Below are 115,163 nucleotides of genomic sequence, written 5' to 3'. Positions count from 1 at the left end.
TTTCTGCGAACCAATTTTTCTGAAAAGTTCTGTCCTTCTGTCTTTTTAACCCTTTCTGTGTCAGTAACTCACCTTACTTGACTGCAGGTTTGTTTTTTTTCCCTGCCAGTTTCCTGTTTCCAATACAGGGGTTTTCTTTTTACTCTCAGATCTGAGAGCCAATCCCTCCTAAAATCTAATCCTGTTTCACCACTGCAATCCTTTTTCATGCTTCAGGATATAAAACAGCTACAAAACGCCTGAGTTAGAGAGAAACTCCCCTGATGGGAAGGTTATTCTGTAAACATCCACTTCAGAGCTTCTTACCCCTTCATTTCAAGCACTCGGTACTGGCTGCCGTTCCAGGCAGGATAACAAACCAGACAAATGGTTGTGTAGGAGAAATCCTGTGTTCGGATGTCCTGGGGAGAAGGCAGCAGATACCTATTCTAACTTCTTTTGTTTTCCCTTCATTTTCCCAAATAGTTCTCTGCTGTTTCTGTTGGTCAACAAACTGTTTTGCAACTGGTATAAATTTTACTTCACCCATCCAATTTTTCAGCCATTTTCAAAACTTCAACCCAAATTTCAACAGATGTTGGCAGCATTTGGCCTGAATAAAGGCAGCAGATCAGTGTGCAGGGCTGATTTTCTGGGAGAGGGCAAAAGCAAAAGATAAGACAGAAGCTGCTTTTGCAATTGCACGACTCCTAAGAACTAAAAGGGTGCAGCAATGAAGCATTGATACGTACAGGGAAAAATCAGAAAATTGGGAATAGGAATTGGAGAAATACTACGGGGCGGGTGGGTTAATCTGGTTTTGAGTGGTTTATGGTATTTCTGTCCTGTCTTACAAGGTTCACTCTGAAGTGGCCAGCGACCATAAATTTTGAATCCTTGCCTGCATTCAACATCGTCCTGTGTCCCTGGCAAATTATTTACTCTCTGTGCAGTTTGCAGGTTCCCTGCATGCACAACGGGAACTGGCCTGTCTTCTCAGCACTAGTGTTGCTGGTGAAATGCTCTAGGGATACAAAACATTCAGCACTCTTAGCCCAACTGCATTGTTATCTGTCAATGGGCTTTGTACATACAGGTTTTTTTTTCCTGCCCGGAGGCTGCGGTCACCAGCACTGAACTGTTGCTGGGCCTGAAGGCAGGAGAGGAGATGTTAGCGGTGAGGGACGTTTCTGAGGTGCACAGGAGAGGAAGCTTGGCTGGATGCTCGCAGCGTGTGGTTGCGGCGCCTTTGCCCAGCTCCCTCTCCAGCGGGAAGCAGGAGAGGTACGGCCAGAGAGGACAGGGAGAACAGAGGGGTCGTTGCTCTACCCCAGCAAATGCTCTGCCTGGTCCCATGGTGCTTCTCAGCAAAACCTTCCAGGGGTTAAAGGAAAAAGAGAGAGACAGAAAGGGGACGAGAGACAAAGGGAGGAATAAAGTCAAAAAATGTGCCGTGAAGCTTCTTGCAGCAAAACGCGGAGAAAGTCATTTCCAACTTCTTTCATCTCAGAGATGAAGCCACTAAATAAAAGGGCAGCGCAGAACACAAGGGCTTTTAATCTGTCTCATCTCCTTCATAATAACTGCAAATTTTCCCTGGGCTCCTGGGAGTGAGCCTCTTTCCTCTGTCTTTGCCTTATCTCCCCCCTCCATATTTCACAGCCGGCTCGGCTCCCCTCACTCGGCTGCCCCCGGCCTGGTCTCCGAGAGGCCTGTGGGAGCCGCCAGCTCCCAGGGCCTCATTGTTCCCGGCTTGGGAGGAAGCTCAGGGAGGGAATTGAAGGCAAGTCAAAGGGAAACGGCATCATCGCTGCTTCATTAATGGGAACCTTTCAGCAGAAAACATATCAGAGCGAGGTCTTTTCAGAGGCAGTAATTAGCAATTTGGAGCCTTCCCCCCTCAGGAGATGCAGCTGCGATCTAACAAGTGGGAGCAGTGCTCGCCTCCTTTTACGCTTCATATTTATTGTTTTTCATTTTCTCCATCTTCCTCCCATTGTCCGGCCTCCTCCTCGCTGCCAGATAAGGGCCCTTTATTAATCGCTCCCTTTTAATTCTTCATTAATGATAATAACTTTCTCTGGCACGCGGAGAGGAGTTAATCTTTCCTGGGTATTGAGGAAGGACAGGGCTGAAAGGGAGGGAGTGAAGAAGTGCATGGTGGACAAGGCTATACCGCCACGTTTCCCTCCTGCCCCACCACCCGGAAGGAGTTTCCGAAGACTTTGGCTGTTGAGCTGTGAGTTGCCCTCTCGAAAGTCTCCGGGCAGACAGTCTGGTCAAGCTGTGTGGGTTTGGTGGGATGCACCCTGGCTCAGAGATATATGGCCCTTACCAGCGACACGTGTACTTGGGCTGGAGGGAGAGACTTTCTCTGTCTGCCTTTGCAAAAAAAAACCCGACAGTGTTTCGGTGTGACTAGCAGGCTGTGTCTATTCGTCTTGCAAGAACGCTCCCTCAGACACCTTCGAAGCCCAGTTTCCCAACTGCCAACACTGTTCCAGCTTGAACAGCACCTGAACGTGGGAAGAAATGGTATCTGGGAGGCTCTGCAGGTGACAAGATTCTCCCTGGTGCCTCCCACTGGCAGTTGACAGCCTGCCTTGATTTGCTCCCATCTGGAGGTGCCAGTCCACCAACATGGACATCTGTGTGGGGTGACTGCCGCCAGGCTGGCTCAGCATGGGCAGCCCGGCGACAAAAGCTGAAGATGGCAAGGAGGGGAGGAGGCTGGCAGGCAGGCTGTGGCCATGTGCGTGCAGGCTACGAATAGTGAATACCAGCCCCGAGAACATTGCAAGGGAGGGCAGTGCTGCAATACCTAACACACTTACAGAGCTTAGCTTCTCTTCCTAACCTTTTGTACCACTGGCTTAATGGAAACCCCTGCTAGTAAAGGCCGTGCAATATCTTGCCTTCTAGTGGTAGTCTTAGCCCTTTCTAGGTAGCTCAGCATGCTACTGCCCCATTAAGAATATTTTACTGTTACCAAATATGAGGCAAAGAGGGATGAATGTTACATGTTACTGTCACTAGGATAGGTGGCTCCACAATCTCACTGAGGAGTGTCAGGTTGGCAACAGTGGGAGATGCTGAAGGAACAAATGGCATGAGGAGAACCCAGGAACTTCAATGCAGGGGCTCAAGCTCATCCGTCAACTGCAGAGACAGCTTTGTGGCCTTCCCTCACACAGTGATCCCATCCCAGCTTCACACCCCGGTGTCAATCCATGGATTTTGCCAAAAAATCTGGCAACAGTTCAAATCAGTGACTCCCATGGCTCTGGAAGCACAAGTCCCCACATGCTCACCTGTGACAGACATTGCCACACCACCATCAATATTGCTACATGTTGATCTGAGGAAGATCTGCAGGAGAAACCAAGCTGCTGAGGGAGTCAAGGCAGGAGCAGGGAGAGAGAGAAAAAACCTGAAATTTGGTACCTTCGTTTACTTCTTCTTTGATGTCATTTGCAGGGCAGATATCCTGTCTGCATTCTTTTGCAGACCATGGTAGTAGATGTTTTTTTCTCTGCAGTTAATGCTCTTTCTCAGCCCAACATCATGACTCTTGCCAGTGGCTGTGGGGCAGAGAAGGTCAGTTTATTTCTGGTTACTGTTTTACAAGAATCAGTTGGTGTTTCCCTTATATGCTCTGTTTCTCAAATGTCTTTGAAGGTGAAGTGAAACTCAGGCCGACATTTATGTTCCTCTGAGTAATCTGCTGCCAGCGTCTTTGGTGTTCAGTTAATCTGGACTTTGAAGGATTCCTGATGGTCCCAATAATCAGAGACGACCTGTATTTCAGAGTCCTGTGATAGACCTGTGCTTAATTTCCAGTGACCCTAGTACACTGGTGGGAGATGTCTAAAAGAACTTTCTAGCTATAAACTTGAACTAATACAGTAATTGAGGCTGACCTGTCTGTAGGTGTTGCTTTTTAATCTCCCAGCAGGTCGTGCTAGTCCTGTTAAATGTGGACTGGCTTTAAGGCTTATTGTTTGCCTACAGCATCTCCATATGAGGCCAAAAGACTTCATGTGCACACAGCAAATAGAATACGTTTTTCACACTTAACAGCAATAAGTTAATTTTGTATTTTAAAACATGCATCTTTTCTTTAGTCTCAGACTCTGGTCTAACACTGCTCCCCTGCACTGGCAGGCCAGCAGAGTCTATCATATCCTCTCCTCTACCTTTGCTGCCCCACTAGTCATACAGATGCTCTGCACCTTCTGGGGATGCTGCCTGCCTTCACGTCTGGCAGAGGATGATCAAAGCATGCTTGGTGGAGACAGAGTGAGCTGAAGTGCGGGGAGCCAGGAGGTTTGTGGAACCTGGTGCATATGAGGGCCACCCTCCTTCCAGTATTGTGTGCTGAGCGCTGAATAGAGATGCAGATCCTACCTCAGTCAGGATTCACAGGGACTTTGTGGCTGCTAGCAGTCAGCTAAGCAATGATCATGTGTGGGATCGGGACTTGCGACAAAGTGCCACTCCTGCTAATATAGCCAAGTCAAACTCCTGATTGCTGTGGAGAGGACACTGCAAATATAGGTGTGAGGTAACATAAACCAAACATCGTTATTACTGTGACCGGCAAGAGACAAAGCATCACAGATGCAGAGTTCCTTGGGAAATAAATTTTAAAAATTAAGATAAATAAGTTTTACTTGGATTCTTCCATGGAAAGGACATTTAAATACAGTAAGCAGGATGTTAATAATACTGTAACTTGGAAGCAAGAACTAAATAAAAAGAGAAACTGAGCGCAGGCAAAGCAGGAACTGAAGAACAACTAAGCAAATTACAGGAATCTCCTTAGTCTTGCAACTAAAAGCCTAGTCATGAAGCTACTCATCTCTTATCTAACACGTCTTATTTGATAATTTGCTTTATTTGGCAATAAATCAAGGACTGCTGTAGGACTGGAATGATCTAGGTTCTTACTACGGTGCCTGTCCACATGCATTACTGGTGTAACAAGTGGCCTCTGAGCCACCCAGAGGGGCACTCGGCAGTCTCCCAGCCAGCCTCAGGGACCCAGCTAAACCCTTGAGGATGCTTTCATGTTCAGAAAAGAATTACATTCGCCATGGCAGCAAGAAGCTGGCAGTGGCACCAGTGATGGTGGTGAGGGCTGGAACATCGTGGATGTTAATGTCGGGTGGCAGGAACTGAGTGCTAGCTTGCTCTCAGCAAGAGCAAGCAATGTTTCAAAAGCTATAGGCCTCAAAGCAAGCCAGCACAGCCGTCTGTGGGGATCACCCAAAAGGGCGGGTGAAGCCTCGAGGAGGCTGGAATGGTGCCTTTTGCAGTTATAATGATTGCAGGCTTAGCTTCCTGAAAGTCCTCTATGGAGGCTCTTGCTCCTCTCCTGCTGTCCCTGCACCTTGCAATTATCAGCCTGCTGCTGTGAGATAAACCGGTACGCAGGAGAGCAGCAGGTCTTACATAGGGCTGCAGAGCATGTTGCAACTCTGCATAAAGTAGGCAAGCAGGGATTGCCAGAAGGCCTCATTGGATGCATTGTCATTCCTTATTCGAGGGGAAGGTGAAGGTGCCCACCTCACTGGATGTATGAACCAGGCTGGGTGTTTCAGCCAGGGGCACACTTGTAGGAGTAGCCCTGAAGGCTGGCTGGCATCTGTAAGTTGGGCTGGGCTGGATGGCTTGTTTTTAAACGCGGAGCTATTACGCAGATGGGATCTATAAATGTGTAGCTTTAGAAAGCAACCAAGAGGACAGCATTTTCTGAGTCACAAGTGTTACTGGAACACCGTTCCATGCAACAGCAGCTGAATCTCAGCCCCAGGCTGCCCTTAACCTCCCCCTCTGTCCTCCAGACATGCCTGCAGCCAGGGCTTTCCTCCCTTACCTCCATGTACTTGTTCGTTCCTCCTACCACTGCTTGCTTTCCGCACAGCATATTTGCCTGGTCCTTGCCTCTTGTTGCTCAAGACCCAAGTAGATCTGCTGCAAGCCCCTGCCCCTTGAGCAGATCCTGCTCGCTGCCTTACCTGGCTTTTGCATGCCAGGTGCTGTGGCCTTCCACGGCTGTTCCCAGCACTGCACCCAGGCACCCCCTCCTCCTGCTCCATGCTGTGGCCAGGGGAGCCTGCGGTGCTGACATTGCCAAGCCTTTCGGAGGGTTGAGAGCGCTTCGTAGTAAGGAAGAAGGCAGCAGCGTGGATCTGCTGGGAGGGGGAGGGGAGCAGCCTGACAATCCCTTTCGAATTATAAACATATCCTCTTTAAATACATTTCTAAGGATAACATTTGTATTACCGCGTCCTGTGGCTGCTGATAGGGCCCTGCTTATCGCCTCGGTCTTTCCTCCTTTCTCTGGGCCCTGCTGGGAAAGGTCCCTATCTGGAGCCGAGCTGGCAATCCTCCGCCAAGCAATTGTTTCAGTCCAGGGGAAAAATTAATTTCTGCCTATCGTTAATTGAGAGAATTGTGTGGAGAGCTGGGAGGGGGGCTGACGGGGGGAATGGGGGATGGAGAGGGGAAGAGAGAGATCGTGTTATTAACAGTGTCCCTTTCATAACCAAATACCCTGATTTCCATCAGTGAGATGAGAGGCTCATTACAGCAAGAAGGTGATTAGAGAACTTGGAGGAGCTATCAGGCTAAGCAGGAGAGTGGCAGGGAATTCGGGAGGGACTCCCAGCAGAAGGGCAGCCGCACCAACCAACCATCCCCTCTCACCCTCACTGCCATCTCCTCCACCCCTCCTCTACCTGTCAGTCCCAGTGACCCCCTACCCACATCTGAGGAAAAATCAATAAAGAAGTTTCAACAATCAGCAGTTTTAGTGGCTGGATAGATGCTTTACGTGGTGGCAGAGCCTGCACAGTCGTAACCAAAAGCCCACTGACATTGTTCAACTCCTAAAGGCCCAGCTGACAGCTCATCCTGAACACCTTTCCCTGATGGCCAAAGGAGAAAAATGCACAAAAGCGTTGGCCTCCTTCCCAGCGACCTGGGGAGGTCATGCATGGCCATTCAGAGTCTCTCATTAGCTGATTCCTCAACAGGTGGCTAAAAAATAGGACCCCTGACTGTCTCACTCACTCACAGAAATGATATACAAGTGGAAGAAAACTGCCCCAGCCTGTACTCTGATCTAGCTTTTGCACCGCCTTTTCCAAGTGTGACTCCTTCTGAGATGTCTTCCCTATTTTAGAGGTATCACTGCTATGATACAGCCCACCAGCCCCCAAGCCATCTCATGCACCATGTATATGTCTTCATGAATTTGCTGTCCTTCAGCTCACAATCACTCCCCTGACAAATAGCTACAGAATCCTCTTGATTCCTGACATTGCTAGAAATAACTTTCTCCCCCTTCGGGAAGGTAAACAGCCTTGAAAATTCATCCAGCCTGCATGAACACTAGGGGATGAGACTAGGATAAAAAGTTGAACTCCTCCTACCTTGCATGTAATGAAAAAAACCCATCACTTTAATTTTGCTTCTTTTTTTCCAATATAAACCTTTGGCATCCCAGACAAATTTGCAGTGGACAGGAAGGTAATAAAGATTCTGCTAAATTAATCTATCTAATCCTTTACTCTTATAGTTAATATTAGTTAATGCTTTAGTTATCAGGATTTTGTTAGTCTGTTTCAATGCTGTACTTAAGACTGTCAAAAATCCTGTTCTGGGATGAAAAAGGGCTCTTTGACAAGGTCCATACTGGAGAGAAGAGCTGCAACAGAGAAGTCAAAGTGTCAGCTGAGTAGCTGCAGATTGAAAAAAATTATGAGGACTGAACCCTTCTCTTCCTTATGGCACTCAGAATAAATTGAAGTGAAAACGGAAATACTTTTAGAAGGTAAATGGGCTACTTCTCGTCTAGATTGTGCAGGAGAACATGAAGGCAGACAGAAGTGCTCACTGTTACAGTGTATGGAGTTCTGCATAAAGTAGCGCAAACAACCTCTCCTAACTCCCACTCCAGGCAGAGCTCCTATCTCTTCTTAGCCTAATCCCATCTACCCATGACCATGGGCTGAGCTCCAGCTCTTCTGGGAGATCCAGGCAGAAGCAGACAGAAGCAGACCCTCCACACAAGGCAAGGCCTCCCATTTTAGCACCAAGTTTCATTGCTGACAAGTAGAGGACATCTCCAGCAATATATGGTCTCTTGGAAAGCTGGCTGGAGGGAGGGTGGTCACCAAGATCCATTCAATCTTTAGCAATTTCTCTTCATTCAGTTATCCTCATGGGACAATTACTGGCAAAGAGCAAATTGTTAACAGCCAGTTAAGAGTAGGCTCAGACCCAGACTTAGAAATCTTTGAAGTCAGAATGATTTGTGAGAGTTTGTATATTTAGGCCTTCCTCTTTAACAAAGTGTCCATTCCTTGCTGATTTCTCGTGCAATCACCAGCAAAACGGAAATTGAGAAGAATGCTTGTCATAAATAGTTTGTGTGTTGAAATTCCTGTTTACTCATGTAGTCTTCTTCTAAAGATGCTGAGGGCTTAGCCTTGAATTTCTAGTGTCACCAGCCAACTGACCAATAAAGAGGAAGATCCCGTATTAATAGGTAGCTCTGGTCTAATACAATCGATAATAAGGCCAACATAGGCTTCATGCCAGCCCCTCAGCTAATCTGACCTCGGGCCAGAGGGGTTCTGGAGACAAAATCCAATAGCATGATCGGCAGCCTGACCCAGGGACTAAGCACTCAGTCCTGAGCAGTTGGACACAAATGCTCTCCTGCCAAGCCTTAAACAGCACAGGCTCCACAGAGCCTACTGTAAGCTGGTAGCCTCCAGCTTTGCATATCCAGTCTGAGCTATTGTTCTGCACTCATATGGCCCAGGTTGTCTTCAAGTGGGGAAGTCTAGGCCTTGCATCTTAAACCAAAAATGATCAGGCATTTGCAAAAGCCTCCACTACTAGCTATTTTCTTCCTCAGAGAGTATTCTGCCACCAACTTTGCAAGGCTGCAGCAATGAGGTCTAAGGAAGAGCTTCTATAGAGGCTTCTCATCCTCTCTCTCTGCAGCTCATCAGGAAGCAGAAAATGGGAGAGACTTCATACTCAGCTTCCCACCAAATCCATCCCAATTGATGACTCTGAAGTGTCAATTATAATGACTAGAGTGGAATGAGACTGGGAAAGGGGACAACTGGAATATGTAAAAAGAACAGAAAGGGGAGGTGTTGAGGGGAAACAGAGCCAAGTAGTGACAGTGAACCAAGGCCAGTGACTGAGATAACACAAGATGGATGGGAAAGAGGAGAAAGGATTACAGCTTCTCAAACAGGGGAAAGCGCTGAAAAAAGGAAAAAGAAAAGACAGAACTTAAATATGGTGATAGAAGATCTACACAATCATTTCGTTAAATGGGTCAGTGAGAAAACAACATGAATGTTGATAGATGGTATACAAAGAGAGAGAGGAAAAAAAAAAAAAAACCAAATTAACAGAGGGAAAGTGGGAAACCAAACAAGACAGCATATGCAGCTTCCATGCTACTGAGCGAAAATGACCAATGTTGTTATTTATTATTACTTTCTTGGCCAACACTCTGTATCCAGCTTCACTTTATCTCTATGTGTTTGGTCCATCAGCATGGGATTCAAAAGGGACAGCATGATTATTTTCACCACGTTTCTGTATTATCAAGCATTTCTCTAGATCTTATAAGGAGTCAGCTATAAAAAAGAGAGCGTAACTGAACCCCACTAAAGCATGTAGAAGTATTTCAACAAGTAAGAAGAAAGCCCCCTCGCACACAGAGCCAGTCCTGCTGAAATCCTTCCTGGTGCTCACACTGCTTGGGCGCTGCTGGGTGATGTACAGGAACAAACAATGGTTAGGTGGAGCCCTGGGAGAGAATGGGATGAAGGTGAAAGTGCTGAAAATCAGTTCACAGGGCAGCTCACAGATGCTCTGATGATCTCTGGTGTCCCAGGGAGTCCCAGAGCAGGGCAAGGTGGGACAGACCCTGTGCTGGCATAGGAAGCATGCACTTCCCAGCATCTTTCCTCCAGTTTGGCACAGAGAAAGAAGCGAGATTAGCTGAACTCATGGAGTGAAAGAGAGCATGACACCTGTACAAAGAGGGGCAGGCAAACAGAGTTGCAAGCAAAGAATATGAGAGAAATTCAGGAGGAAGAGTTTGAAAAACAAAAATCTGACTACAAAAAGAGAAGAGTAAGGATGAATTAGACAGAGAGAGATGGAGGCATGGGCTCTGCTCAGAGGAAAGAGCACAGGGGGAGAAAGGAGGGGGCGAAGTCCAAGCCATTCAGTGAGTTCAGAACAATCTCCATTCTCTACAGCGCTTTCTGTTTAAAAAAATAAAAAAGGAATGATGGAGAAGGGGAGAGAGTCAGACAAGTTTAATGATGTGTGTTCAAAGCTCAGATTGGAAAAATGACAGAGAAAAGCAGCCTGTTTCGGCTCTAATAAATTGTTCTTTGCTGTAAGAGACGCCTGTCGCAGCATTAATACAGGGCCCTAATACACGGGTCAGGGTTAAGTAATTTTCTCCGGCAACTTAAGCGAATAATGAAGCTGGCAGCGGCTAGTGGCGCAGTGGAGAGATGGCCCGGGCCGCCGGCACTTTGTCTTCATTTATTATGCCAGCTCTCATGATTTGGGTACTGGCTGCAGCGACGGGAAGCCTCCGCCGAGGAGATATCGCTTCATTTCGGCAAGGTAATGAAAGCTGGGATGGGGGGAGGATAAACCAATTTGCTGGCTGACATGGGAAGGAGTGATTTGCAGACCTAGGTAAGGGAGGGGGGCGACCAAGCGAGAGGAAGCACAAGGCTAAACCAAGGGGGTGCTCAAGGCCCTTCCCTGAGATAATGGCACCGTGTGTTTGTGGGAGGGCAATGGAACAGGACCAAGCAGGAGAAGATGGCGGGGCTGGAGTGCAGCACATGTCAGGACCTGAGGGTGTGGGGTAGGGAAGAGCCACCAGGAAGAACAGTGTGGGCAGGAGAGGCTGGTGGAGGAGGAAGCAGCAGGAGCAGGTCCAAGGGCTGGTAGAAGTGGCTGGTGGAGAAAAGTTGAAGCAGGAGAACATGTAATAGTGGAATGATGGAAGACAAGCCCATGTAGGGGGAAGGCAGGCACAAGAAGCAGGGTGGAAGGGAGAGCAAGGGATGTTGTCCTGGCACTGTGAAGAAGGGACACCCTCACAAGCAATTCATCTAAGGCATAGACACTCAGAACTGCAGTTCTGGAGCTCACTGAAGTTCATCCCCACTGAGCCCATCGCTCCTCTCATGAGGAAAAACTCCAGATGAAGCACAGGCAACCCTGCAGCCACATCCCTCCCAGGAGAAGAGGGCACTTCTGTCTCCAGCGCTCCATCCCCACCACATGGGCATAGACAATCCATCTCCAAGCCTAATTCTTGAAAGCAGATTAGCAATGACCAATTTTGTGGCTCAACTCCCAAAACGTGGATGTTACTCTGACCAGCCTGGGCGTACTGTTTGCATGCTTACAGTCCCCTCTGATTACTCCTGCCCTGCCATTCTCTCTTCTCAACCTGAGAGGACATATGCCTAGTGGCTAGGGTGTTGTCTTTGTCCTGGCTTTATAATACCTGCAGCGCTCAGAGCACATCCCTACCTCCTTCAACATCCGTGCTCCCAACTCCCAAAACAGTGAAGGGAATGGATGCAACAGAGCCCTGATAGAGTCAAGTCTGGGACTCTTACACTTTCCTTCCCTCCCCCTCCTCTCGATGTGGGTTAGGATTTCCAATAAGGACCAAGTGTGGAGGCTTAACACTGCAGTCTCTGGAGAAGCAGGCCAATTTCACACTAATCTTCCCCATGAAGGAGAGAGCATCGGAAGCAAGAATTACATCAAAGAGAAGTTAATGCTGAGAAGCAGACGACAAAAAGGAGCTGCTTTCAGTTTCAAATGAATACACACAGCTGGATTAAGAGATCAGGCAGCTCAAAGCCTGTATCACAAGCTTTGGTACCCAGGATTTAGCCAGCAGGGAAGAGTTCTGATCTGGGGGCTCTTTTGAAAGGAGAGGAGGGTCTTTATGGAGCACTGCAGGTATTTGAGAAGAGCTAGTAGAAGACAGGGAGGCTGACCTCTTGGCCTGGCCTCTGCTGACCTCTTCTAATAAATATCATGACCGACTCAGATAATGAGATGGGTTTGCGCAGTCTACGTAGCTCCTGAAGCCTTTTGGTTAGGGAGCGGTTACCCTGTAGTTTCCCCCTGCCCTGCGCAGCCCTCCCTGCAGTCTGGGGCATTGCAGTTGTGTGGGGAACAGTCCTCTAGGTCCTGAAACGCCAGCAGTCCCTTCCCTCATGGCAGGAGGTGCGTTCAGCTTCAAAACGCAACTAGCGAAGGCAGCCGAGCTCGCTGTGATATAAAACGCTCCCTCCGAGGAAAGGCGATTGCAGTAATGTGCCTGTGGTCCCATTTTAGTGGTGCTGAAGTGAGTCCCAGCGCGCTCCCCCCGCCGGGAAGCTGACAGGTGTAAATCCCGCGATGAATGAAGGCACCGAGCCCTATAAAGCTGGTGTCTCTCCACGCATCTCCGCTCTGATTGACTTGTCGGCTCTCTAAGGCTGACTCTATCAGCTCCTCGCTGCCTCCAATTCCAGGTGTGATTTAGTTTGGAGATGAGAGGTGACAGTTAACATTGGTACTCGTCAGTGTAGATCAGACACAGTCACGCTGTCTTCTCCTGGCTCGCTCTCTCACCTCCTCCCCCATGCTCCCCACCCCTCTGGCATCTCCCATTCCTATCTGTTGCTCTCATTCTCTCTGCCTATCCTCATCCACCCTCATCCAGTCCCTCTAGTTACCACCATATACTTTGCCCCCATCAACACTGGCAGAGCTCACCATCAGTAAATTCTTCCCTTTCTCTTGTCTTTTCTGTCCCAGAATAACAGACTCCTAATGCCTTCTTCAAGGAAGCTTCTCTTGTGCAAAGATTAGGATCAGCTGTTTTGGCTTCTCCCTGTAAAGCTAAGAAAGCAATATCTAGCAAATACTCCATTTGCCAAATTTAGCCTCTTTCCTACATTGATGGGTTGTTCGTTTGAGTTGAATCTTTCAGTGTATTGCTGTTTGGAATTCACCAAATGGTTTGAGGATTAATCTGGCTTGGAGACAGAAGAAAAGAGGGATTTTCCTCTTGGTGTGCAAGATTACAACTGAATTGTTTGGTGTGGAAGAGCTCTTTGTTGTCCATATGCTGTAACATCCTAGAACAGCCCTACGACCAAGGTTGCTGACACAAATGCTCTGATTTCACATCTGGAACTTCTCCTTGATTTAAAATTTCCAGTTCACCAAACATTTCCTTCCTGTGTCCACTACCTATAAGCCTTACGGAAAAGAAACACGAGGAAAAGGAATCCCACTTCTTAGGAGTTAATAGTTGCAAAAATTTTTGGTGTATTTGACACACAGCTCTTTTTAACCCCAGTAACTTTCTAGTCTATGTCACTCTTGGTCTCGATCATGTTCAGTTTCAGTCCCTAGTACTTTACGTGACAGGATTTCTTTAAGCCACACTAGAAAGGGCAACTGTTCCAGCATCACCAAATAGGAGGTGACTCAGTGGACAATGCATTGGTTAGGTTCATCCTTCCCAGTTCCCACCTTCTAATTTTCAATAACTTTTGTAGCTGATTCCAAATGAGGTATAATCTTTATTTTCCAGCGGGTGATCACCCATCATCACAAGCTTCACTGTACCAAAGAGTTTGCTCATAAATTTACAGATTACTTAAGATGGAAGAGACTGAATGGACACTGTAGGATGGGCTGAGAATACAAAAACGACCTTGACAAATTGGAGAAAAGGTCTGGAAGAGAGGAGGTAGGTCAGCCACTGCACCACACTCAGCCGTCAGGTAGGAATAACACAAGCAGATGCAACTATACAACTAAACATACGGTGAGAGACTTGCAGAGCCTCATTGCCTCAGCAGAGAACATATCATGTGTATGTTGTACTTGGAAGTGGTAAAGGAGATAGCTAAAGCTGCCTTAGCGTACTCCCTCTCCAGTACATCTGAGCCTGAATAATCAACTGCACAATTATGGTCTGGAAAAGAATCAGGTAGGTAGCAGCACTATAGAAATGGATGTAGGGAGAAATAGTGGCTCACAAGTTGAAGTCCAATCCCCATGCCAAGCTGTTGTAAAAAGGCAAACAACATGCTGGGCAGTACAAACAAGAGAACAGCCTGTAAGGCACAAGAACTAATCCCTGTGCTCTCCTTAGTATTAGTAGCACCTGATCTGGACTTCTTGGCCCTTCCTTGTTCCTCTGTGGACACTGAAGTTCAAGAAAAAAAGTAGACGAGCCAGAAGGTCCCAAGGAACTCAGGCAAGAACGACTGGAGATCTAGAAACCTGGCCTGCAGGAAAAAGGCTGTAACCAGGTTTGTTTAGTCAAGAGAAAAAAACAAAAGTGAAGGAGAGATGATGGCAATATTCAAATACATAGCAGGGTGCCTTGATAAGGCAGGGTCTTTGGAAAGTAGGAGAAATTGTAGCCTGAACTGCATCAAGGGAGATTTAGAAAGCCTGGAGAACTTTTTAGCTGTATGCGTAACAAAGTCTTGAAATAATTTGATTAGAGAGGTTGTGGTAGCACCATAATTTTTCTTAAAAACTGAGTTAGGTAAGCATTTGGAAGGAATCACATGGGTATCTTTGGGCTGGACTAGATGAGTTTTCAGCATTCCTTCCTGCTGTATTCTCTCTGAATCTGCATATATGTTGATGACACTCTGCTAATGTGCCAGAGACCACCCACAACACATAGTCCCTTCTAGAAATAAATACCTACCTGAAAATCTGCAGTGAAGCCACGCCAGCATGCAAATGATAATAATATGAGGCATTAGCCAAGTCCTGTCTATGTTTGCCAGCATGGCTATGACAAAATGAAGCAGAGAGAAGAGCCACTATACATGTACCATGACACTGCTGAGAATCTGAAGGAGCATGTCCTTTGCTCTACATGAAAGGCCAGGATGCATAATTTGGAGACTGAAGATTGCCTGCTGCAGATATTGCTCAGTTTTGTGATTCTTTCTAAGTTTAGGTAATTTAATGATAACTTAAGTTCTGAGCCCTTGAGCTTCTGTGAGGTGTGACAGTAGTTCTGTCCAGGGCTGGTGAGAAAGACAATGTTTAGAATATGCTTGTCCTTTAATTCAGACTGCATGAATAATATTCACTCTAGTTTATTCAGTGATATTTTTCCTCTAACCAAAAATTATTCTTCTGGCTGCTCCTAGAGCCATACCAGTGTGGAAAGAGCAATGATATGATAGGATTCTATGAGAAGCTACTGAAGTTGGTTGGTTCCTTCTTGTTTGGTCTGTTTTGGATTGGTTTCATTTTGTTTATTTCAGGTAGCTTTTGCTCTCTGACATCTATATGTAACCACTCATTCTCAGTAACCAAGAAGCACCATGAACAAGATATAGCCCAAGAAGTTCACCAAGAAGTTTCCATCCCTTCCTCTGAGAAAGGAATAGAGCAACTCTCACTTACATATTCACCCCTTGAGCCGGAAAGGCTGGCATTCCCTGTACTGTCAAAGAACACTAGTCAAAAGCTCAAAGTGGCACTAGGTACAGCTGTCCACATCGCATCCTCCAACTACAAAAGTTTAGGGGAAGACCTTAGTGGTGGGGCACATCTGCCTGTTTCATGAACTTCCCGGTGCCACACTGATGACAGCCACTGTTAGAGGCTGGGTATTGAACTAGATGGACCACTTGCCTACTCTACAAGGGTATTCCTGCATCCCTTGATTCTGAGGGCATGACAGCACAGTACTGCATGTTCTTCACCACCTTCTCCTGCATAGTCCAAGGTCCTAATACTAGACTTCAGGCTTGTCTAAGTGAGATATAACCATGCTATCTGTGGCTCACCAATACAGTTTGAGTCATTGAAAGCATGGAAACTGGAAATGCTCACATGTGTACTCTTGGAAACTGGAGGTCGGGAGCTCTCAGTCCTAGCCTAGGGAACACCTTGGTGAAGTGGTTCCCAGTTACAATAACAGCAAATCAGAAATTCAAGTTTAAGTGATGAAGCCTTAAGAAGGCACAAACAGAATCCATGGGAAAACTCTCATACCCTGGAACTACTAAGTCAGATCAGAGACAGAAACAGTGAATTCTCTGCAATGTTCCAATGGTTCTTCTCAGTTCTTGCCCAAAGCTCACCAGCACTGGACCCTGGCCATACCATGACTACACTCACTGCTAAGACATTTCTCAATGTCATCTTAGCCTCTCCAGCTCCCCTATCTGCCGGCCAGCATTCTTAATCTTCCCGTTGTCAGAATCTAAATTATTTCTCTCATTTATATGGCTGTATGACAGCTGTCCTCCTGTTCCATCCAAAATCCTTTTCTCCAGGACAGAGATATGTACCTCTCAATCTGCCTTCATCTACTTTTCCCTCATTGTTTCCTCTGCTGAAGATCCCATCTCTACCTTTGGCCAGAAAGAAGACATTCAAATATATGGCCTGAGTGGTGTACCTAGGAGACTATTTACCCAGACAGCCTCATCTTGTCCACAAAAGACTCCAGAGAGGAGAACTGTGGAGGAAAATGGGCAGTGTCAGCACAGAGCACTGGGTGACTGAGCCTGCCAACTTCTTTGCCAAATCACCCCCAGCAGAGCAGACATGCATTTCATTTTGCTACATCGGAAAGCACTCTTGCCTGTGTCGTGTTGTCAGTGTTGGGATGCAGCAGCCAAGAGAATTTAAAGTGGCCAAAAGCCTCTCCAAACAGAGGGTTCCTTCTTGATCCCAGCAGCAAGCTGCAGAGATCTCTAAATGCCCTTTCTCTCTTTCTGGAGCCTCAAAGTTCAGTTTGGGGAACAGTCTGGGCTTTACACTTCCTAGTCCTCCCTCAAGCACAGAAAACCTCTTCCTCCCGTAACCCCACTGCCCGCTCACGCCTTGTGTCCATCCACTCCCCCTCCCTGCTCCAGCACCTCCCTCCCCACCTCCAGCCTGGGTGACGATCCATGAAAGCCCCCAGCAGTATGTCACGGGAGTGATAATTACATCCCCTCGCTCGCATCATGCCGCCTGCTGCTGACCTCTCACCCCTCCTCTCTTTAATCACCCCCCGGCATCAGTCACGGTGACAGGGCAGCGGCACGGGCCACGTGAGCTGTCAGCCGGGGACGTGACTTATAGCGCCCGGCTGCTGGACAAAGGGAAGGGAGATGGGCAGCATAAATCTCCAGGGCGAATAAAAGAGAGTGATGGGGCACTCTGCCGGGGCCTGCGTTAGCAGATTCTCGGCCTCTTGTTATTCAGCCCAGAGTTATGGTGATGAGGAAGTGGCCGAGAGTGACACGCGCTGGTCCCAATCAACCTTGCGAAACCTGCAGAGACCTAGAGGAGCCTTAATGTCACGCACGGCTGGAGAGCCTCAACAAGGTGGGCTAGGGCCAGGGGAGCAGCCAGAGCCGCCCCCAGCGACATCTGACCAGCAAAAGCTTCAGCTGTCAGAGCAAGGCACTAAGTCACATGGAACGAGGACAGGGGACCCCAGAGTTGTACCTCTCCATCTCTGCTGAACACAGCTGCAGCAGGATTTGCGCATCAGAGCACCCACCTCTGGCTCAGGACACAAGTTTCTCCCTAGGCATCACATTCCTCCAAGCTCCCCACCAGTCCTCTGCTCACCTGCAGGCTCTTCTGCCATGTATCTCCTTTCTACTTGCTCTGTTGCACTCACCTGTTGCTTGGTAGGATGAAATCCCTAGTGCATCAGTCAGCTGCTGCCATTAAAAAGATACAGGACATCTGGGGTTTCCACCAAGGAGCATCCCCCATCACTCCTCTAATGGGAGAGAACTGCCCCTCTTGGGAATGCAGAGACCTTTACTTCTGTAAAGGGCACAGGAGGGAGTGTGGTCCCCTAACACCTGCTATGGTGGGTGCTGCAGTGGACAAAGGCACCAGAAGGACCTATCTAGATCATCAGCTCCATCCTGTGCCAGTCACCACCCATGTCTCTACAGGTCATCTTGTCCCCTTCATCCATATATTCCTCAGGAGAGAATGTGACAAGGGGAGCTGATGTCTCCAGTAGTGCTGTAACTTCCCGTAGTACAGCACCTTCAGAGAAGCGAAGTCCAGGAACTTGAACCCAGAAGGTGTAGGAAGGAGAAGGAAGCCCAGAGAATAAAAACTGGGGACAGTTTTGAATATACTGGAGGAGAAATTAGGGACAGGAAAACACCTGGATGCAGATAGGGAAATTTTAAGTATTTTCTCTTTCATTTGGTTTTAAAACTGAAGTGGTATCTGAAATTGTAGCTCTTCATCTGAAAGCCGAAAACCTCAATGACTTTCCCTTGGCTTTGAGGAGCAAAGTAATGAAGCTCATCTCCAGCTTCAGATGCAGTTGTTTCTGACTGAACCCAAAAAAGGTGAAGCCCAGTAACCAGGAGGGATTTGGGTCTGGTAAACATCTTTATCTGAGAACCACCATGTCCCAGGTGCTCAGAAATATGAAAGCACTGGGGGCAGAGTGGGAAGGCACTGTGCAAGACCTCTTTCACTGGTGCCTTGTCCTCATCCTGTCCTGCCCTGGCAGTGGCTCCTCTAGGCTTCAGGTCTCATCTGCACAGCAAAAACACCAGCAAAAATGGCTGCCAATGTTGGCTGTTGATGCGTGCATAATCACCACCTTTGACCATCTCCCCTTGCACTTCCCAAAGACCTACAAACTCACAGCACTTGCAGCGCTGGCAGCAGATATCCTCTCATTTTCAAGAAATGCCAGTTGCTAAAATGAGAGGTGTGTCTGGGCGGCGATGGGTGAAGGTCTGCTTGTGCCATTCCCTGACCTTCTCTTGGACCAAGCAGAGAGCTCAGCACAGCCACAGCAGCATCCTACACATATCCTGTACCCTCCTCCCCCAGTAAGTGCCCACTGCTGCTGCCCTCCTCAGTTTTCCCATCTCTGCCTGCCGCCCCCCAGCCCCTGCACAGCACAAGGCAGGGAGGGCAGTCTCCACAAGGAGACTTCATCTAGGCTGGATCTGGAGGCAAAAACTGCTCAGCCCTGGAGAGGAGACTGAACAGGGCCCCACACTTCCCTCCCCATCCTTCCTGAAGGCCTCCTCTCCACTGGTGACTTCCCTCTGGGCCAAGGGGGAAGCCCTGCAGCCCTCAGCCTCCTCGCCAGCTGGGTCCTAGCCTCTGAGAGAGCAGCACACAGATCCCTACCCTCCTCCCCCCCATCTGCCTTTTAACGATGATGGAAGCTGCTGTCAGCGTGCAGCGACAGTAATAAACACTCTTCTTAATAACACAGGGTGTCCCTCTTATTAAAATGAATAGACTTCAGCGGTGAAGCCAGGCTGCCTGCCTCGCAGCCTGGTGTGGACAGCAACCCTCAAGCAGAGCAGTTTATCTGCTGTAATTACTACAGCGGCTTCGGCTCCAGGACGTTCCTGGTTACAGCACTGTACTGTACCCCCAGGCAGAGACACCGGTCCATGGACAGACTGAGGCACCTACCAACATGTGAGCACAGAGATAATTGCCTGCACACCTGCAAACATGTACAGTAATCTCTGGGACCACACAGACACAGCAGAGTAGGGTTACATGTATCCACATCCAGGCTTTAGGCATCCTAAATCCCATTGAAACCAGCAGCAGCAGCTGGTGTCACTCCTTCTGCTTCTCTAGTGCAGAGAGAAGGTATAGGTACAGGTATAATAACACAGGTGTGCATGATCACACTGCACCGAAAGCGGGCAGAGGAAGGCAAATGCTTGGACTATGGTGAGAATCCCCTCCTCCCACCAGCTCACAATGTATCTGCTCAATTTTTTTCCTGTTCCCTGGTCGATGAGAGGTCACAGGATAAATGTATTTCAGGTTTACATACCAGTGCAACATGTTGAAAAGAGCTGATGTAGCATCCTTCGTGTCCACCCTGTCTGGGTTTTGGATCTCAGTTAATGTATTGGTTTCACCCCCATGGGGAAGCTGTCCATTTCCAAGCACCAAATTCAGAGGATCTCTGTATCCCAAGCACGGACTGTCCTTTCACCCTGCATGCTGTAGCCAAACACGAAGTTTAAGATTCATGGTACAGAAGGAAACCATCTGACACAATGCTTGCCAGTGGTTCTTTTGGAGGTATGTTTGTAACTGGCTATTATGCAGTAGCCCTCTTGTGCACATTCCTGGCCTGGGAAACCAAAACATCCCCCTCCTCTGCCAATCTAATTGATTTTCTCAGCATTTACTAAGCTGGCTGGTTCTCTGAATATGCCAGCACCGACCTGAAGCTACATGTATGTGGAATAAAGCTACACTGGGAAGCACTTTCCTCATTTGGAGCCCCCTCAGACAGAGGTTATCTGAGAGAAAAAAAAAATCTATCAGAAAGTGAGTGGCAGCAGCACGTCCCAACATCCACCCTGCTGCTATCTCAGAGCATTCTCCAGGCTGCAGAGACCTAGCAAGACCAACTTGGTTTGCTGCCATCTCACCCTTCCAGAGCAAGCACAGAGGAGCTATTGCGTAATTTCTCTGCACCTTCAGTGCATAAAGCAGGTTTCTGCATCACTGTCACCATCAGGCCCCGAGAAGCTCCTCCCTCACAGGACTCCAGCATTCAGGAATACCTAACTCCATCTCACCTTGCAGGTGGCCTCACAGAAGAGCCCGCAGCAGGTAGCAAAGCTAGCAGCGACAATTAGCAAATTTAACAATGGGGTAGAATTAAAAAAAAAAAGATTCTATGTGCAGCCAGGAGAAGCAGTTGGCAGACCTCACCATGACGAACCAGACTGAGGTGTGTCTGCCTTTATTATCTGTGAGAGACTGGCATCTGTAGCTCTTCCTAGAATATATTCCTGGCATGGCATGGGATATTACAACCTCACTGGTTTTGCTGGTGTTTAGTACAGCAAGACAGTCCTAGAGCAGTGAGCAGATAGAAAAAAAAAAATGAAACAACGGATGAATGAATCAGTCTTTTTCAGCCAGTGACTTCCTGGGCTCAGAAGTCAAAAGCATCCCAAGAAAGCTGCAGACATGCTGTTTATTCATATTTCCCCAAGTCACTCATATGCCATGTCCTGAACTGTCTGTCTTTCTGCTCAGTGTAAGGTTAGCAAGAATATATTGGGAGGAGCAGCTGATGAATGCAAAACAAGGCAAGGATCTAATCTAAAGGCTCCCAAAAGGCCAGTAGTATCCCAGAATCAGTATCCCTACCTACATGCAAACTGACTACAGCACCTGTCAACAGTTCCTTCACCTTCCCAGGCCCTGGCAAAGATCCTCCAAAGACCACTTTCCACCACCAGGACTAGAATTCCAGATCCATATGGCTCACCTTGCTAGATCCCTGCCACCAAGGCTTCAGATCAGGTCAGGGGCTGCTGGTGAGGCTCCTAGCCTGGGCTTTCAGAGCTGCAAGCCTGTATCAGTGGAGGGGACTAAGCCAGCAGAAAATAGCTCAGAGGAGACTGGAGGAGCACTGGCAGGGCTCTGAGGGACAGTCCTGCTTTGCAATCCAGCTCATTCTATCAGTGCCTTACTTAATAAGCACAAGCATTTCACACACTTCTCACCTTAAAAAAAAAAATCAGAGGAGAAGATAAGAGAACCTTGCACAAGAAGCTGAGCATAAGAGCTGGGCACAGCTAGGAAAAACTGCAGCACACCCTTCACCCCAGCTACTAGTGATTTTTACGCAGGGGATATGCAAGCTCAACACAGCAGTAGGGCTGAGACGGAAGGTGCCTGAAGTCCACCTGCCCACTCCCAAGGCTGCTCCTGGCACTTTCAGTGCCTGCAAGGCCAGGCCAGCTATGAGATGTGGATCACTCCCACCCTGGACAGAACCACTCTGCAGGACCACTCCTGAGGCCAGAGGCTGCTGGAGGGGTCCCAACACCAATGCATTGCCTGCACAGTGGTGACAGCTGCTGAGTACCACCACATACAGAAAAGAAAACACAGTATAGAAACAAACTTTCCTTCCCCTGTTGAGAAAGCATTTGAAGCTTCATTTGCCACAGCACTGGGCTCAGGCCCTCACATTGAAGGGAAGTGCTGGTATCTGGAGTCACCAGGCTGTGGCTCATTGCCTGTCACCAAACGGCACACAGGAAATGCAAAAGGGAAAGAAGCCACAGTGTCCTGAGCGAAATTTCTCATAAATGTGGATATCCCAGCTCCTGAGCAGGTCTTGTGCTCCAGGTAGCCTGCAGAGGAAGATTTCGTTTGAGGATACGGTTTCACAATTGCTACAGTGAAGTGAGACATGGAGAGCACACAACCAATCCTCCAAAACCTTAGTGCCAGTAACATCATTCCCCTCCTTCCACTGGTGTCAGCTCCAAAGAAGCATAAGGTTTGTGCTGCTGGTGCTCTTTGCTGAGATGCTGGAGGACTTTTCAGCACCCATCAAGCACACAGGAGTTGCAGAGGCATGGGCACAAGGGGGCAAGCTGAGACCCATGGCCGACAGCCTGGCCAGAGGATGAGGAGGCAGGAGGGGACCAGCTCTTAACCAGCTCCTAGAAAGCTCAGACCATGATCTTTGGCAAATCACTTTCTAAGCAGGTGCCTGAGCGGGCTGACAGAGGGCAAAGGTGTATCAATGCCACCCAGCTGCAGAGCTGAACAGGGGGCTGGGAGGAGATGGGAGCTTGGGAGAGCCAAGCAGCAGAAGGCAGATCCCAGATGGAGACACTCTCAATCAGCTGACACCCAGAGAAACTGAGCCAGGAGAATTCGCCTGTACTTTCGTTTGGACTTGCGTGCTCTACGAGGCTGTGACACGTCAAGAAGCAGATGAAGAAATTCTGAGCAAGAGTATTTTTCTCCCGTTGCCCTGCAGACACGCACACACAACAAAGGGAGACCTAGTGATGCCGGAGGGGCTCTGCCCGTCCTCCCCTCCGAGCAGCCCTCCACGCCAGAAACAAACGCTCGATTGCTCTGACTAGTGCGGTAATCCTTCCTCCGCCGCGGAGAAAAACAGGGCTGATCACAAGGTATATCTGTTCATCCGTGGAGGAAGTGGAGGGGTTGTTCTCAGAACTGCGCTGCCCGAGCTCCAGCATGGTCCTGGGATCGAGCATATGGTTCAGCAGGCATGTGGAAGGTGGGTGACTGCCAGTGGCTGGGACTTGATGTACAGTCCGGTGCAATTTGGACATGTTGCCTGAAGTTTGCAGTCAGGCAGAGTTCAGCGGCTGCCAGCTCAGCATGGCAATAAGCAGGAGCAAGGAACCAGCAGTCCTGGCTGAGCTCAGACGTACAGGAGAAGCCATATCTCCCTTACACAACCTTGACAATTGCAGCATCTCACACTCAGCTGTGGGACAAAGGAGCATTTTTGGCTCTTGCTGAATTCCAAGCATCCCATTTCCAGCATAAACAGAGAGAAGGCAAGCAAACAACACTGTTTCACCTTCCCAACTTTCTGCACCACGAAGGGCTGGACACAGGGCCAAGAAAAGAGTTTTACTCTCCAGGTGTGAAAACAGTTTGAGGGGAAAACATGAGGAAAGAGACAAATGCTAGGGGCAGATTTGGCTATGGCAGAGGCACCGCGATTGTGGTGTGGAGTGCCAAAAAGCAGACAAATATACCTGTCCTGTTGCTCTCAAACCCAGGGCAAGAAAAGAAGGTAAGGGCTCCTGCCAGCCAGAAGAGGCGGCCTCTCGCCTGCTCCTGCCACCTTCTCGGCAGCTCTGAGCTGCGATTACTCAATTAGCAGCTCCCATAGTACCTTCCTTCCACTCAGGCGGTCCCTACCTGTTGCCCCAACCAGCACATAAATCAAAAAGGAACAGCTCTTTCCCTGGGCTTTCTTTTTCTTGCACTAGTCCAAGCCTCGGTGACCTCCTGTTGGGAGAGGGGGCAGTCATATTTTGCTGGAATGTTTTATTTTCTGTCTGCATGAAGAGTAATTGTAGAGGGGAGGGAGAGCACGAGCAAGCATGTGCGCTGCCAGCCGGGCCGATGTCCTTGTCCCACAAGGTTATGGATCCATTTTAGCTCAAATAATAATAATAAAAAAGCCTCATAGAAGCAAGGGATTCATAAAACAAAACATGAGCTGGGCATTTGGCAGCAGCTGCCCATGGAGAGAAAGCACACGTTCGAGTCTGGAGGTAGACAAACTCTCTGTATCCTGCCAGCGGCTTGGAGATTTCATGGGAGCTGGCAGGGTTTGTGATGGCGTGTGCATGCATGCGTGTATGCAGAGATAGCTGGCACAAGCCCACTTTCTCTTTCCCTGCATACTTCGCTGATGTTCAGACAGTGCGGCAGAACTCAGACAGGCAGTCAGACTGAGGAGCATATCTGACCCAAACAGGAGCAAGCGGCAGATGAGACCCAGCCTGCATGGAGATCTCCCCCTCCGATCTCTCCCTCTGCCCTGCTGTGTCCCAGCACGTTGCCCATTACAGCAGAAATGCAGCTTTTTAACAGCTGCAATGGGACACTTGCACTGAGTGTTTCTCCTCCCTGTTTAGAGGACAAACATTATGAAACATAGAACACAAAACAGTTTACGCCATGAGACAGAAGAGCCTCCCCTGCGAGAATTCAGTAAACTTTGGGGATTTGCAAGTGTTCTGATGAAATCCCAACAGGCATGTGAATATTTCCAAGTGATAAGTAAGGCCCTGAGGGCCAAATTCTAGACTTTTTAAAAAAACTACAACAGTACACTTCATTTTGCTTCATATATTATGAGCTCTAATAACAATTACTATTTCTTTCTTGTAACAGGCATGCATGACGCTTTCCTGACTGGTAGAGACATCTTGCTTGCTCATTCCTAGTGCATCAGGACACAGACATTTTAGATCAAATGCAAAGGAAGCTGGGAGGAGTTAAGACTACCTGGTACTTGGAGGAGTCAATTGTTTAATAAGTTATGAGCTAGCCAAAAAAAAGTACTGAATAGGTTGGAAATTCAGCCAGTGTTGTTGAAAGATAAGATCTATTCTTCCTGATAGGTGTTCTTACATTAAAACCCCTACAGTTAACTAGGGGAAGCTGAAGGCCACATCTGAGCAGTTAAGGGTATTTCCAAGTTTCCTGCTCGGAGTGCAAAGGATTAAGACCACTGACCAATGTCTACATCAGCCTAGGCTGTAAGTGGCTTTACCCATCAACTCTCCAAGTTCAGCATCTTCAGGCTAGAGGTAACAAACTGGAAGAGCAAAAAGTAATGGAAACTGAGGACAAATTAGAAATACTTTTCAAAAAAGACCCAGTCATCCTTAGTCTACTAGAAACCTCTGAGAAAAATTGTGAGAAGACATCATTACCTGGACTTCCAAAATAAAAAAAATTCATCATCTTGAAGAGGCTGCTGATGAAGCTAACCACGATGAAGTAGAGGTGACAATGCAGTTCTGGCATGGGATTAGAAAAGGAAGGAGTAGATTGCTAATCTTGGCATAGCTGAAGAATAGTTTTGGGATACCAGGATACAACCTCTAGAAATGCTGTTTGATGCATCTGTCAGTGATTAGGAAGTGAGCAAAGCAGTGACAAGATCTTGGATAAAACCTAGCTGTATTAGCAAATCCAGGCCAGAGAAGCAGGAGCTTCAGAGAGACGGATGACACCAGGCACAGACAATGCTGGTGGATGCAAGGCAGCACAACGTTCAGTTGCTTGACTTTCTCAGGCCAACTGCACTTGGCAATTACTTCATGGAGTGGTGAGGACAGGCTCCTCCTAAGAGAGGGTGAGCTGGGAGCCAAGGGTCGTCCCAGCCCAGGCAATGCCCTCCCTGACCAAGGCATGGTCCTGGAGAACCTAAGCACGGTAGGCAAAGGCGGTGTGCTGGTAACAGGGTCCATCCACAGCCTCGGACAAGCCAAAGTAACAACCAGGTCCAGGGTTCATCCAGGGAGTCCCATCAGGAGCAGCAAGACATGGGGCTGCAGACACTGCTACAGCATAGGTCTGAGGACCATCCTGGAGATGAGACCAGCAACAGGCCTAGAGACAAGCAGACCTACAACACAGCCCAGGAAGAGAATGAGTGGCCCAGGCTGGGCTTAAATGGAGCCTCTGGGGAGAAGGTGTGGGTGGGGGCCCCAGGTGAGACCACTCAGGCAATTAAGGCCTATGGGTGCCATTAGGACCCTGACAGTTTTGCTCAATGTACAGAACTCCTTCGCATGGGGTAGGATCATCCACATAGGGATTTATGTGTAATTGCCCTTCTGCACTAGCTGGCCCCTGGTTACAGCCCTCCTGATATGCTGCTGCAACATCTGTCTGCTTGCACTCATGATGGGGAACATGTGTTTGCATCCCTCAGGAAAGGATTCAGCACCATCCAGGGCAAGAGCATTAGAAAAAAAAAAAAAAAACAACCACCAAAAAAAAAGGTAAAAAACATCAAGTCCCTCAACAGCATTAAAAATAATGCAAATGCATTATTTCCCTCTTCACCTAAAGAACAGAAAAAAAGGCATGTAATGGGAATACCTCTTACTGCAGTGCATAACTAGCCTGTAGGAGTTGCTGGATGGTGTGTGGAGGACATAAGCCCAAAGAGGCTCAGGCACTCGTGTGCTTGGGGGAACAACTCACAGTTACAGCAGGCAGGATTTTAAAGATACACGTAATTTGTGAACCTTCCTGGTCGAGGGCCTGTGGCAACCATTAAACAGCTTGGAAGGAGAAAAACAGTACTCTCTGGGTAGCTTAGCCCCTAATTGTCCATTACAGTGTGTTCTTGGTCTTTTTTTTCCCTAAAGTCTTCAATCGTGGTCACCCTGAGCACTGGGGAGACAGGTCAGTTCTCTCTGCCTGGGCCAATTCACTGTGCTTCAGACAGTGCTTTTTTCCCTCAGTGCTCCAAAAGATGCTTCAGGATCAAACAAGAAAGTGTATTTTCTGTCCTGAGGAGTGAGCTGTGCAGACAGGAGAGAGTGTGAAACCAGACAGGCAGCCGGGAACGGTGATCCAGCGAGAGCGCAAAGGCAGCACAGGGGCTCATAAATACAATGTTTTGCCGCTACTTTGGAATGGCAAAGACACGTCCTTGTTGGAGCAAAATGGGTACAGATTGCTTTATTATTTTCAGTCCAACGAAATTAGCTGGAGTGGAGGGAGAACTGGGGGAAACAGCAGGGAAGAACAGCGGAGACGGAGAATCGGTACCATGAGGATGCCCTGTGCCCGAGGCTGCACAAACCCCAGTCCCAAACTCTCTGAGCTGGGTGATGCCTTGGAAGCACAGTGCGGCCGAGCGACTTGGGGGTCTGTTCTCCCAGCCGCAGCAGGCCCTGCTGGTGCCTGGATGGGAGGTCCTGCAGCAGGGCTCCTCTGGCTCACTGCAGGAGGCTGTGGGAGCCTCTAGCACCTTGCTGCTGCTGCTTCACAGCGCTGGGACCCCAAAGAGCCCCACGCCTCTCCCTGCCCCTCCCCTGGTCCACCCTGCTCCCATCCCTGGCACTGAGAGGAATGAGAGTCCACACTTGCCCCGTCCATCCACCCAACGGGCTCTGAAGGAAGCAGTGCAGTGACTGCCATGCTCATAAGCACGTTGGTCACCTATCCCCTACTGCATTTAGTGATTTATTTATTTGATGTAGAAGCCTTTGCATGCTCCCCCCACCCTCGTCTCCTTTCGCCATCTGTCCGTTCGTTTGGAAATCTGTTCCAGCTGACCTCGAGCTGACCAGCGCTTCCCTCTTCCCTCCATCCTGCCATGGGCTCCTCCAGACGTCCCCAGCTCTGCTCAGGGGCTTTTAGCTGACTATGCAAATGTCGCCCAGCCAGCTGGTGTCTGCCTCCCAGAAACACATGTTCAAAAGCCCCCCGGACCACCAGGAGGTAGGAGGGGGCAAGTCCCCGCACCCCAGCCCAGGGGCTGCGCAGAGAAAGTTACTTAGCCAGGAATTATTCAACAAACAGATGGAAGGAGGGAAGGAAGACCAAGGAACAGAGAAAATCAGAGCGCAGTGCATCTATGTGAGCGTGTGTAGATGTGGGTCTATGGGAGTCCCGGATGAGTGTGCGGGAAGTGCAAATGAAATCACTGTGTGAGGATGAGTGGTGGTGGAAAGGGTGTGTGAGAGAGATGTACAGAAAAGGGGAGGATGTTGCTGATAGTTTTATGGCCTTTTCCTCCTAATGACATCTTCTGCAGCAGGCAAATGGGGCTCTAATAACGCAGCATAAAGGGAGACGCAGCTGTCAGAGGGCCGAACAGCAGGCCCATGGAAACAACCCCCCCAAGAGAGTTACTAAAGGCAGGGCAAAGCTAGGAGGCTTATTAAATTCTTCTTGAAGAGCTCTCTCTTCTCTCCACCACCTAACAGGTGACTGTCCACTTAAGATCTCTAGGTCTCCATGGAGGAGAGAGTGGAGATGCTGAAATTGGAGCTGAGGATTTGGGGAGGGATTTGGGAATGAACCAAGGAGAGAAGAGGGCAGAGGAGCATGTACAGCACCCTACCAGGGCTGTGATTCCGCTGTAGGACATACATGCCCAGCCAGAAAGCCACTCCTATGCAGCAGTCTGGCTCACTTGGATATTTTTTGCAGGGCACAGTCCTTTCCTGAAGTGCTGGCAAGGAACAGGATTAATGTGATGATTGCCTGCGAGGTCTTTGCCATGCATAAAGTGAGAGGAAGGCTTGGAGAAAAAGGACCAAAGCATCCACAGTGCCTCTTATGGACTTCCTCAGCAGTTCTGCTGCTGCACCAAAAGCTACTGCATCCTCAGTTTCTCAGGCACAAAGGAAAAGTGGAGTATCTGCATGTAATTACACAGGGCTTGGACACTCTCCACAAAGCTGAGAAACTCCTTTTCTTTACCTGTTTTCAGATGTTCTCCCTCATCTGACTTCAGGTGTCTGGATATTTACTTCTGGGTACTTAGTGACAACATTTAAGCAAGGGGACACCAAGTCACATATCACTGCCTTCTCTAGGCTAAAGAAAAATCAGGATATTGGTTCTTAAAATTTATGGAGATTCTTCCTTGTAATAGCAATTAAAACTAGAAGAAGCCAAGGTACCTCTCCCCAACCTAAATTTCTCCTGTCACAACTGCAGCTCTGGCCCTCTGATAAGGACCCTTGGGCTCCCTGGGAGAAAGCAGGATGGCAGCTCCAGATGTAGCTGACAGATGATGCTCTTCCTGGCCATAGGCAAGAACTGTGAAATGGTAAGCTGCCAGGAGCAGTTTAGGAGGAAATGTGGAGCGTGTATGCAAGGGAAACTGGGAAGTTACAGCATCAATACAGGGCATAGGGGAGCTGCTGGACATTGGAGATGTCTCCTTTGTATACTGACCACAGCTGACAATGAAGCCTGTCCCTGAGTCAGCCTAATGGCAGAGCAAATGTACATTGTGTGAAAGAAGCCAGGCAGTACCATGTGCTCCTTTCCCAGTGAGATTAACAAGACATCAAGAAGGTAACCAGGGCTGTTTGTTCCCCAAATGCACTGAAGTGTGGGTAAAGAGACCTGCTGCTCACATCCGTGTCCATCTCATCTGGATTTAGAGTGGTTCCATGATGTCACTGGGTTTTAGAAAGACCAAAGTGGAGTATGTAAATGGATACTGCTATTCCTTAGGTGTGGTGTTTGATATGGTTGGCTTCCACATAGGAAGCGGCAATGTGCCTTGCGGGCCCAGAAGGCAACCGCATCCTGGGCTGCATCAAGAGGAGCGTGGCCAGCAGGTCGAGAGAGGTGATTCTCCCCCTCTACTCTGCCCTCGTGAGACCCCACTTGGAGTACTGCGTCCAGTTCTGGAGCCCACAACATAAGAAGGACATGGACCAGTTGGAGAGGGTCCAGAGGAGGGCCACGAAGATGATAAGAGGGCTGGAGCACCTTTCTATGAGGACAGGCTGAAAGAGTTGGGGCTGTTCAGCCTGGAGAAGAGGAGGCTCCGGGGTGACCTTATAGTGGTCTTCCAGTACCTCAAGGGGCCTACAAGAAAGATGGGAGAGGCTGTTCAGGAGGGCCTGTTGTGATAGACAAGGGGTAATGGTTTTAAATAGAGGGAGGTAGATTCAGATTGGATATTAGGAAAAAATTTTTTACCATGAGAGTTGTAGAACACTGGAACAGATTGCCCAGAGAGGTGGTGGATGCTCCATCCCTGGAGACGTTCAAGACCAGGTTGGACGAGGCCCTGAGCAACCTGATCTAGTTGGAGATATCCCTGTTCCTTGCAGGGGGGTTGGACTAGAGACCTTTGAAGGTCCCTTCCAGCCCTAACCATTCTATGATTCTATAGGAAATAAAAGTGGTGTTGTTTTTTTAACAAGAAGAAATTGGGTTATTTCTGCACTATGCAAGGCTCAACAGAGGCAAAGCTTGGGGAAATCACAGGGCAGGTCAGCAGACTATATGAGCATAGAACCAGATCTTGTTTCACATATGCTAGAGGCTGCATCATCCCAGAGATTAAGGGGGAGGTACGTGACAGGTTTAGCTCCTTCAGGCATCAGGGGCTTGGGCTATGGGAAGCAAGGCAGCCCTGTATTGGCTGATGTAGTCCTTCAAAACAGAGACTTGTGAGTGCATGCTTTGGGCACCGTAAGACCAGCTGAATGTCCCTGGACAGTTTGAGGCTGAGAGAGAAGATCTTAATCACCAACCTGCTGTAGCCTCTCTGGGCCCTTTGACCCAATCTCCATGGCAAGCACAGCAGAAGCACACCATGTCAGGCTGTCAGGAGCACAAGATAAACAGGCTGTACTGGGTTAATACAAAGGGCCACCCAACTCACTATCCTCCCTCCAACAGGCAGACTGGGAGCAATACAGGAATAGGACGAGAACCATTGAGGGCTTTAACATGAAAGAGAGACTGTATTTCACTTCTTCCAGGGCCAAACAAGCATCAGCTAAGCACAGCACAAAGTCAAAAAGAGCAGAAATTACTTGCACTCATTATGTACCCATTTTCCTCACAGTCTTTGACAGGATAGTTGTGCCTTATACTGGAGTCCTCTCCTGAACATCTCTCAGCAACATTTTTGTTGCTACATGGCTTTTTCCTGGTAACTCTGATATCCTGAGATCAGAAGTCACCCACCAAACAGCGAGAAAGAAACCACACACTGCATCTACATCAGTGAATTTACCAGGGCACCAGCCCTCTTTGAACATAGGCAGGGTCCTGTCAGGGTGCTGGTCCCCACCAGCTTGTGCCCTCCCAGGCACTGCCCGGCTGCAATTTGGGGGGGGAGCAGAGGCAACATGCTGTTCCCCATCAGCAGAACCGAGGAGGCCCCGTTATGCTGTGATGAAAGAGATTTGGGGCATTCCAACACCAGCCATTGCCCTAGAGCTTGAGTTTGCTTGAATATACTCGTATAGGCACGACCACAGAAGCCCATCGAAGGACACCGAAGGGAACCCATTTCAAAGAGAAACTCAGAAACTGCAAATCAGCAGAGAGCCCTCCGACGCTCAGTGCTCAGCCAGACCCACCGAGCACGAGCCAGCACCCGGGCCCGTAAATCCTCAGCCGAACCATAGAACCAGAACTTGAGCACCCAGCTTAACGCGGGCCCAGGGAGTCGTTCTCTCCTCCTGGCTGCCAGCGTGCGCGGCTGGCTCGGCCTCGCAGGCAGCCCCGAGCCGCAGTGCGAGGGAGCCGGTGCAAGGGAGCGGGGCGCGGGGTCCCCGCCGGGCTCCCCCGTCTCGGCGGGAAGGCTGTGAGGCGGCGTGCGCAAGGAGGGGGAGCGGGCTGCATCTCATGTCTCCTCTCCCTTTGTATGTACCTCCTGGTATGATTATTAAACGCAAATTACAAAAGATGTGACCCAAACGATCTTTATTCTTCTTCCACCGAGCAGTGCCTGCAGGGTCCTGATTCTGAATTCCGTTTCAATTACCGATGCCATTTTAACACAAAGCGGCTTCTGTCTGCAATTACCGGCGCTGACGGCGGCGCGGAGGCTGCTCCGGTGGCAGAACACCAAAGCCTGGCATCCTCCGCCTGTGCACAAACTTTCATTTGCCGTGATTAAAGGCGGCAGACGCAGGAGCTGCCTGCCCACCGCGCCACACCGCGCTGCGCCCATCCCCGAGAAACCAGCCCTCAGCCCTCACCTCCGCAGATCGCGCAGAAGGGCTTTAACCGATGTTCCAGCCGACACAATGGAGACAGACTGATGGAGTCAACCCCGTCGTGCCTTAGCTTAGCAAGCTAACTCCCTGCTTTTGCGACCAGTGAAGCCGGGCAGCCTGAACGGCAGAGCGGAGGTGCCAGCACGGGCTGGGGCACAGGGCGATGCAAAGATGAGCGTTTTCCTCTTGCGCTGGGGATCTGAAGCACTAGTTAACAATTTGCAAAACACACTCTCTTCGGTTGCAGCTGAAATGCAGCCTCCTGTAAGCACGAGGGTAGGAATTGCTACGTATATTACTGGCACAATTAACACAGGTGAGGTGATGAGGAATCCCGCAGACAAATGAAACTGGTAACAGGAGGCACATACATCTGCTGGAGTCGGCAATTCCCTAAGACAAGGGGGCCTGACACCTGAAATCCATGGGGCAGGTACCCAGCTTTGCCTCTTGTTGCAAAACCAGCAGCTCCACCCACGCAGCATCCTCTGGTTCTCAAGCAAAATTCACAGCGATTGCAGTTTTGACAGCTAAAGTCAAACACAATGGAATTCAAAGAGTACATTTCCGTGCAGTGGCTGCACATCGCTCCCTGCGGCTGTATCTGAGAGTCCCCACTCTGCCTCGAGCTGGGGCACTGCCTGTGTGCTGACCCACCAACAGCCATGTGCACACCCCAGGGTCACCCAGGCCCACGGCCAAGGAGGCAGACACCTTCTTTCTTTTGCCCCATCATCCAGGCTGGATTTTGCTGCTGCTTCTTAAGTATCGTGGCTGTGCCTCTTTGTCCTTCAGCCTCCTCCACAAGCCCATCTTGCTTGTGCATGAGCCTCGAGCTTATTCTCATCTTCCAGACCCTTTCCTTCCTTTCTGTCCAGACTCCAGTGATGACACCCACTTGTCCTCCCTCGCTCCCCTTTCCCACACCAGCCATAACATACCAACCATCTTCCATGTGCTCTTTAATGCCACTGCTCTCAATGGAGTTTCTGCAGACCCAGGAAGGAGCTGATGGCAGGTGCTGCCAGCTGGTGAGAGGTGGTGTTCACACTGATGTTGTTGACCAGTTTGCTCTTTTTCCCCACGCCCGTTCCTTGGTTTATTTTTCTCAGGTGATAGTTTATTTCTCTCCCCTGTGTGTTTGTTCGAACATGAGTGCACAGCACCAAGCACACGTGAGCACTGTGGTGACACGTGCAGTGCGAGCGCGCAGCTGGGGCAGCCCTGGCAAGCCCACGCCGGCGCTGCAGGCAGAGATGCTCTATCCCAGGGAAGGCCATGCTGCAGCTCAGCAGCAAGGGGTAGGCGACTGACATGCTTCTGCAGGGTTGACGCAGGTACAGGGAACACCGGCCATGGAAGCCCTGGCTCTCAGAGGTGACACCGTGCCCAGCCAGAGCTGCCAGCCCAGCTCTGTCCACTGGGAACAGAGGGACCCTTGGGAAAACACTGTCATCATGGATGGAATGATTCTTGAGACTCTTGGCCACAAAATAGGACTTAAATAGGTGGTTTATAGGTCAGGAAGGTGGTTCACACTCCCTTGCTGCACAACCCCCATTTTCCAGCAAGCCCCTGAGGCCCCTTGGGCTCCATGGCCCCACTGGGGAGCGAAATGGGGACATTAAATCTCTCAACCCCTAATGATAGCGCTGGAAAGGTCTCTGTCCCAGCAGCAGCTAGCACCCAAACTCCCTCTGGTTTTCCTCATCCCACTCTGTGGCAGGGCAGCACGTGCCATGTGAGCCCGGCCGAGCCACCATCCCTGGGAGCCAGCGGAGGGTGAGGAGGGGGCAATTTACAGCCATGGTTATTGAGTGGTGTGTGAGCCGTTTGTCACGCTGAGCCCTGGCACCTTGTTCTACCTGTGTTGTGCGTGTTTTATTTGGTGTGAGCAGAGGGAGGCCGGAGCAGAGGGGAGTCTGGGAGGAAAGGCACTCAAGTGAAAAATGAACTGAGCCAAACAGGATTGAGAAAGAGAGAGAGAGAGACATGCAGGGGAAGGGGGTGAAGGGGCCAGATTATAAAACACAAGACAAATGTCCCCACTGGCAGCAGGGTTAGGAAAAGAGGGAGAGGGAAGAAATGAGGGGGGCAGGGGAGGAAAAAGAAAGAGAGAATAAAGACACTGCCTTGTGGCCAGCACTATCCTAGTGGGATCGGGGATGTACATGTAGTCAGAAAAATAATTCTCAGTTTAACAAAGCAAGAAGAGGGGGGCAGGAGTGGAGGAAAGCTACAGATCCAAATGGAAAGTGCCCCAGGGTGTCCAATCTGCTGGGTTTAAAAAAAAAAAAAAATCATTTCGCCTCATCCCTCTCCTTCCCCCAGCGGGGAGACAGCTCCTTCCCCGTCCCCACAGCCGTCACCACCAAAAGGAGTGGGACTGGGGAGAGAGAGGAGAGAGCAGAAGGTCTGTTTAGAATTTCACATCTCTTCCATCCTTCTCCCTCAGTGCTAAACTTTCAAGACAAAAATCATAAAACGAGGTGCTTTGTTGGTGAGGCAGATTCAGAGATCTTCCTGTTAGGAACAAGAAAGGGAAGAGAGACAGAGAGTGAGACAGAGAGATAGCTAGATGGAGGGCTGGCTTTGTGCTTGCAACAAGCCCTAAAGGTGCATTTTTAATTAAATTTATACAAATGTGTCAGTTTTATCTCTATGTTTCAAACCTGACTCTTTTCTATCAAAGTAAAGTATTGATCTTCACTGCCCCGAAGCTACCTGACTGAATTAAACAGAATAAATAGAAGAAGGACTGAAAGGGCTTAGAAACAACTGCAGAGAGGCGAATGTTTAATGGCCTCCACAGTCATTTGCTGCAATTAAAAACAAAACCGTTTAGAGGGGCTGTTAACACCTTGAAGTCTGAAAATCCTCACTTCAAAAAAGCCCCAAAACAGCTTCCAGGCAAAACATTTTAATTGCCATAAATACTTCCAACCTCAGCCATCACCGTACAGATAGACAAAACAGATCTCTGGGCCCAACAGGACAGAACCCACTCAACTGGTGAGATATAGGTATGCTCTATATGGCACAGAAACACCTTCCCCCAAGGAAAGGCATGTATCCAGTATGACTCAGATATAGATCCACTTTATGTAAGAAAACAGAACATTCATCTGGGAAGTCAATGATGACGTTTTAGACCCACACACATGTTCCAGGTCCATTTGCCTAATGTGACATTGCCCATACTGAACATTATTCTTCAAACTGCTCATACCCAATTGCACGTTATGTAAGTCACTGGCACCTTACAAAGCTCTCTCTGTGCCTGCCTTGTGTCACAAGAAGCTGTCACAGACTTTGCACCACAACCAGTCCCACCTGATTAAGACCTAAGAGTGTTAGGGCTGGGGTACCCTGTGACAAGAGCCTACAGCCCCTGGGGCAGACAGAGCCAGAATTTCGTTAAAGGGCTCTGACCATTTAAAAAAAAAAGCAAAAAACCCCGTACATTTAGTTGGTTAATCTTAAGGGATGTGGTAGTGTGTGACTTACCAAAGCCTTTCTGAATGGCCTGTGCGTCTCTCAGCATGGAGAAGATTTCCCATCCCTACTCTGTGGTCCGCTTCTGCTGAGCTCTGCAGAAGAGCTTGATTTTGGGAACTCTGTAGAGAGACATCAGCAGGCTGAAGAGCCCTATGGTTTCAGACTTTCAAAGTTTGCACTGGAAAATAGTTTGGCACATTCACAACTCATCCCTTTCTCTGGATATTTCTGGGATGAGGGAAGCAGGCTTTTTGCAGGAGACAGTTTCCTATCTACCAGGTGGGCAGTGTGCTAAGCTGTTCCTGGGGAAGGTGATTGTACAGAAACTATGAAGTTTTACTTCATGTTTTTGAAAATCCTAAAGGATTCTATAGCCTGAAACAAGCTCTTGGTTGAAAATCAAATTAAACAATATACTGGACCTTGTGCATCATTTCAGTTAGTTAGTGAAGTAATGTGGCAGCAGCACTGGGTGGATGCTTGAAGGGCTGAATTTGGTTCCTAGCTGTGCCACAGTCTCACCGTGGGACCCTGGAGAACTTGTATTATCAGCCCATTACTCTGGTCCCTGTGTATGAAATGAAGAGCATCCAATCTCCTTCACACAGGGACAGACAGGGTCTTAAGTCTTGGGCACCATGGATTTGAAAGCCATGGAAGTGAGCAGGAGCATCTTTATGGGCCACAGAGCAATACAGAGGGGCAATACCAGAGATGGCTTTAAAAGAGCTAGCTCAGATCCGTGAAGAAGAGGAGCCACAGCACTCAGCTGGACAAATCAAGGCTGCTTCTCATTCCCTCTGGATTAGATGGAGTTTGCTATCTGGACTAGCTTTGAGCTAGCTCAGGTATAGCTACAATGGCCTCAATTGTTATCATCCATTTATTCAGCGGGTTAATTCACCAAGCCATGCAGCCATCTGTACACATAACCCCGCTGGCCACAGGGATCCACAAGCTTAACTCCAGTTGGGCTTTGGAGCTGGAAGAACTTAAAAGGTTGCTTGACTTGGACCACATTCTTTGACAGTTTCCGAAGGCACTTTTCTAGCTTTGCAGGTAGTTCTGCTGATCAGGGTATGGACCAAAGCAAGACTTGAGCCTATCATATGGACTGCAAGTCCATCTTTTCCAACTGATTCAAAATGCCCCACAACACCAAAAAACAGGTGTACCTCATCATTTCAGGGCCAAAGACAATCCTGAGAATTTTCCATGCTTGGATCTGACAGGGGATGATTTTTGCTGGTGGAGCATGGTGAAATAATAAAAGCTCTGACCAGCTATTAGTGCATCAGTTCAGGAAAGTGAACCTGCATTTTCTCATCTTTCAAACATTTTCTTCAACATTAAATAATGATGAAAAGATTTTCTGCGAGCAGCAGGACATTTCACATGGAAGCAACAGCATGAATGTCACCACGCACAATTCTTGCCTGTGAGTTTTACAGAATCACGTGTTTTTAAAGCCATGCACATGGATTTGTATTGTGGCAGCTCCCTCACCAACATCTGAACAGCAGGTTAATGTTCATCCCAGTCAGCCAAATGCTCAAAAGCAACAGAAGCACAGGGACAGAAGCCAGCATGGCTCTGCTTGACAGGATTTCAGAGCTATGCTCTCACTTGAGCATCAGGAAGTTCTGCCTATACCCTTCCTGGGCTCGCAGCCTCTCAGGGGTGAAACAGCCCTACAAATCTGAGCCAGTTGCCATATTCTGTAGCAGAGGGTACATACGCATTCAGTCAATGCTGCAACTTGTGCATCTGAAATGAACCGTTTGGGAACCAAGGAATATGCATTTTTAGTGCTAAGGTTGAATACTCCTGCTGCTTACGGCCAAGCTCCTGCTGCTGCACTTCAGAGCATTTTGCTTTGTTACGGACCCCTGATTAACACTTTCTAAGCATTTCAGCCCACACTCCAGTCACTTTACAGATTGCAATGAATGCAGATTTGAGTTTATGGGTTCATAAAAGTGTGAATTAGCACAACAATTTCCCCGCAGCCTATTTGCACAGCCCTTCCTCGAGTGACCTGTCCCTTCAGACAACAGAAATATTTCAGCTCAAGCGAACCGCCTGGCGAGGCATTTTTAAGAGACTAGAACGAGATCTGTGGCCCCAGGAAGCAATGCCTGTGGAAGCACATTGTGAAGCCCAGCACTTGCATCTTCTCCCGGCAACATTAGAAAGTGCTGAGAAGCAAAGTCCTTTAGCCCCTGTAGGAACTGCAGTGATCCCAGCAGCCCCGGCAGTGCCACCTTTCAGGGTCTGAGACTGGCATTGCTATTGCCACCCGTTCTAAGCAGAGAGGGGTGAGCAGAGCTCCCTGCCTGCCTTGCACTGGCGCAGCAGTGCCTCTCACCTGCAGTGCAGATGCAGTCACACAGCCCTGCACCTATACACTGCATCAGACACAGAGACCCCAAGACAAGCACCTCACAGTGCCCCAGTCTGTGCTTCTCTGCACCATGCACCCGAATCTCTTCCAGCCTCTACTCCAACATCCCATATCTTTGTGCTGTGGAAAACACCGTCACTCAGTAATCTGCCCTTTTTCCTGCTCTCTGCATATCACTGGTGTGATCAGGCCTATCTCTTTATGGAGGAGGGGCTGGCTGACCAAATTTCTTTAATTAAAAGAAAAAGGATCAGGTTTATTCCAGATAAGCAGGCAGGATTAAAATAGACAGAAAGAATAGACAAGGGGCAGCTGTCAGCACTCCAGCCGATCCAGTGTGATTATTAATAACGATAAGCAGGAGAAGAGGGCTAATAAAAGGATAATGAAGTGGTCCTGAAAGTGACAGGCGATGGAGCCCGATAAGACAGCCCACGGCCTGGAGCTGCTCTGGCCCCAGTGAAGTCTGTACAAAGTAGCTCGATGGGGCAGATCCAGGTAGCAGGGCACCGAGAGGACAGGTTTCATCTCCCCAGGGACCACAGCACAGAGATTGATGGGCTCAGGAGCTCTGGACATCAGTGTCACGTAGCATTCATGACTGAATCTATCAGGATGCTTCCCAGGCCATGGACACATGGAGTGTGGGTCATCCTCCCCAGATAAAGCACGGCCCTGGAGGACCGGTCTGGCCAGGGCAGCCAATCGTGGATCCTCCGTGGTGCCCCACAGCTCGGACCCTGCCTTGGCCCTCAGTCAGCACTGCACAGTCCCAGCACAGCTCGGGACTGGGATGCTATACTTTGAAATGGAGCGCAAGCAGGAGAAGCTGCTGAGGTGTGGAGGTAGCTGCTGGCAGAACACAGAAGCAGTGTGGGGCATCTCTGCCCTGTCTGAGGATCATCCACTGCTCCAGTCTCTCCTGGCTCTGTCAGCTCTCCAGGCCAGGAAAGTGTCCCATATCCCTGGTAGTTGTCCAAAAAGGTGGAAGGATGTGGCAGAAGAAAGTAGCGGTGGAGAGTTGGCTCTGGGTGCCCTTTCCCAGGGAAAAGCTCACACACAGAGCACGGAGCACGGGCAAAGACAGCTGCAGCCTGGAAACAACACAGTGCACCCACCTGTACTAGCTGGATACAGCTCCTGGCTGTGGTGCAGATCAGTGGAGGGGAAATAAGGTGCAGAAAGTATTTCTCGGGAGCCATTATATAGAGAATGAAATCCCACCTAACAGCAAATTCAACCTGTGTCCTCACTGTTGAGGACAGGATCAATCACCTGTAGAGATGCAGTGGGAAACAAGGAAGAGGGAGAGTGAGGAGTCAGAGCCTCACAGCGTGCCACAGAATGTCAGATGGCTGGAGAAGGGAGGACTTGGTCAGGAAATGCTATGGAGGAATTAAGGCTGTTTGGGACAAACTGTATTCATTTCCATTCGAATCAGTCTCTTTTCTATCCAAACATCCTCTTATCCCTCCCAATTCTACAGCATTTCTCATTCTTCAGAGGGAAAAAGACTCTGGAGTGGCCACGCCACCCCCACGCTCAGTCAGGGGCAGGCAGTGAGCAAGGCCTGAGAGAGGAGCGGGGAGTACGGGCTCTGGCTCGCGCTGCCTGGCGCTGTGCTCCCACCATTCCGGGTCGCCGCGGCAGATGCTGGGAGCATATGCCATGAATTAATTCCACTTTCCCTGAGACGCTCCGGCGAGAGGAATGGTGGTGCCTTTCCAACTTATTAACATAGGAGCTCCCCCCCACCTCCCATCACTTTGTCACACTTAATAAAACAGTCAGCCAGAGTCCCTTTAAGAGGTTCCTGGCTGGCCGGCAGGCTCTTTAATGGAAAGTTGCTTGATCTGGCTTTTTTTCAGCTTTTATTTTCTATATCTTTTTCCAGTGCTATGTATCCTGTATCTGCCCGAATATCCCCCCACAAACAACAAAATGTACTCTACTCAGGCATCTCCACCAAGAAAGTCTATAAATATTGTATCTATCATTATAAGCAAAAGCAGAGATTCTTAAAACTGAAAGGACCTGGAATTCATTTTCCCTTTCTGCACTTCTTTCACTTTGTCTCTAATGAAGCTTGCCATTTGCCCTCAGTAGGGTAGATATTTACACCCATTCAGAATCCCAGCAAGTCCCTGGGCAGACACCCCAGATCAGCTCACAGAGCTAAACATGCTGTTGACAACACACACTTCAACAGGTTCGCAGCTCTCCCTCAGCAATGTACGGACAGACCAGAACAAAGGGCAAACAGGACACAAGACTCTCTATGTTGAATTACCATCTTCAAATTGAAGATGGGAAACACCAGGTTTATGAAATCCATGTTTGAATCAGGCACTTGAGGTTTCACATTTCTAACCTTGATTCTGCCACAGATTTGCTGCGTGGCCCCGGGCACACCACTGCACCTTGCTTTACCCATCTGTGGAGACCGACAAGCAATTATTGCTCTATTCCTCGGCTAGGCACAGCCTGGAGGGCTGATCTGGGTTCCCCGGATCCAGGTGCACTGTTCTGAGAACTGCTCTCATTTCTCACCTCACCCGAGGATCAACCAGATCTACACCTTTGCAGGCTATAAGAAAAAAATTACACCTGCCATTTCTGCCTTTGCACGATCTTTCCACAGGGCTTTTCAGAAATGCAGGTTCCTGAGGCAGCTTTGCCTCAGCCAACATACACTGGTGCGTCACCATGAGCCAAGAGCTGGCCTGGGTATGCAAAGTATCTCATCGTTTCTTTTTAGCAAGGAGAGTAACAGGAGTAGGTTCTCCTCTGACAGCACCAGCACCTGAGAGAGGCGAAGCAAGAGGTCTCAGTCACCTTCCCACTGCAACTAAAACACGACTGTGGAAAGAAGGTGGGTGGGAACAGCTTGCTGGAGGAAGGCCAGGAGCCAGACACTCACCTTCCCTCCTCCAGCTGGGGAAGGAATTGAAAAGACATGGAAACAAGTCTCAGTCTATTAAGTTTATTGAAGGAAATTAAAGAGACAACTTGATCACAGTGCACATAAATACTGAAGCAAGGAGAAAATATCTGACAGCATGGCTTAACTGGGAAGGTGAAGACATAAGCAGGCTCAGGGAACAGAAGATGAAACTCAAAAGTGAGTCTAGAAATAAAGCAGATTTTGAATCATAAGGGCAATTATCAGAAAACGAACTAGGGAAGACTTTCAAATATACTGTCTGCCTTTCTAAAAGACAGGCAAAGCTCAGCCACATCTCACTGGACTCTTTCACGGCCTGGATTATAGCAGGTCAGCCTAAATGATCAAACCCACCTCTTCCCAACTTAAAATAGATGAGGCTGTGATTTTTTTGAAGCCCTGCTCTCAAACCCTGCCCAGGCATTTGCTGGGCTCCTAAGGTCCCAGAGCGGGCACACATCTGGCTCACGCGCAGCTGCCTCCCACCCCAGAGCATCCCTGTCCAGGGCCCTAAGGGAGAAGGAGGTGGCCCAGCCCCAAGCACACTCCTCTGGGAGGTTTTATGCAGCTTTAGAGTAGCTCCTCCAGCATAACATGACCACAGCTCATCAGCAAACAGCTTACTCAACTCCCGCTCTGCTTTCCTTGTGCTCTCTTCTCTCCTGGCTCTCCACCAGCACCTGCTGTGGCCTCACTGCCCTCCAAATTTTATGCATACTGTTGTCCCAAATCACCAAACCTCCTTCCTCCTCTTGCCCCTACTCTGCCTCTCTCACAAACTCTGCTCTTGCTCGTGGCCCTCTCCTCCCCACATCCTGTCTCAAATGGCCCTCCCCAAGCCCTCACCCATTCCTACCTCCCACCATCTCCAGGAGGATCTCCAGGGTGCGATGTCCTCCTGCTCTTGTTTCAAGGAGTGCTTTCCTCTTCCTCTTGACTCCACAAGGGCCCCTGTGGGACTGAGCACCACTGCACAGCCCAGCTCCACTTCTCATTCCTCGCAGCTGGGAGAGCAGCCAGACAGGAGTGCTCTGCCCACCCAGGATGATCAGAGCAGCTCTTGGAGGCAGAAGATGGCTCTGCAAGCTTTCTTGGAGACAGCCCAGGAGGTGTTGGTGCAGCACACAGCTGCTAGAGGAGCAATAGACTTGGACTAACTCCTGCACAGAGCACTCGCTGGCTACAGCCCTCACTACTGCTTAGCTATTCGCTCTTCAGGCTCCATGTGGCCAGCAATGCCACCTCCCCAAGCCCTAAAGAAAACGCAACACATAACATGCCACATACCACACACCATACCTCAGGTGCTGGGCAACCAGAGACATTGGGTTCATAGTTCACACACTCTTGTGATTGTGCCACTCTGCCGTTTTCAGCTTTTGTGGTCATGGAAAACTGGCTGATTTGCAGTGGGTGACTGCATGATTTTGTGAGGTGACTCAAATGTGCAAGTGACACTGACTGAAGGGAGGAAGGTGGGCTCAACTCTCAGCCTCGCTTTTGCTCTCTGCTTGTGTTGTTTTCCTGCCCTTCTCCTCAACAAACCAGAGGCAAGTGTAGCATCATAGTAGGAAGACAGTTACTTCACTGGTAGAGACATGGTGCAGAGATCCAATTTCAGTGGGGGTACTGGTGGTCTGTTTGGGGCCACTCCTGCAACCATCAAGGTTTGTCCTGTCATTTTCAGGGCACAGAAAGTTATGTTTGCTTCATGCTTCAAAGAGGCTAGAATCTCAGTGGAAGCAAATACCACTGAATAAGGTGATACCAGGCCAGCAGCTTATAGGAGCAGTTAGAACCTCAGATCAAGTAGAAGGGAGAGAACTCATGCTAGACGGTCCTACAGTCTGCAGCTGAGAGGACAACGCCTCTCTTTTCTCTGTGATCTTTGAGGGATTAACTGAGCAGATCCATGTCCCATTCCCTCCTCCCTTTACCATTCTTTTCCTCTCAAATGGCCTTGTTAGGTTTGTCTGATTTACTAAACTAGTTCGCTGATTTTTTTTTTCCTTTGGAATGTAGGAAGCATTCTAAATTCTCTTTGGCCAAGAACCATATGTGTCACAGAAAAATAGACGCTAGCTCAGCTGGGAAGTTTTTGTTCATACCAAAACATGCTTCTCTGCTCAGAGAAAGACTTTGGGATTATCTTGCATACACTGGCCTCCCAAGCTTCTGTCTCATCTAGTTTTCCAGTTACAGGGCAGATTTCTTGGTTGTAAAAAAACTTAGCGTCTCCTTGAGACAGATGAGCCTCCCCTTATTTTGGTGACCCTCGACTGGGACCCAATTGCTTCTCTCTTGTTGGTGGAATTGTTCAGCCTATAAACTCTGATCTAAAATTCTGCAGAATACTGAATTCACAGTGAGTTATTTGACCTGTCCTGCTGTCAGTACAAGAGTGGGAATGCAGTGCTCTATTAGACTGACCAGACAAGCTAAGAAAAGCAGCACAGCAAGCCTTCCTTCCAGCACCTGTACTGCCCCCCCCAAAGGATATAGCAAGATTCTCTAGCAGGACAGGGCTTTGAAGGACATTGGCTTAGAAGTAACATTACTGTTTCCTGCAAATAATGACCGCCATTCTATGGGGACAGGGTAAACAGCTAAATGCATTTTTCTTTAGATGACAATAAGAGTGGGTTACTTGGTTCCAAGGAGACACCCACCAGGGAGTTACCTTGTTTCAGAGCAGCAAGCTCCATTCTTTCACATGCATGGAATAAACAGTATTTTCTTTGCAAAATACCTATTGCCTGAAGCTACCTCCATTCAGCCTGTGATCTCATCTTATTGCAAAAGATAAGTGGGGTTAGGCCTGGTCAGAACTTGGCTGGGACATCTCAAGGTAAAAAAAGGAGGTGCTGTAAGAAGCAGTGTTGGCAGTTTAATAGGTGATGCTGCTTCCTCTGAGTCAATACAGAGGTAATGTTCCAGGAGAGAGGTTCAACTAGCAGGAGATAGCTGGAGGCTGCTGGATGAAATACAAAACTTGTATCCTGACAACTTGTGGCATCTGTTTTGAGGAAGATGGTAATCTTTATGTCCTAGGCAAACAAATCCTATCAGCCTAAGCTCCTCTGATAGCCATCAGTCAAAACCACACTCCATTTTAAGATGGTCCACCCCAGAGAGGCTGCGTTTTGGTAGAGGAAAGATCGACTGCTACAGTTACCTGTAAAGGTGCTAGTGAGGTTGAAGTGACTGTTCATAAGTAAATATTTTATTGTGCTTAGAATTAATCTCTTTTGAGAACAAAGATTTTTATTACAAAATACCCAAAACTTCACTCGAGCCAGCTTTCCTATGAAGCAAGGTCCTATTTATTTTCATGTCCGAAATAAATTCTCAAATACAAACAAGTGAATAGAAAATTAAAGTGCTAAACCATGTACAGGGGTGCACATAGGAGATGTCTGGTGTGCCAGTGCACTAGGACAGAGTGAAGTGGTCTTCTCTCTCAGACTGTCCCAGGTCCCACTCAGTCACTAGTTCTGAGGACACCTCTGTGAAGAGATGGTCCCAATCCCAGCTGACATCATCCTACCAAGAGGAAAAAGACACACATGCTGAAATGTTACTGGTGACACCCAAAGGTCTCTGAACAATGCCAAATATTCAAGATGAAAAGCAAAGAGAGAAACTAAATGGCAACTGCCCCTGCCAGGAAAGCCCCAGATACAGTTGGCTAGAACAGGCATCCTAGCTAGAAGGAAATGTGAATCTCTGCTACAATGTAAAGATTTTGACAGAATTATTCATGTTCCAAAATTCCATAAAGGAGAGATGTTTTTATACTTGTTAATCTTAGATACTCCCAGGCAGGGTGTAAAGAGGAGCCAGGAAATCTTCCAATCTTCTGCACTTCTCCTGAAGCATCTGCAATTCTGAGCTGCAGAAATCCTTTGTTGAAAGTCCTGAGCTCCTGCCCCCCAAGTTGTATTGAGGTTGTTCTGTCCTGCTTTAGCACATCCCTCTGCCCAAATCCCAAATGCTTTCTGCCTTTGTCCCCCTGTACTGCCCTGCAGAACTACCTGGAGCTCATGATGGCTACCAAAAGACAATACACAGAGCACTGCTTCTGCAGGCATCTGTGACAGTGCTAGGCCCTTCACATTTTCCTTTCTAGCTCTTTCATACCGAAGGGGGCCAATCATAGTGATGCCATAACCTCACACAGAGAAAGCCCTATATATCTTTAAAATAATCTGTTGGAGAAATCAGACCTCCATCCTCTTGGACAAGATCCTCTTCACAGGCTCCTCCTCATCTCTCTCCTCCACCAAAGGCTTATTTTCCAAGTGTAGTCCGAGATACGTAAAAAGCTTTTGCCTTGTTGGTGTTCCCACAAAAGAAAGACTTACCTCTCGTAGTTCATGTTCTGGAGCCAAAACTTTGGTGAGAAGCTTGAGGTCAACCTCTCCATCCTATGAACACACAGAGTCACAGTCTTACAGACAGTGAGAAAGCGGACACCATAATTTTACCAAGTAGGTTTCGCTAGAGATAAGCACAATGTTTGCCTCATAAGGGACATATACTTTGTTCAGGACAATAGCAGGAGCCTCATCTGAGCAGCAGATACTATACCCACACTACTACTAACAGACACAAATAAGCATGAAAGCCACACTGCAGAGAGGAACAGACTTGAAAGCAGACTGGAAGTTGTCTGGATGATAGGGCTGTGTATTTTACGCAGCTGAGTATCATTGTGGAGGATGATGGAAGCCTGGATGATGGAACCCTGGCAGGAGAGGGAGTCACATCGGTTGCCCCATAGCAACATCCACTTACCAGAGTTTGAAAGGCAGCATACTTCATAAGATCTTTGTCCAGGTCATGGTAGGTCAGCACTCGATTCACCTGCACACTGCAATCAGAAGGGGTCAAAGTACTATCCTGAGTAAGTGTGGAAGCACATCTGAGGAGAAGGGTGGCATGGACAGGAATCTGGTGACACCCATCTCAAGTGTCCACATCACCCATGTGGATTCTCAAGATGGGTGTCCCCAGATAGAATCACATTTCATTCAGCAAATGAACAGTCACTGACAAATCTGCATGCCAGACTGTGCACATGCAGAAAAATAGGATGTAGAGTAACCACAGACTCCATCAGAGAAGCCAGCACACCAGACAGAAGCTCCACAGACTAGCTGCAAGGGCCAGAAAGAAAACAGGAATGTAGTGAACATTGGAACAGCCCCAGCAGGTTCTGAGCCCCACCACACAAGCTACAGAATAGTAGGGACCTTGTGATTTTCATGTCCGAGCTGTGTCACAGCTATAAAATACAATTTCTTAAAATGTAGCCTCCAAAGAGAAACACAAGGTAGGGGGGTAATGCACTGCTGTGCCATACTTCCCTTTGCAATTGATGCAATACTATAGAAAACATCTATATTAATTTCATTTCTGTTTGTGTTTGTCCATGAAAATTACTTGTCTTTTCAACTGCAGGGAGACTATGAATACAGGAGGCACAGATGGGATTATAAAAAAAGAGAGAAAAAAAGACATGAACTCCGGTGAGAGACAAAGTAATTTTAAATTTTCTACTATAAAGTGTCATTTATTTTTGTTAACAGCTATTTAATTACAATACCTACTCCATACTTGTGAGAGAGGCATCTGTGGACAGGAGTAAGATATCCCACCCCTCCACATAAGGGTCAATAGAAGTCCCAGTCTGCAATAGGCCCAATAGGGGAGAGAAGACTTTACTGATACATTTAAGATACAACCCCTAAAACTTTCTTTTTTTAAAAAACTTGCTGGTCTCCCTTGAGCTAACCCCAAGGCTATTCTGATAACACCTTCAAACAGGACTGTACTTTGCAATTAACTAGGCACTTGAGTATGAAGGATATCCTGTGGCGGGCAAAGCAGCCTACAACCATGCATAATCAAAGTGTGTGTGATAATACCTGTGTACTGGAGGCATTTGAGGTTATACAGGCAACCTTAAATCAAGCAATTCCTAACTTTTGAGAGCTTAATTCTGCAATATCCAACATGCTACGCTAACATAGTTTTTGTATATATAGAGAGAATATGCAGTAATTGTTTTCTCTGTGTAATAGGAAACAAGAAGTTAGCACTGTTCAGCTTGGAGCCTCACTGCCACAACACACAGCATCGAATCCTGCTGAATGACACTGCCACTGATGTCCAGAGAGCATGAGATAAGATGGAGTTTAATTTCACCAGCCATTTTGCACTGCGGATGAGAACCTCAAGAACACCTGGAAGTGTTCTTACCTGGGGGGAGCTGCCACTTGCATGGCCAGATCTTCCTCCTGGACCTCCTCCAAGTCAGGGATCACAGGAATGTCTGCAACATGAGAAAGCAGCAGCAGTTAAGTGGGGGGTGTTGTGCTCTCCTCTCTCTAGAGACAAAGGTTCCCTTGCTTCACAGATATGAAACAGCCTGTTTCTTATTAGAGGAAAACACAGGAGAGTTATTTGGCAATGATTAAATATATATTGTTTAATATTAAAGCAAGGCAATAAAGCTTTGAAGCTTGGGGTCAAAAGAAATCTTGCAAGAGGAGCAGATTTGGGCCATGGACCATACATTTGAACAAACTTGAAGCTGAAAGAAGATGGCTGCACTAAACCCTGCTGCCTACTTGCCATTACCCAAAGACTGACAAGAGTTTTGCTTCTTAATGAGATGTGTTATCACTTGCTTAGCTCAGCCACTAGTCACCTAGGCTCTGTTAGAAATGAAACGCGGGGCAGGAACTGAGAGAAGCCATGTAAAACTATATGCTGAAGGAGCTGCTGGCTGGGTCTCAGACTGTGCAAAGGCCTGTGGCCTTCCTGACAGCTGAGGAAGGAAGTGCTGGTGGTCTTGCACACACAAAGACTAGGGAAGATGCACCTAGTTGTAATGTCATAAACCTTTTGTGATTTCCAGTGTGACCCTGGAATGGCTGATGTCTAGGTTACTGGATTTTCCCGACACAAGGCTACTGCACCTAAAAAGGACACTAGAGACAAAAGAACGGAGGAGAGGAGGAACTGGGTGCACACTGAAATCCTGATAAAGGAGCAAGGCTCTGAGAGCATTGCATGCTTTTTGATTTGACAAAGTCTTGTAAACAGCTGGAGATTGAGAGAACAAAAACCGCGAGAGGAAGAAGTACCTGGAGGCGCAAAGCAAGGACAGAGTACGCCAGCACGAAGCTCCTTTAAAGATTCAAGGCCACAAAGGCTCTCCAGAGACCCTGAGCCCTCAGACTGTGGAGAAGCTGGTGGCTAGGCTCTGGTTTCAACTTGCAGCGAGCAGGCTGCTCCCGGCTCCGCCAGCAGCGCGGCCGTGCTACTGCGGGAGGGCAGCAGCCGCTGCGCCTGGCTGTGCCCGTTCCACAGCCCAGGCTGAGATGAATATTCAGGAGCTGGCGAGACGTTCCCACCTGTGGTGCTCAGGGCTCTGGGCAGGGTTTTCCTGAAAAGCCCCTTGTCCGGCCACCTGTCAGAGCTTCGCGGGCTCTCGCTGCCCTCTCCTGCTGAACCCCCACCGCCTGTCCCCCGGCCAGCAGGGCGGGAGGCAGGACACGGCCCAGCCGGGCCTCGGCGCGGTGGCCGTTCGGGGCTGGCCACACAGTGGGATTTCTCCTTAATTGGCTGCCTGGCGGAAGGCTGGGCGGGACGGCAGCTGCCAGGAGAGCCGGGCCGCAGCGACAGGCAGCGACAGCTCGGGCGGGCGCAGCAGACCTGTGCCTCCTAGCTCCCCAGGGAGCAGGTGCCTGCAGAGCAGCTCTCCCGCTACAGCAGACTTCCCAAAGACATTTAAAGGGAAAGTGCAGCAACAGGCCCCCAGGCTGTCCCTTAGAGGAGGAGGCGTATGCAAGAAACGCGTCACCAGCGAGTCGCTGGGAATCTGAGGCAGATCTGTGCCCTCTCTGCTTGTAGGGACAATACACAGAAGAAGCGCTATCCTGCAGTCTCTTCCCTGCAGGGGCTCCCAGCTCTTGGTAAAACTTGTAGCAAAATGCAATTACGGGACCAAAGCATCTCCATGGACAGAGACTGACCTGTGGAGGCAGCTGGTAAAACCTGCTCAGTGGTAATGTGGGAGAAAGTCCCTGTATATAAGCAACAAATACCAAGGAGGGAACAGACTGCTGAGACTGGTCCAAGGGGAGGAATGAAGCACTGCGCAGAGATGCTCTGTTAGGTCCAGGCAAATGAGCATGGGAATGAGAAACAGCCTAATCTCTCCTGAGCTAATTTATTCTTTTCAGCAGGAAACTGTGAATGTTGGTCAGCAAACACAACTAAATGAAGATCTACCTGGGAACAGAGCTGCCCTTGGCCATAAAGCAGCATTTCCTGTAGCAGAAGAAGGTCAGATCCTTAACCCCTTTTGACAGCAGAAATGTAGGTGTTTGCAGCAAACTGTATTTCTTCGCTTGGTGCTCATTTTGGCAGCTCTTTCTGGGATCTCCTCTTCCTGGCTCACTTTTGCTTTTGTTGATCTGTTTTTGCACTAGAGAAAACTGGAGGCTTAGGGCCCAGATCAGTGATGCCCCTTCCATTTTGCAGGTTCCTGAAGAGTCCTGGATTTGCCAGTGCTGGTTTTATCTCATTGCAATTGAATTCTGTGGAGACATTCGCAAACCTCTTGCAGAGCACTACCTCTACTTTGTATTAGCAAAATCCAGTCAATCACATAGAAATTCTTTCCAAAGGAAATTCAAGGCTCCAGTATTTTATAGGTACTTTGAAAACATTTCAGACAGAAGAGCTTGAAATGCTCTGGAGACTTCTGCCAGCCCCTCCAACAAAGGCCAGCACGTGCTGGTTCTTACTGCAAACTGTGGATGATTTTGTCCATTTCTAGGCAGAAGCAATGCCCTTTAGGACTGTCAGAGACTGACAGGAAGCAGAACAAAAATGTCGCAAATTATAAGAAAATATCAGCTCCCCAGGCTAACTGCTATCAGTGGCAAATCAGTCCTGAAATATTCGGGTCTTTATTTCACGTACTACTCATAATTTCCTCCTCCCTCTGCCAATTCCCATGATGCCACCTCTCTAGAATCCCTCTCCCTTCTCTCTCTGTACAGTTTGCAAAGCGTCTCAGTTCTCATTTTATCACCAAGGACCCAACCTTTCCCCTCACTCAGTCTCCGTTTCCCTAATTGTTTTTGTTGCTCTTCTTAGGACTCACATCTTGTTTTCCACTAAGCTCTGGTAACACAGCCAAGTCATGGCACTATGTCAAGTGCAGGGAGAAGAAGCACACGGGCTGCAACAGAGTCGGCATATGCTTTACTTTTCATATCCCCGTTAGCTGCAGTGACATATAACATCAGTACATGCAGAAATGTTCACAGGACCACATGCTCCCAGTCTCACACTGCAGCACTTGTACAGCTTTTTCCAACAACAAGGATACGTTACAAATCCATAGTCTGTGTACTTTGTTCTGTGACTCACTTTTTTCTCTCCTTGTTCAGTGGAGAGAGTTTCAGATCATTTTCCATTACACTAATAAGCCTATGGTTTTGGTGCAGAATCCCGACACATACCTTACTGTCCAGATGCTCATGCCTGAATTCAGTGTCCAGGTAGGTAAACTTTAGAAATACCAGCACAATGTACCTACATCCTAAGAAGCTGCCTGTGCACAAAGGGAAACACCTTCAGAGATACCAGGTCACTGCAATGAAGTAAACAAATGGCCTGTGCATTACAAAAAGAAAATGTTTTGCAGCTGAGCAGAAGGGGTGGCTTCAAAACCTGGAAACAAAAAGTGATTCTCTTTAGTCTAGCTCTAGGTTTGTTTGGGGATTTTGGGGGGGGGAGGAGGAGAAGGTTGCATTACTTGGCTGCATTTTGGAGGAGTGAGCAGCTTCCATAGTCTTTAATGTCAACAGATTTTAATCAGAACTGTAGGCAAATCTCAAAAGCAACATGAAAATCTTACAGCTTCAGCTGTTTGTTTTCCACTTTTCTGCAGACTTTGAAATCAGAGCAAACTGATATGATACTAATAGTAAGAAAGATTAAAATAAAAGTTGAGTTACTGGTAAAAAAAAATAAAAAGGGGAACAAATTAATTGCAAACCACCTTACCAACCTTGGTCTCCCAGCTGGCCTCTGAACACTGTGCTGCAAGGTACTGTTACCTATGTTACCTCCCTCAACCAGTCTTCTGCAGTGAGAACTCCTCTTAATCTCAATTTCACGTGGCAGCTAATGTTCCCATAGTGAGTGCTCCTAAAAATGACACTCACTTTCCCCAAGAGTGAGTATCCTGCTTTCATTTTAGCTGAAGGGAGGGGAAGAAAAGGTAGACACACATGCCAGGTAGTGTTTCACAAGCAGAAGAAATGAGTGTACGCAACAGAAGATAAAGGGGGGAACATAAAAACTCAGTGCATGCAGTGACCTTAAAGAAGACTAGATGAGCCTTCTCTTTGTGGCTCAAAATGACTGGGAACAGAGTAAGACAAAGCCTTTTCCCATAGATTTCTCAGCCCATAAAGAAATGAGATATCGGCTTTAGAAACTGCTCATGGTAGAGATGAGAAAAACTGAGTGAGCATCAAATGCTAGATGATGAGTGCAAACTCCCCTACATCTCCCAGATGATGGTGAACAAAGAATGAAACCAAAATCAGTGTCTCCATGCAGAAGTTATGGTGGGGTAGGAGACACCAGTACCAAATGTTAGCTAACAGGGGAGTTAACAATATGCTGCACCAAACAGATTGTCTCAGAACACATAAACCTCAGCATATAAGTAAGAATAGTATTTTTATTACAATAGCTGGACTGAGCTAGGTCCTACAAAAAAAAAAAAAGAGCTTCATGGCTAAGTTAATGGCAAGACACCAATAGCACAAGGCAGAAGTGTGTGGATGGTAGGAGGAAAATATGGAGAGGAAAGCCTGAGGTGACCCATGCTACATGCAGATAGCCAAACAATAAGCAAGGAACGGTGGCTTTTAAAGTCATGAACAATGGAGGGCTTTATGTGTTCATACTAGAGTACATGTAGTAACCGTCACCTTTTTTACCTCTTAGCAAGTAACTTACTGACAGCTGAGGAAGACAACCACAGAAAACAACAAGCAGAAGGTAGAAGAACCTGCACCACCTTAATACTCAGTTGCTCCTGCAAGTTAGTGAGTTGCACTTTCCCTCCCAGGCAGAGCTCATTTTTTGTTTAGTAGCAACACCTGCAGGCTGGGTCCCTTAAAATCCTGCAAGCTCACAGTAAGATCTGGTCCTAGCCTCAAAGAACTAAGACAGTATATAAGTGGGGACAGACAGAATCTGTTCAAGGTCACGCAATAAATCAGTGGCAGAGCTGGATCTAGAAACCATGTCCCAGGTCAGGCCTGTACTTAGTCAGCAGCGTGGCTGCCACTTTCACCCTGAGCTCCTGAGACAACACTGACACCCAAAAAAAGGACTCCCTCTCATGTAAACTGATTTGTTTCCACCAACTGGGTAAGCGTTTCAAAGGCCAGTTCAGAATGGACAGTCTTCCAGTGGAGATGGTGCTGCCCTCCCTGTCCACACACCACCATACCCAGAGAACACAAAGAGGGTAGTGGCTTCTTGAGCTGGCAGTCCCCTGCCACTAAGTAGGCATAAGAATGAAACTAACTTTAGTTTAAGTTGCTTGCTCATAAAATGTAAAACTGAAATAATTACACTATCTCTGCTGCTGCAAAACTTTGTTTTACTGAATGCTGTTACCTTCTGCATCACGTTTGGGGAATTTTAAACAGGCAAATGGAAGAAGGTCTGATTGAAGATGAAGTTAAGTGAAAGAAATTGGTCTCATTTAGCACATGACAGGATTCATCTGTGTTCCCAAGTCCACTGAGGTAGCATCATGGGCGTTTCATATTCATGAGCTGCTGCGACACTGTGTCCCCTCATTTACAAAGCACCGTGTTCAGCAAATTCTGTCCCTGTGGACCCTCTGTGCATTTCATGGTCTTGTCAGAGAGACATCAAACACTTCAGTAACCAAATACCAGAAAATGGCTTTAATTAGCGCATCTCAATGCAATAAATAATTTTTCTCTCTAAGTGGAAAAATGGAGAATTAAAAAAAGAAAAGAAAAAAGTGGAAAGCAACAGGCAAAAAAAAAATCTTCAAAAAAACATAAGGAACAAGGGACGCAGACAGCTTCTGCTGAACACACAAACAAGCTTGAAGCCTCTTGGAAGCTTTCTCAGGAGAGCAGCAGGCAAATGGAGAGGATAAAGAACACTTCTTTGGATGCTTGGACTTTAATTTCATAGGGACGCCTTTCCCTGACTGAAATTGCCCTACTAGTAGGCGAATACGGAACAGCACACCTGCCTGATCAGCCAGCAGGGAGATGAAAACAGTAGAGTGAAAAGCGGGCAGTACCACAGCTACTAGGGCACTGCCTTAAAAGCTGAGACAAGCAGAAGATAACCCGAGTGTCCCCTGTCCCAAAGCACCCTTTTCAGAAGAGAACGTAACAGCACAACCTGGCCAAGCCGATGGGAAAAGTCACCCACTGAGTGGGTGCCAGAGGATTCACAGGGAGGTCACGCAGCAGATTCAGTCAGTACTGACCCTCCAGCCTTGCCTTAAAAGATTATGCATTTTCCATGCATCAGACAAAATAATTTTTTCTTCAGCCACCAAGCTCCAATGATACTATCAGCTAGATGGACGACTGGCTGGGAGGTTGGGTGGTCCATGAGACACACTACTTGCTTCGATAGTGTTTTGCATTCACAGACTGCTTGGTGTGGCATGGCTTCTTCCTCCCCAAGAGCTTGCTGGGGACAGGCATCGGGTATATTTGCTATGCCACAAGGCTGCTACTGACACAAAGCCTCTGCCCAGTTTCAACCCCTGGGAAGTGTGAAGAAAGACAGGGCACAGAACAGCCCTGCCAGATGAGTCACTGGGCTCCGCGCAGGGCTTCAACAGGAAGTAATCCCTCGCTTGTGTTGTGCAGGAAGTAAGATCAGACACTGATGGCTTTAAAGACGAGGAATCTCTTAATGCATACGTTTGTTCGCCAGCAGCAGAAGACAGGAGAGATGGGAGGCCAGGCTCAGGACCTAGAGTCCACCATACTCCTGAGGTTATCAGCATTCAGAGCGGTAATACACTTTCTAGCCTTACCAACAGCCCCCTGACAGACCACTATGCCTGCCCTCCTTTTCCGTAACATCTGTTTTCCTCTTTTCAAAGGCTGTTCCCTATTCCTTTGCAGTATTCCCCTGCTGAAACATCCTCAGAAGGTGGTGGGGGAGCAGATGAGAAGGCATGAGGTGCCCAGAGAGGGTCTGGTGAACTCAGAAACACAAAACCCTCCTCAACAATGCTGGAGGTGAGTGATTTTGCATTAGAGCATTACTGTGGCAGGGAAAGCAGCTTCTCAGGATGCTCCTGTGGAAGTATGTTCGGGAGCAGGCGTGTCTGATTCTATTTCATCCTCTTCATGTTACGCTGGAAAAACAAGACAAACTACATTTCTTTTATGCTAAATCCTTAGGTTTTTTATTTTTTCTTATATATATTTATTAAAAAATGCCTCTTTGATCGGCAGCACCCATGACACTTCCACATCCAGCAACTCCTCAGAAGCCTCCCTCCCTCCACACAAGGCCACCGCTGCTGACAGCCAGCTAGGTTTGATCAGAGCCACTCAGAATCGGATTTTCATAAGACAGATGAGGAATCTTACTGCTGCTCTCTCTCATATCAGATGAGAAACTGAGGGGGAGGGGGGACGGGTCCTGAGGGAACGACACAACAATCAAGGGCTACGCAGTCCTCTCTCTGCCCCTCCACTGCTGCAATTTTCAAAGGAGTTTGCCTCAGGCAGTTTTAAATGATGGTGTCTCAATTCTGTAATCATCTTTCAAGAGCTTTTTCTTAAAGGGTATTTTAGGTAAACCTAGTCCGTCAACTACACTTACGGACTCAGCAATCACAGACCCAATATGACTGTGTATCTACCATACCGCAGAATGCAGTGATGGAAGATGCTTACCCAGACCATCATTTTCGGCTCCCAACAAGCTGTGTGTGCTCCCTTGCAATTAAGCTGCCACTGCCCCTTGGCCAGTGGTCTGCTGCTTCAAAGAGGGCTTCAGACATTTCCTTTGGGACATATTCTCTGCTCCCCTCCACCCACTGTGGCTGTCAGGAGGGAGCTTTCCTTGAACACCAGAGGCTCTACATCACAATGCCAGCAGTCACTGGAGGAGTTCAAACTGGCCTGGACCAATGCTCAGTGGAAACCATCAGGTTGGGCTGAGTCTGCCCTTCACTGACCTTGTGCAGAGACTCGGGGTTGTGCATTAGGGGAGCAGCCAAGGGGAGGACTGCGGTGTGCTGACAGAGCCACACACAAAGTCACAGTGCAGAATCCCAGAAACTCAGCAGTCACTGTCTGCCCCAGGCTCCTCTCTTCAGCCCATTCAACACCACTTCCAAAACACCGTGTTTTTCACGGTCTCCATTTCACTGATGCTCAGAAATTTTCATCCTTTTAGCAATCCTCAAGCAACTCCACCACTGCCTCCTGAGCCTATGAAGTACCCTCTGTCCATGTCCCTGACTGTTCTTGCAAATTCCCCCCTCTCTTACCCTCATGCTCAGTCAATGCAGCTGTCCTTGCAGCTCACAGCTCCTGAAATCCACCAGCACTTGGTGTGTTCTGCAAAAACAGCAGCTTACCAGGGAAGCAACTGGCAAACTTTATCAGGAATAACAAGAGTCAACAATAACTCACACTGCACTCTGTTCTCAGCTCTGGAGCAGTTTCCCCATTGGTGTGTATTCACATGCAACTCAAGAGGTGTTTGATATTTTATGGCTGTGAATTCCAGGTGCCAGATAACCTGTAAGGGCTGTCTCCCACCTGACAGACAGACAGCACTCCTCAGAAGGATGTGGGGACCATGGCATATGCCTGCTTCCTTCTTTTTTTTTTTTTTTCAAGCAAGCATGATTAACCTTTGATGGAGCATTAAAACATTTTCCATAGCTCCTGTTGTGCAGAGAGCCTGGACTCCCATCCTGTTCAAATGCAAAGGAGCTGCTGGCACACGCCAGAAGGATAAGAAGTCCTTCTAGAGGTTTGACATTGAACAGAGAGGTCTAATCGTCAGCTCTGCTTCCTTGAGGAGGCTTCCCAGCAGGCAGGAAGGGGTTTTGCCTTGAGGGCACAGATCTAGTGGCTGTCTCCTGGCAGCTTTCCTCACCTGCAGGTCAGGTTTGGGTTGTCTGTGTAGCATAGTCAGGCTTTCATTTCAATCAGCTGTCTCATTCACACACATTATCTGCTTTAAAATAACAAGCTGTTGTTCCTGCAGACAAAGAATCACATATCACATCCCAATCCTCCAAGAAAAGCCCTGTTCTAGGAGCTGTGCATCCCAAGGGTAACAGAGAGAAGGGGGGAAGGGACTTCTGAAGATGGGGCAACAGTCTATGGGGGAAGGACAGCTGGAAGAGAGGTGACTACCTTAGCTAACAAGCCCCCATAAAGTGCTGAGGAGAAAAATCCAAGGACAATGTAGTGAGGAGACAGGCATCTGGGGGAGTGCAACTCAGCAGTGCAGAACTGGTGGACAAGAAGGGAACAACAGAGAAACTTTTAGCCAAAAGGACAAAACAGTTTGCTGATGGTGGGAGGGGAATGCCAGCATTTCTCACTCCAACAAGAAACAGCTCTTTGTAGCTACATGCCAGGAAGAGACATACAAGCAGAATAAAGCCAAATGAAATACTCAAGCAAAGTCGAAGCAGAGACTCTACTGCCCCGCTGGAGAAAGGAGCAAAGGGAGGAAAAAGCCCTTCAACATGAACTTGGTTGTTCTGTCTTCCCTCCCACTTCATGACAAAGAATGGTCTGCGCTTGGGAGAAGCTCTTGGCTGCTACAGAAAAGGAAGCAGGGCTCTGCAGATAGCACTTTTTAAATTCCGCTCATAGTCTCACATCTCCCATCTCATGCAGTTTCCCTGCTATATAGAGCTCAGTTACTGCTGCCCATTTCCCCTGTTGACACAGACAGAAAATTGAGCAATTACCCTTAAACTCCTCTCTCTCAGATTGCCCAGATTGCTACATACACAGCATTAAGCCCCCAGTTGCCCCTGGCCAAAAGTGACTCAACTAGGTTTGTCCTTAAGGAATTCAACACTTTTTTCTTGCTTGTGAAGGTTTATTATTCCTCAAGTTGTGATGCATTAAATCCTGCTAAAGCAGGTTTCCCACCATGCAGAGGAGCTGGCTCCCTCCATTACAAGGTTCAGCTGGACACACATCCACCCAGCAAAAGTGCATTATCCATTCACTATGCCTATGTACTAGCATGTACCAGCGTGTGTTCAGGAGGATGGGCACTAAGTTCACAGAGGGTGCTGAAGGAAACCCCAATATCCATCAGCTAGACAATCCATAGCTATTTCTGGAGAGACACTGCACTTTTTCAAAAATCTTTCCAGCCTGGAGTTTTACAGGGGCAAACTGCTTTTAATCAAACACATATCTTTGCTTTCCTACAACTCAAAACTGGCTTCTCTTTAAAGTGGCTCTCTTGTCCTGGACTAGCCTCTATGAAGCAGAAACATGGATTAGAGAAAATGAATTCTGAGCACGACCTAAGCCAAGGTACTCCACTGCTAGTATTTCAAAGGTTTGTATTGCACCATACGGATGACTTGCACCTTCTGGGTTTCCCTGTGCAACTGTAAAGAATGACTGAAACTGCAGATATTTCCATGCATGTCCCTGTCTGCTCCACCCACTAATCTCCCATATTGCTTCTGTCTTTCCACACAGCCTGAGAAGTGACCATCCTCTCCCAAACTCCCATGGAGATGAGGAATCATTTCATGCACAGGGTGAATGACCAGGAGCAATGAGGGAATTCTACTTTTATTTCTGAAACTACACGGCATATCAAGCCTAAAAGTCTCCACTTGGCTGTACAACCTTCCCTCCATTCTCCAGATGCAAAACTGAGCTCTCTTCAGGCCCAATGCTGTTTTAACACTTTCTCCAACGGACTCCAAATTCTGAGCTTCTAGGTGTTCATGATGTATAAGTTATCACAACTAAGCACATTTCAAATACACAAGAATACCTTTTTAAGGGCATATAGTTTTGTCCTTCATTCTTCTAATGAAAAGGTTGGATGGGGGACAAACAATGTTAATGGAATGGTAGAGCTCAGCTTTCTAATCGGTTAGAGGAAGGCGATCCAAATGTATTGGTTGACAGCAACAATCATTATGCAACTGCGCCTGTTCATATTAAAGTGTACAAGCTAACACATTACGCAGCACAAAATAACCGTGACCCCTCCTTGGGGATCTATACACCAATGTCTTGATTTTTGTGTGTTTAGAATCTGAGCTTTACTGTTACAGTTAAGGACACGGGCCCAAGTGCAGTTCTGTGAGAAGGGGAAGCTGATATGGCTCAACTTACTGCACAGCCACAGCACATTACTCCTTGCCTTCTGCACTGGGCAGTTATTTGTTTCTCTCTGTTTATTAAAAAAGGAATTTTATTCTGGTTCGGGAGTTTGTTTATATGTCACTTTTCTTCACTGCAATTGCTGAGCCTACATGGAAAACTCCTCTCTCAGAACAGCTTGGCTTAATCTCTCTGTAGAAATAGGACTACAAGTATGCAATGCACTGATTCATTTAGAGATCTTCCAGATGTAAATTAGATCCACAACCCAGTGTATTTGACTGTACCAGAAACTGCCTGGGTCGGAACCACACTTGGATTAGTGGGATCTTTCTTCTAACACACAGATTTAATCCAAAGCTGAACTCTGGTTTGCTAACAATCCAAATTCAACTGTTAACAATAGGTTAGGCACAGATAAATAAGTGAAGTGTATTAGGACTTGCCATGTCTTCATATCACATTCTCTATCAATTCTGTTCTGTATTTATTACCCAAGGTCTTAGAGCACTGAAAGTCACATGCTGCAAACACGTGGCAAGCATTTTTATGCCTGGTTAGCACACACAGTTGTTGTGTTCTGAATACAGGACCAAGGTTCAACAAGAAGGACAGACGTATGTGAACAGTCAAAGGGCTGTTCGGAACAAACTATCAGCCTCAGTGACATACGCTGAAATTTAAGAAGCCCAAGACACTTCTCAGGGGAGAAATTAAGTCTATTCTGAAGATGCCAATGCTATAAAGGTGCCACTTCTGGCAGTCATATGTTGCAATGCTTAATCTGTCTGGAAGACTCAAATAAGTCTTGATTTAATCTCATTAACCATACTGATGTCTGATCCTTTGTGACTCCTGGTAATTCTTCTGATGCTTCGTGATATTTTACAGATGCAACTTTTTATACACTGTACAAAATTCTTAGCCTTTCAAAACTGAGGCAGCTCCTAGAGACTTCAATGGATTTCTCTGCAGCCCACAGTTCTCTAGTGCTCTTCTCAAAATTCATACCACAGATTTTTCCTGAGATTTCTCTTGGCTCCCAATCCTAGAAGAGCAGGTGTTACACACTATAAAGAAAACTAGTGTTAAATCAGGAGTCCAGTAGATTTCACAGCAGCCTCTACAGAGACGGGATGGGATGGGATTACCCACCAGTGCCTATGTTTAGCTTATGATCTATGATCTTGGATTAGGGCAAGTGGATTTTCAAAATTAAGAATTCTTTCACAACAGAGACCTCAGGAGAGTGGTGCAGACGCTTGTCCTGATGAGAGCAAGACAAGGATGTTACTTTAAAACATGAGACAGGCTTTAAGTATAGCATACTATCATTGAAACTAGGGGACAGCAATGATTTCTTTCCCTGCTCTTAACCTTTTATTGCTCTTTTAGCTCTCTTTTTGCCCCAGACCACTATTCTCCATGTGGAGGTAATCACAGAGAAAAGCATGTCCTCGACACTTCCCTTCTTCCCAAAGGTGCTTTATAATTCTGTGTTAATGAAGAGCCAGAGTTAGACTACAGGTTCACCTTCTCATCCTCCTCTCCACCTCCTTTGCTCTCTCTCCCTCATTCAGCAGCTGGGGAGACTAAGCAGTATTTGTTTACCTCCAGGGTGGTTCATTTCCTTGCCATTTCTTACAAGATGCCTCTGCTCACTTTACTGGAGAACTCCCAAACATGCATGAAGCCACTTCTTGCAGTCAAGTAGGTGATACCTTACCTCCTCCATCATCTGATGCCTCCAGGCTCTGCTGTCTAAGACGATGGCTGCAGCAAAACACAAGGAAAAAAGAATTTCAACTGCAAGCCCGGAAAAGCATCTTCTTGTGTCCCCTTCCTCCCCACAAGCCTCATGGCCTGTCAAGAGGAAAGTTCGCAGGTTCGCTTAGCCTGCAGACTGACCTTCTTCCATACTCCTCATTGCTGGACTCAGCAGAAATCTCAACTTGGAGTGCTTAAGCAAGATGCCTTGTACCTGAGACAAAGCCCTAGGCTGCAGACCGTAGGGCCTGCAGTGGGTCTGGGAGGAGAGCAGATGCTTTCTACTTTTCCTTCTTTCTGTCATATGGGAGTGACAGAGCCATCACCTACTCCATATCCAGGGAACTACAGAGTGACCAGCCTGGCCCCATCCCAGGACACAACATGAATTCATGCCAGGCTCTGCACCCTTCCCAAGTTCCAGATCTCAGTGTACTGGTGCTTAGAGTTGCATGTCTCTTCTCCATGAGATCAGATGTAAGAGTTGTGGAAAAAATCTCAGGAACAATGGGAACTTACTCTTCTACTTCTTCTCCATGCTTTCTTCCTGATCTGCAAGACAAGGAAAGGCTTATAGAATCATAGAATGTTTTGGGTTGGAAGGGACCTCAAAGATCACCTAGTTCCGACCCCTCTGCCATGGGCAGGGACACCCTCCTCTACACCAGGTTGCTCAAAGCCTCATCCAGCCTGGTCTTGAACACTTCCAGGGATGAGGCATCCACAGCTTCTCTGGGCAACCTGTTCCAGTGCCTCACCACCCTCAATGTAAAAAATTTCTTCCTTATATCTAATCAAAATCTACCCTCTTTCAGTTTAAAGCCACTTCCCCTTGTCTTATGCTTAGAAAAGGCTAGAGAAAACTTTAAAAATGCACCTTTCCCTGTATCACTGTTATTGTGCATAACAGTTCCTGCACCAGGTCCAATATAACACATCACATCTTTAAAGAGTTCTGAGTGTCTAAAAAGTCCCTGAGTGCATCAGATTGAAGCAGAACCTTTTGATCCAAAAAGACAGCCATGCCCAGATACAGCAAGAACCACACCCCTTTTTTTTAGCTGCTTAGATACTTTTTCATCCCCTGTCACCAGCTGCAGGTAAAGCTCACCTTTCTTGAGCAGAGAGGTCAGCACATTAAGGAGTGAAGAAGATGCTATACTTTGTCTACCTATCCCTGAGAGATCAACAGGTCCTTCCTCCCCCCGGTCGTGCATAAAGATTATCTGGTTGCCTTTGTAGGTTAAGAGCCCCACTTGAGCTGGCCAAATTCAGGTCAGATATGCTGTTGCTGCAGTAAATCAGGGTTGATCTGGCTGAGTTAACAGCAGTTCATAATAATAACATTGGGGGGAGGCACTGGCAAATGGCAGCTTCCTTGCTCTCCATCCCAGCAAGCCCAGAAGTAATTCAGTCCCGATTAGGAACGCTTGTTCAATATTCAAAATGTAAAACATGGAGGTTGCTGAACCAGCACTTTGAAAAGTTAATTAAATGCCAGGTTTCTTTTTAGCAGATACTCCATCACTCGCTGATTGCTTTGGCCATTTTGCAGAGTGAAGTTTCATCTCTATGCGCTGGGAATAAATATTCTCCTCTCTGTAAGTCAAAGAATACAAGGGGCTCTCCCATACCACACGCACTGTCCCAGGACAGTGGGGCAACAAGATGTGAGATAAGTTGCTTCAATGCCTTGCGCTGCTCTTTTCAAAGCAATTCCAAGGTCTCTCCTCATCTGCTTTCTGTTCTAGCAGGTTATGGTCCTCATCTAGCTCTCCTGTGAATAATCTACTCTTCCAAGCACAAAAAGCAGGACACAAAGGATGTCTAGCTATGAGAAGAAGAAAGCTCCTTGACTCCACTGCTCTCCCTGGAGCTTGCAGTCTGTGAGGAGCTAAAGATTACACTGAATTGATGATCTGAGCCCAGTAATATCCACTGCTATAATCAGAACTGCAGCTGTGTAGGTGACATCTGCATCTGGGCTTTCAGCTACATCTGCACTCTTCTGTCCATCAGGAGAGGCAGAAGTGCAATAGAGCTGGGGAATTTAGGAAAGAGCTCTTCCTGTGAGGAGTAACTGTCCAGCTCCATCCTCCTCCCCAGTGCTGGTGCAAAGCACTTTTTGTGAACCCCTCAATACTATGGAGAAAGAAAGGGATGGCTTCAGAGAGCTCACCACCAGCTCTCACTGGAGTTTAGAATCTGAGAAGACAGAGATGGAAAGATGACGCAAGATTTATGCTATTTTATCCCTCTCTTCTGCCTTCACAGAACTGCTTCCCACTCTGTCTTCAGAGCCTTGCCCTTACTGAGGTGAAACATCCCAAACGCTGGCTTTGCACAGCCTTGCACAGTGAGATGATTTCCTGGCGGTTCAATCTAACCTCTTCTTAGCATGATCCTGTTACTCTTGATAATTGTCCAGCCCCAAATAACACTCTGTTCCTCAGTACTTAAACTCAAAACATCTTTGCTCATCTGCTATCCTCAGGCAGGAGTGAAACACTCCACATGTTTATACTTCTCAGGAGAGGATCACTCCTGCTATCCTTGTAAGCAATTTCTGTTTCTTTTTCCTGAGCTCCCTGTCATGACAGATATCCAGGTGGCCCACAGGGAAGGCACTCATGTTAGTCCTAGAGGCAGAGACTACTTTACTCATGTTCCAAGACTTCTCAACTTTTCCTTGTTATGTTAAGAAAGGACTTGTTCAGGGCAATAAGCAAATACTTAATTATGAAATAGCTGTGCTATATTGGAAAAAATAGTAATTTGGGAAACAAACTCATAAACTGGGAAGGGAAAATAGTACTGACCCCTTTAATCCCACAGCCCAGGTGTTAGAACACTCTTGTGTCAAACAAGATAGTTCCCTCCTCTCTCTAGGGCAAGCTAAAGCCCCACGGTCAGCCTCCCAGGAGAACACCTTAGTCTCTGTGCCACAGGGTCCGAAGGTGGCAGTGGATGATGCCAGTTTTTTATGCTGACAGCACTATGGTTTATACAGAGCATTTAAATACCAATGATGCTATAGCAGGAGCTAGAAACTATTGTTGTTCTGTTCAAACACCTGCTTCCAGTCACCTGTACTAGATATATTTTTTAATGTATGATCACTAGATGATACACCCACTCAAGTAAGAGCAAACAAACCAATACAATCCTGGGAGCAGTGCTCAGAAATGCATTCCGTCTGCCGTATTATACACCAGCCACCTCCATTTTTGTGAGAGCGATATACCTCTGTTTCTTTCATTTCTTCCATCGAGACCATTGCACCTGGAGTGCCAAAGAACATGGACTGACCTCATCACCTAGACAACTCCTTTTCACTGCAAGGCTGTCTGTGCTCCCAAACATAATCAAAATCCCAGAATATTCCTTCTGGCTTTGGCAAGCTGCTGACCCCCAGTATGTTGAGGAGCTGAGAAACTGGGCAGACGACCCCGACAGTCACCATGTGACCCCATGTTACGTAACTCCTAGTACAGAACACCTATTTTTCTCCTAGCTGTGCCCTGGGGCAGAGAGCATAGATCTCATCTCGCTGCTCTGGAGTGTTGTCTTTGCTCAGTTCTGGACAGCAGGAATCCTCCCTCCACAGTAACGAGAGGGGGTTAAACCTCAAAACCGAGGCTTTCCCCCACCACCACCCCTAATGTACAGCTGAGCTGACTGGGAGCTGCCTGCAACTTCTGTACTGAAGGGTGAAAGGCAGTTCTAATGTAGACATCATCTCTGTTAAACTGTTTCTTTCTCATTTAATGGACTACCACGGAGATCTAAATGGAGATAAAGTAGCAGGGCTCAGAGAACAGCCAGGATGCTATCTTTATGCGGCATGACAATGTGCAGTGGTTAATTAGACACCGTTAACCTATTTTAGCAGGGGACATAACTGGGATGAATGGGGAGAAATGTCCTTGAAATCTTTTAATGTCCAGAGCTCAGGAGAGCTCTAGACGCACTTGCGTCCTGCACCGAGCCACAGCCAGGTGCCAGGAGGCCAGTGGGCAAGATCCGAGGCTCTCTTCTGTGTGCCCAGGGCGGTGTGAGGGCGGGCAACACAGCTAAGGAAAAGGGAAGCAATTACGGCGGCTTGTTAAAACGAACATTGAGGCGGCTGGATAGGAACGCCCGCTCTAGCGCGGCGGGCGGCGGCGGAGGAAGAGAGAGCGCTGGGAGCGCGGGCAGCCCCTCGCCCGGCCCGGTTTGCCCTCCGCCCGGGCGGGCAGCTCACCCTTCGGGGCCGCTTCGCTCTCCCCGGCCCTCCCGCACCTCGGCGCAGCAGCCCGCCCGCCCCGCTCCGCCCCGCCGCCGGGCCGGCGCTGCTCCGGGCCGCGGGGCGGGCCCCGAGGCGGCCGCGCTGCCCGGGGGCCGCCCGCCGGCGCCGCAGCATTGCCGGGCCGCGGCCGCCCTCTGCCGGGCCCCGGCGGAGGCTGCGGGTGCGCGGGCCGGTCCGCCGGGACGCTGCGGAGCGCGGCGAGCCGTGGGGCGGCGGTGTGGCTGTTCGCAAGCGGTCACACCCGCCACCTACGGGGGCTGCGGGCTGTCCCCGGGAGGGTGGGCGCGCTCCGCAGGGGCGGTGGGGCCGCGAGTCGAGGTGGAGGGTATTCTAGGTATGTTACAGGGCTCTGGCAGCGAGGGAAGAATTTAATCTGCCGGCGTGTTCGCCTATTTCCTGGCATGTCTCAAGCACTTCTCTTTATGAATCACGTAGAACCAGAAAGCTGCTTCAAGCTGCCCTCTTGCTAAAAGATGGAAATGGGGGGAAAAAAGGGAACGTCCTGATGTTCAGAGATACGTTTAGTTTTGAGGGAGCAGGGCGATCAAAGGGAGAGCGGGGCGATCAAAGGGAGAGCAGAGAGATGGGCTGTGTGCGGAGGAAGTTAGTCACTGGCCAGCATTCTGCCTCTGCGCTTCCATCCAAAACCATACCCACCCTAACGCCGACGGCTTGGCTCAGCCCACAGGGAGACACGAAGCCTTTTGCCTCTAGGGCACAGACTGTAATTCAGGTGTAGGCCTGAGGGAGGGCGGGGAGGGGGATGAGAGAGATAAAAAAAGACATTGTACTCTCTTGCTCACGTATTTTTTTAGTGCCCATCACCACAGTGAGTGGGCGGTGAGCTATGAGTTGCAGCTTGTTCAATAGCCTAAGGCACAACTAAGTTACACATCCAAAATGATGCACAAGTGCTAACTGAGCAGTTCTCCCAGCTCTCCAAGCATGAGTCTTGGTCACTGCTTGTTTGCTGAGGCACAGGCAGAGAAAAACTCTCATCCAAGTTGTACGTAAACCAGAACTGCAGCCCGTGCTGGAAAGCACTACCACAAGGTTCCTTCTCAGCTATTCCACCGCACCTTCCTTGAGGTTCTGATCAGTTGTTTAACTTTCTACTCCCTCTCCCTGGACTGTGGCAGCCCGGAAAAGGCAGGTTTGCCTTGATTAAATCAGGGAGTTAAATCTTCACATCTCCTAAAATCAAGGCAAGTTTTGCTATTGATCTCAGCAGAGTGAGGACTACTATGAGCCTTTATTTCTATCATAGGATGTCACCTCATTGCCCTCCACTTCCAAGCCCTGGAGCACATGGCTATCTGTATCTCCACAACAAGGTTTTGGGCAGACACATATTTTTTTAAACTGCCATGGTCCCACCATCCACTTTCTGGCCCCTCACAGGCTCCCCTGGGCTGCCTGGACCACATGTTGAACACACTGCCCTAGAGCATGACACCAGAGGAAGAAAGACGCAGTGATGAGAAGGGATGCTCTGTGGGGTGGGATATGACAGACACTGTGGCTAGCCAGCTCCAGCTGAAATGGGCTTATGAGGCACTAATTAATCACTAGCAGAAGTAGCATTGTTTCTTCTCATGTTCTAATATGTGGGATTGCTTAAAAGAAACAACAAAGGAGGAAAGCTCTGGCAAGCAGAACTTTAGGAACTGGCACAAAAGAATAAGCTGACAGAGTGAGTTCACAAAGGTCACTGAACCTCAGCCTACTCACTGCATCGTCCCTGTAACAGATGTTCCCAGGGTTCCCTGCTCGCTCACTGGTAGAGCGCTGACCGGCAGAGCTGCTCAGAGCTCCCACTGAGCAACAGAAAAAACAACAACATTCAATACAAATTCCTGCTGTGTGGGAAAACAGCGCTGCAGTTTCTAGAGGTATCCACCACACATCTTCGGTCCCTGAGAACAGGGGCTCATATCCAGTCTTCAGTCTCCAGTAAGCACCAGGGCCAACTCTGACACCAAATGGCTCTTGAGGTTATAGGAGCATTTCAGTTCCCATTTAAAGGGAAAAGCACACTTCTCATCCTCATGGTTACACAGAAGAACTGACTGCTAAAGGAGAAGAACTAGAATGCAAAGAAAAAGTATCCAAGGTTGTTTGTTTTTTTCAAATCCCACAACAAAGAACAAACTCGTGATTCTGAAGTACCGGGCCAAAGACTTTTTACTTGTGATTGGCCTCACTGAAAACATTTAAATGAAAAACACTAGAAAGAACTAGGTGTTTATTACTGAATGGCACCTTGTGCTGTCAGCTCCTGAAAGAAGATATTTTAAGAAGTTGGATTAAGAACTTGAGAATAGTAGAGGGGTTATATGGGAAGGGGGACCGGGGGAGGGGGAAATAGGGCCAAGCAAGTAGATCAGGCCATCTTAGGTCTCTTTCCACAGGTAAACTGCATTAAGCTAGACTTCACAGCCAATTTAGAGGTGACCTACAAAGGCCAGACAAGCTTTTAGCCCTGGCTTTGACAGATACAAAAGGGTTGCAAGTTGCATGTGTTCTTCAAGAGGGTTTTTCTTTTTTGAACTAGAAATATTTGGGACAGCAAGGATAGTATCCTCTGAATTTGATGGTAAATTCCTTGGAGATGTGGAGAACTAAGGAAGAAAGATGCTTTGTCCTCAATCAACAAAATGAAAGAGACTTCACCCTGAGCACACTCTGCCACCTCAGCAGCTTACGTGTACCGTTACCAAAAATGTCACACTCCTGTTCTGGTTTTGTCATGCAGACTGCATTTTCTAGGGGAGCAATAGACTACAATCCTACTAGTTCTTCCATTGCCCAGCGTCTTTCAGAAAATGAAGTCAAGGAATACTTCATTAACAGAGGAAAAAAAAAGACAACTAGCTAAAAAAAAAAAAAAAAAAAAAAAAAAAAGGCTAGAAAAAAAAAAAAAAAAGGAAAAAAAAAGCCCAATTCTTTTTCCAGGCTCCTCTGAGCACTGCAAAGACACAAGGAATGGGCACAAGTCTAGCATTTCTCCTTTTCAGGAAACCCTTGCAAGTCACACTAAGGAGGATTAAAAGGAAAAAAATTCCCCATCACAGCCATGATACTGAGGGATTCTCAGGTGACTCTTCTGTCTTTTAAGGACTTTCCTTTTGCTGCCAGTTATCTTCAATGAGTCTAAACAGAAACACCAAGGAGAGCTCACCCCAGCAATGACATGGAGGGACAGAGGACAAGAGGCTGTTAGCATTCCTGGAACATCCAGCCTATTTAAAAAGAAAAAGAGGTGGGGGAGTGGAGAGAAGGGGGGAGAGAGAGAGAGGGAAAAAACCCACCCTGGCCTTGCACATTGCAGCTTTCCGCCATCTTGATGTCCTTGATGCATGCTGATGGTGTGGAGGCGGCTGGCACCAGATCAGCCCAAGAGAAGGAATGAGAGGCCAATGGAGATTTATGTGAGGAGAGTGAGATGGACAAGGTAAAATTGTCAGGAGGAGTTGTTAGAAAGTAAAATATATTGTGACAATTCCACTCCTGCCGTTCATCAATAAACTGACAGATCATTTAGTGTCAATTAGGAGTGATAGATGGACAAGTCCCCATGATCCTGGGCCAAAATTAATGGCTGGGAGGGAGAGGGTGATTGAAAATGACGGCTGACATTGAGAGGAAAGTCCTGAAGGTCCCCAAGGGGCCATTACTTGCCTCATTCCCTTGCAGATCAATGCAGGGACAAACCCAAAAACAGACACTTCAAGACAAAACTTAATCAGACTTCCTTTTCTTTCTTCTCCTTCTAAGTTGTGGCCCCTGACTTGGCAGCCTTGATCCTTTGTGCCTATACTCTTCACATCATTGAGGACATCCACAGATGGCTATGAGATGCAGTGAGGCTGCCATTTTCCCCACAGCCAGCAAGGAGCCTGGCTTTGCTCCTAACACGGCAGTGTCACAGGGAAGCCCAGCCTGAGACTGACCTCAACTCTGCTGGACAGGGAGTAGAGGGCAGAAGCAATGACACAAGCTTCCCCCGACCGTGTCAGATAGAGAATCTCATAAGCACTTTACTACTCCCACTTGCAAGACAGGGCTGGCTAGAGGTTCTATAAACCAGGCACTCTCAGGGGTCATTTCATATAGATACAACACAGGATAGTTTAAGTCCGTATTTTTGAAACAGGAGGTTTTTAACTTTACTTATCTCTAGAGACCTTGAATCATAAAATCTCTTAATCTCTTAAATAACTTTCCTCCAGCTCCAGGGTGCAATCTCACTGCTGCTCACACTCCAGAGCCCTAAATGATATCTACACAGAGGCTGGGTTACCCTGCTCTAAAGGTCACCTCGACTGCATCCCCTTGCTTCCTACAGACCCTGAATATTCACCTTCTTGTTAAATGCATTCCTGGACACTGTACCACCACTTCTCTTCAAAAATACTTCAGCACGGTCATTTTCCTAAACAAGCCTTGATTATTCCAACACTATATGACCTATCAGTCAGAAACGAGAAATTTCAGCCGAAGCTGAAGCACCTGTTGCTAAACTGCCACGATCCCTGCAGAAGAAAGGAGGTACACATGCAGGCACCGGAAGGGACTTCCTACTGAAAGCAGCACTTGCTTTTGCTCACAGGGCCACCTGAAATGAGCTGTGTTTATTCCACAATCACCTAGCCACTGCCCTACAGCCTGCAGAGCTGCATGAATTTTAAGGGGCTGATTGCAAGACCAAAGGGATCAAGGACCTAAGTAAACTGGAAGTGTCCTGAGAAGCAAAGAAATAAAGACACTAATAGGGACAAAAATGGAAGAAATTCTGTAACGAAAGTCAGATAGATGAGATCAGAAGTTGGAATTAAACGGATTCCAGAAGCACCTCTCCTTTCTCAAATCCTCACCAGTATTCTGGTTCCCTTTTTCTTTTCCCATTGGCAAGCACTTTGTGCTTCTTCCTTCTGATGAATGAGATAACCTGACAATAAACCTCTGCTTTGCTTGTCACAAGTGTCAACACTGATGTCATTAAGGACATCAGTACAGCGTTCAGAATGGCACTTGGGCTCCATCCAGTGGTTAGAGAGCTGCTTCTGTAGCAAAAGCAGCTGTAATTACTATTATTTATGTAGTCTCAGCAGGGTACGAGGCCTCAAGTGGCTGCCTAGATTCTTGGCTGGTGCCCTTTCCTCTAATACTGGGGCTAGAATATTGCTGGGGCAGCAATGGGACTGCTTCTTCTCATAGAGAGTGATTCTTCCCTCCAAGTACAATACATACAGCAGACTCACGTGCAGAGGGCCACATCAGTAAGGAAAAAAGATTACTCTGTCACTACATTGCACCATTTATTTGCTGATTGCAGAGGAAGAGCCTGAGGGTTTGGCTCAGACACTTATCTGCAGTCCTCCTCATCATCCAGATTTACAAAACGGGACTCTTAGCAATTAAAGCTGTTCTTCAGAGGTACAGAAAGTCCAAAGTAATCTTTCCATGCTTGACTTTTTAAAACTTAGTAATGCAGTAAAAGACAGCATTTTGGTAGTTCTCAGAAATTTAAATATCTGATACTTGTAAATGCTACGGGAACTCATGATAAAATACTTTATCTTACTTGCACACCATCTGTGTGAATTAATTTCAAAACTAATTACAGGTTGGAAAACTTTAAGGGCCCTCCTCCTCCTCTTCGTATCTTGCAACAGTCTGAGACAGCTGATGGAAAGAACCAGCAAGATGGTGAGCATATGTGCAAGTTTACCTAGGTATGACGCAGGTAAGGGACTAAGAACCAGCAACAAAGGTAGAAAAACAGGTTGCAAATTAAATTCTAATCTAACATGTGCCAAAAGGAAACACAAAGATCAATTTCAAGTGATTGTTTCACATTGATAAGACTCTGAACTAGAAATACAGCAGAAAAGAGTTTAGGTATCCCTGCAGAAAAAGCAACAAGTGTGCAGTTGCAAGTGGCTCAATCTGTCAGAAACAGAACCAAAAGCTTAGACCTCAAATGGGGAGAGAATAACACATAAGTAGTTACAAGATCATTTCACAAATGGCTGCAGTATCCCATCTGACCTGCAATATATTTACACAACACAGAAAGCCAAACTGTAGCCACTCTGCTCATCCTTCCTAAGTAAAAAAAAAAAAAAAAAAAATCATAGATTTTAATACTGTCAGTTCTGAAAATTCCTTAAAGCACTACAATTCCCAAGCGTAGGCTCAATTACACTGGCATAAAAGTGCTTGTACCTACATCAGATATATCAATAGAAGCATGTTATTCTAACTACATCTACACCAGTGAAATTGGAGCAAGTGAACTTGATGGGCTTCCAAACTGAGTCAACTAGGTTGAAAAGCTGTGGGGAGATAGAGCCTGAGAAAACAGAAACAACAAAGCTACAGTAACATTGGTATGACATCAGCTGATGACTCAGACTTTTCACATGAAGGCTTTACTCTGGGATATGTCACAAAGACAGCCTTACAGGGCAGCATCTCAGATTTTTTTAAGGGAGAGGAGGAGAGAGATCAGCTTGGGGAGAACACACAGCTGAAGGAAAGAAAAGACAAGGGAACTAGTTGTGCAAAATCCTTGTACTTCATATGACTAAAGAAAGTCAGGACAAACCTCCCCTTCGTAGAATTTATTCAATGAAAGCTCTTAATACAAATGAAAAGAATGCTGTCAGATATGACAGGAATCATATGCATGACTGAGCAAGGGGCACATCTTCATCTCATGTCCCACTGTGCAGGGTCTCACAGGTAGAAAGGTCTGCAACCCTCCATCTCCTGTTCTGCTTCTTCAGCTGAATTGTATCCAGCATCTACTCCAGACACCTGGTGTATCTGCAAACCACGCAATTGGGATGCTGGAGAAGCACCACTGATAGCTACTGCTCCAAATCTTTCAGATGAGGCTAATGTCAAACAATGAAAAACATCCCAAAGCAGCACATGCCACAGTGCTGTTACATTAGGAACCTGTATACTGTCCTTCAGGGCACATTAGGCACAGCCCTGAATAACTGTATTGCCTCCAGTCCAGTCCTTCACCCAGACAACAATTACATAATTTATTTTTCCTAAACAACGCAATTCACCCTTGTTCTCTGCTATCGCATTTCCATAAAGCTTCTCTTGGTCCTACAAAGATCCAGGATCATTGGTGGCATTTTTTTATGACCCTGAGGTGGATGCATGTTTGCAATGGCAACTTCTAGCTGCAACCAGTCTAAGAAAAATCATACCATTATCAGAGTTAAACTGGAGAAGAACAGAAGGAGTTCAGGCTGAGATCTTTATTTCTTTGCTCTACTCCAGTCTCCAGTTTTTCAGTTGATTTATTCTTCAGAGACAAACAGAGTGATAATTTCCCCAGAAAAGTACTGTTTTCCAGAAAGGCTATCCGAGAATATAAACCACCTTTCCCACCTCCTGAGAAATACTGACTGTGTAAGAAGTTTCTGGATGTTCTCTCCCATTCTCAGTGTTCCAGGAAAGAAAATACATGACTTTTCCATAAATCAGAGTGCCTCCAAAGTATATGTCCAGACATATACACTCTTATTATACGGCTTAATGATACAAGCAATCTTACATCACTCCATGACTGAGACCTTCAGCTCTGTGAATAGGAAATATAATACCAGCATAACTTCACAGCTTGAAAAATAACAAATAGCTTGAAACCAAGTCATCTCCTCCCAGTCTGAGCTGTCCTTTAGTTTCCACATCCATTCTATTACCGTGTCCAGATATTTCCCTTCCCTTAGGTGTCCTTCATAAGCATCATGCTTCTCAACCTACACTCTATGTATACTTTGTTCCTCCCATCTCTTCTGGCTGACCATGTCCATCCATCTCCATTATACCATAACCCCATACACACATAAACATTGACAAATTTCACCTTTACCGTCAAGGCTGATCACTAAATCCTGAACTGTTCATTGCATTCTTGTCAGTGGGGCACTGCCATGTGTCACTCTCCTGCAAAGTATGCAACCAATCAAATCCACACCCCTTCCAGCTCCTGCATTTAACATGCTTATTATGTTCTTGATTCCTTCCAGTTACTGTACCAGGTAAGGAATACACTGCCTCTGGCAGACAGTGATGTGTACACAGTTCTGAGCCCTGCCAGGCCAATTTATAGAGAGCATTAGCCAGCAGAACCAAGCCAGAGCAATATTTGAAACGCTTTTAAGGAGTTACAACAATGTTGGAGACACAGGCCACCTACAAGCTCCAGAAAAACTGTTCCTGTGACAGCAAAGCCCAAGTGTTGATGTTCACTTAATCCATGCCTAAGCCCCTCTTAATAAAGAAACAGGTGAGGACTCACCTGGTAGATGCCAGAACAGGATCATCTGCCCAGCCTCCGTGGCGGCGCGGGGGTTTAGGTGGTGGACCCTTTAATAAAAAGGAGAAACGTTACAGCCAGCTCCAGTCAAGGCAAAGTCAAGCCAATAGAGACACCAGGTCCACACACACTAATGTAACACTTTACCAAATAATAGATAGATAGCATTTAAAATGCTGTTTATTGATATAATAAAAGGAAGAGAAATATTGCAAGACAGGTTTTTTAGCACCTCTGTAAGCAAAAGATGTAGCACGCTAATCAGTATCTTGACAAGTTTCAGGTCTGTGTGTCTTTGACTTGTGCAGGGCAGACAGTACAGTAGCAGACTGATCCACAGAGGATGCACTCTCCTGGCAAAATACGGTTCACTGGGAACTCATTTGTCGCTGCTGCCCACATTTCAGTGGGAGGTATCACACGTTATGTGTTTCCTAGGGTACAAGTCGTCTCATTTTAGACATCTTGTTTCAGATGAAGAATTGTTCCTAAAAAGTGTCTGCTTTTGTCCACTGCCCAGAATAGGAGGTTACATGTCAAGTTCAGATACAGACAGCCATAACAAACACCTCTAAAGTTAGGTGAGATGAATCCCACCACTGAAATGCTAAAGGGGAAGTTCATCTGGAGCTTAAAGACACTCATTGCTATTTTCTTGCATTATCTTATGTGGCACTCTGATGTGTGGCAAGGAAAACAGGAATTGGTGCTTACGATGGGAATTTTCAAAGAGCAGGGCCATGATTTCCCATGTGGGAGCTGCCCGCTGCCTTTTGCAGTTTTGGGCTCGGTCCCCGCTGCCTGAATCACCTTGTACAGCAGTGGCTTCAGTGTTTTGCATGACAGGCAGTGGTGAAAGCAGAAGAGAAAAGTGAACCTAGTGCATGAATGTCAGTTTATATAGCTCCCAACTCATGGCGCCCAGTGAGGGAAGATGAGTTACGGGCACCCGTGAAGGGACCATCATGAGAAACGATGATTGGGTAAAAGATGTCCCAAAATCGGGAAAAATGGTAACCACAAAGGAGTCTAAGCTGGAGCAATGGTGGAGGGAACAGGTGGCTCCCACAGCTTTTATTAAGGAAAGGAATAGGCTGGGTGACTCCTGAGGATTTTTGACTTGACAGAGGGGACCTTGCATGTGTGATGGGGTCAACCTTGAGCCAAACCCGAATTACCTCTCGCCACAGATGTGGAAGGAGCTGAACTAACCCCTGATGGTAGGGGTCTCCCATGTTTATTTCTTGAACCAGAAGCATTGTTTGTGAGTGTGGGAAATAAAGAGAGCCTGCCAGGGGCAGCCGCTGCCTGCTGCAGGGATGGGGCATGACCCTGCATAGCTCCGTGATAGGAGCAAAAATAGTCATCCTCCAAAAATAAACAGGCAGCAGGAATGAGGCAGGAGCTGCAGACCCAAAATACCAGCTTTCTTCAGCAAAGGGAGCGCAGGAGGGCAGAGGGACAGGCAGGGAGCGTGAAACGCAGGAAACAGCCTCCTTATATGGGCTCATCCGCAGGGGACAGAGCTCAGTCGACTGGAATGACCATGTCACAGAATGTGAAACCTTCAGGGGCCCAAGTGAATGGAGTTTTCTGATCTTTAAATGATTCCTCTGGATTCTTAAGATGCCAAACCAGAGAAGAGGCTACAGTGCCAAAAAAGGAGCATTTTGAATTCAGTTGATCTGGACACACCCAGAGCCCAGAAAAAAGGGGGAAAACACACCACATATGGGCGTGCATGCCCACATAAACATCCCTATTCCCATTACACACACTCCCCACACAGATCCTTCCCATGCAAACAACCCTCCTCCCCTCACATCATCTCCCAGATAGCCAGCAGGCCATGTTCCCAACACACAGCCTCATGACTCCTCACAAAGGTGCACAGAGTTACACAAATGTCACTGAAGAACCTGGGCCATAAGGCTGAACAAAAACACAGCATCTCCAGGGCATTCCAATGCACCCGCAATTTAATTCCCTCATCACCAAAACTAGCCTTCAGATCCAAGGTATCTCAAGATGGGCACTTCAGATCAGGGGGTGATGAGAGTGCCCCAGTCTTTGCATAAGACATGACTCCATGGAATCTAGGGGTTTGATTCCAGTATCTTGCCAATGTTATAACATCTTCCCATTGATCATACACACCAGGCAACCCTGAATGTATGTCAGACTCTGACAAACACCTCACATATACCTACAGGTCTTTTATTCCTCTTGCAATAAATCAGGTAATTCTTTTTGAACTGCCCACAGGAGCACTAGCAACAGAAAAGGTAATGTTAACTGTCAGCTGAGGATAAATAGCTTTTCTTTGTTAGTTGCCTGAAAAGTGCTGTAATAAGGTCACATGCCACATGCACTTTTGTCAAATAAATAAACTTACCTTCATGTACTTTCACATTTCCAAAACCTCAGCATAATTTACAATTGAGAATGCAATGTCTGCATTGCCATAATACGGTGACAGGCAGGGACGCTGCAAGCAAGAGCCTGAGGCAGAAAGTGGAAAGAACGTCAGCCTCAGAGGGAACAGAGCAGAAACAGAGGACATCGTTCTTCTGTAATGAAGCAAATGTGCTCCTGAACACACTCTTGGTGAAAAAGACTGGGGGCTTTAAATGGTGAGAACTTATTGGTACCTCTGTGTTATATTTGGGCAAGATTCTTATGTATGTTCCCAAACACAAAGCTAAGCTACACACCCAAACGGTTTGGTGTCCAAAACACTGAGATTCCACCAGCTCCCGACAACAGTGTTCCCTCTCAGCTCTTCCTGCTCAGTCTCTTTCACAGCACGAACTAACCACTTGCTGCGGTTTGCTTTTCCACTGAAGTTCTGTCAGTTATTTATCTCCAGATGATCTCCTCTACCTTAGTTTCTGCAGATCGTTCACTTTTTCAAGGAACATTGCCACGGTCTGGGCCTTTTATTTTATTTTTTCTCAGAAATTCAGCTCATCATTTTTGTGATGGCACCTTCTCAGTACTTCTTAGGCCACCTTCCTTACCAACACTTTCATACTACCACCATAATCAGTATTTTCTCCCTCCCTTTGAAAAATGACTGGCCTGAATTCCATCTCTCCTGTGTTAAAGTAGAAACTCCACCTTCTTCTTTATCTGTAGTCAGGCCCTTTCTTATCAGACAGATGTAGAATTCTAATTTGGCTTCTCCATTAAGGCAGAAATTTCCAGGCCACTTGTCAGATCATGTCTACAGTTTTGAAGGTGCTAGTTGGATGTTGCTTCCCTCATGGAACCAACTACCCTGTGTGTCTCTGGATCCTGAGGGTCCAGCAAAGTTCCTGTTTGGACCTACCATGACATAGGCAGATTATAGACATGTTGGGTCCCTCAGATTCTCAGGTGGGTCTGGAAATATGGATTAATTTACCTTCATCAACATGACAACTCCTTTGAAACAGCAAGCACTCTGTGCAGGGAAGCAGGGACTCAAATGACATTGACAGCACGCAACAGAGGACACACAATTTTTCTGTCATATAAAACATCTCCTCAAATGTGTGGGATCTGTGTTCTGCCCAATAGACAAACACTGTGAGATTTTATACAGTATGTAGGTGCCTTGTTTTTATCCAATATTGACCATGGAGCAGAAAAAAAGAAGTATGGCCAGTCTCAAGTTTCCCCTTCTCCAGCAAGTTGCCTGAGGCTCTCCTGACTGAGGAAAAGCAAATCTCCACAAACAGACCTGATGAATTAGTTTTGACTGCTGCCAATTAAGGAGCTGTAAGTCAAATAGCCCCACTGCTTCCAAGGAGCCACGTAACACTTACAATGTATACCAATCTCAAAGCATATATGATATCAAAAAGGGCTCAATTCTCAGATCTATGCAAGCCTTGGCTTTTTGCAAAAAACAGCCTATCTCACCTCTTTATCATGTCCACAGATAGTTCAAGTAGTGCATCTGATTTTAATGAATCCCCCCTAAGGACTTCTGCATGTCTTAAAAACCTAGTAGAAAATACCGGATTTCCATTTCATCCACAAACTGTCCTTCATGCTCACTGACCTTCCTTTGCTACGGAAAGTGCTACTGAGACAGAAAAAGTTCTTTGAGGGCTTTAAATATTCTTTGTCATCTATCATAGCAGGTAAAAGAGCAGCTTGCATTGTTCCACAGCTATCAAGAATTTCTCCCCTAAAACAATGGTCAGCTACCTGGTCAGCTTACACGTGCAGCTGCTAGGAAAGCTGTCATTTGGCACCTTAACCTGTCTCAAGAGTTACTGCTCTCCTCTGCATGAAAACAGTGAAGCAGAACACAACGATCTCACTCTCTGAGCAAGGGGTTACCAAGTAGAATGCTCTCTCAACCCACAGTTACAGGGCAGTGCCCCTCCAGCCCTCCTAGGCATGAACATCTCTCAAGCAGTTTGCTACTACCTCGTGCTACATACTGTCAGACAGGTTCCCATCCATCTCCACCACTCCTATATTTCTTTTGCTGCCTTCAGATGGGTCCAGGAGCACTCAAAATATGAAATAAATGTGTGGAAAAGAAAAGGAAAAGCTTTTAATAAAATTATTTTTGATGGGATTGTCCCTAATCCACATCAAGGTAGCCAAGAAGGAAGGATACTACTAGAAAGGCTGGGAAACATGGCTAACTAGAAATGCCATTTCAGCAGATGTCATCAAAAGGCTAGCAGATAACCTCAGAAGGCCGAAAATAACTGCCCTGCTGGTCAGCCACTCGGGGTGCACGAGAGAGGCAGCACAAGGCCTTGGGGAGCTCCAGGCCATGCAGTGCTGGAGCTCAAACTGGGGAAGTTGGCCTAATTAGGGAACAAAAGTTCAGCCGCATTTTTTAGATTCCTCCTGGAGAATCTGGCCAACTTCCAGCTGAGCGGTCCCCTGGAACAGGCTGAGAGTCCAGCATTTCTACAAGCAACCAGAAGACCACTGGAAAAAAAGAAGCAATCCCAGAAACACGGAAGATGCTAAAACAGCCAGCGCTCCCTTGGATGCTGATTCCCTTTGGTGGAGGGTGTTTATTAGCATAACGCAAGAATCTAAACAGATGACAGAAATTATGGGACATGGAGGGACAAATTCAGCTCAGCACAGGACAAACATGCAAACGGGAGGGCATTCACTAATGTGCAACAGCTATAGGAAATTCTGCCTCAGAGAACCCTTCCAGGTTCTCAGGGATGCCAGTTGCTTCAAGAGATATCTACTGCCAGTCCACTCCACTCCACTCCACTCCTCCACTCCACTCCACTCCCAAATGCATGCCTAAGAAGGTAGACCCCTGGCAACGTGTGGTATACAAAAATGCAGCTAGCCCCTAGGGAGGGCTCATCTACAAGCTGAAGATCACAGGGAAGAACTAGCAAAAAACAATGCAACCAGACTGTGAGGCCTCCGGAAATAGGAAGCTTTTGTCCCAGGCTCACACCAACGCTCTTTAGATCTTAGTGCAATGCAAGACGTAGATACAAAAAGGGCTGTAAGGGACTGCATTACAATTATATATGACTTCTTCAGTCATGAACCCTGGGAAGTAGAGTGGCTGGACAGTGTCTAAACCGCTATGATTATTTTTACACAAATAAGGTCCCCCAGTAAGCACCCACCTGAGTGCAGCCAGTGCTGGGCTCCTCAGTCGCACGTTCCTAAGTTTCAGGCGATGTGGCGAAGAGCACGTGGGGGGTGGCTGCTGCGCAGATCCAGACCAGACCAGAGAATGTAATGAGAGTTTGGAGCTAAGTGCCAACCACTGTGAGAGGGCAAGAACTGGGTCAGGAAAATACCACTCTGATTAAAGGCCCGATCATATCAAGCCTCAGGCCATGTCTACACCACAGGTGCAGACACACCTGCAAGTGGGATCCATGTGAGTCAGCTCAAGTCTGGAAACAGCCTAGCTTAGGTTCTTCTGGTAACCAAATTGGTACCGCCCCAGGCAGAGTGCAAGTTGTGTCTCACCAGGGGATCTCTGTATCATTCAGCACTATATTTTAGGATGCAAATACACTCACTCAAACAACCCCACTGAACTGGGCAACCTAAGTCCACAATTGGCTTCACATTTCAGGTACTTACATTTTTTGATAGTTGTTTTTCCACCAAACATTCATTGAAAACAATTGTTCCTGACATGTTGTCGTAATCTCTTAACCTAAAAAGCAACAGCCCGTTTTTCTACCTAAATTATTTTAAAAGCACTGGGAACTAGAACTACAGGAGGACTTTGTTGCCTTTTCTGGAAAGGTCATATCCTCAAATCCTCTTTCCAATTGTCGCCTTAAAGCATGTCATCACTCAGACTTTGAGTGATATAGAGCCACCCAGGTCAGCATCCACCTAGCCAAGAGTCAGAAATCAGGTGCTCTCCCCACTTTAGCGCATGAAAGACCTTCAGACTACCTATGTCATGTCTACCAAAGCACAAATGGAGAACAAAGTCCCTGCTGGACTGATCAGGACTGGAACTGATGTCTTCCTGCTCAAATGTTGTTGCCTTTGGTTAGAAAGTCCTTTCCTGTGGCCCAAAAATTCTTTCAGTTCCATTTGCAAAGCAGAGTGGCTTCCGGAGAAAGGACTGAGGGCCTTCTCAGATGCAGAACAGCTCACAGCTTTGTCATTATATATAATATTTCCTAGGGAGATGGGAAACATTACTTGATACATCTTTCAAGAAGAAGAAGAGGACAATAAAATCAGTATCTTCTAGCTTGGAAAGAAGATGGTGGGTTTAATCTTCATGTATAAAGTGTGCAGCTTCAACATCGAAATGAACACCTCCATCCACCAAGGTCCCCAAAGGCAAGGAAAAGCCCTGCTTCACTGCTGAAGGCTACAAAACACAGGATGAGGATCAGGATCACTCACTGCTAGTGCAGGGACATGCGCTCCCAAAGCTCTCGGAATGGGGCTAGAACTCCATGGAAGGACAAGGTTTCAGGCACACTGCAGTCCCCAGCCACTCTTTACTACCTTAATGGTTCCACAAGCCCATCCTGAGATTGTCTACATACTACACAGGCAACTAATATAGGCTATGGATTTTGGATATCCTATGAAGATAAGGCATCTAAATCCCTCTGTGGATCTGCATTTAGGGAATGTCCACAGTTCTTCTGCATAAAGCTCTAGCCCTCCTTTCAGATAGGGACTAAAGCAAACTAGAGGAGGGACTTCTCCAAGGCCCCAAAGCAAATCCGTGGCAAAGCCAGGAAGAGAATCCAGAAAAATCTTGACTCACAGCCATGTTCATACTCCTCCTGCCTATTCTGCCTCTGCAAATTAACTGAGATATTAGGATACACCCTTTATTGTACCATTGATCAGCCTTACAGCCCTTGGCTAAAAGTCCCAGGCAGCCTTGGAAGGTGCTGCCAAACTAGTGATTCAACTGGCAAAAATTCAGATCCAAGATGAGTGGTTTGCCAGGGGATGCAAAACAAGTCTCAGAGCAGGCAGATGGCTGGAGGGCAGGACTTCAGCAGGTACGTTCACATTGACAGCCCAGATGAGGCTCTTTGCTGGTATTCAGGCAGCCACAAAGTATTTCCAGCACAGCAAGAGGAAAGGGACCAAATCCAGGATAAGTTCAGATTGTAACACTCAGCACAGCCCAAAGGGAGTTCAGAGGAGGGTTACATGAGCCATCACGGGGATGAAGGGGCCAACTTCGGACAAATGATTCAAGAAGCCAAGTATTTCAGCTCAGCCAGGCAATGACTAAGGGAGGGATATACTGCAACAAGTTTTGGATCACACTTTATAATATAAAGTTCCCCTAATAATTGCTTTGGAAGAGACTTATGACACAATTAACAGAAGTTTGTAAGCATATAGTATTGTAAGTTACAAGCAGCTTACTGATTAGTCAGATTCCTCAACACTAAGTTAATCATTTTGTTACCCTTCACAGGCAATTACAAACGGAAAAAATACTATAAAGTGTGACTGTGATGCTTAAGAGCATAAGCTTGAATAGAGGGTGAAGGAATTATCCAAACAAGAGGGGTTTCAAAGCAGGGATCACTTCATACTAAGGAAAATCTCCTTGCCAGGCACTGTAGTAGCATAAAACCCCTGAAGCAACGACAATTGCTCATGCGGAAGAGTCACATCAGTTTAGTTATTTTAATGAAATTTAGCAGCCAGGAGCAAGAAGGCGCCTGTGGCATGTGACCAGCCACCACTCAGTACAGCAGACCTTGGGAATCAATGATTTAGGGCACTGTATAGAGGTGGAATTAGTTCCAGTGAAATGACTGTAAGGACTGGTTCCGGGGGGGAGATCAATTATCAGGAAAATTTTCTATTGGGTAACCAGTCCCCAAAACTATACCCATCAGTGGGAGGTCTCTTTGCCTGGTAAATGGAAAAGTGCTCTGGGCATAGTCCTGAACCATCCATCACTGACGAATAAACCCAGTGGATCTTTCCTACAATATCATCTCTAGCACTACCAAGAGAAAACTGAGCTAATCTGAATAGTCTTGGCTCCTTGTGATGAGCATACTCTTCTGAGGCCAGAATTAATGAGATGGGTGATACGGGTTTCTTTTCTGGGTTTTAAATTTCACAAATGAATCTACTGAGCTGGCGCTTCAGCAAAAGGAATTAAGAGTATTGGAGAGGAAGCTTTAATTGTCTAACATACAACAGAGAGCCACTCTAGTCGGGAAAAATTGGGCAACAGCAATTCCATGGTTTGGAAGAGTGCAAGACAATTATCCCAAAGACTTCAACAGAAACAGGTACTAGTTCTCAGCTTGGCACCACCCTGGCTTCTAATGCCAAATGAATGTGATGTATTTTAGCTTTGCTGCAGGACGAGAAAGAATATGAGTATTCCTTTTCTCTGTGTAACAGGAGCCTGGTAAGAAGCACTATGCCATCCTATTAACCACAGATAGTAGCATTCCAGTGCTGGTGCAATAAAAAAGAAAGACTCACAGAAAATACAAAGGCACACATCCTTGTTACTACTGGCTGGTCTTCTCCTCTGGGGCACCAGCAAGACTTCATAATCCTTAAAGACAAGTTTTCATGTTATGGCAGCAAGCTAACCATACTGGACAGCAAATCTAGGCTCAGTCAGGTTTTGTACTGTATTAGCTAATTGCTGCCCTGACTTTTAAATGAAAATAGAGTATCTTTCCAATGGCCACATATACATCTGTGACCTCAGAACAAGATGCAGCAGCTGATAAGAGCAGCTGTTACAAGATAATAAAAAACCCTGTCAGCAACAGGAACAGCGGCTGCAGGAAAAGCACTGCATCTGAGGCAAAATTAGCATTACTCTCCAATACAAGAGTCCCCTCTTAAAGTAGTCTCCAGACACACGAAAAGGTTAGTCCTACTAGTCCCCTTCAGAGGAGCTAGCATCTACCTAGAAAGCCTCTAGTCTTACATGGTCAACCTCTTCCTCAGGGTCTTCATCCTAGAAGAATCAGGAGGGAAAAAGAGAGAAAGAAGTTAAAAGGAAGAACTATGGAAGCCTGCACAAAATAGCTTGAAGACTGACATGAATGGTTGTCCTGCAGCACATGCTTTGCAACCTTATTCACTTGAACAAAGTACAAAGTTGATCCCATCATTGTAAGGTTTTATATCCACAGTCATCTATGCATACACCAACTGTGATACTATAAAGCAGGTCTATTTGACTGCAATGGCAGGACAGTCTGCCAGCAATCAGACCTTGAAAAGCACACTAAAGAAGAAACCTACAAAAGAGAATGAGAGGAGAACAGACTTAATTCCTTCTCCTTACAGCATAAGAAAGCCCAAATTATTCAAGTGTGTAGGACACTGGAAAGATTTGTATGGGTAAGCTCTCCAACCATGCCAGAGACTAGAAATTATGCTGGACTGGTCATACTATGAGTTATATACTATAGCAGGATGTAGTCCTTTTTTCAGGAGCTACTGCTTCTCAAGGCAACCTCCGATCCTCCACTGGGAGCAGGAGCAGTAGCAGTTAGCCTAAGATAGGCACAGCTGACAACAGTGTTATCTTTCATAGATGAACTTTAGCTAGCCCTATAGCGTAAGAGAGCAGCTTGGCCTACCTACTTCTGGGCTAGGTGAGTAACTCAAGGAAAGTAGCCTGTTAATTGCTGTGAAAGCTGCAAACTGGTTGAGAACCTTTCTGATGAGCAGACTGCCAGCACCAGCAGTGGCGACAATCAGTTGTTACACACCAAATGCAAAAAGGAAGCAATTAAGAACCCGGTAATCTCTACACTGTCCTAGAAATGACAGTGTTGGGAATTGCTCAGGAGGATAATCTATGGCATCCCATGATCCTGCACCAGAAGTACGCACAGGATGGCACTAACCCACCTCACTTTTCTTCTGGGCTGCATCTTCCCTCCTATGGAACAGCAAAGCCATGTGATTCATAAATTGCATATACCTCTGATTAAAGTGGTTTGGTAGCTGAATCCACTTAAGGATCTGTGCTGTCATCTGGTCTTATGGTCTTAACCATGAAGGTTAGGGCAGCCGGGGTACAGAAGTGTCTGTATCAGCGAGCAGAGTAAATGAAATCAGATTTGCCCAACTGGTAAAATCTCTTGGAATTGTGTATCTGTCAGCCAGGGACCCACTTGTTCCCACATCTGAAAGCAGAAAGTCTTCTGTGGGATTCAACATGACCTAAGTTTCTCTGGATGCATGGAGCCCAAGTGGTACAGGACTCGCAGTAGCATGGAAGAAAATCCAGCTGGACAACATGTGTTGGAAAACCATTTAAATAACCACTTCTCTGAGCAATCTTCCATGTGGATTTCACCCTCGGCAATTGATTTGCAGTTGTTTATTCACTTGGGTTAGATAACAGAACCTATTTAGATAATGCCAGGATGTCAGCCTACGGAATCACTGCCAGGAGTGTTTGTAAGCTGGGTGGTGGAAGCCCAAAGAGCTGCTTTGCAAAATTCACCTGTGGGAACATCCTTCCAACATGCAGTGGAGGTGGCTCAAGCTTTTGTAGCTTTGGCTACATGAATCTATTCTGAACAAGGTATTTTTTACAACACAGAAATGCCTACTTTTTAACTGTCACCTGAGGACCACAACTACATAGGCAAGCTTACAAATATCAGGTAAGACAACAAGAGAAGAACATACTTTCAGAAGTGAAAGCACAGAGCTTTTCCCCTTTCTCTGAGGGGGAGAACCAGCATGGAACTTAGATGATTTTGGGGCAAACTCTGATAAAGAGTGAAAGTGATCCTGTCCCACCTGTGTGGAGATATTCTCAACACAGCATGGAAAACTTCATCCTTTAGGCAGACATATTGACTATTAAAGCAGTCTCCATTCAAAGAAATCTACAAAGTGCTGCCAGCGAGATACCGACAACATCATATTGAGATTGTAAAAGGTAGAAACCAGGGAAGTCCTGAACAAGGTCCCAAGAGAATTCCGTCATTGTAGGATGAAGAGAAACCAGACTGTGGAAGCAGGATAACATTACAGTATTTTTGCATACTGATTTCTTACAGAACAGCAAATAGTTCATTCTTGCCGAGAGGAGACACAGAAAAGGAAAAATTTGCTGATATAATTTTTTAAAAGGCTTTTCCACTCAGCTTTTCAATCAATCTCCTCAAGAGCTCCAGACCTGCCCAAACAGCTTCTTTTGGTGGATGTCATCAAGCCAGTATTCAGGCTGTTGGATGCAGCGATGTTAGAGCAGGAAAAAGGTTTGACTTTTATTCTACAACAGTGTCCAGAAGTCCTGGTAGGATGGGACAGCAAAGATCTTCAACAGATCTCATTACATGTTCTGCCCCTCCCATTATACAAATAACATGACCAGCTTGAGTTTGTCCCATTTTGTCAGAAACCTGATAGCATCAAGATGAGTAAAATGTAACACATCAAGCCAGGGGATGCGAAAGAGCTCCCAGTGGAAAAATGGACACATTATCCCTCCAAAAATGCATGTTTGAAATGCAGAGTTCTGGCATGCAGCAAACAGATTTATCTCTAGGAATTCCCATTCACGGCGTTTTTCCCTGGGTGCCCAAGAAGTGCCTGCCGATTTTGCCAAGGAGCTCTAAAGGCCAGGAACACGCACAGCCATTGCTGCAGGAGGATGCTGACTGCACCAATTACAGAAAATAATCATGTTCCTTCTTGCCTCATGAAATAATACATATCTGCAGTGTTGTTTGTTAGTACTTGTACTTCTGAAAAGGCAGGAATGCTCTGCATGTCAGATGGCAGACTGTGAGCTTTCTGACCCTTAGTGAGCCCTTTGAAGAGACAGAGGTCTAAGTCTGAAGGTAATGCAGATACTCCCGCACAGGCCTAGGAATTACCAAACAGAGATTTGGGCAGAGGAATTACAGATACACCAGTGTAGTTAAAAATCTTACTGTAGGAAATATATACACACAACAGGCACTGAAAAGATACTAAGATATCATACAGTTTTCATAGTGCTTGGGGAAAGCAGATTAGACTACAAGGCACAAGAGACAGAACCTGTGCCCTGGGGAAGGAGGTTTTAACAACACATTTATGAGAGAAGACGCACAGTTGAAGAGATGTACCATTGTTTGGAATCTCTCTCGGAGGACGGAGTTCAGGTCAAGGAGAGATCAGCAGTAATCTGATAAGATCTACGCTCCAAGTCAGATGATTTGCCTATTGACTTCAAAACAAAGATCTTTTTAATTATGTTAAATTACGTGTTCACCCCTCAAAGTGAATTTCCTTGTAATAAGCCCAAATGTTGAAACACGGATAGACAGGTACTTTTTCCTTCCTTCAAGCAAGCTGCTCTGACTGGAAAACACTTCCTGGATGGTTCTCAGTGGCATGAAAAAAACAGAACAATAGCACAAATGGTATGTTCATACCAGAAATTTGAGCTGGGTGGATTGACGTGGAACTAAAAAAAAAAAAAAAAAGTCAAGGTGAATCTTAACACACTTCTAAAACTCTGAGGAACTACTGAAGGCAGAATCACCACCATGAATGAGAAACTGCACATGAAGGGGTGAATATGGCAAAGGTTTATGACGAGCTCCCTTGTCTTCAAAATCAGTAATAAAACCTCCTATGCTGAAATTAATTACATGGGGCTCCTCTACTACTGCCAGCTCCAGAAAAACGTACTTTTAAATTTTATTTTGCGTTTCTTTTGGGAAGGTTCCTTGAAAGGTTTCAAGATGACCACATGGCTGAATGAGACATCCATTTAACAGCTGACCCCACCACTTGGAGGCAAGCCAAGGCCAAGCTTCCAGAAAACTGAAAGGTGATGCCAATCTAGGGTGAAGGAAAAAACAATATTAGTTCTATTAAATGCTCACTTTGGTATCAAATATGATTGTGTATGAGAAGTCTCAAATTCTGGAGCAAAGGAAAGGCTGAGGATTACTTACAGTGGATTTTGTCTCTCCTCCAGTAGCTCCAAGGTTTTCAGTTAAGAGCAACATTTAGCAACAAAGAACTGTCTGAAGGGAGACTATTGACACAAGGGTTCTTCCTGGTGGTTAAGATCCAGTAATAACATATCTGAATCTTGTAAGGAGTGGAAGGCCTCGCCCTTCTGCTGCTAAAAAGCTCACTGCTTTCAAACAGAAGATTGTAACTCTTTCTTAGTCCTCTCCAGGGGTGCCCAAGGACCAGAGCCTTTATGATATCTTCCCAGCTATTACAATGGCTATGATGAGAGACACACCAAGGACAAACTGCTGTAAGTTAGTCAGTCAGCTGTACCCCTACATCACACCCTGGTCTCTTTCTAACCAGGGAATCAGTCCATGAACTAGGACGGCCAGTTCCAGTAAGAGAACAACCTGACAGTGAGCCACCCTAATCTGGAGGCTAGCCAACGATTACACCCACTTAAGCCACCAGCTGGTTTCTCTAAGACTTTCTTTACCTATAAGGCCCATGGTTATTAGATTTCTTAATTACACCTCTGCAAACTCCCTCACGGAATCCCTCTTGAACTCCTATAGCATATCTGGGGAGGGGAGAATGCATAGGTGGGAGATGATTCTCCGTTATGCCTATCAAGAGAAAAGAACACACTTTCTCCAGAAAAAAAAAGACTGTTCTGTGAGGTGTTATTGTAAACTAAGCCATAACAGTGTATTTTCAACAGCACCACAGGGACTCCAAGGAAATATTCCCCCTGAAAACCATTTCGGCAGAGATGGCTGGGACACAACTATGCAGTGTAATAGGAGAGTTTTGTCATGGCCCAGAGGATCAGGGAGCAGCCACTCTCAAGACAGAAGGTCCTAGGGCTCTGAGCACAGTAGGTGCCAGGGTGGCCAGCAGGACAAAGTGGGTTTGCAATTTAAAGAAGCCAAGATTCTGGTATGTTGGAGACCACAACTGGCATTGCAAAAAGCCAAATATCATTTCATTTGAACAAATATAACTGTCAATAAGGTGGAAGACTGATGATCCTTTTGTCCATCTGAAGGTGTCAGGGAGTAAAATCTCTATGTCATTTCCTGGCAGGTGCTCCTTCCAACAGGAGATGCCTGGGGAGAAGCCATATTAACATCAGAGAGCAAACTTCCGCATAGAATTTGAGTGTTCTGCAGTGCAAAGCAAAAAAGTGAATCAAAAGGGTTCAGATCTGATCTTTCTGGGTGTTAGAGGATGTTGCCTCACTCTCCTGTGAAAGAGGGGTTCCAGACCACCTTCCACTTTTTGAAGATGTACTGACAGAACAGAACAGACTCTGAACAAAATCTTTCCTCCAAGTCAATTGGGAACTCAGTCTGCATATTATTACCCACGAGACAAAGTCTCAGATGCTGCGACGCTGGCTCCTAGCACGACCTCTGTAGCCCATGCATGGAGCAAAGGAAAAAGAACGTCACCATACGAACTTGATACTGACCATCTTGGGCACCGTACTCCAGTTCTACCAAATGCAAAGTGTAAAGTAAGGCATCTGCATACCTGTATTCTGCCCTGCCACCACAGATGGTGGCGAAACTGGTCACAATATGACGTGTCTGCTCGTATTTTAATTCCCATGGAAGATACGCATGTACAGGAGAGACAGGCCCCAAGTCCTGTTTAATGCTGCTCTCCATACCTCATATTTGACAAACTGTAGCCTCAGATATGACCCTGTGTGAAAACTAAACATGATGCAGAGGGTAACATGAGGAAAGGGACAGGGCAGTCACATGGGTCCCAACTCTAAGGACAAATGTCAAAGGACAGAGCATGCCACGTGGGAAAGAATCTCACAAGCAACAAGAATCCTCCATGGAGACACCAGCAGGATTGCAGACAGGTTCTCCTGACAGGACACCCACCTCTCCAGCAGAAGCAGACTGGGAATTCTTCCTGCTGGGATTTTCGTCTGCAAAGAAGTCCTGCAGGGCTCGGCGGCCCATCTTTATTATCTGTAGTGCAGGGGGAAACGCAAAGGAGCAGGGGGCACACGGTTACTGACAAAAGCTGCTTCAGAGCAGGGGGAACAACGCACGCAACGGCTCCGCAGTTGCGCCGCGCCCCGCAACGAGACACGTTCCCCTGAACGGCGCAGAGGCGTCACCAGCGGCAGGCGCGAACCCCGCAGCCGCCTCCCAGCCCGCGGCCGGTGCGCGGGTCGCGCTCCTCCGCCGCCCCCGCCGGCCGCTCAGCCCTTCCTGCTGCGCGGGGCCCCGCAGAAGCCTCGCCCCGCCGCGGTACCCGCGCAAAGCCCCGGCAGCCCCCCCGGCGGCCGGACGACACCATTTCCCCGCCTCCGCCGCCGGGCGGTGGGGGCTGCCGTCCCCGAGCCCAGCCCCCGGGCTCCAAGGAACGCGCTCGTCCCGCTCGCGCGCGAACGGACCGCGGTTAAAGACCCGCAGGCCCCGCTCACAGAGACCGGGGCCCGCCCCGGCCCCGGGGCGGCTGCTCGCGCCCCGCGACCGCTAACGGCCAGCTCGGCCTCGCCGCGGCCCGGGCCCGCTCACCCCGGCGGCACGCCCCGCCGCGGCGGCGCCTCCGCTCGCTCCGGCTCCGGCTCAGCCTCCATCCGCCGCCGCCGCCGCCGCCGGTGCTTCCGGCAGACAGCCCGCCCCCGCCGCCCCGGCAACCGCCGCCCGCAGGGGCCGCGCGGCTGACCCCCGTGCGCCCGGTCCGTCCCTCTTGTCACGGCGCCCGCCCCACGGAGCCCGGCCTGCCCCCGGGCCGGGTCCATGGCCCCTGAGCGCCCGGCTTCGCCCCTGCCCGGCCTCGTCCCCTTCCAGCCCCTCCGGGGCAGCCCGGCTCCCGGGGGCCCGGCCCTGGAGCCCGGGGCGGCCGGCACGCCGCGCACCTCACGGAGACTGGCTCGGCACAGGCTGGGTGTTCCTGCCAAACAGCCGGCAATTGATGACAACGCGGGGCGCTCCTGGTAGCCCTGTAAATACCCAGCCCCGTTAGCAATCTTAAAATCTTGGCCTGGCTAACGGTGACAGTGGTGCTGCAATTTCTCAGCACAATACGTCATGTAAGGACTCTTTTATCAGTTTTTAATTTCATATGGGGTAGGGGCGGGTTACAAAACAGCCTGCCACCCTTGTCTTCTCCAGCCCTTTACCATATACACTTTTTAAGTTCCCACTAAGGCAGATAATCCTGGCCTTGTAGATTTGTCTCCTCGCAGAGGGTTTTGCCAAGTCTCCTGATCGCTTCTGATGCTCTTCCCAGTACTCTCCAGCCCTCTAACACCGCTTTCCAGATGGGGCAGCCGGTCCCTAGAGCGCTCCGTGGAGGCAGTCCCAAGGATCAAATATAAGCCCAACGATCATTACACACATGCCTCTCAAGCGTAAGTTGTGCAGAAATTTCCACTGAGCTGCATAAAATGACCCCTGGTCCCTTTCTTGGCTGGATGAATGTATAGATTAATTGTAAATGGATCTGGGTTTAGCTCCACGTGTTAAATAAACATTCGATTCGCCAGTGCTTTGTCCATTTGCCTGTATTTTTCTGGTATTTCTGCCATTCCTTACAATCTTCACTCATCCTCATTAGCCTAAATAATTGTCATACATTTATTCTGCTGCTACAATCAAAAACTGCAGCACACCACAAGCTACACTGTTAACACGTTGCCATGATGACAATTTGACTGTGTAACCCTGAAGTTTTGAGCCTTCCAGGAACACCTTTTACTAAAGGCACCAGATCTCACTCTGTACCTGCTCAGCTTAGTAGAAGCTTATGGTCTGGCTGAAGAACTTTAAGAAGTCTAAATAAATTGTGTAAAATAATTCTCCTTTTTCCATTCCTTACTGACATTTTCAAGGATTAAGTGAAATAAGATTTGAGGGCAGAGGTAATAACTTTTTATTAGACCAACTGATATAGCTGGAAAAAAACATACAAGAAGTGTTTCTGTGCCTGAAAGCTTGTCTGTTTTTTCCAGCTATATCAATTGGTCTAAAAAAGATATTATCTCCCTCTACAAACCTTGACATGTTCAAGGAATTCAATAAGTGAGATGTGATTTTCCTTTTTTGAAGCCAGGCTGGTTAGACTGTATGAAATCATGATCTTCCAGATACTTTGTTCTTCTCTTTTAATTACAGATTCAAGTATTAATGAGGTAGTAAGGGCAGTTTTCACCTAGCCCCATGCTTCATCACCACCATGGGAATATAGCCCTGCATTTCCCGCTTCCCATCTACTCCTCCAAAGAGCTGCCACAACAGCAAAGCTACGCAGATACCAGGAGGAGACTGTAGTCCCCAGGCTGCAGTAGCAAGTCCAAGTACGAGCCTACACTGCCAGCTCACCTCCTTGATCAGAAAAAGAGCATCCTAAGAGGAGAGTGATAGTGTCCATAGCAACGTCTGCTAAAGCAGGAGGGCAGCAGCCCTGGAGTGTGGATCCTTGGGTAGCAATGCATTGCCAGCTACAGCCCCACACAGGTAGGTGGGGGATGTTCCTTCCGGAGGCAGCGTAGGAACAGTGCGAGTGCCACCCTGTACGGACAGATCATGAAGCAGAAGGACCTGTGGGTTTACTCGTCTGGAACTGACCCCCCCAAGCCCTGCCTCACAATTCCCCTCGGGTCCCCATCCCAGATACCACCCCACTCGCACATGCCAGCTCCCCTCAAGACACGCTGTATTGCTTGCTGCCCACCCCAGTGACAGGAGTCTGAGGCTGACTGAAGGAAGGTGGAGTCCACGTGAGAGAAGGAAAACATTTAAGCACTTGGGGAATTGAGCCTTGCCTCAGAACTTCGAGTTCTGACTTCCGAGATTCCAGATGAGAGAGAAGAGCAGACATGCAGAAAGAATGAAAGCTAAAATCTGTCCTGCCTTGAGTCCCTCTGGACTCCTCCACTCATCAGAACGGGGTTTGTCACTCACCCTGACACAGTTTTGCCTGCATGGGGAGGGTAAGGGGGAGAAAGTTTTCATCCATTGTTTCATGTTGTGGCTAAAACAGATCTTGCTTGCTTTAAATGTTTGGGTCACCTTTTCTGAACAGCTTAATTCTCCTCTGCCCTACTAGTGACACCGTAGGCAGCATTTGATCCTGGGCCTGGAGCAGCCCCACTCAGCCGAGAAGGAGACAGTTAACAGGACAAACATCAGGTGCTTCTGTGGCTGTCTAAAGCCATTTTCTGTGCTTGCCTCCTGTCCAGTTCAGGTCCGTGGTGCCAGGGTTTCTCCTTCCCAGTGTACAGCTTCGGGTGTATTCTCAGCTCTCACTCTGCCTTACTTGTTCAGTTTTGTTCTCACTATAAATCACACTGTTGCCACCCCCTCTCATCCAAACAGCGAGTAAGAACTATGCAAGCATTCCTTTCACGGACAAGTTCTCACACCTAAGCATGGACTTTCTCCATCTGGTTTCAACCCAAACCTGATCACACAGAATAGGACTAACAGAGTCCCCTGCTAGCGCTGTTTGCTGTTGATTACTCCTTGACTGGACCTTTGAATAGGGCTTGTGTCTGGTCCTCCTTCCACCCAAGAGAAACCCGGGAGAGTCTGGGAAAGCAATCACACTTGAGCACTCCCACATGCTTCTGGTCTTAGACCACCTTTAGAGCGAGGGCACACACGTGTAGTTAAAGCTACAGCTATGGTGGAAAGCCCACATGGTAGCACTACTCTGGGAGAGAACAATGACCACCTTATTCAGACCGGCCAAAGGTTTTGTTCAGCAGTTCTCTGGCAGCAGTAGGATTTATGGGATGCAGGGCAATTCCAGTAGCAACCAGTGACACAGCGCTGCGCCTTTGTTCCTCACCCAGTCCTCACGTCGGGCGGCCAGCCAGGCTCCCGATTTCGACATGGGCCAGTTCATTGAAAACATTACGCTTATGCACTGGGAAGCAAAGCGCTCGGCGAAGACGGCTGCCGTAGCCTGCTCCACACTAGCAGCACACTCCAAGCATCTCAGTTTGATTTTTCTGCAGTTTTTTTTCTCCACACACCTCAAAGTATTTACCCCATCTCCAAAGGTTTTTGGAGGAGGAAAACAACTGAAAATATTCTGTTATTTGTGCAGATTCCAGGACAAAATCTAACAATTGCAATGCTTCAGACAAGAGGTTCCTCCCTCTGGAAGGTGGAAGGGGCTTTGATAGGCAGAAAAGGCCCACGCATTTGCCTGTCTCGATCTCCATGAGAACAGACGCTATTCAGGTTACATCAGCCCCAGCTCAGACTGTCAAATCCCAGTCAGGGTTGCCAAGTGTGAAATATTTCCTACAATACTCACACATTCAGTAGCCCTGTCGCGCTCTCCCTCAGCCCAGCTGGATTCCAGCATGTCCAAGCTGTGCAGCCTGTTAGCGACTGCTGCTCACAGCCACCAGCAGCGGTTCCGGCGCACGTCAGACCATGGAGCTTCCCCATCTTTTCTCAACCCAAAGAGAGCAATGCCTGGAGCAGAAAGTACATGGCCCAGTACTGGAACCAGCACCGCACCTGCATCCTCTTCTCTGCTATTACTTCCAAGCAGTTAAGTCCCCACTCTCAGCTCGTAACAGAAGAGTCTGCTCTCAGCCATTAACAACATACATTTTGTGCTATTGCATTTCAGCTCATTTCTACTGTCTCAGCCATCAAAACTGCCCTCCTATAAGACGTCTCAGTCCTCCCCTGTATTGACAATGCCTCCCAACTTCAGATAAGCAGCCAATTTCATTAGCACATCCATTTCAGCGTGCCAAGATCATTAATAAAAACTGGGCCCGGGACCAGCCACTGGGAACTCCTCTAGTAATCTCTTATAATTCCTGTACTTATCTCCATCTTAACTAATAACTCACCATGCGGCACTGTATCAAATGGATTACTGAAGTCCAAAGCAATCAGTTCTACTGTATTTAGTGTGACCTCCAACCTAACGTGGAGTAGAGGAGGTCCCAGAGCGGAAAAGCATCCAGAATTCATTTCAGAAGTTCCTGGGGAGCTCTAGAAACATCCATCCCAATCTACACAAAAACATTCCATGGCTAGTTAACAGCAGTGCTCAGATTTTGCACCTTACTTCCAAGTTGTGATTTGCCTGACATCATCTTAGAGCCACTAGATCTTGTTACATCTTTGTCTGCTCCATCAAGGAACTCAAATTTCTCTTCCTCAAGGAAAGAACATGCAAACTGTGAGCAACTCACCCTTCGGTCTCCTCAGAGCTGTGGGAAACAGGCTCACCAGATCCCCAACAGCCCCCGCTGCCCCATGGATTTCCTCTGAACCTCTTCTGTGGTCTGTGTCTTTGGTGAACTGCTGGCCTGTGAGTAAGCAGTGCTCTCCCAGCCCTGGACCCCTGAACACGCAGGTAAGGAAAGGCTCCCCACAGCCGTACCCTGTGTTTTCACCGGATCAGCTGCGGTGCTGCAGGACACCACCCCCTCCAGGCACCAGGGCCACATGCCCCTGAGGCCCCACTCTCCCAGAGCACAAAGCTCCCAGGACTTGCTTCCACAGGGAGCTCTGTCCAGCTCCCACCTCACCCACGGCCCCACAGCAGCCGTCCCTGTCGCATCTTCCCAGCAGCACAGCCAGGCCGCTGGCTTCTTTGGCAGAGCGGCCAGTGCTGGGTCAGGAAGGCATGAAGCCACCATGCTGCCCCGGATCTCTGGGTGCCTTGCCAGCCTGAGGGTGTTCGGCCCCTCTCTGTGGGCCCTCAGGAGAAGGGCTGGGTGGTGAGGAGGGGAGTCCCTGCGTAGCTGTGGCTGGGTGCAGGTGAGGGCAAGAGAAGGGCGCTTGCTCCAGCGGCCAGGAGCCTCTGGCTTCAGGGCAGCGGGCACAGGCCCAGCCCGGAGCAAGGAGGAAGGAGGCTGGTGTGGTGAGTGGCCATGGTCACGGCATGCCCCAGGAGAGGAGCCCACGTACCCCTGGGTCATGGATCTCAACCTCAGCTGGGCCGGTGCTTTGTCCCCCACGTTTGGTTGTGGCCCCCTTCGAGGGTGGCGGGTGCCCAAAGCGGCCCCTTCCCCTCAGCAAGAGCTGCCATGGCAGGAGACTTCTCTGCTCTCCAATAGCCACCCGCCTTCAGGGCCGCAGGGCTTCACCCTGCCTGCCCGCTGCCTTCCCTCGGGTCCCGGGGCATCGCAGGGCCCGCCAGCCCCGTCGCCAGCCCCGTCGCCAGCCCCGTCGCCAGCCCCGTCGCCAGCCCCGTCGCCAGCCCGGGCCCCGCCGGGGCCGCCGCAGCCCCTGGCCCGCAGCGTGGCGCCCAGCCCCCGCCGGCCGCCCAGCCCCTCCCTCTCTCCCTCCCGCGGAAAGAAACCGCATCAGGAAAGTATTCGGGGTATTTTTAGCCGCTTTTAATGCGATTTCGCAGCTGGAAACGGGAGGGGCCTCCTCGCGCCGCCCGCCCGCGCGCGGCAGACCACCGCGAAGGGCCCGGCCGCCGCCGCCGCCCCGCGCCCGCCGCTGCCCGGGCGGAGCCAGCAGGGGGCGCCCCGCGCGCCGCGGCGGCTGCGGTGCGGCGGCCACGTCGGAGGGCGCGCGGGGCCGCCCCGGCGCGGAGGGGCCCGGCCCCGGGGAGCGAGGGTCCCGGCGCCGTCGGCCGCGCGGGGGGGCGGCGGCGGAGGCGGGGCGGGGGGGGGCGCGGCGGTGGCGGCTGCTGAAGCCATTAGCGCGGTGCTGCCGGCGAAGGCCGGGCTTGGAGCTCCCTCCCCCGCCCGAGCCCCGTCCCGGGGACGTCATGGGAGGGAGGTATAAAATTTCAGCGGCGGGGCCGAGGAAGAGGCAGTGTTCGCGGGAGGGGCGGTGTCGCGCGGGCCGGGCCGTGCGGTGCGGTGCGCGGCCGGGGCACGGCGTGTAGCGGAGCCCGCGGGCGGCTGGGCGGCGCTGCTCCCGGCTAGGCGAGGAGCGCCGCGGTGCCGCGCTCCCGGCCGCCGGGGGTCGGGCACCGGGCGATGTAGGGCGCGGGGCCCGGCAGGGGCATGAATGGTGCAGCGAGAGGGGCGGGCGCCGCGCTCCCCCCCGCGGCGGCGGGGCGGCGCGGGCTGCTGACACGTGCGGCGGCGCGGCGCGGCGGGGCGCCCCCGGCTCCGCGGGACGCGGGGCGGCGCATGGGGAAGGAGCCCGGCGCGGCGAGGCACGGCGCCTGCCGCTTCTCCTTGCGGAGCGCTGCCAGCTCTTCCTGGAAGTCCTGAGTCGCGCACGGCGCAGTGAGTTCATGCACCTCCTCGCCAAGCCTCAGCCTGCGGGATCTGGGGAGGCTGCCGCCAGCACACCGCCCGGTCCCCGCGCCCGCTCGCTGTCTCCCGGGGGTCTCTCCCGGGGGCCTCCGCCGCCGCCCCCTCGCACATGAAGATGTACGTGCAAAGGGCTCTGGTGCTGCTCTCGCTGCTGAGCTTCGCCACCGTGAGCCTCTCGCTGTCCTCTTGCACCACCTTGGACCTGGACCACATCAAGAAGAAGAGGGTGGAAGCCATCCGGGGGCAGATCCTGAGCAAGCTGCGGCTCACCAGCCCCCCGGAGACCGTGGGGCCGGCCCATGTGCCCTACCAGATCCTGGCCCTCTATAACAGCACCCGGGAGCTGCTGGAGGAGATGGAGGAGGAGAAGGAGGAGAGCTGCTCTCAGGACAACACCGAGTCCGAATACTATGCCAAAGAGATCCATAAATTTGACATGATCCAGGGCCTCCCCGAGCACAGTAAGTGCTGGGCTACCCCCGTGCCGGCCGGGGTGCCGCGCCCGCGGGGCAGCCTGCCCGGAACCCCGGGCGCGGAGGAGGGGCGGCGGGCTTGGGCCGAGGGGCGCCGGGCCCCGGCGGGAGGAGCCGCGTTCACGGCGGGGCGGGAGCGCGGAGGCGGGAGGGGGCCGCCGTGGCGGGGGGGCGCGTCTCTGCCTGCCTCCGCGCTCGGATGCGGAGGCGAGGGAGGCCGAGGGGCGCGCACCGCTGCTCCGGGCCGGGGAGGGGGGAGCCACGGGGCGGCGAGTGCTCGGAGCACCGACAGGACGGCGCGGGGCTCGGCGGCGAGCGGCCCCGCCGCAGGTGGAGGAGGTGGGCGCTGGCAGCGGCGGCGGTAGGGTGCAGGAGCCAGGAGCAGCATCGGCCCGGGCCCCCGCCGGGAGCAGCGAGCCAAAGCTGCGTCTAGAGCCCTGACATCTGGGGGAAGGCGGGGAAGAGCGCGGTGAAGACGGGAGGTGGGAAAGCAGCAGGAGAGGAGCCAGCTTGGGTCCCGGGGTGAATGCTGCGCCCGGGGCTAGGGGAACGCGCAGGTCTCGTTTGGGTGATGAGCAGGTAGCAGGACTCCTCCCTGCAGAAGCTCCAGCGGCTGCTGCAGAGGTACAGGCGACCTGTTTGGTCTGTGCAGCACCCGCACTGGCTGTGGAGAAGGTGGAGAGAGGCACTTGCCGGAGACTTCTGCCTGCAGGACACTGTCGAAGGTGTTACTCAGATAGCGTGAGGGCTCAGACAGCGCATGGAAGATAACAGGGATGCTGAGCAGGTGCAAAGCAGGCAGTGATGTGAAGGGAACCCCAAGGGAACATAGGCATTGAGGAAACACAACAGATGTGGAGCAGGTGCGGAGCAGATGATGAACAGGCCCAGATGTGGACACGACAGATTCAGGTGCAGAAGCTGAGCAGATGCAGATGCAAAGAGAGACTGAGCAGACACGAGCCCCAAGCAGATTGCAGATGCTGAGCACATGCAGGCACAAGCAATCCTTTTGGTCTGTGCTTAGGATTCCTTAGGACTGGAAGATGTTGGTGGGCATGCAGTCATACCACCACCCAGGGTGTCCTCCTCTGATGTAGTGCAGTCTCGGGGACACGGTTTGAACGCCAGCAGCTCTGGGGAGGAGCTGTGACTTGGTGCAGGCAGCCTCAGAATGCAGTTACTCTGCCAGGTTTATGTTCATCTTGACATATGATGAGCTGGAATAAGAGCTACAATGTGGTAATGCAACAAATTTCACTTAATCTCTAGCAGACTGCACTCCATATGGTTATATGATTAGCTCTTAGCTCAGGAGACAGCAAGACTCAAGGAACAGAAAGTGCACAGGGTGTAGCAGCTTACCCATATTTCAACATTTTTACCAACTAAAGTGTCATTTGTGAAATTCTAAAAATATATGGGGAAACAAGTGTCTGTGCAAAATAGTACAGCCACAGGATGAACTGGTGTGTTTTGAAGAAGGAAACTGGGAAAGCACAACAGTGGCAAATGAAGTCAGAGGGGTGGATTTGGATAAAGGAGAGGGAGAAAGAGGAATGAAAACCATGTGGTGCATGAGAAAGAGCAGTGTGAAGGGACTGTGGGTTGGGGAAAATTCCTGTGGCAATGAATGAACCTGTTGCATGTCCCTGTAGGGGACAGGCAGGGTGCTGAGCAGCGGGTTCAACAGACCAAGTAGTACCGAGATTGAATTCCTGGGAGTGGGCAGTGCAGATGCCACTACCCAGAGAAAGAGGCAACTTTGGAATTGGGTCACACTGAGAGAGACTAGCTCCAGACAGGCCGTGGTGTCAAGAGACACGCTCCTTTTGAAACCTGGGGAGTTTCATCGCTTACACCATGGCTGCATTTGGCCCTGTGTCTTCAGAAGTGGCTGATGTTCAACTTTCCCATGACTCTGTCACTGTGCCAGGTGGTGATCTCAGAGCACGCTCTGAGCCAAAGCCAGTCTCCTCTGGGGGGGAAGGGGAGGACTGCTCCATTGAGGGAACTGCAAGGATGATACAGACAAGTCTGAAACGCGTGCACATGCACACGAACTGTTCTAGCTCCAAACTATTAGTCAAGCGGCTTGTTGGCTCAGAGAACTCATCCTTCTCAAAGACTTAAGGCCCAAAAGTGAGGAGAGCTGAGGAGCAAAAATAGTAGCGAGGAGAACCCCATACTTCTAGGAAGGAAGGCTATTCAGGACCAGGTTCCCTGTCCCTACTCTGAGCTGTTCAGTGACTCACGGAATGGTCTTTCTGCTGTGTCTCTCAGGCACATTGCCTGAACTGTAAGGGACTTTGTTTCAGAGAATAACTTGCTCTTGACCAGCCAGTCACTTCAGAGATCTCCTTAAACTCATGGGGGTCCAAACCCCCTTAAGCACTGACTTGGTTAGACTCAAGCTCAGCGAGTGTCTGAAACAATCCTGCAAATGGCTTTGCTTACCTTCCTGAGAAAAAACAGATGCCATTTTCCAAGCCAGCTTGAGAGATAAGGCAATTAAAGCCATGGGTCACTGGGGCCAAGCATCTCTTCCCTCCAAACCTGCTGCCTGCAGAGTTGCAGAAGGATCGATTTTTTTCTCCGAAGTTATGCAGCTTTGGCATGAAACACCTTGAAGTACCAGTGGTATAATATGGAGTGAGGCAAGAGCTGCTCACAGTCAGCCTGCCCTTCCTTGACATCAAACTCTAACCACACAGCCATCAGCCTTCTTAGGGCTTGCCAGAAACAGCAGCTGTGTAGGATCGGCAGCATGTGGAGAATCTGAACCTTGCTTGCAGCAATGGTAGAAAGAGGGAAGCTCCCAAAAGAATGTACTCCTTTTATCACATTGTCCACATTAAGAAGCTACTGGTGTCATTGTTTGTGCAGTCAACAGCTCTGCGCTGTCTGGGCTCCACAGTAATAAACAGCGGCGTCCAATTGTGAGGATACATCCTGTCGTGTCAGACACAGCCTGACATGGGTGCAAAGGGTCTCACAGATTCCCTATTTTCAGGCTTGGTTACAGCCACTGAGTGTTGTGGACTGGAAGAGCTTGGAGGAATATTGCCTCCAGGCTTTGTTCCGTGCTGCTAGGTGGACACATCCAGATTCTAGTGCAATTAACACACCTGAGCTGAGACTGGACGAAGTTTCCTGAAAAATCACTTCGCCTCCTTTGTGACTTCTTGCAAAAAGTACTTTGCCCCAAAGCAGTCAGCTTCCTGGGGGTGAGACCTGTATCCTGGACACCCTGCTATGAGAAGCAGGCTCCAGCCTCACAGTGTTCAGAGTGAAACACAGATCACAGCTCCATCTCCCCATCACAGAGGGCTTGTTCCCAGGGTACAAAGGGAACATGAAACTTCTTCTTAGGGAAGAGAAGATTGCTCTTACTATTTCCACTAGGAAGGTGTCCAAAGACCAACACCTTGCTGTTGAAGTAAGTAGTAGAAGGCAATGTGGGGACAGCAGACAAAATACAGTAGATACAGTAATCTCTTACCACCACGGCTGCCTAACTTAGCCAAAAATCTTAAGGAGATGAAAAACAATAAATTATTTTGTCTCTCATCTGCACTGTGCTGTAGGACCAGATCTTCAGCCTCTAGATTTTCAGATAAAGCACCACTGTTGGAAACAGATACTGAGCTAGACTGACCACTGGTCTGATCTAGAAAGGCATTTCTGATGATTACTGGGACATCCCTTGTGGACAGGGAGCCAGGTGTGAAATGGAAGGGGAGGCTGTTAACGTCACTATTAATAGGGCTAGGAGTGCAAAACAGCTTAAGGGGGTATTAAAACACAGTATCTGCCCTGTTCTAGGACACAGAACAGTTATCAGTGTTAGACTTCAGCTAGGAAGATGCCTTTGGGCGTTTAATGAGATCAGAGCTGGGGTTTTCTGCTGTGCTTCCCTGTGACATAAACCCTGGAACTGGCCACAGTGGTGGAGTCCCCACAGAGGGTATCCAGTGTGAGGCTCAGCGTACTCTTCCCTGCAGGGTTGTTGGGCTGAGCATACCAGCTCATGGCTGCAATGGGGTCTGGTCTCCTCAATATCTGCTACTATCTCTTAATAACAGCCAGAGACTTTCCTGTATGGGAAAGCTGTTCCATTCAGTAGTACAAATGATAAAAAAGTCCTCTAATTAAATCCCGATCTGAGCATCTGGTCATTAGCTTAATGAGTAAACTTCAGCACTCTTGAGAGCACATCCTCGTAAACTGTCAGGCTCCTGCTTGCTGCATCTGAGTGTAGCACAAGAGGAAAACCTTCATCTTCATAGAGATAACCCTGGAAGTGCATCAGTGTTGGTCAAAGCAGAATTTGGCATAGAAGATGAACCTCTGCACTCAGGCACTGTTTCACACTACACCATCTGTCACATTCTAAGAACCTGCCTGTGACAATGCTGCATCCCAATAAGGTCCACAGATACAGTGGCAGGAAGGAGGGAGAGGTGACTTAGACTCCCTGATCCCCTCTGTGTGGATTAAGGTGAGAACGCACTCAAGGTCCATGGGTAAACAAAAACATACCATAGTTAGGCTCATCGGTAAATAAATGGATAGCAGAAATACTTATTGCTCACCACGTGTGGGGTTTTACACCTTGAGTTACTTACTAGAGAAAAGAATAAAAGGGAAGAGAAAAGAAGAAGAAAGAGGGGAGGGAGAGAGAGAGACAAAGAGATACATCACCCGTCCAGGTTCCAGCATTGGTCCAGCCAATGGGGGTCTCTGATGTGTAGGAGTGCTCGTCCAGAAGTTCGTTCAGAAGTTTTCTGATCCAGTGGCACTTGCCTCCCCTCTTAGGTCTGCCTGTTCACTATGGACTCTCCTCTGCCCAGGTGGCAGCTTAGTCTCAGGGCTGAGCTCAGAGAGTGTCCTTTCAGGGTTTTTTGCACCTTCTGAGTGTTTGAGACATTCCTTGGAAAGCCTCAGGGAATTTCGTCACCTGCATTGTCCACACCTTTCTGAGCAAACAGTTCTTTGTTCTGGGGGTCACGAGTTACCCTTGGTGTTAGATGGTAACGGTTCTTCCATGTTGGTCTCCTACACCACTCCCGGGCTCAGACACTCCAAGATCATCTTTGACTGTTGTGATCTGTACGTAGTGGATAGAGGAAGAAAGAGAGAGAGAAGAGGATATTAGGCAGGAGATCATACATCTAACCACAGCACGTCCTATTACTAAAACAAGAATCCACACAGTATCATAAGGCCAAGCAGGGAGGTAATCCATGATCCAGCGCTAAGTCCATCAAACCAGTCTGCCAGCTGAATTGCTTGGAACAATTCTCCAGTCTTGTTGGCGACTTCCTTCATCTTTGCATGTACTTCTGCTATAGAGGTGGAAGCATTATGTATGATGATACAACATTGCCCTTCAGTTAAATTTAACATTCCATATACTCCATGTTCTTTTAATAATAACACATCCAAAGCTAATCAGTTTTGCAGAGTCATCTTCGACACTTGTTGAACTTGTAGATTTATCTCCCCGAAAGCATATCGCGTCATATGGGTCATCTCAAGGTGTTCCTGTTGCTTTCCAGAGCTCTGGGCCATGCGTGATTGGAATGCCACAGGAGAGTGCTGTTTGGGGATCTTTAAAGGAGCCATTACATCAGTCATCCTGGTTCCGATAACCGTAATTAGGAGAATCCCAACAAATGCACATATCCCGAATGAATGCATGTCTTCAATTCTGGAATGTACCAAGTTTCAAGCAGGTTACCTGCTCCTGTAGAGCAGTTTAATATTCAAGAACAGTTCAACAGGGATTCTCCCATCATGTTCTGGGCAACGCTCCAATGCCATTGTCTGCCCCAACATAGGGTTTTCCCATTAGGAAGTTTAACCTGGTTATGCATACAGGTTTCAATGTCAATTTCCCACTGAATGGTGGTCCCATCAGGGAGGTCAGAAGTAGAAGACAAAGGATGGGTGGGGTTAATAGCCATTTTAAACAGCAGGCCCATTCATATCTAGTGAGGTTAATAAGGTGAATTTCCCCTGGTTTGTCAGGGATTTGTATACACCAATCTGTGTTCCAACACATGTTCTATGTTTTTTTTTAAAAAAAAAAAAAACATAAAAACCCTGGGGTTTTAAAGGGGCCAAAAGGGAAGGTGATAAGCAAATCCCCCTTAACAGTTTCAGTGAGCCTCCTTAAGTGTACCCACTGGCTGTCCCCCGGCTCACTTACTGAGGACAGTGCATCTCGTTTCCGACCCTCAGGTTGATTAAGTCTTCCTTGGGTAGCAGATTGGGCTCTGCCCTTGTGCTCTCCTGCTCAAGTGGTTCACTTTTGTGAGGCGCTTTCCTCTTACGTCTCCACAATCGGATAAGCTTTCCACGTCTCCGCAATCGGATAAGCTTTTCCAAGGCCATTGTGGTCATTCTGTTAATTAAGTCTCGGGGAATTCCTTCTCAATTCCTTCATCCCACAAAAGATTTCTCTTTGCCCCGGAGGCTCTCGGGAGGGGCTCGATTTTCCCACTATTCAGCTCTCTGGCAGTAGGGCAGTTTTTGATTTTGTAGTTCCCCCAGTGAGACCCATTCTCCTACCATAATTTACCAGGTCCTGGAGCACCTCCTCCCAGGTCAGTTCCCTCCTTGTTGGCTCCACCTCCCCCTTCTTTGGGCCAGCATGTCCCTTAACTGGTCCTGCAGTTGTACTGTGTACAGTTTCAGCAAGACGGGGAGACCTCAGATCAGGGGAGTCCTTCTGTCAGGGTTTGCATTTAGCAACATTGGGGAAGGTTGTTGGGGAACTAGGTGCCTGTCAATTGGAGGCAGGCCAGCCTTTGTAAACTCTAGGTCAACAGAACACTGGAACAGGCTGTCCAGAGAGGTTGTGGAGTCTCCTTCTCTGGAGATGTTCAAAACCCACCTGGATGCATTCTTGTGTGATCTAATCTAGGTGGCCCTGCTCCGGCAGGGGGATTGGACTAGATCCTTTGAGGTCCCTTCCAATCTCTAACATTCTGTGATTCTGTGAAATGGTTTATAGTCAGGGTCTCGATACATACTGGATCGCCCCTCTCCAAGGAGTCCAGACCCCCAGCCCAACAGGCAGCTCGTTTAGTTAACGACCACGGCTCCCTTTGATCATCAGTAATTAAAATACACCAGGCCCCTAATACCCTTGTGCTTTCTCTTCTGAGAGCAGGACTCGATCTCTGCCCAGAAAGTCTCCATACTATTCTGTCTCCGTCTCCTGAGCTAGCCTACTACACTTTTCCTGAATCTTTGAGTAAGGTACTGTTCAGGTGGTTTGCAGAGTGGCCTCCGCTTGGCTGTTATCGGTTGTTTCGGTTTTAATCAGGGGCCTCACTGCTGCCTCCTTATTCTCAGGGTAAAATATTTCTCAGCTACTCTACTACTCGATTCCTTAATTGGGTACCAAGATTTTAATTTTGTTTTTCGTCCAACTGTGCCAAGCTTGTAAATCCCAGTTCACTATCCGGAACAGAACCAAGATCAGACCAATCAAGAGATCCTTGTCTCCCTTCCTCTAATTGGACCATAAGTTTTTTCTTGATCCAACATGTCTGACAGAGCCACGTGGAGTCACTGAGTGGTACTAGTTCAGTGGGTAGCTGAATCTGCAGGGCTTTTATTTGTTCTTGCAAGGAGGAATCTTGCTCTTGCAGGGATTTAACCATTTCATCATTAGTTGGTTGAATCAAGTTCCTCTCCTTCTGAGCCGCCACTAGTGCTGCTCCTAACACAGCACACACTGTGGCTTTTCCCTTTCTTGGCTGCAGTCTGTTCTCTTTAGCAAGTGTGGTAATTCTGCTACTGCTTCTGGATTATGCCAATTATTATGAGCCCAGGTCATTCCCAGTGGGGAAGGGTATGCCTTATATTCCTTCAGTAACAGGGGCACGGTCAAGCGCTGGCATTTCCTGGGCAACCATGGCTCACCACTGCTTGGATCTCTCTTGGCTTACTGCTGAGAGATCACTTCCCAGCTCTCCCTAGGTGCAGGGCTGGTACCCCCCTTATGGACCTTCCAACACAAGGGGATCCTGTCCTTGACGCTAATTTAAAATGTCACATCCCAAATACCTGTCCGTGGCCATTTCACATGCCAATTAAGGGTCCACAGATACAGTAGCAGGAAGGAGGGAGAGGTGGCTTAGACTCCCTGATCCCTTCTGTGTGGATTAAGGTGGGAACGCACTTGAGGTCCGTGGGTAAACAAAAACATTTATTCCATAGTTATGCTCATTGGTAAATAAATGGATAGCAGAAATACTTATTGCTCACCACGTGTGGGGTTTTATACCTTGCGTTACTTACTAGAGAAAAAAGGAATAAAAGGGAAGAGAAAAGAAGAAGAAGCGAAGGGGAGAGAGGAAAAGAGATACATCACCGGTCCAGGTTCCAGCGTTGGTCCAGCCAACGGGAGTCTCTGATGTGTAGTTGTGTTCGTCCAGAAGCTCGTCCAGTTTTCCCATCCAATGGCACTTGCCTCTCCCTCTTATGTCTGCCTGTTCACTATGGACTCCCCTCTGCCCAGGTGGCAGCTTAGTCTCAGGGCTGAGCTCAGAGAGTTTCCCTTCAGGGTTTTTTGCACCTTCTGAGTGTTTGAGACATTCCTTGGAAAACCTCAGGGAATGTTCACCTCTTGTCCCCTTATCGAGTTTTTTGTCTCCTGCATTGTCCACACCCTTCTGAGCAAACAGTTCTTTGTTCTGGGGGTCACGAGTTACCCTTGGTGTTAGATGGTAACAGTTCTTCCATGTTAGTCTCCTACACCATCTTCAGAAGCTGTTTCCCTGGGGAGATAGTGGTGGTGGTGTAAAGAGAGGGGCGGATGCCAGAAATCTAATTTGAAGGTTGCTTCAACTATGGCTTATAGCCTGTTTGTCACAGGCTGGAACTGCGGCTGGGAACAGGCGATAGTTCTCTTCCGTTTCTTTTTTTTGGTTTAAAAACAACTTAAATATCAGCTGACATGAGAGCCCTGTCTTGCACCGGACAACGGTCAGAGTTCATATCAGAGGCTCTGTAGGGCTGCAAACAAACCGCATGTGGGCATAGAGCAGGAGCTGCTGCTGTGTCTTGTCTGCCGGAAGCCTTAATGATGCTATTGAAGGCCAATAGAGGTCAATAGGAGAGGAACAACAGGGACAACAAAGGCGTTTTCCATGGGACCAAAATGGTCCCAATGAAGAGAGGGTTGTTTTCTCTTGAGGACTGCCGTTTTTGACTTCATAGCTTTTACCTACTCTCTTTTAGGGCATCTGTGAAATGGCGTTTTCTGTTCAGCAGGCACACATCACAGCAGAGAGCTGCTGTGTTATTTCCTGCCCATGTGTCTGATCTCCACAGGCCTCTCAACACTATTACTCTGTCCTTGAAGAACTCCATATCTAGTACTATTCATGAATTCCTTCTCCAGATCATGAGTGAGAACTGATCTTAAACCCCAGTTCTTTCAGTACACTCTGAATAGTCACTGCCCCAAAAAGCCTTCCACACCTTGTGCTTTGTGGACAATTGGCTGGCTTTTACTCTAGGAGACAATGTCAAGGTTTGTAAAACTAAGATACAATGGCAATGGGATCACCTCCTATGTGGCTTCATGTCTCCAGCATGAGCAGAGTCACACCATCATCGCTACTGCCAATGGGCCCCACTAGCTGCAAATGAGGTTGCCCTATGACCTTGGCTGGGGTTGTCATTTTGGATACAGCAGGCTCCTGATGAGCAGAGTTAGAAGAGATAACACTAAAAATACGGTGGTTGATCTCTACTGATTCTCTGTAGCATTGAAATAATGGTGGCAGTAGTGCCACGATTTTGCAAAATGTTGCTATGTAGACCAAATTTGAGTGAATCCATCCTGTGCTATCTTTAGCTAGTTAGCCATGCTTCACAGGTGGCAAGATGTTTCAATAACAGGCCTCTGCTGGAAAGCTCTTTCTCAAACTATTTATTTGAGATTCCGCCCCTCTGACCTGCGGTTCTCACTCTTTCCATCTTTCTTCCTCCTAGATGAGTTGGCATTTGTCCAAAAGGTGTCACCTCCAACGTGTTCCGCTTTAATGTGTCCTCAGCAGAGAAGAACAGCACCAACTTGTTCCGGGCTGAGTTTCGGGTGCTGCGTGTGCCCAACCCAAGCTCCAAACGCAGCGAGCAGCGCATTGAGCTCTTCCAGGTGAGTATTCTTCTCACCTTCCCCTGTACCTGAGCCCAGAATAGCTTGGTTCCTTAATGGTTGCCTCAATGGATATGTGCAGGGCCACAGAAGAGAGAGAAGAAAACCCATGCTGTACCCCAGGCTTCTTCCAGCATATGCAGTGATACAGTCACCTACCTTTCCTTCTACAGTGTTGCGCTGTCCTTTCCCCGCTCACATTGGCTGTCTGCTCTGGGCACCCTGGCATGGTGCTCACTGAAGCTCTTTGCTGCACTGAGAAAGGGGCTGGAATGGGAGCCCTCACCAGGGGAGCAGCCCTGACCCTTCTGTCACGTCTGCATGCCGAGCTCCCTTGGCAGTTTTGTTCCTTTGACTGTCGCAGTACAGTTGGTGCTAATCCAATGTCTGGAGCTCTCTGTCTTGTCACTGATTTACTGGAAAAATAATGCTTGCTTTCAACGTTCCCTTCAGCAGCAGCTCCTGAGAGGTGCAATTCATGGCATCATTAATTCAGGTACTTATCTGGAGTTTGGTTTGAACTCATGGACTCCCCTGGCAGAATACGGTCTGGTTCAGGTTTGGAAGTGGTCTTAAGCTGGGCTGGACCACCAGGCTAACAGTACAGTTCAGCATCCAGGCGGCACATTCCACAGGCTCATGTCTGTCCACTTTGCAGTAAAGAGTGCAGCTAAAATTACTCTGTGGCTAGTAGCTCTTGAGGACTTCCTGGAATTCAGCTTCAAAGGTCAGAGCAATTCTCCACCAGATGACACAACTGACAAGGAGGCAATTCCAGAGCTTCTCCACAGGTTCGGTGCTCTGTGGAGCGAACCTGGGGTCCTGCAGGAAGGAAGACCTTGCGTAGGCTGTGGTTGGTTGTCTGGAAGCAGGAAGAGATGTCAGAGCAGGGGGAGAGGTCTCCAAATCTGATCAGCCCTGGTGTATTTGCATAGAATTTGAAGAATGCAGGACTCTATAGGCTTGCTGGGCAAGGCACCTGTGGCAAGATGCTCTATTGCCCACTGCGGGTTTGACTCTGAAATCCAGACCCGCATCCCACAGGTGTATACAGAAACAAAACCACTCATTAGATTGATTGCTGTGTGCTTCTGCCTCTGGATGCATAGAATCATAGAATCATAGAATGGTTAGGGTTGGAAGGGACCTCATAGATCATCTAGTTCCAATCCCCCTGCCATGGGCAGGGAAATCCTCCACTACATGGAGCATGCCCAAAACAAGGATGAATTGAGAGAGGTGGGCTGCTTAGGACACAGAAATAAGCATTGTGTAGATGTCTGGAGTTCAGGTTGGTTGTGAAGCATGTCCTTCTCACTTGTGCCAGCGTATTCCTGGTGTCTCACTTGCCGGGACCAACCTTCTGAATTAGTTTTTAGCAAGCTGTGGAATTAAAAAGACCCAAAGCTATCCCTTTCTTACGTGCAGCGCTGGCTGATTCTCTCTACCACTTCTTCTGACGCAGATCCTTCGGCCGGATGAGCACATAGCGAAGCAGCGCTACCTCAGCGGCAGGAATGTGCAGACACGGGGCTCCCCTGAGTGGCTGTCCTTCGACGTCACCGAGACTGTGCGTGAGTGGCTTCTGCACAGAGGTAGGGGTCTTAGCTGGACCGGGTGTCAAGGCATCCATAGAAATGTGGATCAATGTTGACAGGAGTATCTTCTGCTCCCCTTTTTTGCAGGAGCTTGGCTCACATAGAGGACAGCTTCTTTCAGTCTGAGAACAGGCCTTCCCCTAGAGAGCTACCTCAGTGCGTGACGTTTGCTAGATTGCTAGCTCTGTCCTGGAGTCCCCAGCTGCGTAGCTCTGTGGGCTGAGTCAGAATGAGGATTCATCCTCTGGAGGAGGAAATTGTTTTCACTGAGAAATGCTGGAACTTCTTTTGATTCTAAGGCCAGAGGAAACCTCTCTGCTTGTCTAAACTATAATCTGTAATACATAGAAATGAGGATTGCTCTGGTTTAATTTTCATGTGGACTAGAGCAAATCTAGTAGAGAACAAACCAGCAAGGATCCTGGTTTCTTTAGCTGTTTACAGCTTGGCAGGTATAAAGGTGAGGAAATACCAGAGGCTGGCACACCTAGACAGATGGAGGCTTTAGTACTACAGAGAACATGCCTCTGCCACCACTGGGCAGCCCAACAGATAGTTACGGGGCAGCTCCCAGCAAGAACACTGACCCCATTCACAGCTGGAGCATAGGCACTGTGACTCACAGCTGGATTGGCCTCACAGACAGAAGCTAGGTGCCACTGAAAACTGGAATGCAGGTACTGGCAAGCAGCCGCTCCCTGGAAGGGTAAGCTGTGAGCTTGTAGGCTCCTCCTTTTTTAAGCAATCTGAGTTGTGTCCTGATGGCTGGAGTTCAGGGCTGGAACTGCAGCGAGCTCTGGGCAGGCACACTAGCTGACAGACATCACAGAGTATAGAGTGCTTAGGAAAAAAGGTGCTAGGCACCTTGTCAATGCCCCGGGGAGCCAGATGTTTTAATTCATGACACAACATAAAAAAGGAGCTTTCATAAGAGTCTTATGTTCCCTTAGTCAGGCCCACACAGCATGACTGGTCCAGGAAGTTATTATGAAAATAGACTTGCCTCTGGGAAGTCTGTGTGACTTAGACCGCTAGCAGTTCAACAAAACAGGAGGTTGCAGCTGCTGAGAAAAGTGCTTCCAGTGAAATTACTTGTCCATATCCAACTCATTCATTTTCAGATCTCTCCTTCAGACACTAACCAGAAGCCAGACAGTAGACAGGTACTGAGGATGGCAAAACTGATTAACACAGACACTGCAAGCCTGCTCTTCAAAATACTTGTTTTCCAGTGGAGCTCCTTGAAGCTTATGAATGCTCTTGGATGCTGGATAACCTAAAAAACATAACCAGGAGCACACTTCTCACCTGCCCCGGAAGCTCCCTCTAGCAAGAACAAGGCTTTTGGCACAGGTGAAGCCACAAGATTCTGCTTCCTGTTCTCCTTTCCAGGGCAGCTTCTGTTCCCCAACTCTTATACCATCCCTGGCTTTGAGACCTACCTACAGTCTAGGAGTTACCACAGTATATGTCCTCAGTGAAGCTTCCCTGTGCCAGGAGTTGTCCCAGCTGAGGAAGACTGTTTCTCACAGATTGATCTTCTTTGCAGAGTCCAACCTTGGCCTGGAAATTAGCATACACTGTCCTTGCCATACTTTTCAGCCCAACGGGGACATCTTGGAGAATTTGCACGAGGTCTTGGAGATCAAGTTCAAAGGTGAGAAAGAGCTGGGTTAGGGGAGGCTGTTGGGGAAGGGAAAGCCTGGAGTATCTAGAGAAAAAATGAAGTCTTGTTTTGCATATTTGAGCATTTTACATTGCGTAACCTTTGTCTTAAAGCATATACATCTGGGTTTGCATGGTGATTATATGGGTATATCCACTTTGTACATAGGTTAGAGATGGAAGAAAGTTAAGTGCAGGCTGGGTGGGTTTGCATGAGTGTCTGCAGAAAGGAGTAATTTTGAATTCCAGTGTCTCTCGGGGAAGTTCAGCTTGATGCCTTCTCAGATTTCCACAGAGGCTCTGCTTTCCAGTTAGGGTGACTGAAACACAAGGAAGTCAGGCATCCTGCGTGAGGTGGCCCAGAGAGTCAGTGGCTTGGCTGGCCTGAGAACTAGGAACCTCCTGGCTTGCAGCCCTGGGCTGCAGCCACTGGCCCCCACAGGCTCCATTTCTGAGGCCGTTCTGCGGAGTGCCAATGATCTGACATCTTCTTTAAACCATTCATCTTCCTGCCTGTCCTGGGACGGAAGCCAGGAGTGAGTGGGATGGATTAATGGCCCCACCAGCAGTTTGAAAATGGTAAAACAGGTGGCCTGTAAGCCTCTATTTTAGGCCTGTGGCAGTCAGATTCACCATGTGTAAAGGGGTCCCTGTGAGTGAAGAAGTCTCAGAGTAAGTGGACGTGGTGCCTGAATCCCTTTCACCCTGGCTTAGGTTAGGCAGGAATGAGAGTGTTAACTAACTGAAAAGTCTTGTTACATCCTCCACTTCCACACTGACTTCTTCTTTGTGAATCCTGTTTTTCTCTGAAGGCATTGACAGTGAGGATGACTATGGTCGTGGGGACTTGGGACGCCTGAAGAAGCAGAAAGATTTGCATAATCCCCATCTCATCTTGATGATGTTACCCCCACATCGGCTGGAGAGTCCAGCATTGGGAGGCCAGAGAAAGAAACGGGCCCTGGACACCAACTACTGCTTTCGGTAAGGGAGAATCCTGCCTGCAGTGACCAGGTCCCATGCCTGAGGTGGGCAAGCCTGGCAAGACTCCGTGCCATCGGGAAAGGCAGAGCCCTCCAAGGGAGTTGTTGGTCACCATGGTGCCACAGGGGCCACATAAGGAGCACAGCTCAGCCAGCTGCTCCTCGTGGTGTCCAAGAAGGGGACACTGGCCAGCTCAGCTGAGTCACTATGTGCTTCTGGCTGAGCCACTCGCTAGAGGGAGACTTGTAAGCAGCTTCCTGGAGCACAGCCTAGGCAGGTACCTGCAGCAGCCCCCTGCTAGCTCCAGGTGCTGGAGAGCAGCTGGGTGCTGCCTCCCTGGGCCAGTGGCCAAGCTGCCTGCTGGCAGGCATGAACAGCGCCAGGTTGCTGAGCGGCCCACCACTGCTTGCCTGCGCTGCTCCTCTGCACTTGGCACAGGCAAACACCACATCCCACTGGGCACTGCTGGTACTACTCCTTCTGCTCAGGAAGCTGCATCACGCCATCGCATATAAGGCTGCTATTTAGATTCCCTGTGTTTCGATACTGTGTTTCAGGAACCTGGAGGAGAACTGCTGCGTGCGTTCTCTGTACATCGACTTCCGACAGGACCTTGGCTGGAAATGGGTCCACGAGCCTAAGGGCTACTTTGCCAACTTCTGTTCGGGTCCTTGCCCATACCTTCGCAGCGCAGACACCACTCACAGCACGGTATATCCAGTATATTATCCTGTCAGGGCTTGTGGCTGTGACTCCCCCTTTCCCCCATAAGTCTGATCATATCCAGTCTCTTCAAAGCAGCAAAAGCAGTTCAGATCCACACTTGTAAAAAACTGTCCAAGGAAACTGCGGAAAAGAGCCTAGGAGGTTCAGCAGGGAAAATTTGCTTCCTTGGAGTCAATACTGAGTCCATGCTTCCAGCCAAATGCTGAGGAGGAGGATGCTGCTGTCTCTTGGATAAGATGTGAAACAGCAGAACTGATGGTTTTAGGGTACTTACTTGGTAATGGCCAAAGTATTAACTGAATTGTTCACATCAAATGTCAACTCTAGTAATTATCTTCCACCTAAATTTCTCCTGCAGTTTGCACTGGACAGAGGATTTTTCTATGTGCCAGGTTGTCTGCAGAAATGTTGTGCTGTAGCCCAAAAGTGAAGGGAAATCCGTGTCCATGTCCAGAAGCCATGCAGTAAGCTCTCCTTTCTGTACAGGCATCCTTTCCAGCTGTATAAATCCCACCTGACCTATGGCAGGGAGGAACCTACCAGGCAGTGAGATTCATGAGTAAAAACTGGCAGAAAGCAAATGTCTTTAGGTAACTTATGCATAACCTCTGTTTAACATGAGTACACTAGGCAGTCTTTGGGAAGAATACCACCTGAGCCTGGCTACTGTCTAGAGTGGAAGAAAATGAAAGCAATATAAAAGCACAGGCACAGGAGAAGTACCAAGGGGAGAAGACAGACTAAGGAGCAGGCAGTCATCACTGAAACAGGAAAAGCCAGAGGAAAATCCTGTCCCTTCTGTCCACAGAAGAGAAAAGGTGGCAATCCTGGCAGTGCAACAGCTCACTAGCAACTTAGCTTCAGGTTTCCTAAAACCTGGAAAAAGCAGATTCGGCTGATGAGTAGATGACTAGGTAAAGATGATATTGCAGAAAAGATGCTAACATTTTCTTGACAGCTTGAGAGTCTGTACAGCAGCAGGGCTCACTGAAGCTCAAGGACTAATACCAGTGGGAACAGTCAATCTGTGGGAATGAAGGAGTGAACAGATGCTGGGCATTAAGCACAAGACAAAGCAAGGGAATGAACAGCTTTGAAAGGGTAATGGGCATGTAGCTTTACCATCTGGTTGTCCTGAGAAACTCTCTAGTAGATAACTGGACTGAATCAGTGTGAGAGAAAGGATATTTTAGAGTGGTTCCCAATGTTCTTTTCTTGAGCAAGAAAGGAAACTATCAAGCGTTAAGGTCAGCTGAGTGATCCAAGAAACCTTTAGAACAATATAGCTGCTGACAGCTTGCCAGCACCACCTAGCAAAAACATGGTGAAAAGCAGATTTCTCACCAGTCTGTTTAACCTACTGTCTGTCTTGAGAAGAGCAGCCCCAGAGCATGTGGTACCCCTGTGATATAGACCAGGGTACTTTGCTCAGTATCCCAGAGAGCTTTTACCAGAACGACTCGGATTACATGGATCTGGATGGTAGAACAGGATGTTTCCTTAGCACCTCTTATCCCCGAAGACTGTAAAGAAGTTAAAAGACAATGTGCCAGACCCTGTTGTTTATACCAGATAAGCCCTAATGAGACCACAGTAGTGCAGGTGAGATCATGTTTTGGCCCCCACAACTCAAGAAGTTGCTTACTGCTGAGAAGCGGCCACCTCTGGCAAGAAACATGGCAACTGTTCTGTAGTGGTTACATGGCTGAAGTGTACAGTCATCTATGGGCTGGGGCCAGCTGGGAGGAAGAATCCAGTGGAGTCCCACAGGACACTCTCCTGGCTCCAGCATGATAGTGTAATAACTTGGAGGATGGAGTGAAGGGAGAAAGAAAGCATCAGACAGTTCAAAGCTGAGAGGGAATTGTTGATACTGGAGAGAACTGGCATCCATCCAGTGCTATCTATAGATATTGGTTGAAATAAGCAGCACTCATGTTCTTTCTTCTGGTTTCCTTAATGGAACCCGAGACAACATGGCCCCAGGCTGGTTACATCCAGCCTTGTTAAAAGCAAAAATTGTGAGACTATCCACTATACCAAATTAGAGAAGAAAGGAGGCAACTGCTTGGCACTCCTTCAACCCTTAGGCATCAGCCACAGAACAAGGCTACTACAATTAAAAAGTCTTAAGAAGGGCAGGGCAGGTGAGACCCTTTAGAAGCAGTCCATGATCAGGAAGTGAGAGGGGAGTATTGCTCACCTCAGGGAAATACCTTCTGATGAGCATAGTCCAAACACCTAGAGACCTGTTGGGTTTGCAGTCCCTTCCTGTTCTCAACCAACGTAAACGTATTCCTGACTTTCTCACCACATTTACTTTGTTTCTGCAGGTGCTGGGCTTATACAACACGCTGAACCCTGAGGCATCCGCTTCACCTTGCTGTGTCCCCCAGGACCTGGAGCCGCTCACTATCTTGTACTATGTTGGGAGGACCCCTAAAGTGGAGCAGCTCTCCAACATGGTGGTGAAATCCTGCAAGTGCAGCTGAAAGGTACCCTGGCCCGCCCAAAGCCAAGAGAGAAACTGTCAGCACCCACTCTCCTGCTCCCAGGCTAACACAAAAGGAACTGTGGGTCAGAGACTACGCATGCTGAGGTGCGAGTGCCAAACCCTGTGGCTTAGGGTCTTAGCAGCCCTTGGGGATCTCTTCTGGAACATTTCTTGGTCTTGTTGGCAGTGTCATGTTCCTTCTGGGAGTTACTCTGGTGACATGAAGGCCACGCTCTCCAAAATGGCTGGACAGTTGGTGCGGAAGAGGATAGGGTGGAGAAACAGCTGCGTATTTGAATGCTGGGTGGTTGATCTGGGAAAGCGAGGGAATGAGAAAGAGCAGGTGAAAGGGGGAATGGAAATGGGGAGATGTTTTCTATTCTAGCTTTGGCTATCTTAGGACCTCCGCCCTCCCCACTGGCCTGAAGAATTAAAGGTCTCCCCTGTAGGAGGAAATTCTGAAAGTTTCTTTAGAGAAAGAAAATGCACCAAGGGAAGCTGCTGAGAGAAGAAATGCTCAGAGACACACTTAGACTTTTGTTCCTCAGAGCTGTGAGCCAGGAGTCCTGCAACTGAAACTCCGTGTCTGCCAAACCTGTAAGTTCCGTTGGCAGATCCTGGCTATTGGTTTCTAAATGCAAACTGCAAGGCTCCCAGCCAGCCTGCTGAGGGTGGGCAAATACAAGGAAAGAGGGTGCTGAGCCCACTTTCAGAGGGACTGACATCTCCAATTCAGCTCTTTTTCCTTCCTGGAGTTTCTGAGAGATGGTTTCTGGGTCAGGGCAGGAGCAGTATCTGTGGGTACCTGAATATTGGGCCCATTCATTTGTGAGCTGATACACTCGGAGGACCTCTTGTCTGTTGTGGTTTGTGAGGTGCTTTGGGGTGTTCTGCACCTGTTCTGCATGATGACCTGAACATGGCCCGGGCCTCACCTGCCAAGACTTAAAAAACACTAAAAAGCATTGTAAAAAAATAAATATTTGGGGGGGGAGGGCAGATGCTCTTTTTTTCACAAGCAAGTTGTTTGTTGGATGGTTAGATGGTTTCCTGTTTTTAAACTGCTACTGCTGTGGCATACTCGGTCAGTCTAAAATCTTTCCCCTTTCCAAAACATCTCTTCAATGGAATGGACATAATTTAGGTCAGCCAGAGAGCCCACAAATGGAAATTCCTTGGTACTCTCAAACTGTGCTTGGTGTGTATGTGTCCTGTCCCACCTAGTCCTTCAGACATGTACATCACCTCTGGCATCTGCTTTTGACAGATTCATATAAAGCTCCCCTCAAATGTAAAACACTTCCAACAATACTGTTTGAATAACCAGGGCAGTGCAACTGCCACAGCTTTTTTTTGTCAGCCACAGCTGACAAACGTCCTATGTCCATTTGAATATATATGGTCTGCCAGTACAGACTCGTACACACAGGTGAATAACACACTCCTCTTCCTGATTTACCATGAACACTGCGCATGCTCATAAAAAGCTCACAGATGTTGCCCAGGTGAAAAATCAATGTAGTCTTTTAAGTATAGGATTTTTCAGCCATAGATCCTTCTAA

General features: G+C 48.2%; 2 protein-coding genes across 2 annotated transcripts; one reads left to right on the top strand and one right to left on the bottom strand.

Moving 5' to 3' along the window:
- Positions 1 to 44,398: 44,398 nt before the first annotated feature.
- On the bottom strand, positions 44,399 to 88,228 carry IFT43 (intraflagellar transport 43). The gene is made up of 8 exons (XM_086613621.1): positions 88,148 to 88,228; positions 72,813 to 72,880; positions 60,712 to 60,744; positions 60,152 to 60,198; positions 47,231 to 47,303; positions 45,764 to 45,839; positions 45,331 to 45,393; positions 44,399 to 44,509 (listed from the first exon to the last, which is right to left on the bottom strand). Exons 1-8 carry the CDS (start codon positions 88,226 to 88,228, stop codon positions 44,399 to 44,401), a joined length of 552 nt encoding a protein of 183 aa, XP_086469747.1.
- Positions 88,229 to 95,227: 6,999 nt separating this feature from the next.
- TGFB3 (transforming growth factor beta 3) lies at positions 95,228 to 113,599 on the top strand. The gene is made up of 7 exons (XM_086613402.1): positions 95,228 to 95,948; positions 105,977 to 106,134; positions 107,600 to 107,729; positions 109,282 to 109,389; positions 110,210 to 110,381; positions 110,939 to 111,092; positions 113,441 to 113,599. The coding sequence occupies exons 1-7, from the start codon at positions 95,591 to 95,593 to the stop codon at positions 113,597 to 113,599; spliced, it is 1,239 nt and encodes a 412-aa protein (XP_086469528.1). The 5' UTR covers positions 95,228 to 95,590.
- Positions 113,600 to 115,163: the final 1,564 nt, after the last annotated feature.

Source organism: Tauraco erythrolophus, chromosome 6 (assembly GCF_009769465.1).
Source record: "Tauraco erythrolophus isolate bTauEry1 chromosome 6, bTauEry1.pri, whole genome shotgun sequence".
NCBI lineage: Eukaryota > Metazoa > Chordata > Aves > Musophagiformes > Musophagidae > Tauraco > Tauraco erythrolophus.
Note: the sequence above shows the minus strand (reverse complement) of the source record. Positions and strands in the feature narration are given on the sequence as shown.

What these genes read in the sequence shown, in the direction of transcription:
- IFT43 (XM_086613621.1), bottom strand. Translation starts at nt 88,228, where the DNA reads ATGGGCCGCCGAGCCCTGCAGGACTTCTTTGCAGACGAAAATCCCAGC. An exon ending in AGTCTGCTTCTGCTGGAGAG is followed by an intron (nt 72,881 to 88,147) that starts GTGGGTGTCCTG and finishes TTTTTATTAAAG; the next exon opens with GGTCCACCACCTAAACCCCC. An exon ending in CAGAACATGAACTACGAGAG is followed by an intron (nt 44,510 to 45,330) that starts GTAAGTCTTTCT and finishes TCCTCTTGGTAG; the next exon opens with GATGATGTCAGCTGGGATTG.
- TGFB3 (XM_086613402.1), top strand. Translation starts at nt 95,591, where the DNA reads ATGAAGATGTACGTGCAAAGGGCTCTGGTGCTGCTCTCGCTGCTGAGC. An exon ending in CTTGGAGATCAAGTTCAAAG is followed by an intron (nt 109,390 to 110,209) that starts GTGAGAAAGAGC and finishes TTTTCTCTGAAG; the next exon opens with GCATTGACAGTGAGGATGAC. An exon ending in GACACCAACTACTGCTTTCG is followed by an intron (nt 110,382 to 110,938) that starts GTAAGGGAGAAT and finishes ACTGTGTTTCAG; the next exon opens with GAACCTGGAGGAGAACTGCT.